The sequence below is a fragment of the Pipistrellus kuhlii genome, unplaced genomic scaffold (assembly GCF_014108245.1).
Source record: "Pipistrellus kuhlii isolate mPipKuh1 unplaced genomic scaffold, mPipKuh1.p scaffold_m20_p_31, whole genome shotgun sequence".
NCBI classification, from domain to species: Eukaryota; Metazoa; Chordata; class Mammalia; order Chiroptera; family Vespertilionidae; genus Pipistrellus; species Pipistrellus kuhlii.
The window spans coordinates 2156991-2300184 of NW_023425531.1; the positions used below are offsets into that span (position 1 = coordinate 2156991).

Here is a 143194-nt window from a genome sequence, read left to right on the forward strand (position 1 = left end):
ATTAATGTTTTCTCAACTATCCCCCTTTTGAAAAAATGTACTTAAGTTTTGTTTTATAAAAATTAATCATTGTAAAAAAATTAAACGTTACAGAAAAAAATGAAAATATTGCTTAATAACCACATACCTCATACACAAATCCCACCTCATTCTTAACAATTTTGTGTGTTCTTTCAGACTTAAAAGTTGTTATACAAATATAGAAAACTACATTACCTATGTGGACTTACATTTTTTTTCTGCAATCATCTTTTTTCACTTAATTAAAAATTATGGTCATCTTTCCATGTAAATAAAATAAGATACCCCATAAAGGGGTATCTTATTCTTTACAATGCCTTCATAGTATGTCTTATAGCCCACAGTATGTCTTATAGCCCTTATCTCTAGATATTTTTTCTCCCATCCAAGTACTAACCAGGCCCGACCCTGCTTAGCTTCCGAGATCAGACGAGATCGGGCGCGTTCAGGGTGGTATGGCCATAGACTATAGATATTTTTTCTTATCAATTCAAGTAAGATTTAAAAACATGTTCTTGGTGTTATAAATTTTCCCAATTATGTCTTAGTGGGGAGCTCTTTCAAATACATTATGCTGGATACTATCAATCTAGACACACACATTCTCTAGTCCTGGACATTTTCTTCTATTGTTTTCCTGGTGGAAATTACTGCTCTTGGAGGAAATGGAGACAAAGTAGAGAGCTAAAGAAAACTATTAAAAATTGTACTTATGCACAAAGGGATGAGAAAACTATTGCATCTATAAAACAATAATATGATTTTTAAAAATAAGAATATAAATGGCTTTGGAAAATCACATTTCAATAGAAGAAATTTAAAATTAGGTAAAAGCATTAATAAAATATAATGTTTCAGTCTTATGGTGTGGCTCAGTGAATTGTTGTTCTGTGCACCTGGAGGTGACAGTTCGATTCCCAGTCAGGGCACATGCCTGGGTTTCGGGCTTGATTCCCAGTAGGGAGCATGCAGGAGGCAGGCAATCGATGTTTCTCTTTCATCGATGTTTCTATCTCTCTCCCTCTCCCTTCCTCTTTCTCTAAAAATCAATAAAAACTTTTTTAAAAAATGATAATGCTTCAGAAATCTCCTAGAAAGTAGAATTAAAAAGAACACAGATGGGAAAGAAAAGATGATGAAATTAGAGAATTAATTTATTGACATTCAATATTCAACTTACAGAAGTTCTATAAAGAGAGTAAGTGCAGGATTCAGATTCTGTTTTCATTGGAAATTTTGATATTTTGTTCATCATGGATATTTTTTTTTTTTTACGTTAAGTTTAAAAACAAAACAAAATCCACAAAGGTCCACCCTAGCTGGTTTGGCTCAGTGGATAGTGTATCAGCCTGCGGACTCAAGGGTCCCAGGTTCGATTCCAGTCAAGGGCATGTACCTTGGTTGCGGGCACATCCCCAGTGAGGGGTGTGCAGCAGGCAGCTGGTTGATGTTTCTCTCTCATCAATGTTTCTGACTATCTCTCTCTCTCCCTTCCTCTCTGTAAAAATTCAATAAAATATATTAAACAACAACAACAACAAAACAAAGATCCCCTCACCAATGAGGGTGTGTCATCCAATCCACTGAAGGCCTGAAGAGAACAAAACGGTGGACGAAGGGCGAATTTAATTTTTCCTTCTCCTGCCCTGGAACATGGGTGTCTCTGGACTCAGACTGAGACACCTCCAGCTTTCCTGGCTCTCCAGCTTGCAGACGGGAGGCTGTGAGACTTCCAGGGCTCCATAACTGTGAGCCACTTCCTGTAGTAAAGCTCCATACATATACGTATCTCCTATTGGCTCTGTTTCTCTGGAGAGCCATCTTACAATCGATGTCCAAGGTGACTGCCTCACTAGCCTCATCTTATACCTGCCCTGCCCTTGGGTTTCCATTGAGCTTCTGAGGTGCTCCTGAGATTCCTTCACTTTGGTGCTACAGGCTGTGGTTGGCAGAGTGGCTTGCCTGCCCTCTGCCCCGGCCTCCCTGTGGTGGGATAAGCCTCAGCTCCCCAAGGGAAAGCCTTTCCTCTCGCAGACCAGAGCAGTTCTGTTTTCCAGAAGGAACCTTGTCTTATACTTTCTCTCATCAACCGCACTCTCCTTTCTACGATCACTATTTTTTTAAATATATTTTATTGATTTTTTACAGAGAGGAGGAGAGAGGGATAGAGAGCTAGAAACATGAGAGAGAAACATCAACCAGCCGCCTCGTGCACACCCCCCACCGGGGATGTGCCCGCAACCAATGTATATGCCCCTGACTGGAATCGAACCTGGGACCTTTCAGTCCACAGACCGAAGTCAAACCGGTTTCGGTTATGATCTCTATTTTTGTGGATTTATATCATTTTATTCTTTTACTCTCATCTTAGTAAGGTTTTGCATGGAACAGAGGAAAACTTCAGATTTACAGGAAGAGTTGTAAAGATAGTACAGAGCTCTTAACCTTCCCTGTTTCCCCTGATGTTAACATCTTGCACAGCTGTGGTGCATTATTAAATCTAAGAAACGAACTTTGGTACACTATTAATGTCCTGGTTTTATTTGTATTTCATCAGATTTTCTGCTAATATCTTTTCTTTGCCAGGGCTCAACCCTGGGTGCCATGTTGCATTTAATCATAATGTCTTCTTAGTCACCTCTGGACTCCGGTAGTTCTCAGTCTTTCTCTGACCATGGCCATTTTGAAGAGTATTGGTCAGTTACTTTGTAGAATGTCTCTATATTTGGGTTTATGTGATTTTTTTCTTCATGATTAGGCTGGGTTATAGATTTACAAAAAATACAATAGAGGTAAAGCGCCCTCTTCATCTCATTGTGTTAGGGTTTGATGTTAAATTTTATGTGTTTACTTGACAGGGTCACAGGGAGCACAGATATTTGATCAAAGGTTACTCTAATTGGCTTAATTTAACAATTCGTGAATCAGACAGCACCCCATATAGCAGATAAAAATAAAGAGCTGTGAGGAGCTTTAAGCTTTAAATTTTAAAAGCAAATTAATCCTCCTGGAAAAGTATAAAAATATTTTTTGTGGTTCTAATGCTTGAATGATAGTGGTAAAATTGTCTCATGAAGTGAGAATGGATATTCTATTTTTTAGAGGAGGTTGGGTAGAATCAAGATGGAAAATGTGTCTTTATTTACCTTTGTCTGATTGCAGGAAGAATTGTGTCTGTGCAACTGTGATATTCTTCTCTGTTTCTGTCTTGACTCTGCTTTGGCCTTCTTTTTCTTTTACTTTAAGTAATTTTTTATTTCTCAATGACAGTTGATGTACATTATTATATTTGTTTCAGGTATACACCCCAGTGATAGGCATTACAGAACTTACTAAGTGATCATCCTGATAAATCTTGTACCCATCTGACACCATACGTAGTTATTAATTCCCTGTGTCATAATTTACATCCACATAAAAATTCCGTAACAACCAATTTGTACTTCTTAGTCTCTTCACCTTTTTCATCCATCCCCCCAAGTGCCGGTGCATCTGTCAACCTTCAAAATGTTCTCTGTATCTGTGAATCGATTTCTGTTCTGCTTCTTAATTTATTTTGTTTTTTAGATTAAATTGATGATAGATATATATTTATTGCCATTTTATTAACTTTTTTTTATTATCATCATTTCTTTTTCCTTCTTCTCCTTAAAGAAGACACTTTACTAATTATTTTAATACTGGTTTGGTGGTGGTGAACTCCTTTGGCTTTTTCTTGTCTGTGAAGCTCTAGCTGTCTTTAGATTCTAAATGATAAATTTGCTTTTCATCACTTTGAATATTTCTTCTGGCCTGCAAAGTTTCTGTTGAGAAATTAACTGATAGTCTTATGGGAGCTCCCTTATAGGTAACTAACTGCTTTTCTCTTAATGCTTTTAAGATCCTCTCTTCATCTTTAACCTTTTCTGTTTTAAATATGATATGTCTTGGTGTCAGCCTCTTTGGGTTCATCTTGTTCAGGACTCTGCACTTCCTGGACTTTTATGTCTGCTTCCTTCATCAGGTTAGGGAAGTTTTCTGTCATTATTTTCTCAAATAAAATTTCAATTTCTTGTTCTCTTCTTTTTCTGGCATCCCCATGTTGGTACACTTGAAGTTGTCCAGAGGCTCCTTACACTATCCTCAAATTTTTTTTTATTAGTTTTTCTTTCTGCTGTTTTGGTTTTTGCTTCCTTATATTCCAAATGGCTGATTTGATTAATCTACTGTTAATTTGTGAATTCCGTGTAATTTATTCTTCATTTCAGTTAGTATAGCTTTCATTTCTGACTGGAAAGATATATATGTATGTATGTATAATATATTAGAGGCCTGGTGCATGAATTTGTGCAGCAGTGGGGTCCCTCAGCCTGGCCTGTGGGATCAAGCTGAAACCAGCTCTCTGACATCCCCCAAGGGGTCCTGGATTGTGAGAGGGTGCAGTCCAGGCCAAGGAACCACACCGGTGAATGGTTGGGGCCAAGGAGGGACATGGGAGGTTGGCAAGCTGGGGAGGGACCACAGGAGGGCTCCAGGTCATGTCTGGCCCCTCTTTCTCAGTCCCAATCAGCCAGACACCAGCAGTAAGCTCACCTACTGGTTGGAGCATCTTCCCCTGGTGGTCAGTGCATGTCATAGCAAGCAATTGAGCAGCTTTAGCATATCATTAGCATATTGTGGTTTGATTGGTTGAATGGCCAACCAGATTATCGGACACTTAGCATATTAAGCTTTTATTGTACACTAGAGGCCCAGTGCAAGAAATTTGTGCACTGGGGGTATGTCCCTAAGCCCAGCCTGAATCCTCTCCAATATGGGACCTCTTGAGGGTTGTCCAATTGCCCATTTAGGCCCAATCCTAAATGGGCAGTCAGACATCCCTCTCACAATCTAGGACTGCTGACTCCCAACTGCTCACCTGCCTGCCTTCCTGATTGCCCCTAACAGCTTCTGCCTGCCAGCCTGATCAACCCCTAATCACTCCCCTGACAGCCTGATTGATGCCTAACTGCTCCCCTGCCATCCTTTTTGCCCATAACTGCTCTCCCCTGCAGGCCTGGTCACCCCTAACTGCCCTCCCCTCCAGGCCTGGTTTCTCCCTTCCCACACAACTGCTCTCCCTTGCAGGCTTGACTAATGGCTTAGGCCTGCTCCCCTAAGGACATCTATAGTGCTACTGCAGAGGTGGGAGAAGCTCCAGCCACTGCCACTGTGCTTGCCATCTGTGAGCCCAGCTTTCCCTTTGGGAGCATACTGACCACCAGGGGGTAGCTCCTGCATTGTCTGCCCCCAGTGGTCAGTGCACATCATAGCGACTGGTCATTCTGTCAGATATATTTAATATATGCATGCATATACTAGTGGCCCAGTGCACAAAACTTGTGCATGGGAGGAGGTCTCCTCAGCCCAGCCTGCACCCTCTCCAATCCAGGATCCCTTGGGGGATGTCCCCAGGATCAGGCCTACACCAGCAGTTGGACATCTCTCCCATAATCTGGGATTACTGACCCCTAACTGCTCACCTGCCTGCCTGCCTGATTGCCTCTAACTGCTCACTCTGCTGGCCGGGTCACCCCCAACTGCCCCCCCTGCTGGCCTGGTCACTCCTAATTGTCCCCCTCCTCCGCCAGTCTGGTCACCCCTCACTGCTCTTCTCTGCTGGTCTGGTCGCCCCTCACTGCCTGCCCTCTGCTGGCCTTGTTGCCCCCCACTGCCACCCCTGCCGACCTGATCATCCCACACAGCCTGCTGTTCGATTGTTCAGTCACCCCTAAATGCCCTCCTGCCCCCTCCAGCCTGGTTGCCCCATGCAGCCTGCTGCTCAGTTGTTTGGTCGTCCCTCATTAAACCCCCTGCTGGCTTAGTCGCCCCAAGCAGCCTGTTCAGTTGTTCTGGTTGTGACGGTCGCATTTCAGAGAGGGAGAGGGAGAGAGAAATAGAAACATCAATGATGATAGAGAATCATTAATCAGCTGCCTCCCTGCACACCCCCTACCGGGGATCATGACTGGATCTTTTTTCTGGTTTTCATGTCCTTTTTAGTCCTGTTGAAGTTCTCACTAAGTCCCTCTATTATTCCCCTTAATTCATTGAGCACCATTATAACCAGTGTTTTGAATTCTGCCTATAGTAGATTGCGTGTCTCCATTTTGTTTAGGACTTTCTCTGGAGTTTTGTTCTATTCTTTCACTGGGAACATGTTCCTTTGTCTCCTCATTTTGGCGACCTCCCTGTGGTTGTATCTATGTATTAGGTAGGGCTGCTATGTCCCCTGGGCTTGGTAGAGCGGCCTGATGTAGTAGGTGTCCTGTAGGGTGCAGTGGCACAGCCTCTGCAGTCACCCAAGCTGGGCACTCCAGTTGTACCCTAGCCCCAGTGTGGGCTGTGTGCACCCTCCTATTGTAGTTGAGTCTTGGTTGCTATTGGTATGTCAATGGGAGGAATTTATCCACAGGCTGATCAGCTGCAAGCATTGGCTGCAACCACCATGGAGGATTAGCTGTGCAGGAGCCTACCCTACAGAGCAGTACTTGCTTCAGTGAGGCTCTGGTGTCCACTGAATCTGCCCCTCAAGTGTGTTGCTTGTGGAGGTGTTTGAGTGGTGGTACTTTAACATGGTCTGAAGCTGTCCACTGTGTACACTAGTTCTGGGGCCTCCCGGGATGTGTAGGCCAAGGTCAGTCACAGCCTGTGCCCTGTACAAGGCCACCAGCATGGATACAAAGTGATCTTCAGATGGCTGCTACTTGTGCTATGCTTGGAGGTCCTCGGAGAGGCCAAGGCCGGCTACCATTTGTGTTGGCCCTGGGCCATTTAGTGAGATGTGTGGGGCATGCTGAGGCTTGTTTGAGAGATTTTGGGAAAGTCTGAAGCATGAGCCAAGACAGGCCATTTGTATAGAAAAGCCATTGGAAGCAGCTTGGGTGGGACCACAAGTTGGGTGGGGAAGACCAGGGAACCACCAGGGCAGGACAAACATTGATAGCCAGGTTGATGGAGTCTCAGATATGGCACAGCTTGCTGGCTCTGTGGGAGGAGGATTTGGAAAAGGAACAATGGCCTCTGTCAGCACTTCTGTCAGAGAGAAAGCTGCCCCTCCAGTTCTCACTCTGCTGCCAGACGAGTTAGTTCCTCCCCATATCTCTGGTACCTTTCAAGCTGCTGCCCCAGTGCTGGAGCTCAGAGTGAGTGAATCCAAGTAAGTACGTGTGTGGGCCCTTTAAGAGGAACTGCCCAGGATTCCCACAACCCTTTATCTCACTCGGGCATAATTTCTGCTTCAATTTAGAGCCAGAAGTTATGGACTTCTCTTCCTGGCGTTGGAACCCTGGTCTGTTGAGCCTGGTATGGGGCTGGGACCCCCTTGCTCCTTAAGGGGGGGGGGGGGGACTTCTTCAGCCAAGACATCCCTTCCAATTTATATTTGCCACATGTGGGTATGGTGAAACAGGCCAATAACCCAGGACAGGTGGAATAGGGAAACTAAGACAGCTGAACAAACTGGCCTCACAATTTACAGCAGATACAGGTCTCCGCCATAGAGGTAACATCTAGGCCTCTGTTGTATTTCAGCTCCAGGTCCAGAAAAGCAGCAAAACCAAGCGGGAGTACCAGGACCAGCTGCAATGACACCAGAACCCCCTGCCCTGATACTGACCAATTAGTGGAGGCAACAACCCTGGAAAATGATGAATATTCTGCTGACACCCTCCCCTGAGATCTCCCATAAACTCCAAGCCTTTAAAAACACTCAAAACAAAGAAGCTGACACAAGCTCCCCCTCTGGGGAGCAGCCTGCACCATTCTCTCCCCTCTTCTCCCAGATGCATGTATCTACTAAAATCTAAGCAACCCCAGGAGACTTGCAAACAGGGGAGCAATGAGCAGCAGTAACTCATCCCAGGCTAATCCCCTGAACGTGATCCCAAGACCCCTTTTCTCTGACTTCCCAGAGAGGTAGGGCAGCCCAGCCTAGGCTCTCCTGTTGCTTCTTCTGTGATAAGCCTTTTCTTGTTTTACTGCCCCGTTTTTTATTTATTATTTTTTAATTTTTTTATTGATTTCAGAGAGGGAGAGGTAGAAACATCAATGATTAGTGTGAATCATCGTTTAGCTGCCTCCTGCACTCCCTCCACTGGGGATCGAGCCTGCAACCCAGCTATATGCCCTTGACCAGAATTGAACCCGGGACCCTTCAATCGGCAGGCTGATGCTCTATCCACTGAGCCGAACCGGCTAGGGTTGCCCCCTACTTTAATAAACGTTCCCTCATAGTCACCTGGACTTGTGTTGTGAAATTTTTCCTTCATGAAGTCGAGTCCACACACTACCAGCTGGCCGTAGCCAGACAATCCACTCAGTCCCAGGTCCCCTGACTGGTAACAGTGGGGCTAGACTGATTCAGTTTCTGCCTCTCCTACCAGTCTCGATGTGACTTCTTCTTTACACACTTAGTTATAGGACTTCTGTTCAGCTAGATTTCTGGCAGATCTGAAAGGTGACTGTTCTGAAGTTTAGTTGTAATTTAGTTGTTGTGGGAGGATGCCAGGACAGTGTTTACTTATGTTGCCATTTTGACCGGAAGCCTTGGTTGTTTCTGGATGAGACTAACATCTAAGCTGCTTGCTCTCCTCAATTTGGTGGGCCTTGTCCAGTCAGTTGAAGGCCCAAATAGAACAAAAAAGTTGACCCTCTCCTGAATTGCTCCTGCCTGACCACAGGAGCTGGGCCAATAGTCTTTTCCTGACTTTGGGCTCAAACTGAAACATGAGCTTTTCCTGGGTCTCAAGTCTGCCAGACTTTGAACTAGAACTAGCCCTTGCTCCCCTGAGTCTCCAGCTTACTGACTAGAGACCTTGGGACTTGTCAGCTTCCATAATCATCTTGCAAGTCAATTCCTTATAATAAATTTCCATGAAGACACACACACACACACACACACACACACAAACACACTAGGTTCTGACAAACACAGGGGTCATGACATCAACATGCCCTATCACTGATGTTGACCTTGATCACTCAGTGAAGGTGGTGTCTGCTAGGACTTTCTACTTCAAAGTTACTATTTGTCCCTTTCCACACTTCGTTCTTTGAAGTGAATCACTAAATCTAGCCCGTACTCAAGGGGTAAGATGTAAAAATTAATAGAGAAAACAAAAATGTAACTAAGATCTATCTAGATACTTGTTTTTTTATCTAACTGTTAAGTAACAGATCACACCAAAACTTAATTGGTTTAAACAGCATAATTTATTTTGCGATATGGATGGGCTTTGGCAAGGAAGGCTCATCTCTGCTCTACAGGGCACTATAGGGTGGGAGAGGGCTGGAGACTCATGTCTAGGATTGCCCATTCTCATGGCTGGCCAGTTGGTGCTGGTTGTCAACTTGAGCCCAGGCAGGACCTAGGTCTCAGGGCCTCGGGCTTGGTTTCTCTCCAATGTGGCTCTCAGTGTGGCCTAGGCTATTTCACAGTGTGGTGGCTGGGTTCCCAGGGTGACTATCCTGAGAGCCAAATGGAAGGTATACTGTCCCTTATGATCTGGCTTCAGCAGTCCAGTAGTGCCACGTCTCCCAAGTTCTAACAGCCGAGGCAGTCCTAAAACTCTCCAAATTTCAAAAGAGAGGGGCCTAGATTTGATCTCTTGATGGGGAGTGAGTGGCAGGGTTCTCTCAGAGCACATGGAACATGAGTCACAAATTACTCCAGTGATGTTCCTACTGAAGGCTCTGGGCTAGCGGCCTGCTCCACTGTGCTTAGAGGGAAAGAAAGAGCTCTAAATGGTTTGGCTCAGAGACTAGAGCATTGTCCTGTGGACCTAAGGGTCCCGGGTTCGATTCCAGTCTAGGCATACCTTGGTTGCAGGCTCTTCCCCATTCTTGGCCCTGGTTGGGGCTCATGCAAGAGGCAACCAATTGATATGTTTCTCTCACATTGATATTTCTCTGTCTTTCCTTCTCTCTTCCACTCCCTCTAAAATTCAATGGAAAAATATCCTCAGACGAGGATTAAAAAAAAAAAAAAAAAAAAAAAAAAAAAAAAAAAAAAAAAAAAAAAAAGGAATGATATGAGCAAGTGGTAAAAAGGTTTATAAAACATACTAGTTTTGTACCTGGACTAGTTTTGTACATAACTAGGTTTTTTAAAAGGAAATGAACCAAAAGGATGTGCTCTTCTTAGCATGTATTTCTGAGTTTGAACTTGAGCTTCCTGAACATATCAAGCCTTTCCATGTCCCTGTGCCATTACCATTATTTTCCCTCACTTCCTTCTCGGCCTAGAAAACTCATTTCCGCTCTTCTAGACCTACTCAGCACACTAAGGCAAGCACAGCATCTTGTTTATTCGAGCCCTTATTTATCCCTTGTGTTGTAATTTCTCTGAGACTTGTTTAGGTTTCTAAGTTCACTCACCACCGTTTGAATTCCTAAACCATGGGAACCACATGTTATTTATAATTATGAGTTCCCCCTCCTCCATTTTTATCTAGGCTTGTAACACCCACCTCCACACTATTTTTCTGGCCCACTCCTACTCATTCTTAAAAACCCAAATTGACTTACACTGTCTCAGTGAAGTGTTTGCTCCTCCTCCTGATTGAGTTATCAACTTCATATTCACAGGCTAGCTCTCTGACAATGCCCAGTGTTCTGGTATAATTTATTAGATGCTATGCCAGCTTCTAAGGGCAGGGATTAAGTGAAAACATTTTTGGCTGAGAACAGTTCCCCAGAAGCAGACTCTGAGATGAGAATTCATGTGAAAGTGATTTATTAAGGAAGAGCTCTTAGAGAAACTCTTAGGGGTGAAGAGAGCAGGCCACCAAAAGGCAGAAAGGATGACATTTGGGGCAAGGTCCTGAAAAGAGTGCCTTTGGCCTGGCCCTGCAGGGAGCTCTGGGATGTAAGCTATACCTCAGGCTTTGCTGGGACTGGAGGCAGAGAAGCTGGGCTTCATATTCCTGCACCCAGCTCCAGAGGCCCCCAGGACATCAGCCTCGGCACCTCCAGCTCTCTGTGTTGGGTGAGGCAGTGCCAGTGGCCCCAAGGCAGGCAAGGAGATAGCCGCAGGTGAAGCCGCAGGAAGCAAAGCACATAGGGTCTGGCTCGGACACCAACAGTGCCACACAGCATTCTGGGGCCTCGTGAACGCCTGTGAAAAGGATAAATGACTGGTGGGCAGGGGACACCATTGCCATCCGCCAATGATAACAGAGTCACACATTAAGAAATACATTTAACTCATTTCTGTGGTCCTGAATTGAAAAAGGAAATGGAATCTCAACAATTCTTCGTAAGATTTTGCTAGTAAACTGGAACACATGAATGTTTTCCTAGCAAGGTAAAATGACTACAATTAATTCAAGAAGAGAAAGAAATTTACAAAGACCACTATTAATGGATAAAAGTTACAAAATATTTTAAAGTATGGCCTGCTCTACCAGGTTGAGAGAGTACATTGTTTGAATTATTAGAAACTTTGAAAACACATTGATTTATTTATCCTTACCTGAGGATATGTTTTTATTATTTGAGAGAGAGAGAGAAAGGAAGAGGAAGTGGGGGGAAGGGGAGGAGAGAGAGAGAGAGAGAGAAAGAGAGAGAGAGAGAGAGAGAGAGAGAGAGAGAGAGAGAGAGAGAGAGGAAAACATTGATCAGTTGCCTCCCATATGAGTCCCGACCAAGGATAGAACCCGCTACTATTGGTGTACAGACGACAACCATAGGGCAAGGGCTGAAAGCACATTTAAATTGTTGCAGAGCCTAAAGATAATAGGGATCCTTCCCAGTTGTTTTTAAAAAGCTGGCAAACTGGGTAACCTGCTTTGGGCCCCCTTCCTGCTGCCCTCTTGCGGCAGGAAGTCTGCCTATCTCCCAATAAACTTTGTTTCAGCCAGAAAAAAGAAAAGAAAAAGAAAAAAAAAAAGAAAAAAGAAAAAAGCCTGGCAGACTGAAACCTGACAAAGGCAGTAAGCATGCACACAGACTGCAAACTGGTTTTCTTATAAAAAAAATAAATAAATTGCCCTGGCTGGCTGCTCAGTGGTTAGAGCGTTGCCCTGTGGACTGAAGGGTTGTGGGTTTGATTCTGGTCAATGGCATATACCTCTGTTGCAGGCTTGATCTCCAGTGCATGTGGGAGGCAATCAGTCGATGTATCTCATCAATGTGTCTCTCTCCCTCCCTTCCATTCTCTCTAAAAGAAAACCAATGGAAAAAATATCCTTGAGTGAGGATTAACAACAAAAAAGGACATAAATTTCTGTATGCTATGCTAGCAAGTAGATAAAGCAATACATTCAATTCGATCAATATGACACGACACACGCTACATGAATAGTTTGCAGTGGATAGTTGTCATTTTTGGCTGCCAGCATTAAATAGTCTCCTTTTCCTCCTTCTCCTTCTCCTCCTCCTCCTCCTCCACCTCCTCTTCCTCCTTCTCCTCCTCCTCCTCCTCTTCCTCCTTCTCCTCCTCCTCCTCCCCTCCTCCTTCTCCTCCTTCTTCTCCTCCTTTTCCTCCTTCTTCTTGGGATCTCTAGGCAGATGGGAGGTCCCCTACCCCCTGTAGGAAATGTGGTCTCTTCCCTTCTTCCCTTCTAGCAAGTGACTAGACCAAGTATGCAGCCCAACCACATACATGGGGCTTAGAATTGGAAAGGTGTAGCAGCAAGCATTCCATCAAAAATTATTCAACATGAGCCACAGTGCCTATAGCAGAGCCGAGTCCAGCAGGTGGCTGCCACTGTGCAACGGCGTGCCAGCCTTGGCGGCAGCAGCACATGCCAGCTTCTCGTGTGCTGTTTTCCAGAGGTGCTGTCTTCCTGGGTTTTCTAAGTCTGACCTGAAGTATTTCTGACAGTTCTGTGAGCTTTGAGAAGTGTTTCCAATGGACTCCTTTTCTGCCTCAGTTAGTTCAAAGGAGTTCATGTTCTTCGCTACCAAGAATCTATGATGGGCATACCGGTCAGAGGAAAGCCAAAAGCCGGGGTTCGTCTCTGTTGACGTCGGTTTGATAAAATTCCAGATCCATTTCTGTTAACAACCCTTTCTGAAGTAGGAATAAATGGATGCCACTTTAATGCAATAAATAATATATATCTCAAACCAAAAGCAGGCATCGTGCTTGCTAGCATTGGAAGCATTGCTATTAATGTCAGGAACAATCAAGCCTTCCCACTCTCATGACTACTACTTAACTGAATTCTGGAAGGGTACTCAGACGAGAAAGAGAGAGAGAGAGAGAGAGAGAGAGAGAGAGAGAGAGAGAGAGAGAATGAGGAATAAAAAGTATAAAGGAAGAGGCCAGGTTATTACCTCATGCATTGACATGAATGCCAGAAAAAAAAACAGGAGAACCAACAGGAAATTAGGAGAAAGAACTACAGTACATCAGGTGGCTGATTACAAAATAATTTCTCCTAGAGACAAACAACTGAAAATATAATGGCATAAAAGTATCCCATTTATAGTATCAACAAATAGGAATCAATGTATTAATGTTACAGATCTATGGAAAGAAACTATGCTGTTCTCAGGACATGAAAAGTACGTATAAATTTTTAAAAGACACACTTTATTTTCAGGGAAGATAAATTATGATGATGTCAATTTCACCTAAATTAATCTACATAAATAAATACCTGCAAAGGATTGAATTCTGAGATAACAACCCAACAGTGAATAAAATACTGGGAGATGTAGCCCTACCAAACATTGCAATATATTCTCAATCCATGTTATTGTGGATTATATTCACACAGCAGTGAGATAGAACAGAATTTTTAAAAACCCTAAATATATGTGGTTTACTGTGTGAATAAAAAGTGACATTATAAAGCAGGGGGGAAAGGTTAGATTGTCAGTCACAGAACTAACGTTACCGTAAGGGAATGAGCTTACAATCTGCCACCTGCTCTAAGGTACAGGCCTCCTCACAGCAGCAGAGGCTCGTCTGATTCATAGTGGACACCTAGTGAGGTAGCCTTCATACAGATATTGATTAGAGAGAGTGGAAGGGAGAGAGGGAGAGAGAGTCATCCACTTAGAGAGATAAATGGACTGCTTGTCTCCCACATGGGCCCTGAGGAAGGCCAGGGATCAAACCTGCAACCCAGGTATGTGCCCTTGATTGGGAATTGAACCCTTTGGTGCTTGGGCCTAATCCCTGAGCACACTGACCTGGGGTCAGCTCTAATTTCTTTGAAGCAGAAATTAGACTATGTATTTAATCCCTGGAGAAGAAACCTGGGTTCCCCAAGATATGTGATCAGTGCCGGGCCTCGCCAGCAGGTGAGGGAATCCCAAGGCAGGTACTGGGCATGGAGGCCATAGGGGCATAGGCTACCAAGGAGACAGAACTGAACCTCACATCACCCTGCTTGCCCCCGGAGGATGGCTGGTTAGCCAGAGACGGGTAAGATTCCTCAGGGAAGGAACAACCTAAGACAGGCACAGTCGCAGACAGGCCATCAGGAGAGAACTTGGGGGTCAACAGAGGTGGGACACAGACCCTTACTGCCCCTGCAACTTTGCAGGGCCTGAACCTTCACCTCTTCTGAGGAAGGTCTCCTGACCCCATGGCTGCTTCACTTTCCATGCACAGCTCAAATCGGGACCCAGGTAACAGACAGAGACTTGGCTGACAGCAGCTGCCCTCTCACTGCAACAAGACTTGTTTGAGAGGTCTGGTACCCATGGTGAGGGGAAGTGGGTTTTTGATATCCAAATCCAGCCTAGTACCAGGAATGCTCAGGGCCTACTCAAGAAGGCAAATAACCCTTTCCACTAATACGCACAGGGTAAAATAAGATGGTTGTTAGAGTGTTGAGTTTGACAGTAGAATAGTCAAGTTTTCGGAGTAATTTAAATTGGCTAATTGAAATAAGCGAATATTCTAGAAAAATTGACTGTAATGTACAAAAAGCTGTTCCTAAAGTATTAAGAAAAAATTTTATTGGCAGTTCATCTCATGGTAAAATTGCATAACACCTAAAGCAGTCATATTTTAGCCCAAAAAATTAAAATGTAAAAGCTATCAAAATTTCTGAAAGCCTCCTAATATTTAAATTTTTTAAAAAAGGGGTTGATACCGGTAGTAGAAGAATATCATGTAAGGGAAAATAGCCTGTAAGTAAATTACATCTAGAAAATTTGTACTTTAGAAAATTAACTTTTATTTGTAATGCTAACAGCAAGACACCCATGAAAAACACACATGGTGTCAAAACAAGCCAAAGGAAAATCATTTGGGTAAAAAATGAAAAGGGATCCCAAGTCAAATTTATAGAAAAGATTCCTTTATTAACTTTTGGTTGAAAATATGTTTGTATATTTTCAGAAAACACCTCCGAGACCATGTGGATTCCTGCAACAGAGAGGAATTGACAGGAGTGCCTCAGCCATGAAGACAGAAGAGACGCAGTCCAGAGATGGAAGATGCTGAATTCGCCTCGCCAGACCAGCAGACAGTAGCTGCGTGTCGCTGAAGGATGCCCAGGACCAAACCAGAGAGGGTCGGACCTGCATCACCACCGTTTGGCCACCAACCAGATCTGAAATACCATGGCTGACATGTACACGTAAGAACTGTTTGACATTGAAATTGGGACTCAAAAGAACTGTTGACCCAGAAGGGAACTCACTACAGACTGATTCATTTGCCTCTCAGCATAACTATTATGGCTTGTCTCATTTTCCGTTCTTATAAGGGAATTCCTTGTATCACATGATCTCACGCATCTAGGAGAAATAATGAACAACATAAACTGATGAACAGAAACAGACCAGAGTCAGGGAAGCATCCATCAGACTGTCCAACCTCAGAGGGAAGGCAGGGGAGGGTGGGGGTAAGGGGGAGAGATCAACCAAAGGACTAGTGTGCATGCATATGGGCCTGGCCAGTGGTTACGGACAACGAAGGGGAGGGGGCTTTCAGGATGAGGGGGGTGGGATGGAAACGGGGGGATGAGGACAATTATGTGATACCATAATCAATAAAAAAAAGAAAAAAAAAAGAACTATGTGTTTAGTGAGGGAATGATGGCTGACTCCAGCGGGACTTTATAATTTGTAATCTTCATCCTCCCACAGGCGCAGGAAGGAAGATGGGAATCCAACCGGCGACCCAAGTACGTGCCCCTGACGGGGACCCTCCGGTGCGGGCCGGCCTTTGGGGGCTGGCTGAGGAGGAGGAGGGGTTCTGATGACGCTTCCCACTGCGACCCCAAGTGCCGCCAGAGACAGCGGCCGGCGGCCCCAGGCGGCGGCGGGCGGGCAGGTCCCGTCCATCTCCCCTCCCGGCGGCGCGGCGGCGCGGCGGCGCGGCGGCGCGGCGGCGCGGCGGCGCGGCGGCGCGGCGGCGCGGCGGCGCGGCGGCGCGGCGGCGCGGCGGCGCGGCGGCGCGGCGGCGCGGCGGCGCGGCGGCGCGGCGGCGCGGCGGCGCGGCGGCGCGGCGGCGCGGCGGCGCGGCGGCGCGGCGGCGCGGCGGCGCGGCGGCGCGGCGGCGCGGCTCCCGCCGCAGACCCGCCGCAGACCCCGCCGGCGGAGCGGCGCCCACGGAGCCGGCCCGGAGCCGCCCCGCCCCCGGGGCCGCCCACACCAGACACGGCCCGCCAGGCTTCACGCCGGGACCGCGCCGGAGCCGCCGTTACCTCCGCGGCCGGGGGCGGCGACTCCGTTCCCTCAGTCAACATGGCGGCGGCGGCGGCTTCAGCGCCGGGCGGCGGCGGCGGCGGGTCACGTGAGCGGCCCAGCTGGGCCGGCCGCGCGCGCTCCCGCCGCCGCCGGCTCTGGGCGGCTCGGAGGCGTGCGGCGGCGGCCCGGCGCGGCGGGATGCGGCGGCGGCCGTGGCGGGGCCGCGGGCCGGGAGGGCGGGCGCGGGGATGAGCGTGGGCGGCCGCCGCCATGTCCAAGGTAACGGCGCCCGGCCCCGGGCCGGCGGCGGGCGGGAAGGAGAAGCGCTCCTTCAGCAAGCGGCTGTTCCGGAGCGGCCGCGCGGGCGGCGCGGCGGCCGGAGCGCCCGGGCCGGCCGCGCCCTCGCCGTCGTCGGCGCGCTCGGTGGGCAGCTTCATGAGCCGCGTCCTCAGGACGCTGTCCACGCTCTCGCACCTGAGCTCCGAGGGCGGCGGCCCGGACCGCGGCGCCCTCCGCGGCTGCTTCCCGCCCGGGCCGCCCGCGCCGCCGCCCTGCCCGCCGCCCGCGCCGCCCGCGCCGCCCGCCTGCGAGCCGGTGCCCGGCGTGGCGGGGCTCCGCAACCACGGCAACACGTGCTTCATGAACGCCACGCTGCAGTGCCTCAGCAACACCGAGCTCTTCGCCGAGTACCTGGCGCTCGGCCAGTACCGCGCCGGCCGGCCCGCGCCCGCGCCCGCGCCCGAGCCCGCCGGCGCCGCGGGGGAGGTCACGGAGCAGCTGGCGCACCTGGTGCGCGCGCTCTGGACGCTGGAGTACACCCCGCAGCACAGCCGCGACTTCAAGGTGGGCCCCGGCCCCTCCAGGCCCAGGCCGGCGGGTCCGGGAGGTGGGTCGGTTGGTGGACCGAGGGAATGGGGGACGCATCCTCCATCGCGTGTGTGTGCAGAGCGTCCCGCCCGCCGGGCTGGGGCGGCGGGTGTGCACCCGGCGAGCCGGGTCCGGCACGGTGGGGTCGCCGGTCGGGCAGCCTCGCCCGTTGCACCCTCGCCGTGCGGGCTGCCTCCGGCCCCGCGCGGGGGGCGGGGGGCTGAGAGCTGCTACCGGGATGGGCGTGCTCCCCGCCCACCCACCCGAGGGCGGCCGCCGCGGGGTGCGCCCCGTGGGTGCACAGACCGCGAGTAGCCGCTCTGAGTGCTTTGATGGAAAAGACTTGATAAGTTAACGGGCCGTGTCGGTGGTTTGAAGACAGTGAACCTGGTGATGCCGCCACTGCCAGCGGGCGGGCGCGGGTAGGCGACCCCTCGGAGGGTATGGGACCGCCTGAGGCCTGGGCGGCGGGAAGGCCTGGAGGCGGAGGAGCTGCGCCCACGCGGGAGGGTGGTGCGGGGCGGCGGCCTGTGAAGGCTTTGCTGGCCAAGACGCAAAATCCAGGCTGCCATGTAGGTGCTTTTAATTGACCAAAATAAAAACAGTGAAGTTGAGTACAATACTTTGCAATCCAGGTCCACCGATGAGAAGAATGAGATTATTTCTGCAGGGAAATAATTGCCTTTCAAAGTTAGGGTGGGAGGCCACCCGGAAAAGCAGTATGCCATTCCCGATATTCTCCCGAACACAGATTGAATGCAAGTTTTCGTTTTTACAGACCATTCTTAGCTCACCGGCCGCACAAGTACAGGCAGTGGGCTAGACAAGGCCCGTGGGCCCCGCAGGGAGCGGGCTGGAGCTGAGGGCTGAGGCAGGTGATGTGGGACCATTTAGGCGGCACTAAGGGGATGAATGGGCTCTTATTCTCAGCAAAAAGGAGAAGATGGTTTGAGATTGTCTGAGGTGGGAAATAGAATTAAATTAACCAGAATGAAACCACACAGTGAGAAACCTATTTTTTTTCCCCCTTTCTGTCCTGATCACGCTCAAGAGAAAGTCTCAGCGTGGCGGTTGCCTTGGCTTTAACACTGCTTGCTCACTCCCTACCTTTTTTTTTTTTTTTAACAAAGCAAGAAAAAGCTTCAAGTTTAGAGGCTTTAGTAGTCAACAGTAGCTGGAATGTAGTAAGGTGATGTCATTGGGCTTTTTTCACATTTGTCTTGTATTCATGGCAAGTGGTACTGGCTTTTCACTGATACTATGACGTTTCTTTTAAAAATCCTTGTTTAAATAAGAGTGAATGACTTGATTAAAATATAAAATGGTAATCTGTCCGAGGAGCCAGAGCTTGGTTGAGGACTTCCCTTCTTGCTGAGAACAGCGCTGCCAGGGTGCGCCCCTCTCCTTTTAATACACTTTACTTACATTATATTTATGTGTATGTTGTTCTGCCCTGTTTCTCAAAGAGAAAAGGTGATTGCTGTTTGATCTTGGAAATTTGAATGGAAATACTTGACTAGTATAGGGACTGGAAAAAATTAGGTCCATGTCAGAAATCTCAAAATAAGTAAGTAGGAGAGGATGACAACCAGCCAGCGACTGTAAAAAAAGTATTTTTCTTTTTTAATTTTCCTTAGAGTTGTCTGTAAGCCACAGCAGTTACAAACTTTTTAAGGTCAGAGCCAAGTGTTTTAAGTTTCATTTTCTCCTTTTTTTCCAAATGTGAAAATAAATTTCAACAGCATTTGGTATGAGAACATTTCCATTGCTTTTTAAGAGATTGTGTTCATTCTTTTATGCACTAAAAAGCTGGACAGAAATAGGTCAGTGATTCTAGAAATGCCAAGACTGATTTGTAGGTATGCTTTCGTAAAGTTGAACAGATTCTTAGAGGACCTATTTTTTTTGAAAAGTGTAATCTCTGAACCTTAGTAGGTTTCACTTTGCACTCCTTCACCTCCCATTTATTGAAGATTTACCCAACCATTTAGGAGCCAGACCATTTCTGGTTTCTACTCTGTTATCCTTAGTTCTCATTGGCTTTTTGTCCTTAGTGTTTGCCACCTTGACTTCTACCTAGGCAAGGCAGGAGGCCTTGAGAGGGGGAAAGTTCTCCCAGAAGCCCCTCAGCAGGCTTCTGCTGACATCTCACTGACTAACCATGTCCCTTTGCTCCTGGCTGCCATGGAGGTGTGGGTGGACATTTGGGCTTTCCTGCTTTAATAGAGGAGATGAGTGAGGCTGCCGCCCAAACGCACCTTCACCCGGCGGAGACACCGCCTGCCGGTGAAGAACTGAGTCTCCAGGAACCTGGCCAGTTTCCACACTTTGATGTGCTGCATTTCTAACCAAGCTGGTGTCTGGGTTACACCGTGGAGATGGAGGGAGTACAGAACGTTTGGGAGAAGGAGGATGTGAACGCATTGTAGGCTCCCCTGGTTGAGACATTACCCTCTGGAAGTTAAAAATCCAGAGCCAACTTTTAAGTAGGAGAGTGATAGGATCAGGTTTCTTCTTTTCCTTTTATTTCTCCCAGTTTGGTAAGCCTGGTGGATTACTTTCTATTTTTCCAGAATGTTTTATTACAGCCACATTTAATGGCTGTGATTTGAGCATTAAGAAAGTTGAACACCAAAGGAGGTGGATGTGAGGCCTACTCGTCACCATGCCCTGCTGGTCCACATTCCGTATTAATTGGAGCTTAGAAGCTGACCAGATAAATGGATTTTTGTGTTGGGAGAGCTAAATGGTGGTTAAGGCTGGATTTTCATTTCCCATGGTTGACTGTCCAACCTGGGTGTGCTTTAAGATAATTAAAGCTGCCACCTAGATCTTTTTTATTTTTTATTTTTTTTAATGCAGATACTGTGCTCTTACTCAGATATTAAGCTATGGTGGTTCTCAACCAGTGTGTTTTTGCCTACTTCCCCAAATCATGGGTCATATCTGGAGATATATTTTAGTTGTCACAACTTTAATAGGAGGCGGGCATAAATGCTTCAGGTCCTTAGAGATGCTCTCTAGCTTCCAGTTCTCAGTGCCCCTTTGCAGGAAGAGAAAGATAGATGATCAAGTAGGAAAGATAAGTTTTTAGCAGCCGTACTCACACCATGCTCCCAGAGAACAGCGGGAGCGTAGTGATCTGATAACAAAGCTGGGGGAACTCCATCCAGAGTTGCAGCAAAACAAAAAGTAATGGAATTTTCTCTCCCATGGTGTTTTCCTTGAACTTTGGTGCCTGGTGTTGCTTATTTATTAGTGAGAGTTCTGGGTTACAGAGAGTCAACATATAGAATTGAGGAGTGGCAGACAAGCTCGCATGACTGACACTGGCTCGGTGCCACAACTTGCTTTTTCATGGACTCATGCTACAGGCCTTTGAGAGATGTTTCCTGGTTTGTACGAAGCTGTTTAGTACATTGCAATTTCATAGTGGTTTCTAAGAAGTACTCTGTATTCAGGTATCCCTTGAATTCCTTTGAAAATAGAAAAAAAGAAAAGAAATTGTATAGGTCCCATTTAAATTTGTGATAGTATAAATAGAAAGTACGGCTCTTTCTGGTCAGTTCCCTTGTCTGTGAAATGCTGTCGCTTTAGTTAGTGAAGCTCCCAGTCTCTGAAGGAGCAAGGAGGTGATAAAATCATCACGGTTTTGCCTTGGAAGGAGACGTGGTGGGTGTGAGCAGTCCCCCGCCTTTCTGGATGATGGGACCGAGGTTCACCTGCTGGCTGGAGGCCGAGGGAGCAGAACCAGAATTTTTACTTCCACTTTGTCACCCTGCATTGCTGAGACTCACGCCGAGTCCTGTGTCTGGTTGCCTTATTCGTACAACCATTGAGAGGACAGGTTTCAACATAAAATGTCAGCTGTCAGGTGGACATGCTGAAACGTGTAGCATTTTCCTCTCTGAGGTTGTGGTGCTGAATGGCAACGAACACAGATGTCAGCCACAGCTGCTCCACACGTGTGCCGGTGCTGCTTGTACCCTGGCACTGCAGGTTTTCTTAAAGACGGTTCTTTCTGACTGGTTAAATGTGCATACGAACATGCATACATTTGTATAGGCTCATTCTCCACAGGTGGCTATGCATTTATACTCTCAATCTCAGGACTGACTTTCCCCTGTACCCTCACCTGGTACATTTGGAGGAGAGGAGGACAGAGGCTGGGAGAGATGGGCAGGTGGGCGAGGCCGGTCCCACAGGGCTTCTCGGTGCACATCGGGGGGGTTTAGGTTCTTTTCTGAAGGCAGTGGGGAATGGCTGCAGGACTTGGACAGTTCTGTTCTTCCCTCATTAAAACATGGTCATTCAAATGCTGAACAGTGGAAAGAACAGAATCAGGGAGACCAGGTAGGGGCTTCTGTGATAGATGAAGTAAAAGTGGGGGTGACGGAGATGGAGAAGTGGATGGATTTGAGATTATCTGCAGAGGTAGACTCCACAGGACTTGCTGGGGTGAGGGGTACACTGAGACAGAGGGATGCATCCAGAATAACTCCCAGTGGTTTGTCTTAAGCAACTGAGTGTTACCAGTACTTACTTGAGCAGCAATTTTAGGGGTCAGGAGTTCATTTTCAGATGTGTTGAAAATAGGATATTCATGAGATGTCTAGTAGGCAGTCTGGAGTTCAGAAGATTGAAACTAGCTAAAGAAAAGAAGGGAGCCATCAACTTTTTGGTGGTGCTTAAAGCCATGGAATATGCGTTGAATGGGGTTTGATGATAAATAAGTCTTAGATAGTTAAGAAGAGGGGTGTCGTCTCAGGATGGTGGGGAAACATTCTGAGCAGAGGGATAGCATTGGCACATGGTCATGGAAGCTACTGTGGAGGCTGTGGAGGCTTGATTTGGACTTGTGCCAACCTTGGCACCGTTGACATACCTGACATTATTGGCTGGGCTATTTTTTTTGTTGCGGGGGGCTGTCCTGGCATTGTAGGATGTTTGTTAGAGTCCCTGTCCTCTCCACATATCACTGATGACAATAAAAAATGTCTCCAGATATTTTCAAATGTCTCCTGGGGGGCAAAATCACCCTTGGTTGAGAACCATTGATTTGGAGAGAAATAAATGTAGATGTCTGAGGAGATGAGAGGAGGCAAATTATGGATGGCCTTGAAAGTCTGTCACAATAATTTAGCCCTGAGGCTGCCATCGGTAGTGATTCAGTTGAGGCTCTTGAGCTGTGCAGACATTGATTAGAGGAAAAAAAAGTCTTTTAAAAAAGTGAGTCTGATGGTGAGAAAAATATGAATCAGATGGAGGACAAAATAAATGTGGGGGGAGAGCAATCACAAGTATGAGGTGAGCTAAAGCAAGAGGAAAAGGTGAATCCAAGAGACATTTGGAGGACATCATGACATTATTAAAGGGAATCCAAGAAATGGAGAGGTAAGGAATCACCGAGGTCTCAGACTTCGGTGATGGGAGGAAAATGAGTATCTCTGATGGCAGTGGATAGCTGGCAGGGGAGTGTTTGGGGAGCTCAAGGGGCAGAGAAGATCATGCATTTATTTATTTTTTTAAATAAATCTTTATTGTTCATATTATTACAAATATTCCTCATTTTTTACCCCTCCACCAGGTTCCCACCCCACCCTCTGCCCTTTCCCCACCCCCCATTGTCCTCATCCATAGGTGCACAGTTTTTGTTCAGTCTCTTCCCACATCCCCCTCTCCCCTCCCCCTCCCCCCCCCCCCCCCCCCCGAGAATCGTCAGTCCACTCCCCTTCCATACCTCTGATTCTATTATATTCACCAGTTAATATTGTTCATCAGGTTTTTTAATTCCCTTGGCTTTTAGTTTCACTTGTTGATAGCTACATATTTGTTGATCATAATTTTTATCTATATCTTCTTCCTCTTCCTAAAGAACCCCTTTCAGCAATTCATATAATTCTAGTTTGGCGGTGATGAACTCCTTTAGCTTTTTTATTTTATTTGTGAAGCTCTTTATCTGGCCTTTGATTCTGAGTGATGGCTTTGCTGGGTAGAGTATTTTTGGCTGTAGGTTCTTGATATTCATCACTTTGAATATTTCTTGCCATTTCCGTCTGGCCTGCATGGTTTCTGTTGAGAAATCATCTGGCAGTCGTATAGGTGCTCCTTTATAGGTAACTACCTGCTTTTCTCTTGCTGTTTTTAATATTCTCTCTTTGTCTTTTGCTCTTGGAATTTTAATTATGATGTGTCTTGGTGTGGTCCTCTTGGATTCCTTTTGTTTGGGGTTCTGTGCTCTTCCTGGACTTGTAAGTCTAATTCTTTTCCCAGGTGGGGAAAGTTTTCTGTCACTATTTCTTCCAATATTTTTTCGGTATCTTGCTCTCTCTCTTCTTCTGGGACTCCTATAATTCTGATGTTGGTTCGTTTGAAGTTGTCCCAGAAGTTTCTTACACTATCTTCAACTTTCTGGATTCTCTTCTTGCTTCTGCGGAGGAGTGTCCTCTGGCTCTTTGTGTTCCAAATCTTTTACTTGATTCTTGCAATCTTCCATTCTGTTTTTAGGACTCTATAATATTTTTTATTTCAGACAATGTATTCTTTATTTCTAGTTGATCCCTTTTCATATCCTCATAGGTCTCATTTATTTTATTGGCCTTTTCTAGGAAATTCTTGAAAAACCTTATAAGCGTGTTTTTGAACTCCACATCCAGTCACTTCTTGTCCTCCATTTCTTTTGTTTGTGATGTGTTTCCTTGTCTCAGCATTTTCACAGCTTCCCTAAGTTGGTAGGGTGGTTTTGTGTGCTAAGGTGTCCTATATAGTTCAGTGGGTCAGCCTCCGAGTTACCTGAGGTGGACAGTCTTGGTGTAGCCCTTTGTGGGCTTTGTGTGCAAGTCTTGTTGTTAAGCCTTGCTTGTTGTTGGTATCACTGTGAAGGGTTGATCTCCAAGCCAATTGGCTTTGAGGATCAGAAATATCTCAGCTAGGAGGGTTTCTGTATTCTGCTTGGATGGGGCGGAGTCTTGGGGTGGCACGGCCTAGTTTTGGTGAATCCCACAAGATTGGTTGTAGGCGCGCGCACCTCTTTGGTATAGGCGCAGACAAGCTTTGGATTCCTGTCTGTCCCTCCCTAGGAGAGCCCTATTTGCGGCGAATGAGAAAGCTAGCCACTGGAAGGGCTTCTGTGTCCTGCTTGGATGGGGCGGAGTCTCGGGGTGGTGCAGACAAGCTTTATTCAGCCCCTCCCTACGAGGGTCTGGTTTCTGAGTCCCGCAGTAATGGCTTCTGGCTTCACATGCCTCCGAGAGATCTCTGCCCACTGCCTGACAGTCTGGCCTCTCCCTGTCTGGAGCCGTCTATCAGAGCAATAGGGTGGTTCTGTTTTCCTCCCTAACAAGAAAGCTAGCCGTGCATTAGCTGTCTGCCCTTTCCGCGCGCAGGGAGTAAGCCAGTAGCCAACTCGGCCCGCCCTCTCCACGCTCCATAAGCAAGCCTGCAGTGAAGTCAGGCAGCCGCCTTTTCGCGCGCACAGTTCTCCGCACCTTCACAGTTCCTGAGGTTCAGCGTGCCTTCTCTCACCTTTCCAGATGGTAGAGCCTCCTCGGCGCTTCAGGGTGATGTTTCCCCTGTTTTCCAGTTCTAAATTCAAATTTGTTGGTAGGCTGTGTTCAGGTGTCTACCCTATGCCGCCATCTTGGTTTCTCTCAAGGTCATGCATTTAATCTAAGCATGTGGAGTTGGGGCCTGGGATATCCAGGAAGGTCTTACTAGACTATTGGGCATGTGCCACGAGTTAGGACTAGCTGTGTAGACTTGGATTCAGCTGCATATAGATGATAAGTGTGAAAGTCAGAAGCCCAAGGCCAGACTGTTGGGAGACCTAAAAATAAGATGACAGGAGAGGGTGCGGACCTGCTGAAGAGGCGGGCTGAGAGACTGGGGAACCAGGAAGTCAGAGTCCTGGAACCTGGTTTATGTGATGGTGTGACTCCCTGCTTTTAGCCCTGAATATAGTGTAGGGCAGCAGAAATGCCAGTTTATACCCATTAAGAATCAAATTCAGGTTGGTATTTTGTAGACATGATATGGATTTATTAAGTGCACAAAATTATTGAGCAAGTTTATTGATTCCTGTGCTGGCTTTGTGTTGCAAAGCACTGGGGATGTGAAGATGGGTGAGATGGTTCATGCCCTTAAGGAAGTCGGGATCTAGAAGGGAAGACTGATGGGTAAAGATAGCTGCATAGGATAGGATGCTGTGATTGACAGGATGTGTATGAAGTGCTGTGCAAATGCAGGGGGAGAGCACTTGAGGAGTGGGAGGGATGTGGGGGACCAAAGAGGTGTTACCTGGACTGTGTTTTGCAGGATTTGGTAGGTTGTTCCTGCTTTTTGGCCATTGAGAATAATGATGCTGAGAACGTAGGTGTGCAAGTATTGGTTTGAATCTGTGTTTTCAGTTCATTTGTATCATGTGTTACTTCTGTGTTTAACTCTGAGAAACTGTCAGATGTTTTCCACAGTGGCTGCACCATTTTATATCCCCAGCGGCAATGCATGAAGGCTCCAATTCCTCCACATCCTTGCTAATGCTTGTTATCTTCTGTGTTTTTGTTTTGTTTTGTTGTTGTTTAATAGCCATCCTGTTGTATGTGAAGTGAAACCTCATTGGGGTTTTGATTTGAAGGAGGAGATGAAAGTAACTGAGATTTTGAAACAGGGGTCTTGGGATGGATGGTAGTTTTCAAGACCAGAAGCACAGAATGGACAGCAGTTCTGGAGGTGGGTCATACGCTCAGGGTTAGGCAGGTCACATAATATCCTAATATATAAAAACCCAGGGTCTGTAATGACTGGCTGAAGGCTCGACCAAACACCGGAAGTCAGTCCTGCAGTCAGTGCTGGGTTGCCTTGGCCACCCAGCACTGACTGCCGCTGGAGTGGGCATGGTGACCCAGCACTGATTAACAAAGGGGCTGTGGATTAGTCCCAGAGAGAGGCCCAAAGAGACAGGAAGGGTCTAATCTGCAGCCTCTGTGGCAGCTGTTGCTTAGGAGTTGCCTCTCCCTTTCTCTTCCAGCTTTCCCAGCAGCCGGCCTCCGTTGGGGGCTGCTGATCAGCCCTGCCTCCGTGGGGGGCTGCTGATCAGCCCTGCCTCTCTTATCAGGCCTGGAGATAGTACCAGAGACAGCTGACTGGCATAGAAACCAACCAATCAGAACCAAATTGGCCAGCAGAGGAGGGAAGTTAGGGGAAATCAGGCAGACAGAGTAAGGGGTGATTAGGCTGGCAGGAGAGCAGTTAGGGGTGAGATCAGGTCTGCAGGGGAGGGCAGTTAGGGGTGATCAGGCTGGCAGGGGAGAGCAGTTAGGGGTGAGATCAGGCTGGCAGGGGAGGACTGTTGGGGGTGAGATCAGGCAGGCAGGGGAGGGCAGTTGGGGTGATTAGGTAGGCAAAGAGGTTGAGGCGATCAGGCAGGCAGCATAGGGGTTAGGGGCAATCAGGGAGGTAGGCAGAGACAGTTAGAGGTGATCAGGCAGGCAGGCAGGTGAGTGGTTAGGAGCCAGCAGTCTCAGATTGTGAGAGGTATATCTGACTGCTGGTTTGGGATCGGACCTCTAGGGATCCCCATTTGGAGAGGGTGCAGACTGGGCTGAGTGGAAACCCCCCCTCTGTGCACGAATTTCATGCACTGGACCACTAGTTTGATATAAGAGCCCTAGGAAAACTTTTCAGTTATGTTTGTTGAATGTCTGTCATGTATCAGGAACTGTGCAAAGGACATCATTTAAGTTTATGGTGTCTCATGTGCAAGGGAGCTGATCTGGTTTAAACATAGAAATATCTCTGCAGATACAGAGACACAGTAATCCAGACTTAGTTGTTTTACATCTTCTTTTGTGTGGCTTACATTTTTAGTTTGACTCTGCCGCTTTTGCTTTGTTATTGGTGTGTGGTTTGATGGATTTTTCCTGTCCCCATCTCTACACTTGTCACAATGATGGGCTACTAAATAGGGCAGTGTTCTCTGTTTGTGTCATTCCCCACAGCTGTTTCCTAGAGTAAAGACCCTGGAAAACAATGACTCATGGTTTCCACAAGAAAATCTTTTATATATGTAGTGGAAAAGAAATCATTCGAAACTGAATAATTTCAAGTTGTGTCCTCTGTAGCTTTAACCTTCAAAAATATTCTGTTTTGCTCTGCTAATTACTCGTTTACTGGATGTTCCTCAAATCTCTTTTATGTTTAACAAATGACATTGTTGCAATTGCAGTGGAACAAATGGGCTGTGTTGTCTTTCATTTGTGATCTTCCTCTACTTGGAAATCATTGTTGTATGCCCTGACCAGTCACTGAACATCTGTTGCTTCTTCCCCCCGGTTGTTGAGATTGGAAGGCAGCAAACAAAGTGCCCACAAACCAACAGTTCACGCTTTAGGAGGCTTCACAGGATTGGTCAGGAAATACCCTGGTTGCTTCTGCAGTCAAGAACTCTTGTAAGCTCATCACCAGCTCCATAAATTCTTTGCTTTTACTCTTGGTCTTTCTGTCTTTAAGAGTGAGGCCGAGCTGTCTGATTCTCAGGAGAGATTTAATAATAATCATAAACCTGAAAATACCACTTGTGTGGAGCCAGATCACTGATGGTGTATATTCATATACAATTTTTCATTTAGCCTTCACAATAGACATGTGAAAGAGGCATTGCTATTCAATGTTTAAAACTAGGATTTTGGGATTTAGTTCTGGTAAGTATCAGAGCCAGAACTCCAAACTTGCATGTTTTTTTTTTATTAAGATTAAATGAGAAGATAGAAGTAAGGATTTAGTATAAAAACCTACCCATAGTAACAATTCAAGAAATGGTAGGTGATAACAAAGCTGCTCATTTTAAGTCTGGTCACCTGAGGACATTTCCAAACTCTGTTTCTTCCATTTGATAGGTGTTATTGTTTCCAGATAATCTTCTTAAAGTTTACCTGTAATTATATTTCTCTTCTCAAAAAATGCCTCTTCTACCCTGGCCAGTGTTGCTCAGCTGGTTGAGCTGAGAGGTCACTGGTTCGATTCCCAATTAGGGCACATGCCTGGGTTACAGGCTTGATCCCCAGTAGGTGTGTTCAGGAGGCAGTGGATCCATGATGTTTCTCTCTCATCCATGTTTCTCTCTCTTTGTCCTTCTCCCTTTCTCTCTAAAATCAATAAAAACATTTTTATTTTAAAAAGAAAAATGCCTTTACCTTTTCTTTTCTATACAAAATGGTATAAATTTCTTAGCTTGGCATATCAGCTTTTCCAGGAAAATGAAAAAATGCATACATAAAATCAGTGCCATTTAAAAAACTGTTAGATTTAATTAGACATAAAATGATTTATTTGCTTTAAATGTTTCTATGTTTACTGTCAGTTTCTGTACTTATTTCGTCTTAGACAGGTGACAAGTTCACAGATGGGCATCTGTCTGGATCATACTTTGAAGAACACTGCTGTGGAGCTTCCCATAGTCTGATTTTGCCTGTTGTAGTTTCAGTCAAATTTATGTCCCTGTGTTTCCTGTAAAGTAGTAGTTAGATGTGGAGGATTATTGAGGTTTATGGTTAAGGTGTGTGTTTTAACCTCCATTTTTTTGTAAAACTAATTTGTGGGTAGTGTTATTAACCTCTATCAGGAAGCCTAGTCTTGTCTGGTCATGTTTCTTGTAATGTTAGTAATGATTATTCCTAGATCATTAAGGGTCAAGAACTAGGGATGTTATAATTTTAACATTCCTTCTTCACTTAATAGCTAGAACACATCTATAAGACTTTTGCCTCCGGCAATTATTTGATTACCCCAAAGTAAATTTGGAGAAGAAAGGTAAAATAAATGCTAGACTTTTCCCCCCATCTTTATTTTCTTTTTATAAAAATTACTATTTTTAAAACCCTCATCTGAAGATATCTTTTTCCATTAATTTTTAGGGAAGGTGAAAGGGAAGGAGGGGGAGAGAGCATGAGCGAGAGCAAGAGCAAGAGAACACGCATGAGAGAGAGAGAGAGAGAGAGAGACAGACAGGCATCGATGTGAGCCCAGCCAGTATGGCTCAATGGTTGAGTATCGACCTGTGAACCAGGAGGTCATGATTCGATTCCCAGTCAGGGCAAATACCTAGGTTGTGGCCTCCATCCCCAGTGTGGGGCGTGCAGGAGACAGACGATCAGTGATTCTCATCATTGATTTTCCACCTCTCTCTCTCCCTCTCCCTTCCTCTCTGAAGTCAATTAAAAAAAGAAAGAAATGTCAATGTGAGAGAGACACATTGATTGGTTGCCTCTCTCACATGCCCTGACTAGGGCTGGGGATCAAACCTGCAGCATAGGTACGTGCCCTTGATCGGGAATTGAACTCATGACCCTTTGGTTCAAGTGCCAACACTCTAACCACTAAACAACACCAGGCAGAGCCCTACCTTAATTTTCTATTTTTCAAAATAATTAACTTGATTTCCAAATGTGGCTAGTGAGATTTTTGTTGTAACCATACTAAGCCATGGGTTTAAATGCATATTTGATGTTATTTAGTCAGTTTCAGTTATTAACCTTTTTGTCACTCAAACTGTCTCATTTTGGCCAGTGGGACAATTTGGCTCTCAAGTCCATTTGCCATAATACATACTAGTAGTCTATGATTTTAGACCAGAGTTCATGGGAGTTAGGTGTTCCAGGCTCATATTACTGTCTCTTGCCCCAGATCTGGAAGTATACATTTCTTTAAGGAGTCCTGGTCCTTTTGGTGACAAATGGTACTGAGAGGCCACATGCTGGGCACCAGGGTGCACGTGGTTTCCATGTCTTCTAAATAGGCAGAGCTAGGAAATGTACAATTTCTTTTATTTTTTATTTTTTATTGTTTAAAGTATTATGTATAGTAGTACGTATATCTCCTTTTTCCCCACTGCCTCCTCTACTCCTTGTTGCATTTCCTCATCTTACCCTCCCCCCCTCCCGTGTCTTGTGTCCATGCATACAAGTCCTTCGATTGATCTCTTTCCCCTCCTCCCCAACACTCCCCAGCCTTTCCCGCTGTAATTTGACAATCTGTTCGGTGCTTTATTGCCTCTGTATCTATCTTTTTGTTCATCAGGTTATAATGTTCTTTTTTTTCCATAAATGAGTGAGATCATGTGGTATTTTTCTTTCATGTGGTATTTTTCTTTCAAATAAGTCTGGCTTATTTCAATTTACATAATGTTCTCCAGATCCATCAATGCTGCTGCAAATGGTAAGAATTCCTTCTTTTTTATAGCAGTGCAGTATTCCATTGTGTAGATTAGGGGTGTCGAACTCAATCAGAGAGGGGGCCAAAATCTAAAATCCAGCCTAAATCGCGGGCCGAATGGTTTACTGAACAGTCATAAACTGTCATTGTGATGGAAACGCAGCGGAGTGCAGTGATGACAGCGCGGTGCGGGCCACATTGCAAGGCCTGGCGGGACGGATTTGGCCCGCGGGCCTTGTGTTTGACACATGTGGTGTAGATGTACCACAGTTTTTTAATCCACTCATCTGCTGATGGGCACTTAGGCTGTTTCCAAATCTTAGCTATGGTGAATTGTACTGCATGAACATAAGGGTGCATATATCCTTTCTGATTGGTGTTTCTAGTTTCTTGGGATATATTCCTAGGAGTGGGACTACTGGATCAAATGGGAGTTCCATTTTCAGTTTTTTTGAGGAAACTCCATACTGTTCTCCACAGTGGCTGCACTAGTCTGCATTCCCACCATCAGTGCACGAGGGTTCCTTTTTCTCCACATCCTCGCCAGCACTTGTCATTTGTTGATGATAGCAATTCTGACAGGTGTGAGATGGTACTGCATTGTTGTTTTGATTTGCATCTCTTGGATGATTTAGTGACTTTGAGCATGTTTCCATTTGTCTCTTGGCCTTCCTTCTGTCTTTTGAAAAGTTTCTAGGTCTGTTGCCCATTTTTTTTTTATTGTATCATTTATCTTCCTTTTATTAAATTGTATGAGTTTCCTTTAAATGTTTGAGATTAAACCTTTATCAATGATAACATTTGCAAATATGTTCTCCCATATTTGTTCTTGTTGTTTTGTTGATGGTTTCTTTTGCTGTGCAAAAGCTTTTTATTTTGATGTATCCCATTTGTTTATTTTCTCTTTAGTTTCCATTGCCCTCGGAGCGGTATCTGTGAAGAAATTGCTTCAGCATATGTCTGAGATTTTGCTGCTTGTGGATTCCTCTAGTGTTTTTATGGTTTCCCATCTTATGTTTAAGGCCTTTATCCATTTTGAGTTTATTTTTGTGTACAATGTAAGTTGGTGATTTGGTTTTCTTTTTTTGCATATATCTGTCCAATTTTCCCAACACCATTTATTGAAGAGACTATCTTGACTGCATTGTATGTTCATGCATCTTTTGTCAAATATTAATTGAGCATAGTGGTTTAGGTTGATATCTGGGTTATCTATTCTATTCCATTGGTTTATATGTCTGTTCTTCTGCCAGTACCAGGCTGTTTTGAGAATAGTGGTTTTGTAATACAGCTTGAAACCTGGTATTGAGATCCCACCTACTTTGTTCTTCTTTCTCAGGATTGCCGTGGCTATTCAGGGTCTTTTTTTATTCCAGATGAATTTTTGGAGGCCCGTGAAATATGCCGTTGGTATTTTAAGAGGGAGTGCATTGAATCTATAAATTGCTTTGGGTAGAATGGACATTTTAATGATGTTGATTCTACCAATCCACGAACATGGTATGTTCTTCCTCTATCACTTTTTTCAGTGTCCTGTAGTTTTCTGCTTATAGGTCTTTTACCTCCTTAGTTAAGTTTATTCCTAGGTATCTTAATTTTTTTGGTGCAATGGTAAATGGAATTGCTTTATTAGTCTCTCTTTCTGTAAGTTCATTATTGGTGTACTTAGAAATGCCATAGATTTCTTGGTGTTAATTTTGTATCTTGCTACATGGCTGAATTCATTTATTAAGTCTAATAGTTTTTTGATGGAGTCTTTTGAGCTTTTTATGTACAATATTATGTCATCTGCAAATAAGGACAGTTTTACTTCTTCTTTTCCAATTTAGATGCTTTTTATTTCTTCTTGTTGTATAATTGCAATGGCTAGTACTTCTAGTACTATGTTGAACAGGAGTGGTGAGAGTGGGCATCCCTGTCTTGTTCCTATATTTAGGGGAAATGGTTTTTAGTTTTTGCCCATTGAGTATGATGTTGACTGTGGGTTTATCATATCCTAGAGGACAGGGGGGTCCCTCAGTCTGGCCTGCACCCTCTCTAACCCAGGATCCCTCTCACAATCCAGGATGTTGGCTCCTAACCACTTTCCTGCCTACCGGCTTGACCGCTGCCTAACCACTCCCCTGCCGGCCTGATGGCCCCCAACTGCCCTCCTCTGCCTGCCTCATGGCCTCCAACTGCCCTCCCCTGCTGGCCTGATTGCCCCTAACCACCTCTGCCTTGGCCCCCACCACTGTGGCTTTGTCTGGAAGGAAGTCAGATGGTAAGAAGGTAGGAAGATGTCTAGTTTCCCAGTCTCATTAACATATTACCCTTTTATTAATATAGATGGCTTTTATTATGTTGAGGTATGATTCTTCTATTCCCACCTTGCTGAGAGTTTTTATAAAGAAAGGGTGTTGGATTTTGTCAAATGCTTTTTCTGCATCAATTGATATGACTATCTCAATTTATCTCTCAATTTGTTTGTGATGTATCAAGTTTATTGATTTGTGGATATTGTACCAGCCTTGCATCCCTGGAATAAATCCTACTTGATCATGGGGTATGATCTTTCTGCTGTACTGCTAGATTCGATTTGCTAGAATTATGTTGAGGATTTTGGCATCTGTGTTCATGAAGAATATTGGCCTGTAATTCTCTTTCATTGTGTTGTCGAAGAAACAATGGCAATAAACTACCTAACCGTACAACTCAAAGAGTTAGAAAGAGAACAACAAGAAAAGCCCATTGTAAGCAGAAGGAAGGAAATAATGAAGAGCGGAGATAAACAACATAGAGACCCCCCCCAAACACACACACACACACACACACCAAAACAAAAAACAACAAAAAACAAACAAACAAAAAATACAAAAGATCAACAAAACCAAGAACTGGTTCTTTGAAAGGATAAACAAAATTGATGAACCTCTAGCCAGGCTCACCAAGAAGCAAAGAGAGAGGACCCAAATAAACAAAATGAGAAATGAAAGAGGAGAAATAACAACAGGTCCACAGAAATACAAAGGATTGTTAAAAAATACTATGAAAAACTCTATTCCAACAAACTGGACAACCTGGAGGAAATGGACATATTCCTAGAAAAATGCAATTTTCCAAAACTCAATCAGGAAGTATCTAAACATCTCAGTAGGCCAATAACCATGGAAGAAATTGAAGCAGTCATCAAAAAACTTCCAGCAAACAAAAGCCTGGGGCCAGATGGCTTCATAGGGGAGTTTTACCAAACATTCAAGGAAGAACTAACACTTATCCTCCTCAGACTATTTCAGAAGTTTCAAGAGGAAGGAACATTTCCAAGCTCATTCTATGAAACCAGCATCACCCTATTACCAAAACCAGATAAAGACAACACAATGAAAGAGAATTATAATTTCTTTTAAAGATACACTTAATCATAAATTCATGTTTATAATTTCAATTCAGAGTACCAGGTTTTTTATTTAACATCATTGATCTTACCTGTTTTTCCTTTCTCTCATACTGAAAATTCTGTTAACACCAGTGTAAATTCTTATTTGTGTTATCCTACAGTGCACTCCTAAGTATCAGAATAACAATCCCAGTAGTAGTATCACTAATAGTGTGAGTCTTGGAAAAGATTTAAGATTTATTTTTGTTTTTGTTCATATAATATATACCCTACTAGACTGTATAGTCAAATTATAATACTATGTCTTATTAAAGTTGCTCGGAATAATTCTAAGTGTGGTTTTACTACCGACTGCATATATATGTACATTTATTTGTTTCTTTTTGCTTTTGATTTTGAGGAGTTGCTTTTTTAAATTTAATTCTATTGCATAATTATGTAAAAAATTAAATATGTGGCCTGGAGCCAAATTTACAAAACAAGATCTGTTCAGAGAAGTCTAGTTTTTATCTCTGATTTCTACACCCTGTCCCCTTTCTCCCTAAATTTTATGATTTATTCTTTTATTGGTTTTAATATAAGTGAACATGTGAGTGTGTATATATTTTTGTGGTTGTATATTGTGTGTGTGATTATATTTCCCTTTTATTGAGACAAATGCTAGCACACTATGTAATTTTCTCCATCTTGCTTTTTTCCTGTAGCTACATGAGTGCTTACCGTATGTCTTGCACAGTGGATTATTTTATTTATTCCTGATAACAGTGTAAGGTAGACACATATTATTATTTGTTTTGCAAATGAAGATACAGATGTTTCTTTAAAACTTGAATTCTGTGATTCTCTTTGTTTTTCATAGTAACTGCTCCTGTCCTCTATACATGTTTATTAGTGAATGAATGAACAGGGAACTAACTTTTGTATTGCTTTACTTTGAGCAATGATGAGGGCAGAGAAATACTATGGTATTTTTAAACAGTAGGGAAGAAAATTCAGCTTTTTCTTTGAGGTCCATAGCTCTCTACAGCTGGGGAAGACTAACCCCTTTCCTGATCAGAGGTGTTCCAAGTGTGTAATTGTAAAGCTACTAGAAGCCTGTTGGATGAAATTCATGCAAGAGTAGGCCTTTGCTGCTGAAGCCGGTTTTGCTCAGTGGATAGAGCGTCGGTCTGCGGACTGAGAGGTCCCAGGTTCAATTCCAGTCAAGGGCATGTACCTTGGTTGTGGGTACATCCCCAGTGGGGGGTGTGCAAGAGGCAGCTGATCAATGTTTCTAGCTTTCTATCCCTCTCTTTTTCTCTGTAAAAACTCAATAAAATATATTAAAAAAAAAAAAAAAAAAAAAAGTAGGCCTTTGCAGCTGCAGTGCTACCTGAAGGTGGTCTGGAAGGATATCTGGATGTTTGGCCGATTTGCATAATACACTTTTATTATTATAGATACTAACTTAATGTTCTTAATCTTACCCTAATAATATAGTCCCTTGTGACAGTTCAGGTGCTTGGCTCATCCCCCTTCTTTTAGAGCCTGGTTCCATGGAAGTTATCATGAACTAGGATAGCTAAATTAAAGATAGAACCTTTAGCCCTGGCCGGTTTGGCTTAGTGGTAGAGCGTCAGTGGGGTCTGAAGGGTCCCGGGTTCGATTCTGGTAAGCGTACATGCCTGGGTGTTGGGCTCGATCCCCACTAGTGAGTGTGCAGGAGGTGGCCAATCAATGATTCTTCCTCATTGATGTTTCTCTGTCTCTCTTCCTCTCCCTTCCTCTCTGAAATAAATAAGAAAATATATTTTAAAAAGGGTAGTACCTTTAAAAGCAACAGCTCATGGGAAATAGCTACTAGTTAATGATTTTAGGATTTTAATAGTGGCAGGAAGGGCAGGAAGAGGAGCGAAGCCTTGTTCCCCGCTGGCAGGAGGGAAGGAGCACGGGTGGCTTTTTGCCTTCCACGCAGTGGGAAGAAGAGTGAGTTAGGTTGGGGACCTGCTGGTCCTTCCCCTAGGAGCTGCATTGTGATGTCAAGCAGAGTTAGGCTCTTGTAACTGCTGCCCACCACTTCCTGACACTACTGATTCTGTCTCAGACCTTGGGCTGTCAGCATCCCACGATGGCTCTGGAAGGAGGGTGAGAGCAGTCAGTGTCCACGTCTGCTTTTCTTTGGAAAATTAGTGAATCCATGAATTTGGAATTTAGTCAGAATCTCGTGCAGCTGATGTCTTGAGTTAGTTACCGAGTCTTGGTTACCTTGTTTTCCTTTTCCCTGCCATATAACATCTGCCACAAAGATCATGGTATTCAATAACCATTGGTTCCTTTACACCTGAGTGATGGGAACATTTTAGCAATGTTTAACACCCAGCCTGTAAGAGCAAGGAAAGCGGGGGATGCCAATAGGAAGAGCTGCAAAAGGCCACTGTAGCTATCTGTGAGGAGAAATGCGTTCCTCCTCAAAGTCTTCTCTGGGTCTGGCCTTGCCACTCTATTCGGTATCCCACCTTTGATGCATGTGTCGCTTGTTTTGACCAGTTGAATCGTAGACTGTTTTTGAAGGAGTGGTATTTAAATCTCCAGTGTTACAGTGCTAGATGATTCCCTGGAGACTTCTCAGTATGGTATGCTCTGAGCCATTGTTATGTTATTGTATGACCTTTTTGAGTTACAATAACCCGTTCATCTGGTCTTTTGGGGGACTAGAAGTTACTTCCCAGATAATTATTATTACTATTTTAATATTTTTACTGATTTCAGAGAGGAAGGGAGAGGGAAAGATTGAAACATCAATGATGAGAATCATTGATTGATTGCCTCCTGCATGGAATAGAACCATGCCCTCATGGTTCACAGGTCAGCACTCAACCAATGAGCCACACCGACTGGGCCCAGATAATTATGTATTTGAACATCAAGTCTTTAAAATTTAGACTTTTGGATTTGTAGTTTGATAGCATGTTTTATACACTCATTTTCCTAGGTGAGGTTGCTGGACACACTTTACTGTTTTCTTGGTGATTAAGACTGTCATGAGCATCGTCTAATATGCTCTTGGTCTGTAAGGTGGCTGTTTCTTTGGGGCTAGTGGGACTGTATAAGACTTGATAAATTGCTATATAGTTGAATTCTTATTCCTGCTCTTTATAATGCTTCCTCTTGCTCCCCTACCCTCTTCCCTCATGGTCCTTCCTGCTTTATCCTGGGAGCCTATACCTTCTACTGTCTCACTCCTGTGTTTTGCAGTTTCTATTCGGCTTTTAGTTAAGTAACCAGATAAATAGAATCAGCTCTAAATAAGACTAAATAAACTGAGTTAGGGCCTGAGACTCTGGCTAAGTTAAGAAACTTCTATGTTTTTTCTTTCTGAAGTTAACTAGTTTTTTTAAACTTTTAAGTGAATAAAAAGCATAAGCTTGATGGATTTTTCTAAAGTGATAATACATCGCCGAAACTGGTTTGGCTCAGTGGATAGAGCGTCGGCCTGTGGACTGAAAGGTCCCGGATTCGATTCCAGTCAAGGGCATGTACCTTGGTTGTGGGCACATCCCCAGTGGGGGGTGTGCAGGAGGCAGCTGATCGATGATTTTCTCTCATCGATGTTTCTGACTCTTTATCCTTCTCTCTTCCTCTCTGTAAAAAATCAATAAAATATATTTATTTAAAAAAAAAAAGTGATACATCAAGCTGATCAAAAAATGGGACATCAGCAGCATCCAAAAGCTCCCTCTTTTGCCCCTTCCCCGAAAAGGTAACCACTCCTCTGACTTCTAATACCGTTGATTTTTTTTGTCACTTCTTGAATTTTATTATTAGTAAAATAATGCACTATATATTCTTTTTGAAAACAGCCTTATTTAGGTGTAATTTACATGTCATGTACTGCACTCATTTAAAGAGCACAACCCAAAGGTTTTTGGTATATTCATAGTTGTGCAACAATCAATTTTAGAGCATTTTTATTATTCCTATAGGAAACCCCATACTCATTTACAGTCACTCCTCATTCCTCCCAAGTTTGTCTCTTTAGATTGACCTGTTTGGACATTTCATAAAAATGGAATCATGTAAATGTGGCCTTTTGCATCTGGCTTCTTCACTTAGCATGACTTTTTCTTTTTTTTTTTTTCTTTTTTTTTTTTTTTTTTAAATATATTTTATTGATTTTGTACGGAGAGGAAGGGAGAGAGATAGAGAGTTAGAAACATCGATGAGAGAGAGTCATCGATCAGCTGCCTCTTGCACACCCCCTACTGGGGATATGCCCGCAACCAAGGTACATGCCCTTGACCGGAATCGAACCCGGGACCCTTCAGTCCCCAAGCCGACGCTCTATCCATTGAGCCAAACCGGTCTCGGCAGCATGACTTTTTCAAGGTTCATTAGTTGTAGCATGAGTCATACTTCCTTTTTATGGTGGGAAAATATTTCATTATATGAACATACCACAGTTTGTTTATCCATTCACATGTTGACAAATATTGGGTTTGTTTCCTTTTTTGGTTGTTATGAATAATGCTGAAGTATGAACATTCATGCACAGATTTTTGTTTGGCCATGTTTCATTTCTCCTGTGTATATTTGCCTATGAGTAGAATTGCTGGGCCATATGGTAGGTAACTTGATGTTTTAACTTTTTGAGCAACTGCCCAACCATTTTCTACAGTGCATCGTTTTACATCCTCACCAGCTTTGTGTGAGGGTTTCTAGTGTTTCTGTATTCCTGACAACACTTGTTCTTGTCTGTCTTTTATTATGGCCACGCTAGCGGGTATGAAATGGTATTTCATTGTGGTTTTGGTTTGCATGAAGTATGTATACTTTGTGTCTGGTTTCTTTTGCTAAAATTTATTGTAAGATAACATCAATTTTGATAAGAATATTATTTAAATTATTGTAGAAAACTTGGAAAATATGTATAAGTTAAAAGAGGAGAATTGAAAATGTGTAAAAGTTGTTTGGCATATTACTTTCTTGCCTTTCCAAATCCCTTATCTGTGTGTTTCCACATAATTGGAATCAAACTGTATATGATATGATTTTATTTCATATGGTATTATGAGGAGTTTTTGTCAACAAAATTTTCAGATCATTGTTTGGTGGCATAATAACCTGTTTTGATGGTTTCTGGTTGCATGAACGTATATTTTACATAAAGCTTTCATTTTTATGAGCAGAAAATGGTTATTATCCATGACATAAACGAGTTATTAAAATCAGTAAGATAACTACAATTACTTTAGGCTATTTTTTAGGACATATAGAAGTGAAATTCCTGGGTCAGTGGTTATCTGTTTTAAAGGTTCTTCAGTCTAACACTCTTCCAACTAAGCCATTTCAGCCAGGCCTTATTTTGAAGGTTCTTAAGTTGTGTTTGTTACCTTATTTTACAGGATTGTGCCATAAATAGTGTGTAAGGATGTCTATTGTACCCTCTGTTGCAGAATAGGCATCTTTACATTGATAAATGAAAAATCGCATTTTGTTTTAAATTGCATTTCCTTGTTGATAATGAGGTAGGGCAGCTTTATCTGTTCTTTAAAGTAGAAGTACATGTATACAAAGTAATAGTTCAGTAATTCAGGAATTGCCCTATTTTTGATTACACAGAATTTTCTGTTCTTTATGTATTTATGCACTCTTCCATTTAGTCTTCACATTCTACAGGCAGATGACCAAGGCCTAGACTAGCTAGAATTGGTCAAGATTGGGGCAGGCCAGGCCAGGCCAAAGCTAGGAAGGTTTTAAATTGTTCTTTGCTAAGAAAAGCCTGAAGCCACGTTAGCTGTTTTTATGTGATCTGATTCTTGTGAGGGTGGGTGAACTGAACTGGCGGAGGCCAGGGTGGATTTGGAGACTGCCTACTATGTGTCTGGCTTAGGAATCAGTCCGGCTTACATGCATAGCATTGGGTGTGGAGAAGAGGGGTATGGCAGGACTGGGCCTTGCATTTGCAGCCAGTTAAACTTTATTGAGAGCACTCTGGGTTTGTAGCCCTGTGAACTCATAATTTATGTATGCTTTAAGTCAAGGCTATTTCCAGAATACTTGGATCCCTTTATAAAATTAGCTGTTTGGTCAAAAACATTTTTGAGTTGTTTATCATCAAATACCAATAGATTCAAAATCAAGACTCTGTTGCCTCTTTGCACATGTGTGTGTGTTTACACACACATACTGATTATAGAAGACATACTGCTTGTCTTCTCTACACCTTTTCTTCCCCACCATGTGCCATCTTCAAAAATGGGTGGGTCATTTTCATTTCACTTCTGTCCCAAAGAGGAGTGCCACTCAATCCAGAACATAGATTGGCCCGCTGGTCTGGCTCAGTGGTTGAGCATTGTAGGAGGCAACCAATAAATGTTTTTCATCCATGTTTCTATCTCTATATCCCTCTCTCTTCCTTTCTCTCTAAAATCAATAAAATCATATTTAGCCGAAACCGTTTTGGTTCAGTGGTAGAGCGTCAGCCTACGGACTGAAAGGTCCCGGGTTCGATTCCGGTCAAGGGCATGTACCTTGGTTGTGGGCACATCCCCGGTAGGGGGTGTGCAGGAGGTAGCTGGTCAATGTTTCTCTCTCCTCGATGTTTCTAGCTCTCTATCTCTCTCCCTTCCTCTCTGTAAAAAATCAATAAAATGTATTTAAAAAATAAAATAAAATTATATTTAAAGGCACAAACTCTTTTCCCCTCTCTCTTTCCCTCATTTTTCTTTGATGCTGTCACATTTTCCCTCCAGTGATAAGATCCAAAGCTTGCTTTTGGCTTTAGGATTAACATGGGCAGAGAACTGGAGTGTAGGACTCCCTAGGTCTGTCTAGCAGAGAAGAAAGAAATTCTCAGTGGAGTGCTGCCTATTTCACTGGGATGAATTTTTGCTATCCCCATCGTTAGTGCATAAGATTGAGGTTCCTTGCCAAAATTCCAAGGTATGCTATAATCAGATTATTCTTAAGTATCACCTAGTTATTGTTATCAACAAATTTATTTTAGAACATGTGCAAAATACAGAAACATGTGAAGAAGAATCACCTAACACTTGTCATTCTAAGATAATAACACCTAAGATAATGCTTTGGTGTATATTAAAAAAGATACAAGACAAGAGTTATTTAAAATGTATTTTAAAAGTTTGAAATCATGTTCTTACATAATTTTGTATCTTCTTTTCACTTTATTGTATTATTTATTTCTTCATATTTTCTAAATTAACTTTCTCATGTCTATAACACTCCATAGTAGGAATTTATCCAAAGAGGTAATATACAAATTGAACATCACTCCAACACACAAGATGGTTGCTCCCGTGTGGTCAAAGATTGCCAGCAGGGGAGGGCAGTTGGGAAGGTCCAGGCCTGCAAGGGAGAGCAGTTAGAGGCAACCAGGCTAGCAGGGGAGAGCAGTTAGGAGTGACCAGGCTGGCAGGGGAGGGCAGTTGGAGGGGAGACCAGGCCTGCAGGGGAGGGCAGTTGGGGGGAACCAGTCCTGCAGGGGAGGGCAGTTGAGGGCAACCAGGCCAGCAGGGGAGAGCAGTTGGGAGCAACCAGGCTGGCAAGAAAGGGCAGTTAGGGGTGACTGGGCCAGCAGGGGAGGGCAGTTGTGGGGGACCAGGCCAGCAGGAGAGGACAATTAGGGGCAACCAGGATAGCAGGTGAGGGCAGTTAGGGGCAATTGGGCCAGCACGGGATTACTTAGGCACTGATCAGGCTGGCAGAGGAGTGGTTAGGGAGTGATCAGGCTGGCAGGCAGAAGTGGTTAGGGGCAATCAGGGAGTCAGGCAGGTGAGTGGTTGGGAGCTAGCAGTCCTGGATTGTGAGAGGGATTTCTAGGCAGTCAGACATTGGAGAGGGTGCAGGCTGGGCCGAGGGACACCCTCTCCTTCGTACATGAATTTTGTGAACTGGGCCTCTAATCTAACCTAATAATATGCAAATTAACCACCCACTCCGCTACACAAACCACACCCAACAGCCAATCAGAGCAAGTATGCAAATCAACCCAACAAAGATGGCGGTTAATTTGCATACACGGAGGGAGGGAGGAGTGAAGACTGAAGACAGCATAGCAGGAAGAGGGAGGGAAAGTGGAAAGCAAGGCGGTTGTGGCTGCTGGAAGGAATGCACTGGCAGCAGGTGTGCAGTGGTGGCACACATGGCCGGCGGCGGGTGTGGTGGAGTGGGTGGGTGGGGCGAGGTGTGCAGTGGTGGTGGCAGCACATGCAGCCAGGGAGACGTGGTGGGGGTGCCCGCCCTGCCCACCACAGCAGGTGAGGTGAGGGGTGGGAGAGGTGGTGGCGGCGGCGGGGCAGAAGCCTGCTAGAAGTCTTGCAGGAATATTCCTGCAACAGGTGCCTAGTATATATATAAAAGGCTAATATTAATATGCTAAGTGTCCGTCCAACAGTAGCTGTGACGTTCACTGACCACCAGAGGGCAGATGCTCAATGCAGGAGCTGCTGAGCTGCAGTGATTTGGCAGCGGTGGTTCTCAGGTGACACATCCCGAAACCAGAGAAGAGGGAGCCCAGTTTCTCCCGGGGGCCGCGAGGGCCACATCCTTCTACCTTTGGCAGTGGGTTATGTTGTTGCTGGGGCACTGTCAGCCTTGAATCTGGTTTACTGCACACCTGAGTTTGTGTTCCACACCCTGTCTGACAGCAGCTTGGCAGAGAGCTGGTTTCAGCCTGATCCCTGCAGGCCAGGCTGAGGAACCCCACCTGCTGGAGGGACCCTGCTCGTTCTGCACACACCTTCGAGCCACAGTGCCACCCCAGGTACAGCTGACCTGGGGAGGGACTATGGAAGGTTGGCTCCAGAGCATGTCCATCCAGTCTCGCCCAGTCCCACCCAGTCCTGCCCTCCGGTCACCTAATTAATGTCCTTTCAATGTGTACGGATCTGTGCACCGGGCCACTCGTACATAATAATTTCTTAGATAGTTAGATGAATTTTCTAGTTTTTCTCTTTTGACTTTTAACTGTTGAACATATTAAACTTACTGTAGTTGACTACCTTTTAGTTACATCAGGAATAAGTGTTAGCTTTTTAGATTGTGCTGATTGTTAGGCAAAATTTTTTCTTTCTCAAAAAACAAAAGAAAGGCATTATTTTTGGAAGAATCTTAGATTGTGTTGGAAAACAAGAGGCCCCAAAAGAAGACACTCCTGTGGCAGGACAGACTTCCTCCTCGCAGCAGAGCTGTCACTCGCCTTGCGTTAGCTGAGGAGAGGGGGTGGCGTTCTCCACAGCCAGATCCTTGTCTTTTGTTGGCTCTCTGTCACAACCGCAACCAGGACACTCTGGCGGGACAGAAACCTTCACAAGCTGCAACTTGATCTTCTGACATAGTCTGCATTCCTCATTATGCCTCAGATAACGACATCTCGACATCTCAGTGAGCTAAACGGCATTTTTGTTTCTTGGCCATATTTCAGTTGTAGGGAAAATGCAAATTACAACAAAACGAACACCGATTAACAAGGATTTGTTTAAAAGCAAATAAACTCCCAGAAGCCTCAGACTTGGTGCAGCTGTAGTTTAGTTTCCTACACAGGTTTATGTCTGCATGGGGAACACCCTCAGAATGAAGAACCCCAAGGCCTGTGTGCTCCTGAGTTGTATGAGGGAAGGGAATTGACAGAATGGTTTGAAGGCTGTTTCTGTAAGATGAGGTTGAAGAATTATGGTAACTTTGGACAAGGTACTTCACTTCTCTGAGTTCGAACGTTTTAGTAATAATAATTACACAGCACAGGGAATTTTCAAGGGGTTGATTTTATAGGAAATAGCACCTATCAACAATTAGTATAATGCCTGATACATTATAAGTACTCAACTATTAACTGTAATTGTTACTCTTTGTATCAAGCATTGCGTTTGTTAGGTGTAGGCGGGGGATATTGAAAATATCCCTATCATCGTATAGTGGAGGCAGATATGATATTGTATTTCCTGAGATATGAATAAAATGCAGTGTAGAAAGTGGTGTAATCCAGTGAGGACAAAGCTTCTCCTAAATGTGAGTGCTTTAGAAGTGAAGCCGCAGAGCTGTTCCAGTGTGGCCATGTTCCTTCTCTGTCTTAGCTTCCCACGTGAATTGTTAAAAAAAAAAAATCACACTCGATAAAAAGTGAGCGGTGATCAGATCCCACCATAGGCCTGGATCTGCTGCATTAAAATTTCTTTATTTTTAAAATTTCTCAGATGATTCTGATGTGTAATCAAGAGTCAGGTGACAAAGCCTTAGGTATTTTTTCCTTTGCTTTCTCTTTGGGATTTTCCAAATATGGTGGCCTATAGCACCAGAGGGTATGTCTTTTCTTTATTCTTGACTTTTGAAAGTTATGTAACAGCAGCCATACAGAGTTTTAGAATTTATGATGCTTTATGATTGAAGCGCCACAATATTTTTAGAAAAATATTGCCATCACCATTTTGCAGAAAAGATAGCCAAAGCTCAGAGAAATGCTAAGTAAAAAGTGGAAAGAAGACTTAAACTCAGGTGTTCAGGACCAGTCTCTCTGTTTCTATTGCATTTCTAGTGGGAACTCCTGACCACTGTTACGTACTTGGGGGTCTTCTCTTGTTGCTCTGTTTTGTTCCGGTATAGCTTTATTATCTGTTGGGAAGTCTTGGCTCCTTGTTCATCTCGCTGAACCACTGTCGTAATTTCTTTTTTTATATTTCATCCTTTTATCCCGGCTCTAATGCTCTTGACCATACTTCTACTTTTAGTTATAATTTATTTAAATGGAGTAATCCATTCTCAACCCTTTTAGACAAGATATATGCCTTTTCCTAGTCTGTATCCTAAGCAGTGAATTTGTCACCAAGTCTTTGTGGTACATACAAGTTTATTTAATCTCCAAAGTTAGTTTTACAGCAGTCAGATAGCTCTTGTTTTCCATGTCTGTTTAGTTCCCGAATTTGGGTCATGAGAACTTGGATGCAGGGATATCTTGATTTGAGTTACTCTGTGTCTATAAAGGTCAAGGAACTCTGTACCAGAAATAACTCATTTTTTCTTTTTTTATAAAAACATATCCAACGTTTTGTGACTATCTTTTTTTAAAAAATTAAATATATTTTTATTGATTTTAGAGGGAGGGAGAGGGAAAGGGAGAGGGAGAGAAGCATCCATCGGCTGCCTTCCTGCATACCTCCCACTGGGAGATCAAGCTGCAGCCTGGGCACGTGCCCTGACCAGGAATCGCACTGGTGATCTCCTGGTGCCTGGGCGACATTAAATCACAGCCACACCGCCTAGTCTCCCTGTTTTTTGTTTGTTTGTTTTGTTTTGTTTTGTTTTTGACCCCTATTTTCTTTCTCCTATAACATACTAAGGGTGGTTATTAGATTACTAGAAGCCCAGTGTATGAAAATCCATGTACTGGAGGGGGACTTCCCTCAGCCTGGCCTGCCCCCTCTCAGTCCGGGAGCCCTCAGGTGAGGAAGGCGACACCCCCATCACACCTCTGCCGCTTCCCCTGTTCTGGTTACCTGAGCCTTGGGCCGGCCCTGGGCGGCTGGGGACCTGAGGGGACTGGGCCAGGCACAAGGAGCAGCACCTGCCTGGGGGCAGGCCCTGTCGTGCTGCCGTGTGTGTGTGTGTGTGTGTGTGTGTGTGTGTGTGTGTGTGTGTGTGTCTGTCTGAGGGGACTGGGCGCTGAAAGAGGAGCCTTCCTTTGTGTCTGTGTGTGCAGTGAGGTCTCCTGTGACTTGCCTGCAGTTTGTGATGTGATGACTGAGGGTGAGGTGGACCCAGAGCAGTCTGCCCCAGTTGCAGAGGGCTGTGGAAGTGCCGGTGGCCTGTTTCATCGTGCCCCACAAGAATCTTGCTGAGTGGCTTTAGCACAGCGCCTGGGACATAGTGATTTGGGGTAAATGCTGGATGAGTTGAAGTGATAGTGGCAGGAAGCATAAATCAAGTTGAATGCAAGCCTGATAAAGAACTTAATATTGACTCCACCCTGAAATTTGATGACATTGTCCATAAATATTTGCTCTGATATATAATGAAGCATTGAGGTTAAGCTAATCTGTTCCTTAGAATGCAGATGCTGAGGACTTCCCCTGCGTCCTCATTGGAAACAGAGAGAGGGTCCCCAACAGAAGCTGGTCATGCTTCTGGCCATTTGTGTATCCAGCCGTGTGCCATGATACTTGTTTCTCCCCTTGCTGTACACAAGACTTCTTGCCAGTTGTCCTCTGCTTCCTCCACAAACAATACGCATCAAGCTTCCCCACCTTCCTGTCTGTAACTTCTCCCAACCATTACATATTCTTACCTCTGTTTCTGTCCTCGCACTTCCTTTTTAAGGCAGTTTACCTATTCTGAATCCCTCCTTCTCCGCTTACTGAAGAATCACCTTTCTTGTCTTGGCCAGGTGGCTCACTTGGTTTGCGAGTTGTCCCATACACCAAAAGGTAGCATGCTCGATTCCTGGTCAGGGCACAAACCTGGATTGCAGATTTGGATCCGTGGTCAGAGCGTGTGCGGGAAGTAGGCAACTGGTAGATGTTTCTCACAATGAAGTTTCTCTCCTTTTCTCTCTCTTTCCTCTCTTTAAAACCAATAAAAAAATAAAAATGAAAAAGCATCGCCTTTCTTCAGGTGTCTCTTTTCGTTAGCTTCTACCCTCACCTATAAGTGCCTCTGCTGTGTCACTCAGTCCCCCTCTAGGGGGTCACAGCATCTTTTCTCCTTCCTTTCAAAACTCAGCTTCTTGGCTATGAAGAGTGGTCTTCTTTCACCCTCCCTGTCTGCTCCACTGAAATTGCACAGGCAGGCAACCTCTTCATTTGCCATTCCAAAGGACCTGTCTCCCTGCCTTTTTACTTTCCTGCAGTAGTTGACATTGTTGCTTTCAGCCCCTGGAGGTTTCCCCTCCCTCTGTCTGTGTGCTGCCACTCTCTTATCTTTTTGGCTTCTTTTCTGTGACTTGTACCTTCTGTGCTAGCATTCTTCAAGGTTCTGTCCTGGCTGGGTTATTGCCTCTGCTCATGGGATAGGGATATGATTCTCTGATTTAACTTCCAGCTCAGGTGTCTTCCTGAGCACCACACTTAACCTCACTTGGGATCCTGTAGGTTCCTCAAACATAACACATCCAGAGTGCTGCAGTCTTCTGCTGTTCCGGCGTCATTGTCGCCTGTCAGACACTGAAAACGTGGTGTCTCCCGCAAGGTAGCGCCACCAGTCACTTGTTTCTCTTCCATCCTGAGTCAGTGTGGCTAGTGCTGGTGTTTTTTCTTGATCCATTCCTTTACTAGGAATTCTCTTTCTTTTGTAGCTCACCTTCTTGCAATGTCCATACCGATGGCTCTGGTTTTGATTCTCCTAAATGAGAACATAAGGCCACAGACCAAGTCATTTCAAAATTAAGAAAGATACCAAGTTTAGAAACTGCTACAGGGAGACTGAATAAGGTGAGGGCTGAGAAAGAAGAAGTTGGACTTGGTGATTTGGGTGGCACCTGACCTCTGGTAGAGGTTTTGTCCTGTGGTGAAGACCCCCCCCCCCCCCCCCCCCGAGGAAACTGGGTGAGGATAGCCTCTCTCCTCTGTACTGCGTCTGAGATGGCATCCAGGCGGCATCCTCGTTTGTCTTCAGGGCCCTTCCTTTTCCTTGCTCACTTTATCAGTAGTAAGTTTTGCCCATGACACCTCAATATGATCTCATTTTTGTCCTGAGTTTTTCCTTCCTAAATTTGAATCTTTGTAAAGTATCTTTCTGTTACCGTGATCTTTATTGGAAAACTATAATACAATGGACAGCTTTTATTTCTTTGGTTTACTTCATCCTTCAACTTTGAATACTATTGATCACTTTCTGCCTGGGTCTCTTCTCTTGACTCTTGGGGTCTCCATTCTCCTGATTTTTTTGCCACATCTTTGATGACTTTTTTGGTCTTCCGTAAATATAGCTGACCTCTGGGTTCCATCTCATGATTATGTCTGGGTGATCAGACATACTCAATGGTTTTAACTACCACTCATCTGGTGATTTCCAAATCTTGTCCTTATCACAGACTTCCATGGAGCCCAGATCTGTATTTTTCACTTGTTTACCAGGTACTTCTACGTGGAGGTTCTGCAGAGCTGCAAATGCAGTGGATTTGAAAGGGAACTAACTCATCACTCTCTTTCCCAGACTTCTTCCTTTTTTATTTTGTCTTGATGCAGGTACCGCCAGTTGAGCATCATCCAGATAGACACCTGGGTGGCACTAATGCCTTCTTCCTCACTTCCCACATCCATTAACTCACCCAGTTCTATTGATTCTACTTCTTTAATTTCGAAATCTCAGATTTGGCCTCACATTTCTGCCCTCATGCTTTAGCTCAGACCCCCATTATCTCATGCTTCATCATTTCATTTGTCTGAACTGCTTTCACTTTGTGTAGTTGTCTCCCTACTTTACAAGTCCAATATTCATAGTCAGAATTTGAGTGCTTAATTACTCATTTACATGTGAAATGTTTTGCATGCGTTCTCACTTAACCATCACACTAAATCATTGTCCTTCCCGCTTTGGAGGGGAGTTAGTCCAGACCTCACGCATAGTAAGAGGCAGGACAGAGATTTTGGACCAAGGCTACGTGCTCCAGAGCCCATGATTTTACTTCAGTTCAGCTTAGCCTTTCCCTGGCTACCCTCTCCCATATCCGAGTCTTTGAAAGCAGGACACTATCATAGCCCATTCTAAAAGTCCAACTCCTGGAGGGGCATTAGTGACATACATTAATTAAAAGTCTTCTATAAGGAAGATTCGTCTCTTCCATTTATTTACTCAATATTTATATGATGTATACTTGTTTATTTTATACTACCAATTCTTTTTTTGCTAATTGACATAGAACATTTTGGTGGTTTTGCGTCTACAAAGTAACAGTGTGGTACTTGTAAAAATTCTCATTTTTAAGATGTTCAAGTTATTACCTGTTTTTGTTATTAGAAGGTCTGATGAATGAATATCCTCGTAGATGTCGTGACTATTTTGATGGTTTCCTTTAGCTGTATTCCTAAAAGTGGGATAGGCATATTTAGGTGTTTGGTGCCTGTTCGTGGGGGTGAATTTACAGTGAGCACCTGTTTTCTGTTGGTTTTTAGTTGTTTTTAGCGCCTGCTTTTACATTGCTCTTTCGGGGGAGTCCTCTAACACCCTGAGAGCTTGCATCCCTCCCTCTTTGGGAAGTGGAGCAGTTTATCACAGAGCTGGGACTCACACTCTTCGTGCTGATTTGTGTCTGTCTAGAGTATTGTGTCAAAGAATGCCCTGCAGTACCGGGGGAATTCCCAGCACGATGCCCAGGAGTTTCTGCTGTGGCTTTTGGACCGAGTTCACGAAGACCTCAATCATGCGCTGAAGCAGAGCGGCCAGCCTCCTGTGAAGGTGAGGGTGCCCCGCCCAGCAGCCCGGAGCCAGGGCCCAGGGTCCGTTCTCCCAAACCTCTCAGGAGCTGCTGCAGTCGGCACTTAGTTACTGTAATGGCATTGAGTGAGCTCCAGGGGAGGGTAAGTTTCATGGGCACTTAGAGGGTTTCTCACACTGGCTACTGTGCTGGGAGCCTGAGGTGCCAAAGGCACCGTCCAGGAGCTTACAGTCTAATGAGTAACTTTAGACTAAAATTAAGTGGTTCCACCTCACTAAACTGTTATTAAAGCAAACACTTGCTTTCTAGTCCAGTGAGACCCATAGCCTAGATCACTGGAATGGACATAGTTAAACAGGAACAAGTGTAGGAACTGAACCCCAGAATATTCGTACTGAGAGTGATTTATCCTCAATTTTTATGCATGTAGCTTTACTATGATGGGTAAAATGATTTTTATAATGGAAGTAATTAAGATAAAGAGTTGCTTTTCTTGCCAAAACCGGTTTGGCTCAGTGGATAGAGCGTCTGCCTGCGGACTGAAAGGTCCCAGGTTCAGTTCCGGTCAAGGGGCATGTACCTTGGTTGCAGGCACATTCCCAGTAGGGGCTGTGCAAGAGGCAGCTGATTGATGATTCTCTCTCATCGATGTTTCTAGCTCTCTATCCCTCTCCCTTCCTCTCTGTAAAAAAAATCAATACAAAATATTTAAAAGGAACAAAAAAAAGAGTTGCCTTTCTCTTGCAGCTTTTAAAGTTTTTGGTAATTCTGCTCAGTACCTCAAAATTTAAATTTCTTGTTTCGGTAAGTTGTTAAATTATTCCAATTCAAGGTCCTTTTGTGCCTGAACACTGTTCTGTCATAGAACTCTATGCTTGTAGCTGACTCTCTCCCCTACCAGACTCAGGAAGTCAGTCAGGCTCTGTGTCTTATTTTTGTACCCTAAAGCCCTCTTCCGTGCTCTCTGCATGTAATCGCAGGTCCTTGGTGACTGTTAGTGGAGAGACATGGAAAGGTTAGTGAAATATAAAGTAGAGTGACTAAGTACCCAAATCAGCAGCTAACACATGCTAGGAACTCCGTGGTCAGGATTAATTTCCTGGAAGAGGTTAGAGCAGGACATTGAGAGTTGGAGGGAGATTGGAGGAACTGCCTGGAGGGGCTGGAGAGACGGAGATGTGGGAGGGCTGTGAAGAGATGAGTTCTGTGACCCACGTCCTGGCAGCTGTGTTCTGGTTCCTTTAGCAGATACCTTTCCCTGGAACATCTGGACCTGATGCATAGCTGAATAAGAAGTCAGGGACATTTGTGCCACTTTCAGGGTCATCTTCAGTCAATAATTGGTTCTTTTAGTCTGTGAAATTGTACTTTCTTCTTTTAAGCCACCATCAGAGTCTGATATGATGCCTGAGGGACCATCTTTTCCTGTCTGTAGCACTTTTGTACAAGAACTTTTTCAAGCCCAATACAGGTATGAGCAAATTAAATTTCCTTTATGTTGCCTGCGTATGTGGTTGTAGGTGATCGTAATGTGGGTGTCTTACATTTTGTTTTTTGAAGATCCTCCCTGACATGTCCTCATTGTCAGAAGCAGAGCAACACTTTTGACCCCTTCCTCTGCATTTCTTTGCCAATCCCTCTACCCTACACAAGGTAAGAACAGATTTAATAAAATTAAGGTGGCACATTTCTCTGTGTTCCTTTTCCTCTGTAGGCTCTTGCAGGCTTACTTATTTAGACAAATAATGGGATTAATGATATGTTACTTACAAGCATTGTTAAAACCTTACAGGAATTTATGCACGCCTGTTTGAGATTGCAGGGTGCATGCGACAGGTGTGTGTGTTCACTTGGTCATCATCCACAGCATGGGGAAAGAGAAGGGCTGTTGAGTGCCTTTTAGATTCCCTAGAACCTCACCTTGCACTTTTAGTTAATTGCTTTATTTGAACTGTTTCTCAAGACTTCCAAGTATTGATATGTTATACTTTTGTTTTTTGAAGCTAACCTTTTCCAGAGGTCGCTTAATTATTGTTTGAGAGTTTTACTTAGGTCTAAATAAAGGTGTGGGTTAACTTCAGTTTTATGTTGATTTCCAATCAGGTGTGTTTTGCTTCTATATTTTAGTTGAAATAAGCAACTAATAAGAAGATGTGACTTTGATCTGTACAGGCCTCTCTATGTCACCGTAGTGTATCAAGGGAAGTGTTCACACTGCATGCGGATTGGCGTGGCCGTGCCTCTGTCTGGGACTGTCGCCAGACTCCGGGAAGCAGTGTCTCTGGAAACAAAGATCCCCACTGACCAGGTATACGCCTGCGAACACCGACTGCACAAGGAGCCTGGAAGGGTGCTTTCTGTCCTCGGGGATTTTTAACAGTTCTCTGCCAAGTATGGTTAGATAGAAATGTCAAACCAGTTGCTTCTGTGGTGAGGAAAAGGAAAATTAAGACCCAGAGAAGAAAACTGTACTCAAAACCTTTCCATGTTTCTTAAATTGTGTGTACTAGTACAATTTTAAAAGGAAAAGCTGTGACTTTATTTATAATTACTTAGCCCTCCTAATCATCTGGATGGAGGCTTATATGGGAAGAACATCCCTGTGGTATTTGAAAGCCAAAGAGGCTTAGAGAGCCTGAGCAGTGGCTCTTGACAACCCTTTGCCATCATGTGATTAGATTGGGTACCTGGCTAGTTCCTGCATATATCGATAGATGCTCAGCTCTGTTTGTTCTCTGGTTAGAGCTGGACCCATCTCTTACTTTATTTAGATAAGAAAAAGAAATTTGTGTATCCCTATCATTTTGGGTAAATTTTTGGTATTTTAATTGGCCTGCTTGTGGCATGACATATTTTTGCATACATTCTTTATTTAGTTCACTATTATGAGTTTATTTGGAAAAACATTCCCTATTAGGATTTACTAAGGAAAGATGATTCAGTGACTGAGTAGATCACTTCTGGAAGCTTCCATACTTACATAGGAAAGCTCTTATGTACTTGGACTGCCAACAGCCTCATTTCGGAAGTTACTACAGTAAAACAAATAGTAGTGTTGCCCTAAGAAGCAAATATCACACATTTTCATAGACCCAGCACTGGTACATTTATAAAGTGTTTACATTTTTCCTTATACTTAAGAGCACATTGATTCGCTTTTTTCTTTCAAGATAAGGGGAAAGGCAGAGAGGGAGGGAGACTTGGGTGTGTGTCCAAGGCAAATCTCGTTGTCTCTTTAAAGCTCTCAGTAATGTCTGGTTCTTTTTGTATGCACTTTGGATGAGTGATACAATTATAAGTTTTTTTGACTTCATTGTTCTTGCTGGAGAAAGTGACTTATGTGTACATGTTCGCCTGCAGAAAAACAATGTGGTCATTAAAGTCATGGACAGAACATATGCCAGGAGTATTTTCCTTGGGCTGTTTGTGGACTCTGCCACCATCCCCTGTCACCTCACAGACTCATTATGTTTGTGTTAGTAAAGGAAACCAAAGGGGTCCAGTCCAAACCCTTCATTGGAAGGAGGCTCAGAAAAACCATGTGACTTGTTCAAGGTCACAGGGCCAGTTGGTGGCAGGCCGGGACTGGAACTCCTCATGCCCAACCAATCCAGTGCTTTTCCACTAGACAGTGCTGCTGAGCATGTAACCAAGTCCCTGAATGTCTCCATTGTTTTACCCATCTTTTGTTTTTCTGAGTTACTGTGCAAACTCAACCATTTCAGAAACAAAACTTAGAAAGTATCTCATATAAAGTATCTAAGAACTAACTTTAATTTTATACTGTAAATTCATTTTGTTTTTTTTCCTGTGAGTATACATTTATTGTTTTATAAAAATGAACTCATTGTTCATTACCTTGCTTCTTATTTACTTAGGAGATTTTTTTTTTCATGTTAATGCAGTTATTTATAGTTCATTCTTTATAATAGCTTTATAATTCCAATAGGGCTATAATATATTTAAGTAGTTCCTATTGTTGGACATTTGAGTGGGTTTACATTTTTTCCCAATACACATATTGATGATTATTTGACATTTTTTAACCTGGAAGTAAGAAAATTTAATGATGTAGGAGTCAATCTTGGAGCCAGATGTGGACTCTGTCATTGCCAGAGATTGAATATTTGTATAACCTCAGGCAGGTCACTGCCTTTTCTAGTTTCTTCCCCTGTGAAACTGGGGTGACTACCATCTCCTGGGTCTCTTCTCCACCAGAACTCAGAGGAACTCTGGGTTTAGTGCCACCACATTCTGAGAACAAAATACATTGCTCTTCAGTGACGGGATGCTGTGCTTCCAAGATTCTCTTATTAAAGGAAAATAATGTGGGCCCTGTGATGTGTCAGAGGCCTCACAAGTTAGGTCCTGATGGTCTGGGGAAATTCCTGGAGAATTAGGAGATCCATTCATATTGACTTTCTGCTTATTCAGTTATTTACATTTTCCCCATTTTTAGATTGTGTTAACAGAAATGTACTATGACGGGTTCCACCGTTCCTTTTGTGACACAGATGACCTGGAAACAGTCCACGAAAGCGACTCCATTTTTGCCTTTGAGACTCCAGAAATATTCAGGCCTGAAGGAATTCTCAGTCAGAGAGGTAAATGAGCATATATTTCCATAATGCCACATAATAGGTGTATGGATCAACCACTGCTGCCTTTTCAGATGTCTGTTACATGATAGCATCATTTTTTAAATTGTGGTAAAATACACATAACACATTTTTATATTTATCTATATATAAAAGGCTAATATGCAAATTATCTCCTCGGGAGTTCAACCAGGAGACCAGGAGTTCCATCGCTCACTATGATGTGCGCTGACCACCAGGGGGTGGTGCGGAACCAAGGAAGGCTCCAGCCAGCAGCTGGCAGCCGGGGAAGGAAGGCCCTGGCTGGCAGCTGGAAGGCTCCAATTGGCCCTGATCCTTGGCCAGGCCTAGGCACCCTACCAGTGTATGAAATTCATGCACCGGGCCTCTAGTAATGGTATAAATTTTATGGTAACATATTTTCCTAGAAGAGGACAGTTCTTACTGCTTTAGGCAAGGATATTACCTTAATTCCTAACATTTCTGAGACTATTTTCTCCCTTCTGTGGACACTTTGCCACCTTATTACTCAAATTATTTATGTATTGCTGTAAATTTCTTTTTGTATTGTGCTTACCAACTCTTGATGCTCAATTTCTAAATTCTAAAAACTTTAATGTAGAAACCTTCTCTTGATACTTGCTTTTAAGAAATCTGACACAAACATGTCGCATGCTTTTCCCTATCTCCCCTTGTCTCCCCAAGAACCCCTTTCTCTCGCCCTCCCCCCACCCCCGTCCTAAGCAATCACTTTCTGTCTCTATACATTCCCCTCATCTAGACATGAATGGAATCATAGAGCATGTCACCTTTTGTGACAGACTTCTTTCCTTTAGCATTGTTTCAAGGCTCATCCATGCTGCAGTGTGTATCAGTCCTTCATTCCTTTTTATGGCTGAATATTATTCCATTACTTGTATGGACCACATTTTGTTTGCCTATTTATCTATCAGTAGACATTTGGGTTGTTTCTATCTTTTGGCCATTATTAAGTAGTCCTGCTGTGACTATTCATGTATAAATTTTTTTTTTAATAACCTCTTTTCATTTCTTTTGGGTTATATAACTAGAAGTGGAAATGCTAGGGCATATGGTAATTCTCTTTAACTTTCTAAGGAACTATCAAACTGTTTTCCATGGCAGCTACATTGTCTTTATTTCTCACAACAAATAGATGAGGGTTACAATTTCTTTCCCTTCTTGCCAACATTTTTTATTTTCTGTTTTTTTATTGTGGCCATCCTAGTGAGTGTGAAGTGATATCTCAATTTGTGGGTTTTTTTGTTTTGTTTGTTTGTTTGTTTGTTTGATTTTTAAAATATATTTTATTGATTTTCTACAGAGAGGAAGAGAGAGGTATAGAGAGAAATATCGATGAGAGAGAATCATCAATCAGCTGCCTCTTGCACACCCCCTACTGGGGATGTGCCCACAACCAAGGTACATGCCCTTGTCTGGAATCGAACCTGGGACCTTTCAGTCCGCAGGCCAACACACTATCCACTGAGCCAAACTGGTTTCGGCTCTCATTGTGTGTGTTTTTTTGTTTTTGCCCAAGGGCAAAGGTGGCTTTTATTTCCTCTGTTGAAGTAGGGGAGGGCAACTTTCCCAAGCACACAAACCTAGCAAATGGGTGGTGTGCCCTCAGTGGAAGGGAGCAGAATGATCATTCAGAAGGGGTCTCCCAAGTCCAGTTCCTGGCTTAGACTGCAGGATGTGTCTCTTGAGAGTAGCTCCCCTTGGGGTGCCAGCTCCTGCATGAATGGAGGCATAAAGAGTTGTCTGCTGGTGTTCACCAAGAGTAAGGGGCAGCAGGTGCCCTGACTGAGGGAGCAGAGGATTAGGGTGGCTGACCCCACACCCATTGCCTACCCAGGGTGATAATTGGCAGTGTGACTCTTTGGAGAAGGGCCAGAGAGGCCTGAGTCATTGCTTGATCTGATGGCTGGTCCTTTAAATGTCTATCTCAAACTGTGACTCTTCACCACCTGTGGGCTTTACAGGTGGTTCTGGCTGGCTTCTGTGGGGGACTCGTCACTTACAGGGCTAGTGACCCCCCGAATAGTGGGCAGGTCCCATGGGATTGTTTTGGTCACAGGTAAATTCTGACATGCTGTCAGGAACTTCCGGTCATAGATGATCCTGGTACCTCCTTGGGTGGTGGTACTGTACTGTAGAGGGCAGGGGGAGGGGAGGGGCGCGGGAGCTGCATGCTGTCCCTGAGGACCATCTGGTAATGGCAGGGATGGCCCGGTGTGGGGTCTGGCTGCAATGCTGCCCCGGATGTGGTTTTCCTTGCGTAGTGCCAGCAGCCAGAATGTGACCCTCCAGCCCCTGCAGCCTCGCTCCGGCCCACCCCCTCATTGGGGTTTTTATTTGCATTTTCCTAATGATATATGATGCTGATCACCTTTTCATGTGGTTGTTGGCCAGTTATATATCCTCTTCAGAGAAATGTCTGTTCAAGTCCCTTCTCTATTTTTAAATTGGGTTGTTTATCTTTTCGTTGTTGAGTTGTAAGAGTTCCTTATGTATGCTGGGTAATAGACCCTTATCAGATATCTGATTGCAAAAATTTCCCCCATTCTGTAGGGGAAATTTTTACTTTATTTTTTGATAGTGTCTTTTCTTTCTCATGAAAATTTTTATTTTTAAGTTACAGGTTGATGTATAATATATTAGTTTCAGGTGTATGACACTGTGATTAGACATTATATAACTTATGAAGTGATCACCTCGATGAATCTATACCCATCTAACAACATATATACATATTACAATATTATTGACTACATTCCCTATACTGCACTTTATATCCCCATGACTGTCTGTAACTACCAGCTTGTATTTCTAAATCTCTTCCTCTTTTTCACCCATCACCTTAACCCCTCTTTCATGTGACAATGATGTTCTCTGTATTTATGAACCTTTTCCTGTTCCGCTTGTTTGTTTATTTTGTTTTTTAAATTCCACATTTAAGTGAAATTATCTGGCATTTGTCTTTCTCTGTCTAACTTATTTCACTTAGCACATTAACCTCTAGGTGCATTCATATTGTTGCAAATGACAAGATTTCATTCTTTTTTATGGCTGAGTTACATTCTGTATATACCACCTCTTCTTTATCTGTTCATTTACTGATAGACTTAGGTTGCTTCCATGTCTCGGCTATTATAAATTGTGCTGCTGTGAACATAGGGATGCACATTTCTTTTCAATTTAGTCCTTTGGGTTTCTTCGGATAAATACTCAGACGTGGATTTGCTGGATCCTTCTTTGTCTCTTGTTATAGCCTTTGTTTTAAAGTCTATTTTGTCTGGCATAAGCTTTTTTGTTTGTTATTACCATTTTTATGAAATATTTTTTTCTATCCCTTTACTTTCAGTTTGTGTGTATCTTTCGATCTGAAGTGAGTCTGTTTTAGACAGCATATGTAAGGGTCTTGTTTTGTTAACCATTCAGTCAATGTATGTCTTTTAATTGGAGTATTTAATCCATTTGCATTTAAAGTAATTATTGATAGACATGTACTTATTGCCATTTTATTAATAAATTTGATCTTTTTTTTTAATTCTCCTTTTTCTACAGGAAGACCCTTTAACATTTCATCTAATATTGTTTTAGGGGTGATGAACTCAGCTTTTCTTTGTCTGGGAAGCTCTTTACTTGTCCTTTGATTCTGAATGATAGCTTTGCTGGGTAAGGTAACTTGCTTTTCATCACTTTAAATATTTCTTGTCACTCCCTTCTTGCCTGCAAAGTTTCTGTTGATAAATCAGCTGACAGTCTTATGGGGCTCCCCTGTAGGTAATTAACTGCTTTTCACTTGCTGCTTTTAAGATTCTCTCTTTGTCTTTAACTTTTTACATTTTAATTATGATGTGTACTGTATGGGCCTCTTTGGGTTCATTTTGTTTGGGACGCTGCACTTCCTGGACTTACATGTCTATTTCCTTCATCAGATTAGGGAAGTTTTTTGTCATTTTTTTTCAAATAAGTTTTCAGTTTCTTGCTCTGTCTCTTCTTATTCCAGCAATCACATGATGTGAATGTTGGTACACTTGAAGTTGTCCCAGAGGCTTCTTACACCATCCTCATTTTTTTTAGATTCATTTCACTTTTGATTGAGTTTTTTTCTGGTTCCTTATATTCCAAAACTCCGATTTGATTATCTGCTTCATCTACTGTACTGTTAATTCCATGTAACTTGTTCTTCATTTCAGTTAGTATATTCTTCATTTCTAACAGGTTCTTTTTTATGATTTCCATGTCCTCATTTATGCATTTGAAGTTCTCACTAAGTTCATTGAGCATCCTTGTAACCATTGCTTTGAACTCTGTATCAGGTAATTTGCTTGCCACCATTTCATTTAGCTTTATTCCTGGAGATTTCTCCTGTTTCTCTTTTTTTTCATTTGTGTCATGTGTCTTTATCTCCTCATTTTGGCTGCTTCCTCGTGTTTGTTTCTGCAGATTAGGTAGAGCTGCTACATCCCCTGGAATTGGTAGAGTGGCCTCATGTAGGAGGTGTCCTGTAGGGCCCACTGACACAGCCTCTCCAGTCACCTGCGCTGGATGCTCCAGGTGTGCATCCTCCTGTAGTAGTAGTTGAGCTTTGATTGCTGTTCACACATCATTGGAAAGTCAGTCAATTGTGAGGAATGGCTCTAACTACAGCAGAGGAGCTGCTGTGCAGGGGCTGACCCCAGGGAGCAGAACTTGCTTCACTGGGGCTCTGGTGCCAACTGAGCCTGCTGCTTGTGTGGGTTGCTTGTATTGGTGATTGGGTTGTAATCTGGTGTGGTCTGAAGCTGGCTACTGCGTGTCTCTGAGGCCTTCTGGGAGTTGCAAAGTCAGCCACCACCTGCTGCCTGCCAAGGGCCAGCCTGCATGAGCTACAGAGTGATCTGCAGGTGTTGCTCCTTGTGCTAGACTTGGAGGAGCCCAGAGGAGGTGCTCAGTGTGAGAGGGCTCAGAAAAGGAACAATGGATTCTGCCAGCACTTCTTTCTGGGAGAAAGCTGTCTCTCCAGCTCTTGCTGTGATGTCATACACTTCAGTCCCTTCCCATATGTTGCTAGTGCTTTTCGAACTGTTGGTCCAGCTCTGAAGCTAGAATGAGTCTGATTAAGCCTTTGGAGGGGCCCTTCAGCAGCCCTCCTTCTCACTCAGCCACAGTCCGGTTTTATTGCCAGAAATGATGGGGACTTCTCTTCCTGACACTGGAATCCCTCGCTCCTTGTGGATCCACAGCCAAGATAACCCTCCCAGTTTTTAACCACTACATGTGGGCTTGGGCTCAGCCTGCTATGTATCGCCAGCCCTCCTATGAGTCTTGATGTGGATTCTTTTTATATTCTTAGTGGTAGGCCTTCTGTTCAAATAGATTTTAGGTGTTCTGAATGGATAGTACCTTTTGATGCATAAAAGTCCTTAATTTTGATGAAGTTTGATTTATCTTGTCATTGCTATTGCTTGTGCTTTTTGGTGTCATATGTAAGAATCCATTGCCAAATCCAAGTCCATGAAGATTTAGCCCTGTGTTTTCTTGTAGAACTTTTGTAGTTTTAGCTCTTACATTTATGTCTTGGATCGATTTTGAGCTAATTTTTGTGAATGGTGTGAAGTAGGAGTCCAGTTCCATTCTTTTGCATGTAAATATTCATTATCTTAGCACTGTTTGTTGGAGAGACTATCCTTAGATAGTCTTGGTGCCCTTGTCAAAAGTCCTTATTTTGCTACCTCTTTTCTTTCACCCCCTAATTCTAGAGGTTTCTGGTGCCTCTAGTTTTTGAATCTTTTGGTAATTATATATACTGGATTGGCCTGCTTTCTCCACTCTCAGCTTAGGAGTCAGTTTTCTCTGGTCTACTCATTTTCTAGGCAGTCTGTTATCTCAGTATTCATTGTTCTTTGACCCAGGAGCTCTGTTGTCTGTTTTCCAGTTGTTGTGTTCTCATGCATGTGCTTCTGTGTATTTAAATTGCGTCATAATAAAAAGACCCAAATCACCTGTCCAGAGTCTTTCCTCATTTCCTCCACTCTTGGCCGGCTGACCGACTCCTCCCTCCCTTGCTCTAGCCCGTAGCTTCTGGACTAGAACGTTGCGTGGCCATGGCCTGTTTTCTCCTGTGTCTGTCCCACCATACTGTGAATTCTCTACCGTTGGGACTACATTTTGCTTCATCTTTCTGTACCCAGCAGCTGAGTATAGTTCTTAATATACAGTCTAGTTAGTGTTTGTTCTGCTGAATATTACCCCAAATCCGCCTTCATTCCCCAATTATTAGGGTTTACACTAAGTTTCTCTTTTTAAGTGAATATAGGGAGGTTCAAGGTTATATTCTAGCCAGAGAGTGCCTTTGTTGGAAGAATATACCACTTTGTGAGTATGTGTTGGTCTTTATTGTAAAGGCCTTATACTATTGGGTTCCGTGTGTATGAGGCTGCTACTTTTCCCAATTGACAAATGAGGGAGGAGGCTTAGATGAAGGGGTCACACAGCTGGTGATCACAGGGCCTGCACTTTGAATGCAGAGCTGACCTCTGCAGTTGATGGGTATCCCCTCATCGCACTAGGAATCCTGATCACTTTTAGAAGAACAGGTCTTCCCAGCCTCTCTTCTGCCAAAAGCCTGGGAAATGAGGCCATTCATTGTCTCAGATTCAGACTTCTATTACTTGTACTTCCTTACACTAAAGTTTAAAATGGTTAGGAACTGAAATCTGCTGTTCTTTTGTGATTTCTTCATGGTGTTCAGCATTAAAAAGTATTTTTCCCTCTAATAGCTCAATGAAAACTCAATGTTTCTGTATTTCTAATTCCTGAGTTATTGTTCTTTATGTTTTTATTGATTTCAGAGAGGAAGAGAGAGGGGGAGAGAGATGGAAACATCAGTGATGAGAGAGAATCATTGATTGGCTGCCTCCTGCACGCTGGATCCCTGCCTACTGGGGATTGAGCCAGAAACCTAGGCCTGTTCCCTGTCTGGGAATTGACCTGTGACCTCATGGGTTGATGCTCAACCAGTGAGTCATAGGCGAGTCTAGTTCTTGTGTTCTTTATTTTAAAAGGTTAATTTATCTGGAATTTATGTCGGTTTAACTACGTATTCCATCATTTTAATCCTCACCTGAGAATATGTTCTTATTGATTTTTAGAGAAAAGAGAGATAGAAACAATCGATGTGAGAAAGAAACATCAATTAGTTGCCTCCTGTATACACCCCCAACCAGGGATTGAACTCACAACCTAGGTATGTGTTCCCAGGAATCGAACCTGCAACCTTTTGGTGTATAGGACAACCCGCCAACCAGCTGAGCCATCTGGCCAGGACTATGTATTCATGATTTTAAATTGCTACAGTGTTGATGTATCTTTGTAGGCTCAGCAAGTCACATATTATTGGATATTTAGGTTATTGCCAGATTTCTGCCATGAATACTTTTGTGTAAATACTTTTTATTGTAATCTCCTCCTGGAGATGTTACTATACTTGAGATAATGGTAGGCTTCATTATACAGTTGGAATATCATTTTCTTAGGCTTTAAAAGGATTAAGGAAATTAACAATTATTTAGTCAAGCATTTATTGAGTTCCTACTGAGTTCAGGGCTGTTGCTGGGTGCTGAATTGCTTAGTGCCTCTGATTGACAGCTTTGCTTTCAAGTCTGTATAGGGCCTGCCAAACACATACCTGCGTTCACATTAATGTTGTGGGTACAGTTTAGGTGATTGTATTGAAGTTCTGTAGTTGCTGTGAATCTAGTTAAATTAGTTTGTTTTTTTAATCTCCACCCTAGGATATGTTTTTTTTTTTGTTTGTTTTTAAATTTTATTTTATTGACTTTAGAGAGGATGGGAAAGAGAAAGAGAAACCTCAAAATGAAAGAAACATCAGTTATTGCCTCCCATAGACTTCCTGACTGGAGATCGAAACCCCAGTCCAGGGATTTGCCCTGACTGGGAACCAAACCCTCAGCCTTTTTGGTGCATGGGACGACACTGCATCCAGCTGAGCCACCCGGTCAGGGCAAATGTAGTTTCTTATAAGTTTAGCCCTTAAAGCAGGGAGAAAAAGCAGCATTGGAATATTGAAGATCATCCCACTTGTATTAGCCTTTCCTTTTACTTCTTAAAAAGTTCATCTGGTTGCTGGTTGCACGCACGGCCACACTTCACGTTGTGGTGGTGAATCATCTCTGCAGACTTGTCTTTCTTACGTGGGATCTAATGGTCACTGAAGATAAGAGGTTTAATTTTCAGTTTCTGACAGTAAGGCCAGCTTAAATAATGACGCTGAAGAAATTATCTGAGTGGTGAGAGGAGTCATCTCAGAGTAGAATTTGTTCCATCTTTCAACTGCAGTTTAAATTATATAATGACAACTTCTTAATTTCTCTATTTGGTAAAGTACTTTGTGATGAATGAATGAAAAGAATTTTAAAGAGATGAAGTAAGTTTTTTCTATTTTGTTTCAGGAATTCACTTAAACAACAATCTGAACCACTTAACAATTGGCTTGGCCCATCATAGACTGTCTTCTGCACACGCAGCGGCAAAGCAGGGGAAGGTGGAGCTGCCCGTGACGAGAGCAGAGAGCGACAAGATCGTCCTGCTGGTGTGCAACCGCGCCTGCACCGGGCAGCAGGGAAAGAGGTGCAGACGCTTCTTTTCTGGCATCAAAGCATCCTTACTTTTCGTAGTTAATTTTTGATTCTGATGTTCAGAAAGAGTATGTGTATAAGGTGACCTGATCTGAGGGGCTGAGAGGGGGAATATAAAATTAGGATGATAGAATTTGAGAGAGAATGGCTCTTCAAGCTCACGGTAGTTCTTAAAGGCTCCTACCATATGTCTATTTCCAGCACAAGTCCCTCTGGTGGCCCCAGACCTATACACCTATATATAGCTGCTTTCTTTTTCTTCTTCAAATTCTTAACACATTACTTGGAAGGTATGTACATCCCAATCTTGGGTTCCAGGCTGAGCGCTCTCTCCCTGCACCCCTGGCCCTCCAGCGTCTCCGTCTAAGCGGGTGGTGTGTGCCGCTCTTGGTGCAGCGGCATAAGCCAGGAAGCTGGGAGTTGGAAATCTCTCGGGGCCGTTCCCTCTGTAAGAACTTCCCTCTGCGGGGGTTTCTGCTGCCTTTTAAAGTAGCCTTCTCCCGGTAGTGACGTCACCTGCGCGATAAGCACGATGTGGATCTGCTTAGGGAGGAAGGCCCTTGTTTCTACTCTTGGTAAGGTAGCATTTATATTAGCCTTTAAAATGTTGCTTTGGAATAAAATCCTTTTTTTAAAGATGCTGAATAATGTAAATGCAAAATGTGTTGCCTTGTGTATTTTTGATGCTCGTTTAACAAATACTCAAGTGTTGCCAGGGTGTCTGTCACTGTTCTAAACACAGGGCTATGTAGCAGACAGACAGACAGACAGGTAGGTCTGCCTTCCCAGGAGCTTACATCCTAGTTAGGACAGAGTGACTGCAAGCAAGTAAACACATCTAACTTCAGTCCTTCCCACTTTGAAACTGGCTGGGATGATAGAGTGTGCTGGGGTTGGGGGCACTGCTAGGGAGGGAGGTAAGGGAGGGCTCTCTTGCAGCAGCTGAGCCTGAGAGGAGAGGGTGAGCTGTGGGACCCTCTGGGGAATAGGATCTCATGAGAGGGGACTTGGGGTACAAAGACGCTGAGCCTAGAAGAGCTTGGCATGTGTAAGGGACAGGAGGGAAGGGATGTTACAGAAGTGAAGACATTGTCATTGAAAGTGAGGCCAGATGGTTTACATGTGCTTGTAACTTCACGTCACAGACATCTTTAGGCAGATAGGTTGGTTTCTGTGTCACTGTGAATAAACGTTTTATTAGGAGTAGGGTTTCTTGGTGATCTTAGAACCTCTGCTTTGGCCTGAGTCAGGGTTTATCTCATTCCTCACTTGCTCACTCAGCATCTACCATGTTATAGGTACTAAGATTGCAAACCACATTTCCTTCCACCAGATAGCTCGCAGTGCATGATGGATGGCAGGAGAATGATCGGGCACTGTACGTTGGTGCTGTGGTGCCGAGAGCACAGGGAACAAACTGACCGGTGCTTCCACAGGACACCTCTGCGTGGTCTTGCCGTGGGTTAGTAGGAGCTAGCCCAGGAGCAGGCTGGGAAGGCTTTCCAGGCTGAGGGACTTGGCTGAACAAATACCTGGATGTGTGAATTGGACACAGTCAGGGCACAAAGCACGTAGGTGTGAATGGCTGGAGCTTGGGGAGTGAGGGCAGCCCCCTGGTGCTTCATCATGGCTGCATTTTAGAACCGCTTGGGGAACTGAGGAACTTCTAAAAAGTCTCAGTGCTTGAGCCATCCACCAGAGTGGCTGCAGCAGGATCTCGGGGGGCTGCACTCGGGCACCCTTGTTTAAAACTCCCTCAGTGACGGTGACGTTGCCTGCAGCCAAGAGCCAGGCACCACCTCCTCTTTTCCAACACCTGACAGCCTGGCACAGCAGGTCCACATGTCCTTCCCTGGCTGCCTGCCTGCCAGGCTTGCTCCTCCTCTCTGCTCCTCTGGCATTAACCCCTTGCTTGTTTGACCTGTGCCGTTCCAGGCTGCTGTCCACTCCGACCTTCTTTTCTCATCGTCTCCGCTGATCTTGTGTCTTGCTTCCTAATATCCTAGCTTCATGCTCCCCCAGAAGCCATTTTGATGTATGAGCTGTTAAATTTCATTTAGAAAACTCAGCTTCTCTTCTGACTGTTTCATCCACTTAATGAGAATTATATTAAATTTCCTGTTTGTTTTATATTGAGAACAGACCTAAAACCAATTCTATAGTGATTCCATTTAAGAAGGTCAGGAACCAAGAAATCACTGGTTTGATTCCCGGTCAGGACACTTGGCCATCTTGGCCGGGTTGTGGGCTTGATCCTCAGTAGGGGTTGTGTAGGAGACAGTCGATTGATGTTTCTCTCATCAGTGTTTCTACCTCCCTCTCCCTCTCCCTTTCTCTACTGTCAGTAAAGACGTATTTAAAAAAAGATCATGAGTGAGGAATACAGCGTAAAGGAATTGCTATAACTTAATTGAATGGTTGTGTGTGTTAGGTTTGGACAGCCTTTTGTGCTGCACTTGGAGAAGACAGTAGCCTGGGACCTGCTGCAGAAGGAGATCTTGGAGAAGATGAAGTACTTCCTGAGGCCCGCGGTGTGCATTCAGGTGTGTACGTGCTCTGGGGCTCCAGCCAGCACGCGTGTGTGCCAGTGAGGACACAGCCTTTGAGGGAGTTCAGAGTCCCGGCTTCTTCAGGGCTCTTCAGGAGCCTCATCTGTGAAGCAGCTGCCACTGCACGCTTCCCTTTCTTAGGTTTGTCTCATCGTGGTTAGCACGCGATCAGCTTGGACAGGTTTTGTAGAACATCCCTCTGTATATTTTCAAAGTTAGGGTTTCAGTGTTAAGGTATCTGTGGGAAACTAACATTAAGTTAATGTTCCAAGACTGCCACATATTACCTGTCTTGCATAACATGTTTGATGTGTAAATTGTATTTGGGTAAATCATATTGAAAGTGTATTAGAGCAGCTCAGCAACCTAACAACATTATGAAGGAGCATTTTACTCCCCTCTGACCTGGTTTGGAAAGACTCACTGTGAAACTGATGCCCTTGGAGAAATCCAGCCTAACGCTCCTCCCTGTTCGCTGCAGGTGTGTCCGTTCACCTTGCGTGTGGTCAGCGTGGTGGGAATAACGTACTTGCTGCCCCAGGAGGAGCAGCCGCTGTGCCACCCCACGGTGGAAAGGTAACAACATCGCCTTCTAGAATTGCACAAGCGCTCATGTGTGACTTCTGGTGATGTCTGGTACACCGTCCACACAAGTGTGTTCTTTGGGCTCATTTAGAAATTAAGTCCTTATTTTACTTTTGATGCGAATTAGGATATGATATGTTTCAGGATCCTTTTTGGGAAAGCCTGGAGTACTCATGTTAAAGAAAGCAAATTGCTGTAGATCCCAGGACTACAGATAAATGACACTTTAATATTCACCAAGGTTGACGTTTCCCAAAGTAGAATTCTCATCGTGCTGCTCTCCCCCTTGCTGTCCTTGCAGGGTGACCTGTGTTGTAAAAGACAAAACCAGGCTCCGCAGTGCAGGGCGTGTGTCATTTGAGTTGTGACTGCTTCCTCTGTCAGGCCTGCTGGCTGCTCTCCCACCATCCTAACCCTTCAGCAGCGGCAGGGTGCTGCGGCTGCTTGGACACACAGCACGGCTTCATGTGCCTTTGCATGTGTTGACAGTATCTTTCCTCTGTCCATCCTTTTCCTGTGATCAAATTGTTCTTACACTGTGCCTTCCCTGTATGTTCTACACACTTCTTATAGTACAACATGCAGTATTAAAATAATGATACATATGACACATAAATATAAAAACTCAGGATACTGTTTTTATTACGATTTTTTCAACCAATGTTGTAGTGCCTGCATTTCAGTATTTCAAAAAAGTCTACAACGTGGTTCTATTTGAAAGCAGGTTACTGTTTGGTTTTGTTATTTTAATTTTTTGTACAGAGAGGAAGGGAGAGAGACAGAGAGCTAGAAACGTCGATGAGAGAGAAACATCGACCAGCTGCCCCCTACACACCCTCTTCCGGGGATGTGCTGCAACCAACGTACATGCCTTGACCGGAATTGAACCTGGGACCCTTCAGTCAGCAGACTGACGCTCTACCGCTGAGCCAAACCGGTTTTGGCTGGTTTTGTTATTTTAATATCTTTTTTTTTTTTTTTAATCTTCGAGAGAGGAAGGGAGGGAAGGAGAGAGAGAGAAAGAAACATCAATTGGTTGCCTCCTGCACATGCCCTGACTAGGAATTGAAACTATCCTTTTGGTGTACAGGACAACGATTCAACCAACTGAGCCACACCAGAAGGGGCAAGTCACTGTTTGGTTTTAGAGATGAGAGTTAATGGATTAGATAATGCTTCAAAACATCGCAAAGCATAAGAAAATTAGATGAGTAATATTGACTGTGTGTGTGTGTGTAAAGGCTTCCTTTGTGTTCTCTGAACATTCCTTTTTATAAGTATATCCTTTTAAAAATTATTTTTATTGATTTCAGAGAGGAAGGGAGAGGGAGATAGAAACATCAGTGATGAGAGAGAATCATTGATTGACTGCCTCCTGCACTTCCCCTACTGGGGATCAAGCCTACAACCCAGACATGTTCCCTTGGCTGGAACAGAACCTGGGTCCCTTCAGACCTACTATGTTCTACTCACTGAGCCAAACTGGCTAGGGCAGTAATATTGACAATTAATCCTGAGTTTCTCAGGAGGTGGAATGTGGCAAGGCACTCAGTGGGGCTTTATGAAGGAAGGAGGTGGAACTCGAGCAGGACCTAGTGGAAGTTCAGGTTGGCGCAGACCGAGTCCAAGGACAGGCACGGTTTATGGGGAAGGGGTGCAGGAGCAGACTTGGTCCCCAGAGAGACTGTTTTCTCTATTTGGGTTGGTGAGAAATTGGACTAAGAGTGACTATGGATAGCTTTATAACAGGATTCTAAATTTCTTCCAATCCCTATTTCTATACTGGACATTTTAATGTAAGGGATTTTTAGTCCCGCTGTAACCTACTTCTTATATACGAGATTATTATAATGGTCTCACTAGAAACTTTTTCTGATGGGGAATGACGATGGAGATACTCAGAAATCACATGATTTCAGATATCAGATATCAGATAGGATTACCATATTAAGTAAAAGCATTTATTTAGAAAACTAGAGGCCCACTGCACGAAATTGCGCAAGACCCAGCTCGCCATGGGACCCCGGATCAAGTCCCTGCCCACCTGCGTCAAGTAGCCTACCTGCTTGTGCCTCGCTGCACATGCAGCCTCACCCACCCACGTTCACACACACAGCCCCGCCCACCTTGAAGACAGTTGTGGACGGAGATAAGAATGGTTTCTTGCTTTAACCTTTCCTTCTCAGAAGCACTTAAGTTGACCTTTGTTGGAAGATGAAAATTGAACAGAGCAACACTTACATGTTCCCATGAAGAAATAAGACGTTCAGCAGGTGCCTTTTGGCGTTTGGTCGTGACAGCATCGCGGCCACGGGGTTTTTATAATAGAGATAATATGTGACTCCCCTCCCTTTCTCTATCTGCAGGGCGTTAAAATCGTGTGGACCGGGTGGCACTGCTCATGTGAAGTTAGTAGTAGAATGGGACAAGGAGACAAAAGATTTGTGAGTAGTTTTTACTTAGTTTTTATAGAGTCATTGTTTTAATTATTTTAAAAGCATGCCTTGGATCTTTCAAATTAGCTGAAACCCAAATTTCTCTTTAACTGTTTAGTGTCTGGTGTGTTGCTAATTCTTTAAGTAGTTTATTATTTCTCTCCTATACATTCTCTTGTTTGCTGCTAATGAGATAGAAGCTATATATTTGTGTGTGTGTGTTTGTATGTTTATTCATTGTGGGGCCAATTACTTTGATTTGTATTACAGGCCCATAAACTCCAGTAAGTTAGGCAAGATGTGTGCCCTTAGTTACAAAGGACAAGATTATATAGATTAATTAGCACAGTTCATGTCCAGTCCCCCCAAAAACCAACTCCAAGTTATTTCTTCTTGAAAATAATGTTATAGAGAATGTTTCACAAATATTTTGGAACATGGGAAATGCTTTCTAACACACTGACCTTCTTGCTTATGAAATTAGATCTGTGCTGTGAAGCTGTGATTGTATTTTGTGTCAGTTTTGCAAGCTTTTGCTGATAAATGCTTTGCCCCCAATGGCAGCTTGTTTGTAAATACTGAAGATGAGTATATCCCTGATGCAGAGAGTGTTCGTCTGCAACGGGAGCGCCATCATCAGCCTCAAACTTGCACTTTATCCCAGTGTTTCCAACTCTACACCAAAGAGGAACGGGTGAGAGCTGGGGAGCATTTCTTGGGTGGTACAGTGGTAGGGATGGTGGCATTGCAAAGTGACAACAAAGAAACAAATTGTGTCCCAGAAACTCCCGAGTCGTTTTGCATTTACATAAGTTCTGCACATGTATGGGTACTTTAGTGTTAGGTTTTAAATAATTTTCCTTAGTAACTGGAACAGTGATTCTCAACTGTTTGGTACTAAGAACATAGGTGTGAGAACCTATCTAAATTAATTATAATAATAAAAACATAATATGCTAATTAGACCAGATGTCCTTCTGGACGAAGCCACAGAGGCAACCGCCATGGTGGTGGTAGGGTTGGAGTCCTTTGCATGAATTTCATGCATCTGGCCTCTAGTAATTAAATAAAATTGCAATTCAATTTCTTAGTTTCATGTGCTCAGTAGACACAGTGTACATATAGACAGTCCTTTTGGGCAGTTCTTTTGACCACTTAACACAGTGCTTTGCAGATAGTAGGGATTTGGTAAATATTTGCATGTAAGGATGACAGATAGACAAGTCTCTGTGGATGAGGCTCAAGCCTGTGTGGTTTTTAAACCTCCAGGTTTGTGCACCTTGAGAAACTGACTTAACACTTGTAGTCCACCTTGAGATGATGTTAGGATCAGACTTTTATTTAAATTTTTAAAAATTGATTTGAGAGAGAGAGACATGAGTTTATTGTTTCATGTATTTATGTATTCATTGGTTGATTCTTGTCTGTGTCCTGACTTGGGATGGAGCCTGCAACTGTGGTGATCTGGGATAACGCCCCGGCAGGGTCAGGTCAGACATTTGACTACTGATTGTTGCTGTTCACTCTGAGTACATAGCTCCTTGGGCAGTTTCGGGTGAAAGAGGACTTGAACACTTCTTTCTCTCTGATGGTTGGGCTCTCCTGAATTTCAGCCACTGTTTGTACACCTTTAGTTGTGAAGCATTTGCCTCCATAGGAGACTCACCATTTCCTCTTTGGAGGTCCCTGATGGAGACAGGTCAGCCTGGACTACATCACTGTGACCACATGTGTTCTCTCTGAGAATAGTTGGTCCCAAATATTTGTCTATCTTTTAAGTATTTGAAATGTTTTCCATCTTCTCACTGAGCCTTTTTACCCCCAAGTTATCCATAGCTAGTTCCTTTAATAATGAGTTTCATAAGATCTTTTTTTCAGTTTGGAGCTTATATAAAATAGTTCATTGGCTTTACAACCTGCTGCTTGTCTACTCTGTATAGCACCTTGCCCTGTTCAGATTTTTTAAAATTGATTTGGAAGATGTTTGAGAATGGCACAAACCTTAGAGATGAGCAGACTTATTGGATGGCAACACTGGTATTCTACAGAACGTCTCAATGATGGGAAGGATGAGTTCAAGCTAGCAGGATGTATTTTCTCTAGAGGCCTGGTGCATGAAAATTTGTGCACTCGAGAGGGCAGGTCCCTCAGCCAGGTCTGCGCCTTCTCACAGTCCAGGAACCTTCAGGGAATGTTCACTGCCAGTTTAGGCCTGCTCCCTGAGGTATCGGGCCTAGGCTGGCAGTCAGACATCCCTCTGCCGTAGTCGGACATCCTTAGCACTGCGAGGAGATGGGAGAGGCTCCTACCACCACCCCTGTGCTCGCATCTTTGAGCCTGGCTTGTGGCTGAATGAAGCTCCTCTGTGAGAGTGCACTGACATTGGGCGGGCCCTATGCTGAGTGTCTGCCCCTGGTGGTCAGTGTGTGTTATAGTGACCAGTCGTTCCAGTCGTTCTGCTGTTAGGTTCAATTTGCATATTACCCTTTTATTATATAGATAGGGTTTCATTCACTCAGTAAATGTTTATTGAGTACATACTGTGTGCTAGGTACTGCACTAGGTCCTGGAGATTTGGCTGGGACCAAGAAAGACAGTGTTTTTGTCCTCAAACAAGGAAGTAAAGAAAGTGGAAGTCATGGTGAGGAAGGAACTGGCATGGCAAGAAACAGAAAGGAAGCCAGTGTGACTGGAGCACAGGGTGAGGAGAGAGACAGTGCTGGTTTTTGAGTAATCCTGAGTGTCCGCCGTGGAGCCTGGCACCTGGAAAGCATGCAGTCGGCATGCACGGGGATCACTGGGGAGTTCAGTCATTGGATCCAAAAATAACAGCGCAGCATGGGAGAGGAGAGGCTGTGGCCTGGCCGGCAGGGGGCTGTGTGACAGGAACTGTGGACGTGGGTTGTCTGCAAGCTCACATTGGTCAGCAGTGTCTGCGAGGGCTGCATTAGACATTGTCCAGAACTCACAGTGCTGGCCCCGCTCTTCCCATCACTTCACATGCTCCCTGTTAAGTCCGGCAGACCAGGCACAACCTGAGTGAGTGGCCAGGATGGCGCAGCTGGGAATCAAGACGTGGAGGGATGTATTTTGACGAAGGAGCCTGAAGGACTCAGGCACTTCAAGGACCATTCTGTAGGGAAGAAGATGGACTTAATTTTACCTAAAAACAAAACAAAACAGAATTTAAAGATTGGAATTACAGGGAATTATTCTACCTTATCACGGAAGAACTTGGTAATGAATTGTCTGAAGCTAGAACAGCTTCCTGTGAGTGAGCCCCCCTTGCGTGCCAGCAGGAGCTAAACCAATGACTGTGTGTTGGTGTGCAGGGCGGGAGCTCTCAGCAGCAGTTACAGCTCAATAGAGTACAGGGGTCAGAGTGGTGTGCTAGAGACTGGCATTGTTATTACACGTTTCACAGGGTTCTTAGTCTCTTACAGAGTATTGTTTGTAATGTGTCAGAAATTAACGCAGCAACTGCTCCTTCACCGGTGCACTGGGCTGGGTGGCCATGCGTGTGGACTGTTCCTGTGTCACACGATGTGGACTTGCCAGTTGACAGAGGAGGCCCCTTCTAGTCTCACCTTCTGACGCGCGCTCACCTCCCAGACTTCCTGCAGACATGACTCTCCTTGTGAGAAAGCACTCCCTCTGCTCTGCTCCCTTCCCACTGGCCTGCCAGCCCTCCTCACCCTTCTGCTCCGCTGCACATTAGCGTCCCAGCACTTTTCTCTCCTCACAAGCCCTCATCTCTGTTTGGCCACACTTCTCACTCTGCTCTTGAAGGCCTCAGTCTGCACTTGATCTCTCCGCAGGTGTGGCACTGACAGCCCTCGGTCCTCACCACTCCTTTTTGGTATCCGTGAAAGGGAGTGCTTCCGATTTCCCTGGTTTCTGCCTCTGCATCCTCAGGCTCTGCTGGTTTTTGAACGTTTGTATGTCCCTTGAAAAGAGGCATTCCCACCCTCTGTCCTGGGCTGCTTTCTGCAATCTCAGGGGCAGAGCCTTCCACTCCCTGATCTCCCTTACTTGACTGTAATGTGGTCCCAGATCAGATGCAGCTTCTGATTTCCAGAGCAGGTTTAAGAATCTTTCACCTGTTAACCCCTGGCTGCAGAGATGACACATGTAGGTGTAGATGACATTTACAAAGATCCTGATGTAGCAGAAGGGGAGGATTGTTGAGCAGGTCAGTGCTGGGGGAGAGAGAACAGTTAGGAGGTTGGTGATGCCCAGGTAAGAGAATAAGAGGATTTCAAATTCAGGTGGGGTTGGTCAGGGTAGAGGAGGAGACAGGACGAGAGATGGCAGAGAGAATAACTGTAGGTGGACACAGAGCGGGAGGAAGAGGGGAGGGTTTGTGGGTTTGGGATAGCCCCATGGTCTGCCTTTGGGGGTGTCCTGGTGTTTGCTGAGACAGGAAAGGAGGAGAAAGGGGACTATGTTGATGGGAAGGTGGTGAGTTTGGGGAATACACTGAGTTTGAGGTGCTTCCGGGTCATACCCTCTAGACCAGGGGTGGAGACGCCTGGCCCCCGTGCCGTAGAAGGCCAGCGGCATCGTTTGGTCTGGCCTACCAGGGCGTGAGGGGTGAGGTAATTAAATGTTTTACCAGATTTAGCAAGTTTACCAAATACAGCAGGCTGGTTTTTAAGTTAATAATTTTGTGTGTCACTCGAATGATGTCATAAGTATCCCAGTGGGCCTTGGCAGAGAAAGGTTCCCACCGCTGCTCTGGACAGTCATGGCCCTTTGAGAGAACCCGCCAGCAGGTGTGGTGCCTCGTGTGCCGTTTCCAGGCAGGTTCTGAGGTGCGGGCACTGGCCGGGAAGTGAGCGCAGCGCGTCCTCGGGAAGCTGCGCCCTGAGGCGCCCACACAGTCGTGCCCTCGCTTCCTTCCAGCTGGCCCCCGACGACGCCTGGCGCTGCCCGCACTGCAAGCAGCTGCAGCAGGGGAGCATCACGCTGAGCCTGTGGACCCTGCCGGACGTGCTCATCGTCCACCTGAAGAGGTTCCGGCAGGTGAGGATGGCCGGCCACGCGGGCTGTGGTGCTCAGGGGCCTGTGCTCCTGTCTGTTACAGACACACTGCCCTGTGGGCACCCCTGTTTCTTTCCAGAGTTAGGTGTCCTGTGGCCCTTTAAAGCCTATACATTTAAAGCCTACACACTCTGCCCTGTGGGCACCCCTGTTTCTTTCCAGAGTTAGGTGTCCTGTGGCCCTTTAAAGCCTATACATTTAAAGCCTACACACTCTGCCCTGTGGGCACCCCTGTTTCTTTCCAGAGTTAGGTGTCCTGTGGCCCTTTAAAGCCTATACATTTAAAGCCTACACACTCTGCCCTGTGGGAACCCCTGTTTCTTTCCAGAGTTAGGTGTCCTGTGGCCTTTTAAAGCCTATACATTTAAAGCCTACACACTCTGCCCTGTGGGCACCCTTGTTCCTTTCCAGAGTTGGGTGTCCTGTGGCCCTTTAAAGCCTATACATTTAGTTCAGACTGTAGATATTCTACTTGGTTCTGGAGCATTTGCTACAGGGTTGTAAATACTGTTTCAGTTTTGGTGAGCATCCTGTACTTTGGATTAAAAAGAAAAGGAGAGCTCCTTTCTGGGGGCGGGAGGAGGGTGTTTCTCCCTGAAGACATGACGGGGGCATCCTGTGCCCGGGGCAGTTGTACAGTTGGGGAAAGGAGTTAGAAACACGTACCAAGAAGATCTGCTCTGAGTGACATTGCTCTGTGAGTCAGTGTGTCCAGAACAGCTGTCTGTCCTGAGGTAGGATGGTCCGGGACAGCCTCCCTGTGAGAGGGCTACACAGGAGGTACGCGTAGAAGGGTGTGGCCTGGCTCTAGGAAGTTTTGTGTCTGAGATTAGGGTAGGCAGTAGGGAGCAGGGTGTGCAGAGCCCCGCCCCTGGGGAGTAGGGCCATGCCAGAGGCTGGCAGCAGCCAGTTTGGCTGGAGCACGAGAGGGTTGGAGAGAAAGGTGCGAGCTGAGGTGGACAACGTGGGGGGCGGGTTGTCAGGGCTTAGAAGTGACAAGAATGAAGGCAGAGATCTGAAGGGGCAGTGCAGTCCTCAGGGCTGGGAGGGGTGCTGATGGCTGGGGCTCAGTCGTGGCAGAGGAGTTGGAGAGACAGGGAGAGGGATAAGAGGCTTAGGGCTGCTGACCACGTGGCCTGCATGTGGCTCCGGGGCTGGGGCTTTCCCACAGATTTGGGGGCCAGCTGTGTGTCCCAACTGCACACGCCCATTGGGGTATGCAGGCGGGGAGCTGTTGAGGGTTGGGAACCCAGCCTTCTCTGTTTCTTCCCACACACACAGACTAATTTAGTTTGCTTTCCGTGCCTTTTGAAGGCACAGCGTCACCCTCCCAGCAACCTGAACAGTACCCACGGCGTGTCTTTGACTCTTCTCTCTAGCCCCTCTCATCTAGGCCCTGGCAGTCACCTTCTCTGCTTCGTTACTCCTCTCCCTTGCCTCCTGTGTCTGTCCCCTGCTCCCCATTTTTTTTTAAAGATATTTAAAATGGATTTTTAGAGAGAGGAAGAGAGGAGAGAGATAGAAATATTGACGTGAAAATGAAGCTTCGATTGGCTGCCTCCTGCAGGCCCCCTACCAGGGATTGAGCCCACAGCTACGGCACATGCCCTGACCAGGAATTGAACCAGCAACCTTTCAGTGCACGTGACGATGTCCAACTGAGCCACCAGGCCAGGGTTCTCCATTCTTGCTGTCACCCTGCCAGTTCAAACTTTTGGTACTTTTTAGCTGGTTGCAATTGCAATGTCTTTAAAAAAAAAAACACAAAACACGTTTTTATTGATTTCAGAGAGAGGAAGGGAGAGGGAGATAGAAACATTGATGTTCCATGCCCCTATCTAGAGATGGCATTGAGCCAGCAACCTGGGCATGTGCTCTGACCGGGAATCAAACACGCAGCTTCCTGGTGCACGGGCCGATATTCAACCAACTGAGCCATGGCAGCTGAGCTGCAGTGTCTTCAACTGATTTCTTAACTTAGACGACTTTTTCTACCATGCTTTATGCACTACTTACTCAGTTCTTCACCTACAGCTCCAAGGACATCACCTCCTCAAAGCCTCAGTACTTCCCCCTTGACTAAGAACCAAGTTTAAAATCTTTAGCTTGAGCTTCCTGATCACCTAGTACTCATCTTACCTTTGTCTTATGAAAAAATTTCTTCCCTTAATAGATCCATATCTCCTTGGGGTAGCCATTATCCATACCCAATTAATCTTTTTAAATAAAGTTTAATATGTTTTTATTGATGTAAGGAAGGAAAAGAGAGGACTGAAGAGATAGAAACATCAATGATGAGAATCATTGATCGGCTGCCTCCTGCATGACCCCTACTAGGCATCAAACCCGCAACCCCGGCATAGGTCGATGCTCAACCACTGGGCCACACCAGCCAGGCCCGATTAATATTTTAAAGCTCCCACAGACACAAGAAACATTCAGAAAATATTCAGCTAACAGTTGGATTTCACAGAATTTCCCTATGAATGTGTGGAAAAGACAGATTACCCAGGATTGTCAACTAAACGAATAGATTAAGCTAAATCAGTGCTAACTTTTCACACTACTGCCGGAGGGGTGGGTCAGAAGACAATTTAAAAAGCAGTGCTCAGTGAGTGGCTGTCTGTGCTGGGCATCCGGCCTCGTCTTTCCCATATGTTATTACTCCATCTCTCTCATGCTTTTGTGACAGAGGTATCAGGACGAACCACCTGAAATGGTCACTTGGTGAGTCAAAAACCTAAAAGCCCTTTATCAGGTAAGAAGTGGAGACTCAGCGAGTCTCATTACCCCTTATATGTAGGTCATTGCTGGTTCCAGTTTTAGTGATCTTAAAACCTGTTCCCCAGACAGTCCAAACAGCTCGTCTGTTTCCCTGTTTTGTGTGTGTCTTGGGGAACATCAGACAGGTAACTCGAGCCACTACAACTGCTAGAGCCCACGTTCCACACTGAACGCATTCGCCACCTGTTTGCGGGAAAGAATCATCAGGATTTGTCTTTCTTCTTGTGACAGGAAGGAGACAGGCGTGTGAAACTTCAGAACATGGTCAAGTTCCCCTTGACTGGCCTGGACATGACGCCTCATGTGGTTAAGAGAAGCCAGAGCAGCTGGAGTTTGCCATCCCATTGGTCTCCATGGCGACGACCTTATGGACTCGGAAGGGACCCTGAGGACTACGTCTATGACCTGTATGCTGTGTGCAATCATCATGGCACCATGCAAGGGGGGCACTACACAGGTCTGCAGTGCGGGGGGCCGGGTGTCTGTGCGGATGATGCCTTCAGGCATGTTTGCTTGTGACAGGGTCACTGCCTTAGAGCCTCACTGCCCTTCAGTAGCCAGTGTGCCAACTGCCAGGGCAGTTTTCATCCTCTGGCTCTTTGTCCAAGAGCAAACAAGTGAAAACCCTCCTCCTTTTCCTGAGCAGGCCCATCCGTGGCGTCTGGTGCACTGGGGAGTGATGTGTGCAGGTGGCTGGGGACAGATCATCTGAAGGAAACAGACAGAAGCCAGTGCCAGGTTTCTCTGTCACCTTCTCTTGGGCGTCTCCTGGCTGTCCCAGCTCCATTCCAGAAGAGCAGCCATGGACCAGACGATTGCCCTGGCCCTGGCCCTGGCCCGTTCCTGTGTATAGCTCCATGGTTCTCCCGGCTGGTTCCAGATCCAAGCTGCACAAGACTTCCCTTCCTACAAGCACAGATTCTCACTCTGCTGTCCTTCCAGCCTGTCTGCTGGACCCCTTCTCACAGGGTGTCTCATCCCTCGGGGTGCCGTGCTTGGGAAAGGCACTCGCTGCCTCCTCTCAGGGCTTGCGTGCCCTCTTTGGGGCCATGTGGTCAGTTAGCACTCCTATATCCCATCCAACAAACAGGTGTTGTAGAAGTGTGTTACTTCTCTGGATCAAGCTTGTCACATCCTTCCGGGATGTCAGGGACATTGCGTTTCTGTTCTTGCTGGCTCTTGAATGCTCCGTATCGCTCTCTCAGGCTTAGAATCAGAACTGGGAGAAGGCCGCACACATCCATGCGCTCAAATGGTCTCCGTCTACCAAGGAACTTCCCTGAGACATGGTTTATGCTACCCCCGAGGGAAGCAGTGTTGGATAGGGACTTAAAATTCTGCAATGAGCTGGGCCCTGCCCTTCACCAGCGGCATGATCTTGGGCAAGCTGGTTCATCTTTCTGAGCCTCTAAAATGGGAATCATCATAGAGCAGGTCTCACAGAAAGACGTGCATGTGTGGCACAATCAGTTCTAAGCAAGTGTTAGCTGCTGTTACGATTAATAACATTACTTTTGGTTCTGTTATCTTCTGTCTCTAATAAACACCAGCTGTTACAACATGCTTTCCTCAGGGTCTCTCACCCCGGGCACTGCTGACAGTTTGGCCAGACAACCCCGTGCTTGGGCACCCCTGCCTCCCACCGGAGGCCAGGAGCCCCTTCCCCACGCTGGCACAGTCAGAATGCCTTCAGACCTATCCACATGTCTCCGGGGTAGAATTGTCTCACTGGTTTGGTCCCTCCAGAGACCCACTGGTTTAAATAAATAAGTATATTTTGTTTCCCAAGATTAAAAAGAACTTTATATCTTTGGAATTTTTTGAAATATTTGGCCTGAGCGTGATACGGATTTTGGGTTTTTCACCTCTTTCTCTGTCACTACAGGCAGCCTTTAGAAGGTCTTGAGTTAATTATATGAGCCAGAGACAGGGTCTTGGTGAGCGTGGCAGCCAGTAAAGTGCGGGTGCTGACCGGGCTCTCCTTGCAGCCTACTGCAAGAACTCCGTGGACGGGCTGTGGTACTGCTTCGACGACAGCGACGTGCAGCAGCTGTCGGAAGATGAGGTCTGCACACAGATGGCCTACATCCTCTTCTACCAGAGGCGGACGGCGATCCCGTCGTGGTCAGCCAACAGCTCGGTGGCAGGTGAGGCCCCCCGATTCTTGGGCAGTTTTTCCCAGAACAGAAGATTGCCATTAATGTCCACAGAAATTCCCAGGTGTCCCGCCTCTGTCAGTTTGGTCAGATTAATCCTCACATTTGCATTTAATCTTGAAACTAAAATGATTGCAGTTAAGGAAATGAGGGTGGCATGTGCGACCAGCTGTGAGCCAGCAGAGTTCACAGGGAGGGGAACTAGTGCTGGGGAGGACCACGCGTGGGGTAAGGGAGCTATGAAGCAGCATGGCATGCACTCTGAAAGTAGAGGGAATGAGAGGTTGGGAAGTAGGACGGAGACTTGGCTTTGCCACATTGTGGTTGGTGACCTTGGGGCACGTCCTGTTCGAGCACGTATTTATCATCCATAATCCTGGTGCAATACCACTGCGTGTCTCTTGCATCAGGTTAGTCCAGTGGTTGGCAAACTCATTAGTCAACAGAGCCAAATATCAACAGTACAATGATTGAGATTTCTTTTGAAAGTCAAATCTTTTAAACTTAAACTTCTTCTAATGCCACTTCTTCAAAATAGACTCACCCAGGCCATGGTATTTTGTGGAAGAGCCACACTCAGGGGGCTAAAGAGCCGCATGTGGTTCTCGAGCCGCAGTTTGCTGACCACATGGTTATGCAAATACATCTTAAAGCCTTTGGTAAAGGATTAGACGCTGTTGGAAATAGCTCTCCTCCCCCCAGTAAAGTTGACCTGTTCTATTAGGGGAAGAGTTGAAGGCTAAGGTAGAATAGACGGCTTGAGTTGAGTTTGAAGGGGTCTAGTCGGTTGTTTTAATAAATGCAGGAATCAGTGCTCACACATAAGGGGCAGGGTTTGAGTTGAAGAGAATAAGACGGGACTGGGATGTGGGAATGTGGTCAGGTTAGGGTTTGTGCTCCCCCTGAAGCTTGCAAGGGCTAAGGTAGAAGCTGCTAACAGGAGCATCCTGAGCAGTGGCCCCTGCTGGAGTCAGACCCCACCCCCCAGTGCACCCACCTGTCTGCCACTCACTCGTTAACAGAAGTGGGGCTCCCAGTGCTTCTTAGAGCCTGGGATGTGCTCAGAAATGACCCCCTTGTGAGGGCTACTTGAGACTGACTGTCATGCTGCTTCATGTTCTCACTTAAGAGCAGTTGCTATTGCTCTCAAGTGCATTTAAGGGCGTTCCTGAGACCCAGGACAGATCGACACAGAGCCCTGTGTTTGTGTTTGTATATTAATACTGCAAAAATGACATTAAAAGTCAACAAACAGCGAGGCGGAGGAAATAACAGCACGGCTGCTCTCTCCTTCCTGTGTGTCAGTGTGAGGCAGGCACTGTGTGTAGCGCTTCGTAAATGTGTGCTGAAGGAATGAACGTGAGCAGTTGTCAGTAGCCTGTTCTGTTGCCGGCCCTTGCGACGTGGGCGTGCATTGTGAACTGTCGGTTCTGTGCTCCTGTTATTGGTCACGGCAGCCGTGCCCTCTCGGCGGAGCAGCACGGGGCCTGGCAGCTCGTGCTGACCCGCGGTGCTCAGGGCCAGGGGTGCTGTGCAGGCCCGGTGCTGCCTGACCGCCGGCCCTCCCTTCTCTGCAGGCTCCACGAGCTCCTCCCTGTGCGAGCACTGGGTGAGCCGGCTCCCGGGGAGCAAGCCCGCCAGCGCCACCTCGGCAGCTTCGTCCCGACGGACCTCCCTGGCCTCGCTGTCCGAGTCTGTGGAGATGACGGGGGAGAGGAGTGAAGATGACGGTGAGTGTGTGTTCTGTGTTTTGGTGACAGACTTCCAAGAGGCAACTCAGGAACCAAGTCCAGGAAGGTTGTGGGTGGCGCGGCAGAGTCCGGTCGTCAGTGCCGCCTGCTGTGCCCAGGGCGTGACCTAGGACTTCTTTCTTCTCTTTCGTCATTTTCGACTTTGAAGGTCTGGCGTGGAGGCTGGGGCCTTGACTCTGTACAATAATGAATACAGTTTTTTCAAAGCGCTTTTTAAAACCTTCCAGGCAGCGGTGAGGAGCCTCAGGGCAGCACGCCTGTGCCGGGCCTGGCAGGACGCTCCCGCCTGCCCGGCATCTCACCCCCGCCACGCCGTTTCCCTGGGAGGACTGGCGCGTTCTTTGTCAGGAGCGTTTAGTACAGAAACTGGTGCCTCTCCATGGAAGTAGTTTTTGGGAATTCTGAAGATAAGTACAACATAAAAACTTTGGAAATCTGATAAAAATGGAACTCTTTTTTACCTTCATTTACCTGTGGAGTAGTGGCAGCACACACAGCCTTTAGTTCCATCAGGGACCAGGTGGCTGGGACCAAGGCAGCCAGCACTGCGAGAGCTGGGAAGGCAGACAGTGAGCTCAGCTTCTGAATGAGACGCTGACTCACCTTCCTTCCAGCAAGCCTCACTGCGCCAGCACTGTGTGAGCTGTAACTGCCTCCAGTGGTGATGGGTCTTCTGAGGACACGGGCTAGAGGCCAAGGCGGGGGCTGGGAGGATGTGCCAGCCTGGGGGGTGTACCCCCAGCATCAGCTCCGCCAGCTCGGGCTTGTTGCTTCTCTGCTTCTATAGGAAGAGTCCTGGGCTATGGCTGCTAAGCTCCTTTCTAGCTCCTTTGTGCCCTCTGTGCAGCTCAAGGTGTAGGTTGGGTGTGACTGTATTGGCTGTCTTGAGGCTGCTGGGAGGGCTGGCTCTTCAGGAGAAAATGGCTGCTTAGGTTTGGAGGGTCAGGAAAGTCTCAGTGCTGGATTCCTGTCACTTCTCCCTGACGCACTCTCCTCCAGAGACTCTCCCCAGACCCCACACATCTGTACCGACACCTGCACAGCAGCCTTGGTGAAATTGAAAAGTCCTATGAAGTGGGTTTAGCAAATAAAAGGCAAAAAAACCAAGTGACTATGAGTTCCTCTCCCCCCTGGCACTTCGTGGCTCAGGCAGCTCTGCAGGCCACCCTTCTGGGCGCAGCCTCTCACAGTGTGGGCGTAGAGCCAGAATCTCCAGCCGCCAGCAGCCTGTGGACCTCCCCCCCACAGTTGGATTTATGCCTGTCCCCAAAGTATGCAGACTTGGTGCCCTGCATCTTTCTTCTGACCCTCTTGGCCTGTTGGTCGCACGTCTCTCTCCAGCCCAGATCCCCGTTCTCCAGGCATCCCTTCCCAGTTATGAATTGTCTCACTAGCTGTGTCCAGTTTACCAATCTGGGTGGATGCTATTCAATTTAGTTGCTTCTTCTGTCTGCTCTGGGACAAGGCACAGGACACACCTGCCTATTCAGCCACCATTTTTTTTCTTCAAGGGCTGGAAGTTTTTTAATTTTTTTAAATTTTTAAATATATTTATTGGTTTCAGAGAGAAAGGGAGAGGGAGAGATAGAACATCAATGAGAAAGTACCATTGATCAGCTGCCTCCTGTATGCCCCCCACTGGGGATCGAGCCTATAACCCAAGCATGTGCTCTGACTGGGAATTGAACTGTGACCTCCTGGTCAATAGGTCAATGCTCAACCACTGAACCACACTGGCTGGGCTCTTTGGATTTATATTATTCTAGTTATGAATATTTTTAAATAAGTTCTAAGTCACTCATGATAGGAGTATATTGTCTATTTAGTTCTTTGTGTGGATCTGCTTTCATAGTTAACAGGTACAGACCCCTGCATATGGATTGCATGTGAGCTAGAGCTGCAGTTCTGGTGTTCGCTCTGACTCTGACTCTGACTCTTTGTGCCATCTGGGGCAAAGACTGCCTTCTGTGCGTCCCAGAAATCCTTAGTGAGCTAAGCTGACTCAGCCATTCGCATTTATTGTGCATCTGTGGAGTGCCGGATACCACACTGGGCACAGGGCTTTTTAAAGATTTGATTTTATTCTCACTAGAGGCCTGGTGCATGAAAATGCATGCTGTGGAGTGGGGGTCCCTCAGCCCGGCCTGCCCCCCTCACAGTCTGGGAGCTCTCAGGGGCGGGAGGCTACCCAGCGATCAGGGGAAGGCTACACCACATCACACCTCTGCTGCTGCCACTGCTGGCAGCGCAAGCCTGGGGCAGCCCTGGGTGGCTGGGCAGCCACCAGCTGAGGCTTGCCTGCACCTCGGGCCAGCCCTGGGCAGCTGCGGGGCTGAGGGGACTAGGCACTGCCATCTTGTGGCTGTGGACACCACCATCTTTGCAACGGTATGAAGGTCAATTAGCATATTCCCTCTTTATTAGAAGGATTCGATAAGATAAGGTTCCATTGGAACACGGCCATCCCCATTTGTTGATGTGTCAACCATGGCTACTTTCATGAGATGGGGTCACAAAGCCTAAAGTGGTTCCTGGCTGGGCCTGTACAGGAAAACAGTGCTGATCCTTGGTGGAGAGCAGGCAGGCAGAGGCAGTTTGCTGGTCCCTGAATTAGAATGCACCTGTTGGGTAGCTAAGGGAGGGAACTGGCCTCACTACTCCTTGACCCCAGATGTGCTGCTCTGAGCGCCATGCTCCTGTCGTCCCAGATGCTCGCCTGCCTTTCCCGGTAGGTGCTCCGGCCTCGTTGCTGTTTAGCTTAATGATGTTCCCTTTGTGCGTGCAGGAGGTTTCTCGACGCGACCGTTCGTGAGGAGTGTCCAGCGCCAGAGCCTGTCGTCCAGGTCTTCTGTCACCAGCCCCTTGGCCGTCCATGAAAACTGCATCAGACCTTCTTGGTCCCTGTCGGCCAAGCTGCAGATGCGCTCCAGCTCTCCTTCCCGCTTCTCAGGGGACTCTCCGGTTCACGCCTCTGCCTCCACCTTGGAGAAGATCGGGGAGGCAGTGGATGACAAGGCCTCCGTCTCTTGCTTTGGTAGCTTGAGGAGCCTTTCCAGCAGTTCCCAGGACCTGGGCGGCACTCCCAGTCGACGGGAGCACAAGGCTGCAGGCCGGGCCCCGCTGGCTGTCATGGAAGGCGTGTGCAGAGACGAGTCAGAGGTCCACAGATTGAACTCCGGTGTGGCAGACACCCAGAGCAAACACTCAGCACAAGGGGCTCGCCTGCCCTCCGTCTCTGATCCATTTGATAACAATAACCAGATAGCTTACGTGGACCAGAGCGATTCTGTAGACAGCTCTCCCGTCAAAGAGGTGAAACCCCCAAGCCAGCCAGGCTCCCTCACCAAGAAACCAGAGAGCACAACCAGGAGTTCCCCCAGCTGCAAAGGTGCGTCTGAGCCAGACAGAAGCTTGCGGAAGGGGAGGTCCGCCTTGGCCAGCCGGGGGTCATCTCAGTCCAGCACCTCCCCTTCCTCTCCGGTTGCTGCCAAAGTTTCTGTGAAGCCCTCCCGCTCCAGGAGCAAAGTGGAGTCTTCCAGAGCCCCCGCCCCTCCCAGGAAGGAGTCCTCCCCCAGAGCCCAGGACTCAGTGGCCTCTCCTTCGCCCCAGAAGCTGAAGTCGGCTTCTTCCCTCACTTGTACTGCTTCCTCCACCTCTGCCAGAAAAGCCTCGGGCCCTGCCACGAGGGGCCCCCTCGCCCCCGGGAAGGGCAGGACTTCAGATCGGAGCCTAAGCAGAGAGGGCTCCAGACAAAGCCTGGCCTCTGAGCGGGCCGGTGTCCCCTCCGGCTCCAAGCCCAGCTCCCCTCGGGTGAGCCAGGCCCGGGCGGGTGAGGCCCGGGGGGATGGGAAGCAGGTCAGGAGCTCCTCCATGGCCAGCCTGCGCTCCCCCAATGCGAGTGTGAAGGCTGGTCTGAAGAGGGACAGCAAGTCAGATGAGAAGGGGCTGTCCTTCTTCAAGTCAGCCTTGAGGCAGAAGGACACCCGGCGGTCCGCTGACCTCGGCAAGACCGCCTTGCTCTCCAGGAAGGCCGGGGGGAGCTCTGCCAAGCCGGCCTGTAGGAACGCCGGGGAGGACAAGGCAGAGAGAGGGCCCCGGCCCCCGGGCTCCCAGCAGCCAAATGCCAGTTCCGCGGGGAAAGAGCAGCTTGTCTCCAGGGACTCTGCTTCTGCTAGACATTCCCTGCTGGCCAGTCGCAAGTCCAAGTCTTCCCCTCTAGACTCCGGAGCACTCTCCTCTCCTCGGGGCAGGCAGTCCTCCGAGAGGTCCTCCCAAAGGTTACCTTCGAGCATGCCAGCCTCTGCACGGCCGCCTCCGAAGCCTCAGTGACTCGCTGCGCTCCAGCAACCTGTGACGCGTTTATTTATTTAGACCCCTCCCTCCCCCACCAGAGCCCTCTATGCTTTTGTTTTGTATTTTTTGGGTCATGTGCCTGATGTGTGTGCTTGCGTGCATGCATGTGTGTGCGTGTGTGCGTGTGCGTGTGTGTGGAATTCAATTGCAAATTGTTAAAAGCGTCGCCTTATTCTGCCATTGAACCAAATAACAGCCATAGGCAAAGCATCAATACTGAGCTAACTGGAAAAATTACAGAGGATACCCCGGACAGTCCCTTTAGCAGTTGTACATATTTCTTTTAGAGAAATCTAATGACTCGTTGGACCTAGGGTTTGGAACCTGGGACCAGTCAAGCTGTCGTTACTTTCTGTAGAAGGATGAATTATTTGACCTGGGGTTCAGCTGAGCAGGGCTTGTCCCGAAGGGGACTGTCATGTGGCACCAGGAGTTCTAAAAACTGTGACACTAACAATGAGACAAACCGAGAGAAAACGGTTGCTTCCTGCACTTTGGCCCCATCTACCAGTCTTTGTCAAGGGCAATATTTTAACACTAATGTTTCTCAGGTATATACTCAGCCAGGCTAGGAGGGTGTGTATCCGGAAAAGGACTAGGGAGGAAGGTGGCCTGTCAGTGACTGTCATTCCTCCTCCTGCCACACATGGACACTTAGAGGTAGAAGTGGTCTTTCACTGCTGTCACATCGGCAAAGGTGTGGGTCCCAAGATGTGGCACATTGGGTATTCAGAAAACCAGTTACTCATCGTTAAGTTTTTTCCCTTCTAAATTTGCTAGTGGAAGCCATTGGGAGTTTGAAGAGTAGTCATGCAGTAGAGGAATCTTTTAAAGATTCCTGGGAAAAGAAAAAGGATTCTCACTGCACACTTGACTCTCTCCCATTGTCCTCGGTGTTGCCTTTCCTGTAGACGCTGGGAGCTCCATGCCCCCGGCTCTACAGTCGGGTCAGTTATGAAGAGGAAAGAAGTTGCTCAGGCCGGAAGTCAGTGGTAGTGAAGTGACATGTAACCAAGTATTACATACACGTTTCTGATCCTGCCTGTCTGGCTCAGTGACTGCTCTCCAGGAATTCACTCACTTCTTCGTGCGTAAGATTGAATCCTTCACCAGAACTCGGCGGGGTCTGCACATGTTCCATCGGGCCCTGTCCATCCAATTGCATTTCCTGGTTAGACAGAGAACCTCAGACATCTCACAGGTAAGCAAGATACCTGGTTTCCAAGCTTTCTGGGAGGTATCTTGGCAAGTTTTAGTTTTTTTCATCCTTTACCTAAATGTCAAGAGAGTCTTGGTTCTCATTCTGTTTGAATAGCATTTGTCACTTTGCCATGAAATATAGCATGCTATGTTTATATGCTTTTCCGTACTAACTTCCAAAAGCTCACAGGTTCTTCAGGTTCTTCCTGAACTCCTGGCACTTGGACCCACATGTAATCCCCCTCAGTCCTGCTGTGTGTGAGGTGACCACACGGCTGTGAATTCTGCACTGCCTTTTGTTGTTTTTCCATGAATACCTCTTGGGAAATGTTTCCAGTAGGTTAGTTAACTTTATTTTGCTGCTAATTTGAGCATTAGCAGGTAGCTCACAAGTCTGGAGGCCATTTTTGTTGAGGGTAGCTGGAATTTTAGACCCTTGCGATATCTGAGACTCCGCTTGTGGAAGTGGCCGTAGTGCTCCCCGACATTTCCTGAGCACGCGTGTGTGCCCCGCACCCAGTCCTGTGGCTCCGGAGCAGCGACTGCCGGTGCCCGGCTGCCGGGATTCTCGCTTCCGACCGCACATGGAATACCGGTCTGTTTGGCACTGGGTTTCTGTATCACAAACGTGGAATCGCCAGTATCGGGAACTCGGTGTTCGTCCGATTGGAGCCGCCTCTTTCTCTCGCAGGCAAACCGCATTGAAATCTGTATCTCTGCAAAGTGTTAGAATTATAGTTTGGCTACATAACAGGTTTTATGAACACCTTTTGGGGCAATAATGATTTAAGCATGAATGGAAAGTAGTTTAATTTTCACAGTGGTAAATATTTTTATTCTTGAGTGCTTCAGGAATGGATTTTCCATTTGGTTTAGTGTCTTTAAAAAAAGCACACTACAAACTCCTTTAATTTTCCATGAGATCTAAAAATAAAATTTCAGTATTTATAAAATTGTATGCTTATGAATTTAGTCCTCGTTTCAGATTTAAATGGAAAAAATCAGGAAATATTACGGCATTGTCTAGGCATCTCTAAGCTGTTACATTTCTGTGCTTAAGCAATGAAAAGTTCACCCCTGATCTCCAGGTACAAACGCTAAGCCACCGAGAAGGCTGTCTTGCCCGGAAGTTTGCAGGTGCTCCTGGAGGTGTAAAGTGTGGGAAATGGTTACGTGGTTCAGTTCAGGTCTTTGGTAGGTTAGGGGCTTGGTGTTGGTTTTGTTTTTTCCCCAGTGACGTCGGGCGCAATGAGCAGACGTGTGTTTGGGCTTGGAGATCATCTATTAAGGATTGTGGGCCTGGGTTTCTGGCCTCATCCGAGCACTCATTTCCTGGTGAGCACAGAATAACCACCAACCACGGAGTTGGTCTCCTGTCTGTCCACTTAGGAAACATTGCATTTGGATTTCTTTCCAGGGAACACCCCAGGCACTGAGGCCACCACACCCCCGAGTCCTGGGCCTTTCCTTCGCAGTCCCTCCCCAAGCGGAGGCTGTTAGGCTCATGTCCTGCAAGACCATCTCCCACCTCTGTGTTTTCTCCCGAAAAGCAGCCTGAGAGGAACACCATGCTGGACCGATGGGAGTGTTTGTGTTTTGGTGAAGACTTGTAATCATCTGAGGCTTCCCTCAGCTCCTGTAATCATGCTTCCATCGTTATCCGTTCGTTCTGACACATCGGCGGAGGGCCTGCTCTGCGGGTGCAGGCCAGCTGCCGCTCCAGCAGTCTCTGTGGCCGCGGAGCGCAGCTGATCGACCGGAGCCTCAGCGAGTGCCAGAGCGAACAGGGTCTGCTGACTCGGCCAAGTCCTCTGGAGCAAGTGTGTTCTGGAAACCAAAGTGCCCTCCTTCACCTCCGAGATGCGCCCCTCTGCGTCCGCTTTCCAGACAGCCGTTTCCGTACTTAGACGGGAAAACGTGGTTGCCCGCGTTGGTATGAGATGGATGTGGGGATTTTGCGGGGAGGGGTTGAAGCGGGGGGTGGGGCGGTACACAGCAACAGCATGTGAAGGACGGCAGTGGCAGCCTTTAGGAAAATGGAGCTGATGAGAGCAGTGAGCAGAGCTCATTTACATAAAATAAACCTGTGTTTCAAGTAGATTGACACCTTTCATTCTGATAAAATTACTGAGCAGCTGACGTTACTGTTTTCTGGAGTTATAATTGTCGGATGCAAAGATAATTAGTGTTCTGGGTTGGAATTTTGAAATAGTATCCAAGTGACAAGCACAGTTTCTATAAAACATTCTGTGAGGTGGGTTGAACTTTGAATCATTTGAAATAGAAAAGAGCAAAAATTGCTGACCAGCCAGTGCCTGTGGTTAACACAAAAGGTAGCTGTTCCTGTGCAGGCTGTCTTAAGTTCATAAAGGGTGCATTGTTGCTAAGCCTGCGGGAGTATTTTGGGGTAAACGCTAAGCTTTTGTTTTGGTTGAATAGTCAGTCTCACTGCCTTCGCTCAGTGCCCAGAGGTGTGTCTGCAGCTGCACATGCAGCCTGAGCAGCCATGCTTCCCCCGTGGGACAGGACAGTCTGCATGGCCTGCAGCTAACCCAGAAAGCATGCTCTTACTACCTATGCAAAGCCACTCATAGACAAGGTCCACTACGCTTTTTTAAAGGCAACTCTTAGATTATGGAGCTCTATTTTCAAATTTATATTTATTCAGTGTGGTTTAATCGGTGTAGAAGAGCGTGAATGTGGTCTCCTGTTTTGCTTTGCACGTGTTTCTCTTGGCCAACCTTTTTGATCATTGGCAAGACTGTAAGTATTTGCAAGCAGGAATGGGTGGGGATGGTGAACACACTGGTTTATATACTGTATTTAGCTTAAATACTTTCGTAAAGTATAGGAATGTTCTAAAAATAACCTGCCATTTTCTATAGATTTTAATTGTTTATATCCTCTAGGGATCTCCTGTGGTCACAAGGAGAGAACGTGGCTTCTAGCAGTGCTAACAGTTTAAAATGCTTTTTTAGAGACTTAGAGCTGCTGTTACGGAAAGCAGTGGTCAGTGGGATCGTGGTGGCATCAGAGGGTGGGTCAGTTCTAGATCATCTCACATTCGTTTTAACCTGGCGCTTCCGGGTTTGGGGGCAGTGAGATCCATAGTAGACCAGGGAGGCTCTCCGCCTCACACAGACGCCGGATTCTCTGAGCCTCTTCTGGATTTGGACAGCCGGTGTTGTCTAGGGGACTTTTAAAGCCCGCCCCTCCCCCTCGCACACTGTGTGCAGTCAGTGCGGTCCGGCCCAGCAATGACCGAGTGGATTGAAGCTTCAGGTGTGTCTGAGTGCGGAGTTGAGTCCTGCTGAGAGCCAGGGTGGACTCCCGGATTTTGGTAGAATGATGGTTTCTTTGTAATAATTATAACAGCAAACCCTAGGCTGCTTCCAAATACCTTGTTTAGCTCATTCTCTACTTGTCTAGAATGTAATTTCAGGAAGTATTTTTAAATTAAAAAATGAATGTGAAGCATTTTTATTTGGAATCTTTTGTAACCCTCATTGGTATTTTTTCATATAATTTTAATAAATCAGCTAATGCTCATCCAAAAGTTTGGCTGCATACATTACCGATGGAAGCCAGTGGGATGGAGCTTAATCTGGTGAGCCGAGTGCGTGCCAAGGACCTCAGAGCAGTCCCTGTGCGCCTGGGTGGCTCATCTCACCGTTGCCGCTGGGAGAAAACATCCGTTCCCTGGTGTTTGTGTTTCCACGCACAGAGACAGAAAGCCACGCCGGCTGGCGGGCTCCCTGACGAGGCGGGCAGTGAGCCTGCTGGCAGGGAGGAAGAGACGGGAGTTCCCTAGGTGCTACTCTGCCTGGGCGAGGCCAGGCGCCCCTCTGCCTCCCGCCACGGGCTGCCCTGAGCTCCCATCACGGCTCTGTCTCCCGGCCGCCCCGCTGCACACGGGCTGCTGGCCTGCCCCGGAGCTGCCGGCACAGACTCCGGGCGGCTCGGTATTGTCCACGCACGCATGCTCTGTGCTGTTTCCTTAGCCGCAGTCATGGGAGGGAGGGTCTTCCTGAGGCCGAGACGTGTGTCATCCCTTTTAAGTTATTTTAGAGCAAGTGCATGAGATGTGCCACTGACTTTGTTATTTATCTGTGTGTCTTACTATTCAAAGTGTATGCACTTTCGAGAAGCAGAATTTATATTTTTATGTTTAAAAAGTTATTTCTGGAACAGCAGTTGATTATATTGCATACAGTTGGAATTAAGGGAAAAGTGGAAAATGTAACAAAATACAATAAATTTATTACACGATGCCCTTCAAGTCATACTACTTTCTCCCCCTGCCAAACTGCATTTTTTGGTGTTGATTAACCTTGGAAATGAAACATATCGGTACCACACTGATATATACAAAATGCCTTAAAATTGTACTGTTAAGTGAAGAAAGTAAGTTGCATGCAGATACTCTGTAAATTTTTAAAACAAAAGGTCACATCCATGCTTTTTAACTTTTACAGTCAAGGATTAGCATCCATGTCTCCACGGGTAACTCCACCTGCTCCAGAGAACTCCACATTGTAATCCGGGCCCAGCGGACTCGCCAGCTTCCTGTTCTTCCCTCCTGCCGCACTCTGCGACGGGAGGAGACGACGGCCAAGGCACCTTCCCTTTCCGGGCCCTCTCTCTTCTGTTCTGGAGTTCCCAGCTCCGTCCTCCCCGCCGGACTCCCTGCTGAGGATGCCATGCCTCTTGTGGCCGCCGGGGGTCGCACTCCTGTGGCGGGCTTGGCCGGAGCAGTTAGCTGCCAGCAGAGTGCAGCATCCGTTTCCGGGAAGCGTGCAGGTCCCTGGCATTGCGGCCTGGGGTGGGGCAGGGAGGCTCCTCACCCAGGACGGCGAGTGGCCGCGTGTGTGAAAGCCCAGCGCGCAGCACCACACACGGGTTGTCAGCGGGAGGATTTTGCTTTAGGTTTCATTAAGGAGTTCACCAATGCAGTCCACGGACTGCGAGAAGCTTTATCATGCGGAAGTTTGATGCCATGAAATACACAGGTTGAATAGCTAAGCAAATATATTTGGAACGTTGTTTCCACAGAATTCGGAGGGTTACTCTCAAATACCCGAGTGACCACACCTCCTGGCAGGTTTCCAGGAGAAAGCCGGGCTGACCCTCGGGATGTGCTGCTGCCTGTCCCGCCCAGCGCCCTCCTCTCACTGGGACGGCGGCTCTTTGCTCTCCTCTCGGGGGTGGGGGTGGGAGGTCTGGTTCCCTTTTTGCAGCCCTGTGCCAGTCACCTCATAGATAACCTGCCTCCGTGCGCTGGGGCTACCTCATGTGGAACCTTCTAGATTCAGCCTTGATTGGGTCTGGTCCTCGCCATGCTTCCCATCCCCGGACAATGTTCTCTGCTGCACGCAGGGAGGCGAGGGCCACCCTCTCCCAGAGCCGCAGGGTCTGCCTCCTGCGGTGACCGCGGCCCAGCGCCCTCTTCTCCACAGCCTTCAGGGATGGCACCCTGGGCTAACGGCTTCGTTTTTCTAAAGGAGGCGGGAGGTCTGGGTGAAGGGCATTGCTGTCAGACCTCTGCAGGGCGGGCACTGCAGCCCCTGGGCCTCAGGGCCAGTGCCGGGTGTTGGCCTCCTTCCTTCAGAGAGGGCCTGGCGGGCGGGGGCCCTTTTCTGTCCCACTCAGAATGGAAGTCCAGACTCATTTAGCAATGCCCTGTGCCCAAGTGCGGTCTGACTACACCCAGAGGCACATTCTTACCTTTCAGCGCTCCTGCCGGCCACTCCCATCCCCCTCAAGGCATTGCCGTCCCAGCCCACTTCCGGTCCCCAGAAAGCCTGTCCCGAGACCACAACTGCAGATGCTCAAGTTTCTTATATGAAGTGACATACAGTCGACACACGTGCTCCCATGTACTTTAAACCATCTCTAGAAAGCCTATAATTCCCAATACAATGTAGTGCTGTGTTTCTAGTTGTTTGCTGTACTGCTTAGGGAATAGTCACAAAGTCTACATGTTCAGTATGGACACCACTATGCTCTTTGTAGGCCTAACTGCATACATGTCAGCAACATTGTAACTTTCAAGTATTTTTGATCCACTCATTGGTTGAGCCCACATATGTGTAACCCATGGGTGCCAAAGGCCAGTGGGGCTGGCATGCCCCGGGGGGGAGGGGGGTGTTCGCCTCTCTGTTCCCTCAGAGTGCTGAGGCACCATTAGTTACTTAGTAAACATTTACCACCTGGAGTAACGAATTTTCTTTCAATATATTTTTATTGACTTCAGAGGGGAAGAGAGAGGGAGCAATAGAAGCATCAGTGATGAGACTAGACACTCATTACTCAGCTGTCTCCTGCAGGCCCCCACTGGGAATCAAGCCCACAACCCGGGCGTGTGCTCTGACGGAATCCAACTGTGACCTCCTGGCTCATGGATTAATGCTCCACCGCTGGCCACGCCGGCCGAGCTGGGGTAATGGGTTTGCTTGGGTCGTCACTTGACTGTTGTGAGTGCGTCCTGTCCTGGAGGGAAAGACGTCTGCCTGCGCTGGAGGGTGTGGCCGTGCCAGGCTCAGCACAGGTCAGGAGGCGCAGGGGCTGGCAGAGGCCTCGTCTAGAGGGACCTTTTGTGACCAACTGCATTTGTCTTGAAGCAAATGAGAAACCAGGAAACATTTTAATTGTTGTTGTTAAATCTCACCCAAGGATATTTTCCCAAGATTTTTAGAAAGAGTGGAAGGGAGAGGGAGAGACAGAGAGAAATATCAATGTGAGAGAGAGACATCAATTGGTTGCCGCCCACTGGGAATCAACCCTGACCTGGAATCAAACCTTTCAGTCTGTGCGTCAATGCTCTAACCACTGGGCAGCTTGCCAGGTGGCATTTTCATTTTGGAGAGAGTGAAGACCAGCTTGTGCCTTAGCACCATCACCATGGCAACGATATGGGGCCATTGGGCCCCTGCCAGGAGCTTGTGGGAGCCTGGGTCCCTCCCTGGAAGGGCTGAGGCGGCGCTGGGTGGGCAGAGGAGGGAGGTCCTGGAGGGTGGCTGCTCAGGCCCGGAGGACGCTGCTGTGCTCAAATGCTGGTCCCAGGGGTGAGGGGGGGGGGGGCGGGGGCGCAGGACAGGGGTGCGGGGGGGTGCGGGGACGGGGGCGGGGGCGCAGGACAGGGGTGCAGGGGGGGCGGGGGCGCAGGACAGGGGTGCAGGGGGGGACGGGGGCGCAGGACAGGGGTGCAGGGGGGGACGGGGGCGCAGGACAGGGGTGCAGGGGGGGTCGGGGGCGCAGGACAGGGGTGCAGGGGGTGGCGGCGGCTGGGGCGCGTGCTGCTTCCCAGCTGGCAGCCCCTCCTGCTCCCCCATCGCCTTCTCCGGAGCTGCGCTTCGGCCTCGCCCTGCCCTGGGGGTGGGCGGAACCTGACTGTGCGGCAGCTGGGCCATGTGTCTGCCGTTTGTCCCCTCCTACCCCGAGGCAGGAGAAGAGGCTGTGGCTACAGCTGGGTGACCAGTTGGCCATGAGCCTGAGAAGACGTTGGCCAGAGAGCGGTAAAAGGATTCCCCCTCCTCCCATCTCCCTGAACCCCATAGGGTCTGTAGGGCCAGTGAGGACTGAGACAAGGACCAGTGAGTGCAGAACAGGGGGTGGTCCTGAGCTTAGTGCTGCCTGCAGGGGCGGAGTGAGGGTGCTGTCAGTCCCTGTGAAGTATCCAATTGCAGAGGAGGTGGAAAGGTAAGGGGGCGGGAGCAGCTACAACATAGAAGGGTTTTCACAGACGGAAGATGACACTCCACATACTGTCTAACTGCTTCTGAGGGTCAGTTAGATGACAAGCAATCTAATGATCAACCCATCAATTCGGGGAATCTATACTAACAAAAGGGTAATATGCTAATTAGACAGGATGATCAGACATCCGACTTCCTTCCAGACAAAGCCAGGCAGAGCAGATCAGCAGGGGACGGCAGTTGGGGGCCATCAGGCTGACCGGGGAGGGCAGTTGGGGCCATCAGGCTGATCGGGGAGAATAGTTGAAGGCTACCAGGCTGACAGGGAGGGATTAGGCAGCAATCAGGCTGGCAGAGGCAGTTAGGGGTGACCAGACAGGCAGGCAGGCAAGTGGTTAGGAGCCAGTGGTGCCGGATTGTGAGAGGGATGTCACATTCAAGGACCTAAACTGGTAGTCTGACATCCCCGGAGGGGTCCTAGGAGAGGGTGCAGGCCGGCTGAGGGACTGGGCCTCTACTCATGTATAATAAAAGCTTAATATGCCAAGTGTTGACCACTGGACTGTTTGAACATTTGATTGGTAGCTATGATGCACACTGACCAACAGGAGCCAAACGCTCAACGCACAGGCATGGAAAGATGGACATAATGATGAATCTCAGAGGGAAGGGGGTTTGGAGAGGGTGGGAAGAGATTAACCAAAGATCTTACATGCACACTAGAGGCCCGGACAAAGCCATGGATTCATATTCATGCCCCCCCACCCCGCCATGCACCCCTGTCCTGCGCCCTCGCCCCGCCCTCGGCCTGGCCTGAGCCCTCTCACAGTCTGGATCTCCTCTGGGGATGTCTGACTGCCCATTTCGGCCCGATTCCCGCAGGCCAGGGACGCCACTAGTCGTTAATGACGCTCACTCTTGGTTACTGGCATTGACCTATCTTTACCTCATTCCTGAGAGAAGTCTTCAGACACACGAAGAAATTCATCAGAGAGGAGGAGGGACGGCTGAGAATCGGAGCTGGTGCGCGTGTGAAGCCAATCTCTGCGGTGAGATTTAGGGGATAAGGCAGAGGAATAGCAAAAGCATGTGCCCTGCAAGGAGATTACCAGCGAAGCCCGAGGCATCTTTGGAGATACAAAACATGATTGAAAAAATATTGGATCTCATAGTTAGATGAGTGAATTAAAAAGTCTTTATCTAGAAACCCCTCCAACACCCCCCCCTCCCCACACAGAGCCAGCTCCTAATCTCCTAATCCCCTCCTAATCTATTTTCTGCCTCTGTGAATTTGCTTATTCTGGGTATTTTATATAAATGGAATCAGGTAATATGTGTACCTTTTGTGCTGGCTTTTCCCATCTCGTATAATGTTTTCTAGGTCTGTCCCTCTTGTAACATGAATCAGTACTTGGTTCTTTTTAGGACTGGATATGCCATTTTGTTCTCCATTCACTGGTTGGTGGGCATGTGAGTTGTTACCGGGATGATCTTCCTAACAGTTGTGCTAACTCATCCAACAGGAAGGTCCAGGCCGGGGGAGGGTCACACTGTGGACACAACCAGGGTTCCCGGTTTCGAAAGTGCAAGGGCATGTGGAGAAATAGGCTTGAAGTACCCAGACTCAGAAGTCACCGTGTCAGACAAATGCCTAAGCCTGTGCTCTCTCTCGAGCATGATGTGTAAGCTTGTTGTGAAGGAGACGACCGGCCGGTGTCCTGGAGCTTCCCGCCGGGCCTGCAGGGAACACGGCTGCAGGGAGTGGCAGCCATCCTCTGACATCGGCACTGCCGGTCCATGTCTGGAGACGAGGACACAGAAGCACAGAGGTGGTAGGCAGCAGGGGAGAGCTCAGTGCCACCTGAAAGGAACGGAGGGAAGCCAGACTTACAGACTGACCAGGAGCGTCAGTCCTGAGCCCTCCCACAGAGCTGGCTGTCACGGGAGCTTGAACAATAGCCACGAGAAAACACAATGTGCTTGGAATCAAAGACCAAGACTTGAGTGCCAACACTGGTCTTTCTGAGCTGTAAAGCCTCAGGTGCGACAACATGGATGGCCTCAACAGCGCCACAAAGCTGGAGCAAAGTCTACCAAGAAGGGCCTGTCACACTTGTTTTACTTTCAGATAAGATTAGATGTTACTGCCATCTGCTAGAATTTCACTTTGTTCCCATTTTTCTTTGGCGTCTCTCTCTCTCTCTCTCTCTCTCTCTCTCTCTCTCTCTCTCCTCACCTGAGGATATTTTTTCCATTTAATTTTAGACAGAATGGAGGAGAGAGGGAAAGACAGAGAGAAATATTGATGTGAGAAACACATAGATTGGTTGCCTCTTGCACTCACCCCAGCCAGGGCCCAGGCAGGCCAGGGAGGAGCCTGCAACTGAGGTACAAGCCCTTGACCAGAATCAAACCCGGAACCCTTTGGTCCACAAGCAGATATCTATCCCCTGAGACAAACTGGCTAGGGCTTATCTGGTCTCTTGAAAGATGGAATTGGTCTTATACTTTTCCTAGTAAGATAATTCTCATAAAGAATCTTGTGTGTTTTGAGAGCTTGCTTATTTCTAACATGTACTTTTAGTTTCTTATTGCAAAGCTTTTCTTTATAAACATTTAAATCATTAACCAGATGTGTAGCTTCTTAAACTAAACAATGCATGTCATCAGCCATATTACACAAAGTTGTTGGTTATAACATTTTGAATGGAGATGCTTAGATGCTATTATATCTCTATATATAAAAGGCTAATAGTGTCCCCTCGGGAGTTCCACCAGGAGACTGAGAGTTCAGTCACGTGCTCTGATGTGTGCTGACCACCAAGGGGCGGTGTGGGACGAAGGAAGGCCCTGGTTGGCCCTGACCACTGGCCAGGCCTAGGGACCTTACCCATGCACCAGGCCTCTATTATATTTATAACTACAGGCAGTCCTCGGGTTACATCGCCATCTCCCATTTATTTATTTTTTAAAAGTTCCGTCATTTCGACGTATGTACATATGTGCTTTATGTTTTTTTATTATTTATTTACCACAGGTAAAGGTCAGGAATTGTTTTAAAAAAAATTTTTTTTCACTTCAAACACACATTACAGGTATGTCACTCCATGTGAGTGACGTAGGTGCTTATGTAGGTGGGTTCCGACTTACAGCGAAAATCACATTACGTCGAGCTGCAGGAAGGGATCTCCGACATAACCCAAGGACCTACTGTATATAGAACCGAGGTGAGACGTTTTGCAGGATGAAAATGAACTGCTGTTGTAAGGATTTGCTTTTCAAGCTTTTTTTCCCCCGTTTGTTGCTTACCTTCAATCTTAATATTTTTTGTTTGTGAAATATTAAAATATGCCTGCCACTTCTTGTCTTTATATTCTAAAAGGCCAAATGGCAGTTCTAAAACACTAGTAATGTTTTGCCTGTATTGTGTGTATGGGTGATAGAACGATCTGTGTATTTGTGCTTTCTGCTTGTGTTTCTACTTTTCCCCTAAATTTCCTTTAATGAGCTTGTTCTTCTTCAAGTAGTTCTTAAAACACATACACACACACACACATACACACACACAACAAACAAATAAACAAACAAACAAAAAAACAGAGACTATCAAAATATTTGCAGCCAAAAATGCAGGAAAACATTTTACAGAGGTATGCCAGGTGATTAGTCAATTAAAACATCTCCCTCCCCACCCATCGCCTGGATTTGGGATATTTTTGGTAATTATAAGTTTTTTCAAAATGTGTAATCCATGGTTTATTTTCTCATTTTAAATGAACCCTTTTTAATCTAAAAAAAAAAAAAAAAAGGTCCTTTAGAACTAGAAACAAAAATTATAAAAGACAAGAGATATGAAGTTAAATTAAATGATTCAATATTCATATAAAATGAGTCCCAGAAACACATAATGAAATAAATGGAGTGGAAGAAAGTTTACTTGATCTGAATACTTAAATTTTTATGTCAAAAAGACTCAAGGTTAATTGAAAAAAAGATCTTCATTGGGACATATTTTGTGGATTTTTATAAATTCTAAGTATAAAAAGAAAATATTAAAATCAGATAAAATATGATTATTAAAAAGGAAAAATAGGTAATGTAGATTGCTCCCCTAAATATTAGAAGGCAATAGGTAAGAGTTTACAGAGTTCTGAGGAAAAATGGTTGTGACCCCAGAACTTTATATATTCCCAAACTATTGTTGTTACATGAGGATAAGAGATAAATAATTTTAGACATTCAAGAACTCAGAAATGATACCATCCATATATAGTTATAAGAAATTTACTTGAAGCAGTTTTCCAGCAAAATGAAGAAATTCAAAATAAGGAACTGAACAAACATAGTATCCATGAAACTCAGTGGTTCCAACTATATCCATAACATTAAATGCAAACAGATTAGACATTCCAATCAAGGCAGAGATTGTCAGACTGAATTTAAAAACAAGGTCCCACCATATGCATTTATTTTAAGACTCAAAGAGAGAGTTGGTTGGCAGTAAAAGGGTATAAAAGAAATAGCATGCAGCCAGGTACCATAAGGAGGCGGAAGTGGCTATTCTAGTATCACCCAAAATAGCATTTCAAACAAACATAAAAAAAACAAACAGATAGTAGAGGGGTATTTTGTAATGATAAGAGGATTGATACATCAAAGAGATATACTGGTAACAATTACCAAACAATAGACCCCCAAATACATGAAACAGAAATGGAGAAATTGAGGGAGAAATAGATAATTCCACAATATGTATTGGAGAATTCAATATCCACTTTGAGTGATACAGAGAACAACTAGAGAGAAGATTAATCAGCAAATAGATTTACACAAAACACTGTGGGGGAGTTAGACCTAACAGAACCCGCCGGCCACTGCAGCCAGCACCAGCAGAGAACACATTCTGCTCAGGACTTCATTGGTGCATTCTACCAATACTTAAAGAAGAACATCATTCTCTTCCAAAAAACTGAAGAAGAAGGAATACTTTCCAGCTCATTCTGAGGCTACTATTACCCTGATAATAAAACAAAACAAACACATCACAAATAAAGGAAACTACATACCAATATCTCATAAATAAATGCGAAAAAAATCCTCACAGAACTGGTAAACCAAATCCAGCAATATACATAATGGATTACATACCACAACCAAGAGGGATCCCAGCCAGATAAGTCTGGTTGAACACAAAGTTAATTAATTTAATTTATGAGTGGAATAAAGGACAAAATCCACATGATTATTGCAATAGATGCACAAAATGTATTTGACACCATTCAACTTTCTTCATTATAAAAACACTCAAGAAACTAGAGCTAACATACTTAACATACTTAATGGTGAAAGACTGAGTGTTTTTTCCCCTAAGATCAGGAATAAGAAGGGTGTCTGCTCTCACCACTTATCAACGTTGTACTGGAAGTTCTAGGCAGGGCAATTAGGCTAGAAAATGAAATAAAAGGTACCTACATTGCAGAGGATTACATATCTGTTTCCAGATGATGGCTCTACGGTATGGAAAAAATGAAAGAATTCAATAAAAAACTAGAATTGGTAAATGAGTTCATTAAAGTTGCAGGGTATAAGATCAATATAAAAATCAATTGTATTTCTGTACAATAGTAAATGAGCAGCCTGGAAATAAAATTAAGAAAAACATTCATTTACAACAGCATCCAAAGAATAAAGCATTCAGCAATAAACTTAACAAGAGATGCAAGATTTGTACACTAAATCTATAGAACACTATGGAAGTAAATTAAAGGAAATTTAGATAACTATAAAGATAGCCCATGCTCATGGATTGTAGGTAATCTTGTTAAGATGGCAGTACTTCCCAAATTATCTACAACTAGAGGCCCAGTCACAAAATTTGTGCAAGGGGCTAGGTCATCCAGATGGTTGTTCTGCTGTTAGGCCGTCCAGTCTAATGAGTATATTATGCTTTTATTATTACAGATAATATCACTATCAAAACAACAGCCAGCTTCTCAAAAACTGACACCACACATGTAGGGGCTTTCTTGTTTGTCCTGTTTTCCCCCCACACCAAACAATTCTCTGTGACACCAGCTGGATGTCCTACAATTTGATTCAATTCTGACACTAACTGGAGTTAGGGAAGGCCCCACAGGTGAAGGGACCAGTCCCATGAGACTGCCACCTCCTTCAGATTCCAGTCACAAGTGGTCCCCAGGCTACTTACAACTTCGACTTGGCTATAAATCAGAGGTCCCCATGACCTCCCCACTGGATTTGATTATTTGCTAGAGCAGCTCACCAACTCAGGGAAACCCTAACTTGTGTTCACCAGTTTATTAATTAAAGGGTATGGTAAAGGGTACCGACAAGCAGCCAGATGAAGAGACACATGGGTGAGGTCTGGGGGACCCTCAGTGTTTCCGTTCCTTCGGAGTTGAGGGAGTCACCAGGGATGTGTTTGCCTGAAGCCCATACTATTGGGGTTGTATAGAGGCTTCCTCACCTGGGGACCATCCATCATTAGTTCCCCTTTCCAGCCCTCTCGCCTTCTGGAGGATTGTGGAGGGAGTGGGATGACAGTTCCCAGCTTCTAACTACAGCCTGGTCTTTCTGGTCACCAGTCACCACATTAGAATGAAAGACACTGCCATCACTCAGGACTTCCAGGGGATTTAGGAACTTTGTGTCAGGAATTGGGGTCCGATAGCAAATATCAGAACAAAAGATGCTCCTCCTGTACTTGTCACCTAGGACAGTGGTTGGCAAACTGCGGCTCGTGAGCCACATGCGGCTCGAAAGCCGAGGTGTGCCGCTCTGTTGACTAATGAGTTTGCCGACCACTGGATGGGGGCTTAATCACAACAACAACAGCCTGTAGTTACTGGAATCGAGAGTCTAGGACAGTGGTCAGCAAACTCATTAGTCAACAGAGTGGCAAACTTTGGCTTGCGAGTCTGGGGACAGATCATATATATATTTTTCTATTATCTCACAACAATGTGCTTCTGCAGGACTGTTATCCTCTGAAGACAGGCATTGCCCATCCTGTGTGCATGCTGAATTCTTTCACCCAGAGCTGCTTCAGATGTGACTGATACACACCTCAGTGGCTTATACAAGCACTAGAGGACTGGTGCATGAAATTCATGCACTTAGGGGTGGGGGTGGTGAAACCCTCAGCCTGGATTGCGAGAGGGTGCAGGCCAGGCTGAGGGACTCCACTGATGCATGATTGGGACCAGGAAGGGACCTGGGAGGTTGGCCAGCTGGGGAAGGACCCGAGAGGACTCTAGGGCATGTCTGGCCCATCTCACTCAGTCCTGATTGGCCGGACCCCAGCAGCAAGCTAACTTACCAGTTAGAGCGTCTGCCCCCTGGTGGTCATTGCACAGCAGAGTGATTAGTTGAGTGGACTTAGCATTCATTAGCATATTATGCTTTGATTGGTTGAATGGCTGACTGGATGACTGGACACTTAGTATATTAGGCTTTTATTATATAGGATGAGTCTATTTTTTTCTTTTCTTCATATGAGAAATCTGGAAGTTGGTAGCTGCTGTTTTTGTTTCAGATGCTCAACATTGTCAAGGCAAATATTTCTGAGACTTGCTTGGCCTCTTGACAGAGGAAAGGAAGGAAGGAGACAGGGCAGCACCAATATCAGAAAAGCAAAAGCTTTTCTGGAATTCCACTTCTGTGTGGGTCACAGGCCACCTCTGGAAGTGGGGCTGGGAGGCAGGGCAGCCACACTATCTGGCGCAGTCCCAATGTCTGAACCAGTCTTTGCTCTCCAGTAGGCAGTATCGCCACAGTTCTTTACAAACACCTGTTGAGTGGGTGCAGTAGAATGTTTACTCACAATGTTCAGTGCTAATGTGCTGTTGAACTCGGGCATCTGAATGATCTTTGGCCAATGAAATGGGTGCAGAAGAGGGTGAGCCAGGCTGTCTCTTCTCTGCCTCTGTGACAATGGAACATGTGTCAAGATGGAGCTGCCAATGGGGTCGCTGCCTGGCTGGGAGGTGGATGCCCAGTTACCCATTATACCATGTAGTGAGCAAGGACTATTTGTTATTTAAACACAGAGACATTCTTTCTGGCTGTTTGTTATTGCAGCCTAACCTACCTGGACTGATGCAATGTATGTACCAAGTTAAAAAACCCACCGCAGCCCTGGCCAGTGTTGCTCAGTAGTTAGAGTGGCACCTGTGCACCACAGGTTCGATTCCAATCAAGGGCATGCACCTATGTTGCAGGTTTGATCCCCAGCTCTCATCAGAATGAGTGTGGGAGGCAACCAATCAATGTGCCTCTCTCACATCGATGTTTCTATCTCTCCCTCCCCTCTCTCTTGCTTCCTCCCTCCTCCATTCCACTCTCTCTGAAAATCAATGGAAAAATATCCTTGGTTGAGGATATAATTTGAAAATATCTACAACAAATTCCCCAAATTAAAATTTAACAAACCACATTTCCTTATTGCTTCAATAGCAAGAGGATGCCTAAATTAAGATAAATGATAGCCACTTGGAAATAAAACAGAATAAAAATAATTATTGTAAAAGTTGAAGTCAATACTGAAAAGGTAAGCTATTTAGACATTTAAGATGCTGAGACCCCTGTACGAAAACACACATTGAGCCATGACTATTGTAATTCTTTGTAAAATCCATACTGTAAAGCTCTTATTAAAATAAATATGCTTAAATGTTGAAAGATTGAGAATAATATTATTAAAAATTCAAGACAAGAAGCTGGAAAATTGATTAGCAAAATAAAAGTGAGGGGAGGAAATTAATAAAGACAAGAACACTCATTAATCACTAGGAAAAAGTCAGTGGGGTGGATTAATTGAATGAGGAACCAGAACTTTGACAAGATAAATAAACAGACAGTTCTCGGGAAAGCGGGCTCTTCGGAGCAGGTGAGAACGTAGGTACTCAGTGGAGAGGATGGCGAAGGACAGCACACACAGGGACATTTCTGGTGGCGTTTGACACAACTGGCAACATGTGCATGCCTTGAAAACACGATGACTAAATGGAACTGAATGAGTCCTCAAATGTGAAGGCTTGTAAAAAAAAATTATTTTTTTGCAAAAATGTGGGACCCGGACCGAGCGAGCAGGACAGTGCGGAGCCCCTTCCGAGGGCCGGCAGAGAGGGACGTGTCTTGGTCCTTTTGGTCCCGGAGATTGGCCTCATGACGGCCCCACGGTCCTGGACTGGGTGGCCAAGGTGATGGGCACTGGCAGCTGTCCCGCCCGCTCCTTGTGTGGCGCTGCTGGGGGTGCCCAGTGGAGGGGGTGGCTGGCCACCTGCTGGCTGGACGGCCCGGGTGGGTTCTTTGATGCAAAACTGAACTCCTTGTGGCTGGCCTGGCTCGTGGGTTGAGTCTATGCCACCGATCCGAGGACGCTGGTAGAGAAGTTTGGGAAGCAGTGGGTCCACGCCCCTATCACCCCAAGGTCTTGGCCACGTCTGGGGGCCCCAGCTCCCTGCACCTCAGGACTCTGCCCTTCCGTGTTAATGTCCTACCCACGGGGGTTAGTCTTGACTGTCCCACCACCTTCTCTCCTTCTCTTTCAGAAGGTTCTCCGAAATCAGGCCCAGGATCGCTGAGTGCTGACAAACTGTGGGTGTCACAGCGATGCTTCAGCCACTCACTGAGCTGCCCCTCACTTCTGATGCCTCAGGGAGCAGCCCGCCCTGCTGGTGCCGGGGACCAGGGCCCTCCTCTCCCCCTTTGCCAGGCGAGGGGCAGCTGCTGTGCCTGGAAGACGGGGCTCACCTGAGCTCGGGACCTCATTCTGCACCCGTTTTCCATGGAAGACTTGTCCGATGCCCGGACCCGGAAAGGCAAGGTAGAGGTGCACAGGCCCCTGGCCTGCGGGGAGCCGCCGCTGGGGGGCGGCCAGGAAGGACGCTGACGCGCCTTCACTGTGCATGTGTCCGACACTCACTCGCTGGCTCGTCCACCCAGAAACATTTATGGGAACGCCTGCTCGGTGCTGGGCTTCTTTCTAGATCCTGGGGACTCAGCAGTGACACCAACAGAAAAATCCTTGCCCTCCTGGAGCGGACATTCCATGAAGCAGGGGGAGAACAATAAACAGAATAAGCGGGTGAACTGCCATGTGAGCCGGAGATAAATAAGACAGAGATGGGAGGTGGGGACGGGTGGTGGTTGCGGATTTAAACGGGGTGGTTAGAGGGCCCTCTGAGAGGGGACATTAGAACGAAGGCATGAAGGAGAGATCCCAGGTCGGGAGGACAGGTGAGCCCTACAGACGAAGCCGGTGAGACACAGGCCGCGGAGGGAGGGAGGGAGGGAGGTCCTGGGAGGGGAGGCCGGAGGGAACAGCGGGTGGAGGCCGTGGCCAGAGCCCTGTTTCTTCTGAGCCATGGAGGTTCGGAGCTAGGGGAGAGGGGGTGGAGTGGGAGAAGCAGGAGACCAGGAAGAGGCACCTGCAGGCCTGACAAGTGCCTGGACGCGCCGCCACTGGCAGGAGGGGCGGGAGGGGCGGGAGGCGCGGGACCACAGCTTCCCCTGGACCCTGGAACCTGCAGGAACAGGCACCTGCTCACCTTTCAGCCTTCTTCCTCGCCGCGGACCTGTAGTCCCCGGGCGCCCTCCAGGGGGCGCTCTCCCCGCCGCTGGGCCAGCCGCGGAGCCGGAGCCGGAGCCGAGTCCGCGGGCGCTCCCTGTGACAGCGCGTCCCGAGGACAGTCAGCCTCAGCCGTTCAAGCTGCCGGCCAATAGGAGCCATTACAGGACCTAACAAGGAACGGAGATGCAAACCGTGGCTTCGCGGTGCATTCATTCCAACCAGGCGCAGGGGCGGCGGGGGCGCGGGAGCCGCTGGCGTAGCAGGTGCACCGCCCAGCGCAGCGCCTCACTCGCCCCCGTGTCCGAGGAGCAACACGTGAGTCTGTCTGCAGGGAGGCGCCTCGTGAGACTGAGTATGTCTAACAAACCCCTCCGCGTTGAGGTTTTGGAAATAACCTCCGACCTTTTCATGACGGAGTTGCTTCACTGCAGCGGGAAGAATTCCTGCTCGGGCACCTCCGTCCCGGCCGGGGCTTTGGGATGGAGGCACCCCCGCCCCGTCCCCGTCCCCGGTGTGGAGGCCGGTCTGCAGCCAGCAGAGCCCCCGAGGCCCCTCCCCTGCCCCTCCCAGGAGGACAGGGTCTGAGGGTAGTCCTGTAAGTCAGGCCTTTGGGGTTGCAAGTGACAGCAAATCCCACTCCAATCGGGGTTCAGCAAAATGGGGACCCTGACGGCTCATGGAACTGCACACCCAGGCTCCAGCCCCTGCGCAGTCCAGACGGCACAAGCTCCCAGCCAAACTCTGCACTCCCCTGGCTCCCAGCGAGGAGCGTCCGCGGGCTCCTTCCAGCCGTGGGAGGCAGGGCCTCGCTGCAGCGCCGAGGCCTGAGCAGGACACACAGGCCGCAGGGCTGTGGCCCCTCCTGAGGAGTGGGGCAGACACCACCGGGGCTGGGAGGCCTGGGGCTGGGAGGCCTGGGGCTGGCAGGATGCCTGTGGTTTTGAGCCGGATGGTGTGTGAATGCGTGGGGCCTGCGTGACTGACGGAGAGCCTGCTCCTGGGCAGGGGAGCGTGTCTGTGCAGCCTGCGCACCGACATGCCCACTGTTCGCAGCCTCAGCGCTCTTGGGGTGCATCCCCGTCCGGAGCCGCTGAAACGGAGGGAGAGACCTCCATTGCTCCCCAGGACGGGCTTGTCTCCGGCCATGGCCTGTCTGGTAGGTGGGCAGCTCGCCGGTCGAGTGCTCACTCTGTGGTTTTCTCTGGCCCACAGCATCTTTTGGCTGGTTCTGTGGTGTCACACCCCTGCACCCACTTACCCCAGTTCTCTCTGCATTTCGCTGCTGCTCAGTTGTGCTTTTTGAAATTTAAACGAGTTGAAATAATCCCAGAGTATATCCTGCTCCCTCTCCCTTGGGTTGGGTGCGTGCAGGGATAGAAGTGAACCGAACACTTAGCCACCATCTTCTCTTCACTGAGGCTGGGAACGCCCCTTTTCTGGCCAAAGACACTCTGCACACCACAGCCCGGCTGCAGGCGGCCTGCCAGCGCCCAGCTCGGCCCAGCATCGAGCACGGAACCTTGGCCTGTGGGCAAAGCTTGTCCAGAGCGCCCGTCTGAGGCTCTGTCAGCCCGCGCCCTCCTCCTGGCAGCCACCGGCCTCCAGCGGTGATTCACCGGGACCTCGGCGTCATCGAGGCAGCTTCCTGTTTTGCAAATAACCTGTGATTCCCCTTGAAGAGGAGCTTGCTGCTCAGGTGACCTGCTTGGGTAAGCCCCTTGGGGCTGCTGGGGGGCGCGGGAAAGATGTGTGTGTGTGTGTGGGGGGCACGGCGGCTGTGCAGTAATGCGGGCCAGGGTGTGGATTTGCAAAATGTGCCCCTTTGGGTAGACACAGCCCTGGCCACACTGTGCTCTGTGCCCATGGGTTGTGCATATGTGCTCTTTGGTTATCTCTCCTCCCAGGCCCCGCCTGCCCTCTGAGCTCTGTCAGTCTGCTCCAGCATCCATGCCTCTGGACCTGTTTGTTCATCAGCTTAGTTTGTTCATTAGAGTGCATGTAAGGGAGATCATGTGTCACTTCTCTCTCTGATTGGCGTGTGTCATGTAGCGTCATAAGAGAGAGAATAACCTACCCTTTGTGCCTTCTCCTCACGCCTGAAGCATTCTGCTGTGACGAGGGCATCGCTGGTCCCATCCAGAATAGAGAACACGGAGGATCAGAGCAGTTTCCAGCCTGAAGCCGCTGTCAGGGCTTGGACTGGGGCCATCAGAGCTCACGTCTGTCCACCCCGAAGCCCAGGTCTTTCTACTACCTTCCCCTGTGGAAACCACGGGGTGGGTTTGACTCTGTGTGGTCAGGAGACCACCCCCAGCCCCCCCCCCCCCCTCCTCGATGGCAGCGCCCTCGATCTGACCAGCTTCCGACTCTGCCCAAGAGAAATGGGCTAAGAGGTAAATGAGCAGAAGGAGCCTCCTGTCCAGTTGGGAGAGAGCGACAGGTCCTCTGGCAGCCCCTGTTCTCTCTGGGAGGCGCCTGAGGGAGGAGCCCCTGCCCGCTGCCACTGCCCTGCTGTGTGCTGCCCACTGTGTGTTGCCCTACTGTGTGCTGCCCGCTGTGTGCTGCCCTGCTGTGTGCTGCCTGCTGCCCGCTGTGTGCTGCCCTGAGCAAACCACTCAGCCCCGTGGCCACTCACGCAGTTTGCTTGGGACTCCCACAGGTTTAGCACTGAGAGTCCCACACCCCGGACCACCCCTTCCCTGCAGACCCCACACCCGGTCACCCTGCCCTCACCCCAGGCCTCCACCCGGCCCTTCATGACACTGCAAAGCAATCTGCAGAAAAGAGAGGGGCAGCATTTTTCTTCTTTTTATTTTATTACACAGTCATGCATGTTGATTGCCGGACATAGAGAGAGCCCCAAAAGCCCCATGCTAAAATGCTAATACACATTCAAAAGATGCGCAAAGTCACTCTTAAAGAAATGCAAGTCAAACACAATGCCACTTGCACCGCTCAGATCTGGAAAGAAAGTGAAAACACGGAGAACGCTTAGTTTGAGCTGCAGAGGCTGCGGGACACATGTGTGCCCTCACCTGTGGTGGGAGGGAGCGTGGCGGAGAGCAGCAGGCCGTCAGAGGCCGGGCACGTCTCCCAGCGTGTGGATGTGCACGCCTGTGCCCTGCAAACCGTGAGGAACGCGCCTCCGGGAAGCCTGCTTGGGTCCGCGAAGGTGATCTGGGAGACTGTCCCGCACAGACGCCTCACTGCTGGAAGGAAAACGAGCTGATCCAGGGCCCACGACGGGGTGACAGCAGGAGCCTCGTCCTCTCCCTGTGCCTCCGAACCCAGGGCTCGCCGATGCCGGGCTGTGGGCCGTCCTCGGTGCTCTGTTTTGGAGGGTCTGGTGCGGAGCCGGACAACCTGCATTTCTGAGATGCCCTCAGGGGATACTGGCCCCAGGCCCACACTGTCGGACCGCTCTGTGGAGGGAAATGAGCAAGCCTTCCTCACATGCCACCCAGTCCGGCTCCGGCGGCAGCTGCAGAGACAGAGAGGCCTGGGCAGGCATCCAGCGGGTGAGGGGTTCCCTCCGAGCACCCCCCCAGGCCTGCAGCCCCCACCTGTCTGCTCAGAGCCGGGCCAGGTAAAATGTGGCTGGACTCCTTGGCAACTTCAGTGCCAGAGATTCCGCAGGGCGGTCTGAGCCGTGCGCAGAGGGAGGGGGGTCTTGTGAGCTGGCCTTGCTGAAAAGGTGCTCGGCTAGGAGAGGAGGGAGGCTGCTGTGACTTCTGCCAGCTGTTTGCTGGTGTATCTGAGCCTCCCCCCTCCGCGGGAAGCTGGGTCTGGTTCCAAGGACAGCTTGGTGTTCGGGGACAGAGGAGCAGGTGTTCGCAGGAGCCAGGCTGTGCAGGGACTAGCAGGTGCCAAGGCAGAGGGTTTTGTGTGTGGGTATTGTCTTCTGCCTCCTCCTCTCTTCTACCGCCTCCCCTCACTCACTCATTCAGCTGAGCTGCTCTGGGCCTCTCCCGTGTGCATATTTAACAGGACTTTTCCCTGGGCCAGTTTCGCTCTGTCTTGCTCATCAGGACTCTGGTCTGTGGCAATGATGAGGAACACGAGAAAGGAGGGGGGAACACCCCTTCTTGGAAACCCCCATAGCATCCCCCATCTTTGCTAGAATTGCTCAGTGTCCCAGGAAAGGTCTAGGAAGAAGAAAGGAAGCGTAGCCATGTGGCCACGCCCCCTCTGTGGGCTTCGCTCGCTTAGGTCTCTGTCCCCTTGGTGCTCCATCTTCTGTGTCCACCAGCCGGCCCAGCTCCATGCAGCCCTGCAAAGGCCATGCTGGTGCCCACTCCCCAGTCCTGGGCGCCTTATCGAACCAACGCAGTCCATTCACGGCACTTGCTTCGTTCTGGACTTGGCTCTCTGGCTCTGTGCTATGTACTCTCCCCTTTGTCTCTTCTCAAAATTTCCTTCAGTTTCCCACCCAAGCTACACAGTCCTGGGTTTCCAGGTGTGGTTCCCAATCCTTCTCCCTGGTAACCGTTGCCTCACCCTTTCTATCCCAGCGCTGCGCCTGCAGACAGCAGCCCCAAAGGAAACTGGGGATTTCTTCTAGAGAAATCCTGCCCTGAACTGGAGAAGAGAGATTTGGACTTGGAAGCAAATACCCCCCCTCGCCCCCCTCCCCGGAGGAAGGCCAGCACCCCAGCGTCAGCCTCACACCAAGTCCACACAGTTCACAGGGAGTCTGTGAGCGGGAGCTGCCAGGAAGGGGCCCAAGTGCTGCCAGCGAATGGAGCCCGGCCATAGCTGGGGCGGTAGCGGGCTGGGCGGGCTGTCTGCTGTCCACGGTGCTGAACCCACCACCGAGTGCCTGGGAGAGAACAGGCTCCGAGTCCTGAAGAACAGGCGCCCCAGGGCTGCCTCTGGAAGCTGAGCCCTCTGAGGTCGCGCGCTGGGCCCCAGGTCCACTAGGCAAGTAGGAGGACCAACAGGGCCCGCCTGGCTGGCACCGTGCGTGGTCCTGGCGACACTGTTCACCGGAATCTTTAAAGCACCTGTGTGTAGTTTTATTGCCTTCGCGTTACTAACGGGGAAGTAGAGGCACAGAGAAGGTGCTCCTTGCGGCCAAGGCCATGCACGGCTAGGTGGTGGGGCCAGGGCTCCAACCCGAGGTGCCCACTCCGAGGCAGGACAGGTGACATTAGGCCGCATGCCCCCAAGGCTAATGCTGATGGCAGCTGCCCCGGAGCCGCTGGCATCTGGCAGGTCAGCAGCCACATGTTTTCTCCCCAGGACACTTCAAATTTCTGTTTTAAACTCGGTAACCATTTCTTTTCTTTTTTTCTTTTTTTCTTTTTCCAGAGAAAAGTTTTATTCCTTTTAAGGACAAACAACTGAAACCACATCCAAGGCCTTTACAGACACAAAACAAAGCAGCCATTTAAAGCATTATATAGTGAAGGACAAGACATATAATGGGGAAATGCTTTGCCATCTGAAGCTTACATCAGACTTCTCAATCGACAGCTAAACTCGGCTAGCGCTTGGGTGTGATCAAGAGGGAATACAGCTGCAGAAGCAAAGGAGAATCGCTGTTGTCTACAACACAAGCATTTTCAGACTACACTGGTAGGGGTGTACTTTGATAGTGAAGGGCAGAGGGGAGAAGAGCAAGTTCCTTCCCACAGGACTTAGGCTGCCTTGCAGAGGGCCACAGCAGAAAAGCGGACTTCCCCTGCTCACGCTCAGTGAATTCTCTGCAGACCTTGGCAGCATCCTGCAGCAGCGAGTCCTCTGCCCTGGAGCCGTGGTTCACCGGGAAAGGCATGCGTCCAGCAAGTTCCTAGAGGTGGCCGTCCGCATTGTTGAACAAAATGAAGTGAAAGTTCACTTTGTCACCTACCCGACACTGGCCTTCCCGGGCCACAGCGTCATGGGCTGTCTGAATGGCCTCATTCTTCTCAAAGCACTTTGCTCTGTCGTCGGGGGACAACTTCTCCGTTTCAGAAAGAAACTGTTTCAGGACTGACCCATCCTCACATTCCAGTTTGTCTTGATTGTTGGCCACGGCGTGTATAAGTCCGATGGTGCCACAGGAGTTCCCAATGGTCTGCCTCATGAAGTACACCTTAGGGCTGACGTCTTGTCCCTTAAGTTCTTCGATCTGTTTTTTCCTGAAGTTCTCATGCTGGTTGGTGAGCGGAAACAGCAGCAGCAGCGCACAGGCGGGCGTGGGCACCGAGCGCAGTGCATCCTCCTCCAGCCCCAGCACGTCCACAAAGTGCCACTGGCCGGCCACCCCCAGCTGTGCCAGCACTTTGTTCAGCATCTCGGGGTTGATCTCCATGGGTTTGAGCTGCATCTTCGTGGACCACAGGTGAGCAAGGCCGCCGCCAGAGTAACCATTTCAAAAACCCTTGTTTTCCTCATACCCACTCCCCTCCACCCCCCCCCCCACATAAACATACAAATGAACACGTTCCATTTGCCTCCTCATTTATGAAAAAGGGACATGAATAAAGCAGGACCTCCACGTTAAAACAGGCATTTTGTTTTAATTGACCTCTAATCCCAGCCACGCTGCCCGAGTCCCGCTGGCCCTGCAGCCTGGTACTGCCCACCAGGGCTCAGTGGCGGTGGCGCTTGGGAACTCCTTGGAAGCCAAAGCCAACATGGAGGAGGGGTGGGGGCGGGATTGCGGAGGGGAGGGGAGAGGCGGAGATGGGGACATACATCCTGGAGCTTTGGGGTACGGGGAGGATAGCACAGGGATTCTGTGCTGAGGGAGCTTGACTGACTGTGACAGGGTCACCAAGCCTACACACATATGTATCTGTAATTTCTTAAAATAAGAGTTTTTAAAAATGTCAGTGAGAGAAATGGATGGAGAGAGCACAGAGGCAAGAGGCAGGCACTTGTCCAAGTTCATACCCTGGGCCATCGGGTCCAGAGTCTTAGGCTTCGTCCTCCACTCTGTGTCCCCTCCCATCTGATAGAGACAGACCCTCTTTATTTCTGGGATCACCCCCTCCTCTCTCCATCCGCCTGCAGAAAGTGATCCAAAGGGCCTCCTCCTGCCCACACTCCAAAAAACAGACTCTCTAGGTCCGAAAGAACCATTGAAACAGAAATTTAGAGACAGTGTGTCTGAGAATTTAGAGATAGTGTGTCTGAGAATGAAGTGAACATAAAGGAAGTCAGAGGCGAGGGTTGGAGGAAGAGGCAAAACCTGGTGATGCAGATTGAGCATCTGTGCCTATACCGACACCTGCACCTATCTGTCATCTATAGTCCATACTGTGTGTATGTCTATGTTATATTTATAGCCATATCTAATATATGCATATATCTATATCTATATCTATATCTATATCTATATCTATATCTATATCTATATCTATATCCAATCTATGTCTATGTCATCTCTCTATATTCTTAACTAACACATCCAGACACATGGACTTCTTAGGTGTGTGAAGCAATATATTCACTGTTTTGGTGGTTAGGAAGGTTGAATACCATTTCTATTATTTGCAACCAAAGAGTCCAACACTGGGGCCTGTGGATCAGAAAGCCGGGGCATGGGCCCCTTGCTACGTGCCTCCTCCACCTGACCCCATCCCAGCCTCCTCCACATGGGGTCCATGAGCTCACAGCCCTATACGTGCAGAGACTGGACCGCTCCAGATGGTGGAGGATTCCAAGCTGAGCTTCCCTCTGTGAGTGTCCCAGCCCAGTGCAAGGAGGGGCAGAGGGTGGCATGTCTTAAGAGGGAAGCAGCCTATCAACCCCACCCCCACCCCTTCACCAAAGCTGGGCGGCTCCGCCAGGTAAGGAATGGATCCTGGAGGGCAGAAAGGAGATGCTCACTCCACACCTCACTCCGCCCTGTGTCCCTCCCTGTGCCCCACCCTGTGCTCCTCTTCCTGCTGGGGCTGGGCTAGTTTTCCTGCACCGGACCAGCCCAGCCCCAGGCCCAAACCAGGACGGAGGGGGAAGACAGCCTGAGGGGAAGAGAGTGCTACCCTCTGGCTGGCTGGCCTTCAGGACCGGGAGTATCAGGCCACCCTTCTGTTGAGATGCTCCTCTCTGATCAAGAGGCTCCTGGGCCCAAGTGCTGAGCTCCCGTCCCTCCGGTTACAGAATGAGGCTTCTGGCAGCTCGGCACCCTGCAGTCCTGGGCCCAGGGCCTCCACAGAGGGAAGAGCGAGCGGGTGGTCTGCAGACACGTTTCCTGCGGCTCACACAGCTTCTGAACGGTGGGATTCTTTGCATCACTGAAAAGTAAGGATGCTTGGTTTCAAGATCTAGACTTTGGGATCGTAGCAAACCTGGAGGATCATGTGAGGCAGCTGCTGTGCAGTGGCTGTCCCAGCGGAGGGCGTGCAGCCGTCAGCCCGCCCACTCCGGTCTCTGGTGTTGCTCTGGGTTGGGGCCCAGCGGTGTGTGCCTGGATCTGCCTCCATCTGCCCGTCCTCCCCCTGGGAGTGGGGTGTCCCTGAAGGCTGCCCAGGCTTCCTCTGAGCCGGGACCACAGGTTCCACGGGACTTCCTTCCATACTCACTGGGTGGGCCTTTGGGCTCCAAAGCTCTGAGACTCAGGTGCCCGCAGGGAGGAGGCGGTGAGAGAGGAGATGCGCACATCTTAGCAGCCACAGTGCTTAAGTGAGTGGCTGGTGACGTGGCTCAGACCCTGTTTTCCGGTGTATTGGGCTCACTTAGGTTCTGGGCTGTGCTACCTGCTGGGTGGTGAATTGAGGGTGTTTACTATTCCCAGGTATCGAGACTCGCTCCAAGCTGGTCTCCAGGGGTGATCTTCTGAGACTCACAGGCCCCAGGAGGCACCTTGTCCCAGGGCAACAACAATCAGTCCTTCCCGGTTCCGCCCCCTCCTGTGCAGCACGCCTGGCCACACTGTGCCTGCGGGCTGCAGGCGGGGAGGTGTGCTGTCAGGACACAAGGCATACGCCCACTGCTGCTCCGTCTTGGACAGCATCTTTTGAATCCTCACGTAGGGATTTTTGATGCTGCTTAGAATATTCAGAGGACACGGGCCTGGAGCAGCCGTGGCGCTTGAGCCCCCTCCTCTGGCCTGGAGACACCCAGGAGCCCTGAGCCTGGCGCGCCTCAGCTCTGCCAGGTCGCCGCACCCAGGAACCCGCACTTTACCGAACCACACCCACCCAGGTAGATGTCCTCAAATAAAGACCGAGACTTACCTGATACTGAGAGGGCAGGGCGGGGCGAGGGTGAGCTCCCAACTCCGCCCCATAGGGCGGAGTTATCCCTAGCCCTCAAAACCCCTGGACCGGGAGAAATTCGCTCTCTTCCGCCATGCTGCCGGCGTGGGTGGGAGGAGCACATGCTAGCATGGTGAAGGCTCTTTTGTTTATTGCATCGGACTCGGCTCCCTGGTGGTCCTTGGGGATCACGAAGTCTAGGCATAACAATACAGGCTCTAAACTCTGGAGGAAAGTTAAAAACATTTATAGGCAACACAAGTGGCGTTTTCACCAGGAGGCTGCGTTTGGTAAGATGGGCGGGGAGAGTGCAGTGCTGAGGGCCGGTTTAAAGAGTCTGGTGCTCCAGGCCTGCCACTAAGATTCCCAAAGAAAAACAACACCAACGCATAACACGCATGGGCACACGTCGCAATGGCTCCCTGCTAGACTCCTCTGCCCAGAGACTGGCCTTGGCACCTTCCTGAGACGAGGCCCTGAGGAGACCAGCCCGGGGTGGCAGTCCGCCCCAGAGGCTGTGGCCCTGGACCAGGCGCTAACGCTCTGGAAGGGCTCATGAGCGCCTTCTCTGCGCTTCGTCCGCCGGGGGCCTGGCCGGCAGCCTGCCAGGCCCAGGGGGGCTCCCGCACTCCCCCGTCCCCCCCCCCCCCCCCCCATCCAGCTCCTTTGCAGGGCCCCAAAGGCTAGCCATGCTGCCACCACTCGTCCCAGGGCTTGGCAGCTCCTGGCCCGTGCTCATGTCCTCGAGGCCCTACTGGTCCCTGCCGCCCAGGCCTTCCCACCTGGGCAGCAGTTGAGGGCCTTGGCCCAGAGACTGCAGAGCTGCTCTCTCCAGTGTCCTGCTGGGGCCGGGAGGCAGACGGGGCTGGAGCGCTGGCTTTGGTGTGACTTCCTGCAGGGCCCTCTCAGCCTGGAGCATCTTCCTGGTGCTTCCCGAGGGGCCCCATGCTATAGTCACAATCATCTGAGGGTGAAACACATGCACCAGTGATTACCCTAGGAGAGTGGCAGCCATACTTGCTTAATGCATTTAATAATGGCCATTGTGACCCCAAGTAATAGTAGCTTTTATATTACACTAGAGGCCCGGTGCACAAAATTTGTGCAAGTGGGGGGTCCCCTCAGCCCAGCCTGTACCCTCTCTAATCTGGGACCCCTTGGGGGATGTCCGACTGTCTAAACCAGCAGTTGGACATCCTTCTCACAATTCTGGACCACTGGCTCCTAAACACTTACCTGCCTGCCTTCATAACCCCACCCCAACTGCCCCCCCCCCCACCTGATTACCCCTCACTGTCTCTGTGTGCCCACCTGATTGCCCATAACTGCCCCCCACTGCTGGCCAGGTCACCCTAAGTGTCCCCTCCCTGCCAGCCTGTTCGCTCCTAACTACCCCCACCCCAGCCTGGTCACCCCTTACTGCCCCCCCCTGCTAGCTTGGTTGTCTCCAACTGTCCCCTTTGTTGGTGTGGTTGCCCCTAACTGCCCCCCCTTCCTGGCCTTGTCCCCCCTGCCCACCTGATCGCCCCACATAGCCTGCTTGTTTAGTCATTTGGTTGTCCCTCACTAACCCCTCTGCCAGCCTGGTCATAGGCAACCACATTGTGATGGCATGATGGTCAATTTGCATATTACCTCTTTATTATATAGGAATAGAGGCCTGGTGCATGATATTCATGCACAGAGGGCAGGGTCCCTCAGCCCAGTCTGCACCCTCTCCAATCTGGGACCCCTCAGGGGATGTCACACTGCCTCTCACAATCTGGGATCACTGATCTGCCTGTCTGCCTGATCACCCCTAACCCCTCTGCCTGCCTGATCATCCCTAACTGCTCCCCTGATAGCCTGATCTCCCCTAATCACCTCTGCCTCATCCTATACCTGGGACCCAGGCTTCCCTCCCTCTGGTGGGCCGCAAGCACCCAGGACCCAGGCCAGCTTCATCCAGGCTGGCCTCAGCTGCAGGGCAGATGCTAGTGCCCAGGACTGGGGGAGGGAGGCTTGTCCCTCTCCTGGGCCACAGGTGCAGGTGCTGGCACCCAGGACCACAGGGTGTGCAGCTTGTCCTCCCAGGCCGAGCTGCAGGCACAGGCGCAGCCGCTGGTGCCTGGGGCCATGGCGTGGGCAGCTTGTCCCTCTCCCGGGCCACAGCCTGGCTGGTCCCCATTCTCCTCTCTCCAGTGTTGAGTGTCTGAGCAGTTAAGGCATGAGGGCATGATGATGTGAAGACGTGATGACCATTTGCATATTAGTTCTTTTTTATTTAGGACACAGCCTGCTTCAAAGGAGTCAGGCAATGCTCATAAATCCTCAAGCCAATAATAATAATAATAATCCTATCTAATAAAAGAGTAATATGCAAGTTAACCATCACTCTGTGACAAAAATGGCGGTGCCCATAGACACAAGATGGCAGCGCCCAGTCCTCTTAGCCCCGTTGGAGTCCTCAAATCCGCCAGTGGCAGAAGTCCAGGGTGTTTAGCTGGGAGGCACCTGCCCCCTATACAGTGATCCCTGCCCAGTGGCAGCAGCCTGGGGTGTCCGGCTGGGAGGCGCAGTGCCAGGCGCGATCCTGGCTAGCGGCCACAGCCTGGGCTGGGATCTCAGGCTGGCAGTGAACCTTCAGGCCAGCCACAGCACCCTGGGCTGGCGCCGTGCACCCCCACCACACGATCCCCCAGCCGCAGCAACAGCCTGGGCTGGGGTCTCAGGCTGGCAGTGAACCTTCAGGCCAGCCACAGCACCCTGGGCTGTGCACCCCACCACACGATCCCCCAGCCGCAGCAACAGCTTGGGCTGGGGTCTCAGGCTGGCAGTGAATCTTCAGGCCAGCCACAGCACCCTGGGCTGTGCACCCCACCACACGATCCCCCAGCCGCAGCAACAGCCTGGGCTGGGGTCTCAGGCTGGCAGTGAACCTTCAGGCCAGCCACAGCACCCTGGGCTGGCGCCATGCACCCCCACCACACGATCCCCCAGCCGCAGCAACAGCTTGGGCTGAGGTCTCAGCCTGGCCAGGGTGCGATCTCCTTCCAGTGGTGGCAGCCTGGGGTCTCAACCATTGAGTCACACCAGCCAGGCAGATATGGAGAAATTTTAAATGTTTCTTTTAAAAATATATATTTTATTGATTTTTTTTTTTTTTTTTTTTTTTTACAGAGAGGAAGGAAAAGGGACAGAGAGCTAGAAACATCTGTGAGAGAGAAACATCAATCTGGCTCCTAAACACTGGCCTCTTGCACACTCCCCACTGGGTATGTGCCCCCAACCAAGGTACATGCCCTTGACGGGAATCTAACCTGGGACCCTTGAGTCTGCAGGCTGACGCTCTAACCACTGAGCCAAACCATTTAGGACTGTCCAATATGCTAAAACACACACACACACACACACACACACACACACACACAACCACAAAAAAAACCCCACTATGTAATAAAGAGGGAATATGTAAGGAGGGCATTTGGGGGTGATTGGGGTTTTAGGGGAGGACAGTTGGGGACAATTGGGCTGGCAGGGGAGTGGTTAAGGAAGTGATCAGGCTGGCAGCAGAAGCGGTTAGGGGAAATCAGGAAGGTGGGCAGGCAAGCTGTTGGGAGCCAGCAGTCCTAGATTGTGAGAGGGATGTCCAACTGCCCATGGATTGGGCCTAAACAGGCAGTTGGACATCCCCCAAGGGGTCTCAGATTGGAGAGGGTGCAGGTTGGGCTGAGGGACACCCCCATCCTGAGCACGAATTTTGTGTACCAGGTCTCTAGTAATTAATAATAGATAACATTTAATGATAATTAGGCAATGCTTTGATGAACTTAGTCTCCAGAAGACAGACATGTGAATGGATGGATAACTTGTGTGAGTGGTCAGGGCTGTGTCTCTGCTGAGAGGGGACCCAGGCCCAGGGTTCTGGTTCATGTGGATGCGTGGGTTGCATGAGGGCAAGGGCACTCTGATGGGAGCATGCTAAGAGTTCATTTCCAGAGAAGACAGATGGCATGTCCCAGGCCACATCCCTGGGCCCTCGTTCGATTTCAGCAGCAGCATGGTGGGCACTTCTCATCATGTGGACAGTGTCCCACCTCAAGCACCTGCCCTCTCTGTGCTGTTCTGCCTCAGCTCGGGCAGGCAGGGGAGGCAAGCCTTCCAGGACCTGGGTGCAGGTGGGTACAAGTCCCAGGCTCTGCTCTTCAGAGGGACAGTCACTCCTATTGTCCAAGGGGGCCTGGGTCCCTGTGACCCCCAGCAGTAACCAGTCAACAGCACACAGTGTTATCTTTTCCGCTTCCCCTATTTCTCTCCTGCTTCTCCACTCTTCTTGAAATCACCTGTCAAATAATGACAGTCACCCAAATCCTGTCTCTGGCCCTGCTTTGAGGGGTCCCATACTAAGAGTCACATGGGTGGTCACATGAGAGAGACATAAATGATTCTGCTTGGACTGCTGTGTATTTAAGTCTTTCTGTTTCAGCAACTTATTCTGCAACCTAACCGATATTGTCCAGAGGAAGGGGCCTGAGCAAGCAAATTATGAGAAATAATGCTGAGGTGGCCTCATTTGTGCCCCATGGCAGAGAGGCCCGGGGGCATTCAGGTTATGTAACTCCTGTGTGGAGTGTTAAGCTCTGTGAGCAGAGCCCCTGGGAGTTAGCTGGCATCCAGGCTCCTTCCTGACTTGTCACCAATCTCAGGGGCCCCCTCCCCACTGGGGTACCCTTCCCTCTAACGATGTCTGCTCCCAGGCTCTGCTCCCAGTCCTCCTCTTTCTCCTGGGGCTGCTCTGCAATGGGCTTGGGCTATGTCTCGGGGAGAGGGCTTCAAAGGGAATCCTCAGTCATCCTTGGGGAAGTGGGCCCCACCATTAGCAGCAGCAGCTCTGGAGCAAGCACACCCTGGCTGAGTCTTCTCCTTGCTCTCCGGGTCTCTCAGTCCTCCGTGTCTCCTTACCTATCAACAGAGCTGCTGGTGGTAACTGTGGGGTTAGTTTTCTATTGTTGTGTGCCCAATGACCACAGACTTGGTGGCTAAACAGCACCCACTTATCACCTCACAGCTCTGGCTCAGCGGTCAGGGTAGGCTCAGCTGGGTTCTTCGTTTCAGGTCCCCCGGTGCTAAAACCGAGGTGCCAGTTGGGCTGGGCTCTCATCGGGAGGGCCTGGAGAAGAAATCACTTCTAGACGCATTATGGGTTTGGCAGAGTTCAGTTCCTTGTGGTTGTAGGACCCAGGTCCCCATTCCCTGCCTGGCTGTTGGCCACTCCACTCTCAAAGCCCTTCACAGTAAGAGCCAGAAATGCCACACCGAAGCTTTCTCATCCTTGGAATCTCTGATTTACCTGACCAGCTTGAGACAATGTGCAACTCTTAAAGGGCTCATAGGATTATACCAGGCTCACCAGTTAATAGTTTTTAAAACAAATGAACTCAGTCAACTGAAAAGGAACCTTAATTACATCTGTAAAGACTCTTTTTCTGCATCAGGTGATATGATTTTGCATTCTTGTTGCAAGCTTGGGACAACTGGCAGCTCTCTCAGCATCCAGCCTGCCGCATCTATAGCCCCTTGAATCTTGGAATGTCTAACCATCATCTTTCCTCAGAGGGTAGAAAAGTGATCCTTTTGTTGGGTTTGGGGAAAGGCACTGTCCCCACACTATGGTAAAGGGTTCAAGGATGCTCAGAGTGGGTAGAATTAAGAACCAGAAGCATGATTAATCTTGGTTGAAGGATGGACATTTTATTTGCCCGTCCAGCCATATTTATTGAGAGCCTGTAGCTCTAGGATAGATTGGCAGAGGACAGAGCAGAGACAGTCTGTGCCCTTGTGGAGATGAGGCCTGGTGGGGTAGCACATGTTAAAGGTGATGGGGTTCTTCAAGGAGAAGTATGGGGGTCAGTAAGAGAGACTCGGGCTAGGATGACAGGAAGGGTGTAGACTGACGTAGGGTTGAGGTGAAGTGTTTTCATCTCCTTGTGAGGTTACAGCTTAAAGATGTACAGCCTGGTCTAATGAGCACCACTTCCGCCACAGATCCCGAGTTCTCTTTGCGTCCCATGGGTCCCCACGATGCTGCAAGTCTTAGCTCATTAGCTTGGTCTCAGAGTCACTAACGTGAGTAGAATGCTGTCCGAGCAGGAGATGAACGGTAAGTGAGGTAGTCTATCTGTGAGCAACAGAATAGGGCAGACGTGATGGGAATGGTGGCTGGCATGGTCTCAGTGTCAGGGGGTAACAAGGAGAGGGAGGGTCCTAGCACACTGGCCATGGGGACCTGCTATAGGAGTCACCAGTGATGGTGCCATTGGGGACAAATCATCAGATCTTCTGACTTTTAATTAATTCAGATGATTTTATGAACCGTATCAGAGTTTTACAATTTAATTTAAAAAAATGTAAGGACCTCTGAAGAGGTGACATATGTGCAGGTGTTTATGGCCAAGACCAGGCCACAGGCTTCCGTTTGCGACCTTCAGTAGAGCTGCCCTCCCTCCGTCATCATCTTAACTGAGGAAAATTCTGAGATTGCAAGTGGCCTCTGCGTCTCGGGTCCTAACCTGGAGCTCTGCGTAGGAATTGCCTTTAAGATATCAGTGAAGGGCACCTGTGTCTCCTCCTGAGGGCTCCCCTGCTTCCTCCTCTTCCACTGTGACCTTGGGAACAATCAGGTTGCCCTCGCCGCCATGCATGTTGGAAGCACCCGGTTCAACTCAGCCATCGCTCCTCCAGAATCCAGTGTTTTCCCTTCCTCTTCCTGGTCTTGTCATCTCAGGTCACGGTTTATTTCCTAGCACTGACTGCCTGACTCTGGGCAGGCGAGGTCAGTATTTGTTTACCTCTGTGTCTTCGGTGTGTACTACATGGTAGGTGTTCAATAAATATTCAGGTGTTGCACAAACGATGTGTTGGCCATTACTTTTGCTGATACAAGAATCGGATGTGTGTCCAATGAGCGGAGTGCCTTTTGTAAACACCTTCACTGAGACTTCACCTCTGGGATCACTTGCCCAGTGCCCCTAAGTAATCAGGGGGCCCTTCATTCCAGTTTGCCCAGAACTAGGAGGTTCTTGGGATGCAGGATGTTCAGTTTTAAGACTGGAACAGAGTGGTTTCCCGAGACAGGAGACTTTCAGTGTGAAACGCGTGAAGTCAGGGGAAAGTGAGACGAGCTGGTTGCCCCACCTAAATGAAGACCAGCTGGAAAAGGTTCTTCAGGCTCCAGAGGGGGGAAAGGCCGTTTCTCCTGCTAGGATAGAGTGCTTCTCTTTACCTGCTGGGGGAGGTCTGAAAGCGCTCAGGCTTTCCTCTTCGCCTTGACCTCAGGGTGCTCTGACGGGAGTCTCTGGGTAAAGTCAGCAGCACCTGCCAGTCCAGGTTGTCTGAGCTGCTTCCTTTCTTTGCCTGGCTTTTTATTGTCTTTCTTTTTACACATTTTAACATATGGTGCACAGTGCACCCAGAATTACGTTAAATTACTCTTACAGGGTGAAGACCAGAGAAGGCCTGTCTTCTGCTTCTCTTCAACTGGCTGGAGTTTCACTCTGCTGAGCAGTTTTCCGGGGTTGGCAAACGATGCCCGTGGGCAGGCCGGGGGCCGCTGTCACTGTGAGTGACGGTGCTGGCATGCAGGCTGCTGGCTGAGCCTCAGGTGTCTCTGGCGGTTTTTGTGCTCCGATGGCATAGCTGTGCAGCTGCCCACAGAGACTGTGGCCCACAGAACCCCAAATGCTTACTATCTGTAAACGTTGCCAACCCTGCACAAGCCTCAGATCCTTCAGAAAGGCTAAGTATATAAGTATATTTCTGTTCCAGAATTTGTAGTTTTAAAATGTACAATACGTATCTTTCCTGTTTACAAAAGTAATATAAGCTCATTATAAAAATAATCTCACTGACATGTGCCAAGATGACAGTAACACCCCGTGCAAGCTCCTCGCTCAGGGGCTTACTAACCAGTCAGAGCGATTCCTCCTGATGCCTGTCGGCTCCTCCGCACGGGCCATTAGCATGGCACACAGTCTCTGCGGAGCCCGCGCTCCTGGGCAGCACGTTCGCCCCCAGCACCCTCATCCACGCCGCCACCGGCCACTGCAGACAGTCCGCTCATTGCCGCCAATATCTCTCCTCTTTGATCCAGTTCAATCAAAAGCCCGTGCTAACGCCTCTTCACGAGCAACAGCACTGTGAGTTCCAACCAGCCTGGTCTCTCTTTATGCTGACCATTCTTTTCTATCATTCGCATCAGGGTTGCTTTAAAACAGCCCCCAGGCCAACGAGGATGGCAGGTGCCTGAAGACCGTCACTTGGCTTCCAAACCGTAACGCTAAGTTTTTCAGAACGGTGATGTCAGCTGATCTCCCACTTGCTTCCTGGAGCCGATGGCGGCTCTGGCCCGGAAGCCCAGGTGCTCTGGGCACCTGTCATCACCCAGAATCTTCCACATCCCGGCTGGACCCGCACCTCCCCGCCCCCCCGGACTTTTCCTCCGCGTCCTCCCGAATTCTGCTAGCAGAGCAGACAGCCGGTCTCAACCACTTCTCCAAACATTTCTTCCCTTTCTTGCTTTAGCTAAACCCCGAGGCTCCCCTAGGCTTTTGTGAGCCTCCCCAAGTTTATGGTTTGCTTTTCTCTCTCACCTCAGGGCTCCCCTTGCCATTTCCAAAAAGACTTTCCCTTTCATTCCCCAGGTCATTCCCGGGAAGTCCTTAAATTACAGAACCAGCTGCTGCTCCACACGGCCTCTCCCCCGCTGTCCCTTCCCTCCCCCTCCCCCCATCACCAGCCTCCGTACCTAACTAGTGTTGCCTCCTTCGTTCCCACCCGCTCCCAGCATTCTCGGTGGGGCCAGCGTGTGTACAGGTAACTCACCTGACCCTTGGTTTCTCCACCCCTCGCCCTCCGCACACACCCAGGCCCCCCTCACACTCCCCAGGACTTTGCTGTTGGCGGTGACCATGTGGCCTGAAGTCTGAATGTGGAGCCTCCAGTCTCAAGGCTCCTTCTCCGGCTGTGCCGCCTCCACTCGCACCCGCAGCCTGCGAGCCCTCCCGCCCGCCCCGTCCAATGATCGCAGTGCCAGCACTTCTGTCGTCCGAAAGAAATGTAATATAAGGAGTTAAAATTAACTTTAGGAATATGCTTATTTAACCTAATGGCTCCAAACTTTTATTATTGTAATGAATGTAGAAGCCATCAATGAGATATTTTATGTTTTTTTCACATTGTCTTTGAAATCCTTATGCTTATAGCACAGCTCAGACCAGCCACGTCCCCCGCGCTCGGTAGCCACACGTGGCCCGAGCTGCCATGGTGGGCAGAGCAGCCCAGTCCACGGAGCTAACTAGGTTTTCATCCAGCCCCTTGAGTGTCCTCCCAATCTGTCTTCTCCAACGCAGATTACCCACCACACCACTGTCATCAGATGTCCCTCACCCCTTCATCTACTCATCCAGGAAAATCTCAGTATTGGCTGGACCAAACCACCAGCGTGTCCCTGGGCAAATGACTGCTCCATGAGAAAGGCACACACCCGCTGCCTGCTTCACTCCATGCCATGGCCACACCTTCCCAGGCAGGGCCACACCTCCACAGCCACAGCCACACCTGTCCAGCCACGGCCACACCTCTCCAGCCATGGCCACACCTGTCCAGCCATGGCCACACCTCCCCAGCCACGGCCACACCTCCCCAGCCACGGCCACACCTCTTCAGCCACGGCCACACCTGTCCAGCCATGGCCACACCTCCCCAGCCACAGCCACACCTCTCCAGCCACGGCCACACCTCCTCAGCCACAGCCACACCTCTCCAGCCACGGCCACACCTCCTCAGCCACAGCCACACCTCTCCAGCCAAGGTCACACCTCCCCAGCCACAGCCACACCTCCCCAACCACGGCCACCCTGTCCAGCCTCGGCCACACCTCCCCAGCCACGGCCACACCTCCCCAGCCACGGCCACACCTCTCCAGCCAAGGCCACACCTCCCCAGTCATGGCCACACCTCTCCAGCCACGGCCACACCTCCACAGCCACGGCCACACCTCCACAGCCACGGCCACACCTCCCCAGTCATGGCCACATCTCCCCAGCCACAGCCACACCTCTCCAGCCACGGCCACCCTGTCCAGCCTCGGCCACACCTCCCCAGCCACGGCCACACCTCCCCAGCCACGGCCACCCTGTCCAGCCTCGGCCACACCTCCCCAGCCACGGCCACACCTCCCCAGCCACGGCCACCCTGTCCAGCCTCGGCCACACCTCCCCAGCAGGTGCATGTGCTCCCAGAGGCCTCCTCACAGGCGCCTCCTTAAGCTGGTTGATTTCTCTCGGAGACTATTTCAGATGTTCCCACCTCGTCCTAGCCTCCTTCCTCTGCCCTTCTCTCTGCCTCACTTCGGTATTCACCAGTCGACATCACAGATGCAGTTTTTCCAAAATGGAGCCCTACACTCCCTGGCCTGGTCAGTTGAGGTCCGGTGCCTCACTGAGCCCCAAACCCAGGAGTTGGTTTTTTCTCTCCTCACTTCTAATTCACCACCATGTCCTCTGGCCGCGGGAGCCCCAGCCGGCCGCCCCGGAGCCTGCGCCCGCCGCGGGCCTGGCACGCCGTCTCCGGCCCAGACTCCGGGCACAGTGTCTGCCTTCCTTGTTTCTGTCCTGCCACCGCCCAAGCATTTCCTCCTCAGCAGCCAGAGCACCTTCCAAACACAGAATCAGAGCCTGTCACTCCCTTTTACAAGTCCTCGTTTCCATGGCTACACGGGCCCACACGATGGCCCGTGCCCGTCTCCACCGCATCGTCCACTGCGGTCTCCGCCCCCCGCGGCCGCGGGCCGAGCTCCTCCTCGCCTCTCGGCTCTGGCAGCGCCAGTCCTTCTCCGGGAAACACTCCCGTGTCCTCAGCACTGCTTCCTTCCCCCCCGGCTTTAGCGGCTTCTCACTCAGAGCCCCACGCGAGGCCCTCCTCTCCCCCTCTCCCCCGATCGCGCCTCCCGGACCAGTCTTTGTGTTTTTTCCTCACGGCCCTCAGGGTCTGGATTTGCCCGTTAATTTCCGTGTTCCCTTTGTCCTCTGGAAGTTCACGGAAACCAGCTCCGAGAAGGGAAGGCGCTGTCTGTTCACTCCTGGGTTCCCTGAGCCTGGCTCCCGCACAGTCACAGGATAAGTGGACGAACCAGTCAGGAAACAGGGTGACCCCGTATTTCTGGTGCCCCCCCCCGTTACTGTGAGACACACAGACTCACAGTGACCTTCACAGCTTAGCAAGGTCACTGCCTCTGATCTGGGTCACTGAGACTGACACAGCTCCCTCTCTCCCCACCTTAATAAAGACAATGTCTGCAAACGCTCCTGGGTGCTGAAGCTCTTCAAATGAGGGGAGACAGCAAGGCTAAATATACCGCTCCCCGCAGGGCTGGGCCAGGAACGTGTCGCCCCGGCGAGGCCTGTGGGGAGCCTCCGGCTACATCGGCCCCAGAGCTCCCGGGTGCCCGTCACGCGGGCTGTACAAACCGGCTTTGACCGCGGTGGTTCTGGAGTGTACCGTCCGCTTGCTGAACATCGTGCTGGCTTCTTGTGAGGGCGGACTGGAAGGAGGAAAAGGGACACAGGGCATTGTTTGTAGTCTTTCATTTGCGAGGGACAGAAATTTAACTCAAATTGGTTTCAACAGAAAGAGGGCACTGACTCGTGCATCTGTTTGGCTTCAGGTTTGGGTGGACCCAGCACCTCAGAACCACCGTTCACAGGAGGCAGGGCTGAGCTACCCCCTGTCTCCTCTGTGGCAGCTGCGTTTGCTGGCTGCGCGCGTGGCTAGGAAGGCATGTCCCTCCCCGTGTCCCGGTGGATGGAGCTGTATGGCTCCGGCTCCTGGGCCTGGTCCGCTCTGGCCAGTCCTCACAGATTCCAGGCCAAGAGGCAGGCATCTTGCTCTCTGCAGTTCTGACGAAGTCCAGGCTCAGAGTCTGGCCCGATGGCGTTGGGGCCCATAGGGAGCAGTGGTCGGCGGGGGGGCATGTCCTGCTGGCACTGGGCACCTTGGCCCTGAGCCTTCCGGGGTGCTGGTACCAGAGTGGCTGCCCCAAACCGCTTTAGAAGGACCGAGGGCTGGTGAGCGGGGATGGGTACCAGGCAGGCAGAGGCCCAGGTGCGACAGGTGAGGGTTTCTACTGCTCTCCTGCCCCTCGCCCCAAGCCGAGGGGTTGAGGTGGCACTCCTGAATGCGTGGCTCTCCCTTCCCGGCAGGGTCAGGCGTGAGGAATCACCCGGAGCACCAGACTCTCCCTGGGGCGTAGGTCACATTCGGGTGTGGCTGTGACGTTGTCTTCTCTGTGAGGTGTGGCTGCAGCTGCTTCCAGTTCCTTTTACACTTCCTTCGTGAGCAAAGCAGGACTCCTGCTGCCCCTGGAGGACTATGGCTGCAGTGGCGCTGTGCCAGTGGGGGAGGGTGAGAGCCGTCGGGCCATGCTCTGTAAGGAGGTCTCGGGCCACCCTGAGGCCACAGGCCTCCCACATCGGCTCCGGGCACACGCCCCCAGCAGGCAGTGAGCATGGCCAGGGCTGCAGACAGAGGGAGGCCAGCCTGCGTCGAACCTCAGGCTGCCAGAGCCCGTGACCTTGGCAAGATCCTCAGCCCCTCTGAGAATTCGCGGGGCGAGTGGTCAGGCCGTTGCTTCAGGATGAAGGAGACAGAGCTCAGGAAGCATTGGGCAGTGAGCAGCCCATAGCGAGCGCTCCGTCAATATTGGCTGTTATTTTATTATCGTGTCCAGCTCCAGAGGCCTGCCTGCAGGAGTCAGCACTGCACCCCAAGATGCCTTGAGGCAGGCACCTCAGCGTGGCCCGCAGCCAGAGGCAGCGGCTGGGGCTTGTCAGAAGCAGAGTCTGGGGCCCCACCTCGCTCCTCCGAGCCAGAATCTCTGGGCTGGGGCGTCACTGATGAAGCTCTCCAGCTGTGGGTGCCTCTGCCATCGAACGCCTGTGCTGACCCCCAGCCTCGGCGTGTGGGAGGGAGGGAGGAAAGCAGAAGAGATGAGGCTGGGTGGGAGGGCCTGGCCCCCGGGGACTGCTCTCCAGCCACGGGACCCAGACTCTGGAGGTGCAGGAGGCTCTGCCTATGAGCGAGTGGACCGGTGAGGACACCCACAGCCTCAGTGGCAGGCCTGGGCCGCTCCTCTCTGGAAGGCCAGGTATGAGCTTTAAAATAAATTTATATACTGTATATATACTGACTTCAGAGAGGAAGGAAGAGGGAGAGAGAGATAGGAACATCAATGACCAGAGAGAATCATTGATTGGCTGCCTCCTGCACACCCCACCCTGGGGATTGAGCCCTGACCGGGAATCGATCATGACCTCCTGGTTCAAAGGTCATTCAGCCACTGAGCCACGCCGGCTGGGCAAGAGCTTTTAATTGCCAACCGCACTTTGCAGCGGGCCACTCAGTCACCTCCGACCTGAAATGCCCCACACCGACTCGGTGACCATCCTCTCCAACCCCGACTTTGTGCCCACGTTCCTTGACCTGTCGGTGACTCCTCCCGCCCTCCGTCCCAGCCCACAGCTTCCACACGGCCAACTGCATGCACCAGCCTCACAGCAGGTTCTCAGGCTCGTGCCCGCTTCCCTGTCTCGGCGGCTTCACTGTTTCCGCAGCCAAATGCGTTCCATCTGGCGTCTGCCCGAGTAGTGCCTGCTCATTGGTCTTTTAGTCCCTGGCAGCCCTGCCTGTTTGTTGCCGAAGCCCCAGATGGGGTGTCATCCTGGCCTCCACTTTTCTCGCCCACACCCAGCAGGTCACCAGCTCGTCCTGCGGTCTGTCTTTAGTATTTGCCCAGGGTCTCCAATTCTGGCTCATCTGCCACCTCCTCAGCCCAGGCCACCATTGCTTCCTACCGCATTGTGGTGGGACTTCCTACCTCTGTCCTTCCTGCCCAGCAACCAGGACATCTTCCCACCGCGTTAAACCCAGTGCCTCTCTGTCTTCCTTAGCGTTAAATTCAAGCGACTCATCTTCAAGGCTGCACGTTATCTGCACCCCACCTTCCCCCACACCCACTCCCATTCTGTCTCCTCGGTCTGCATTCTGCTCCCCCCAGCTCATTCCTACCCCAAGGCCTTGCCTCTTCCCCCTCTGCCCGGGCCAACGCCTCCACGTTTGGGAAGCCCACGCAGCCTGTCCCTTTCACCTGCCATCGTATCGCTAGCTGATACACTTCCTTTCCTCTTGGCACTCCGCACGGAGAACAGTGCCCAGACCTATCTTGCCAGCTGTCACAGCCCCGCGCCCTGGACAATGCCCAGTCAGCATAAGCACTCAATAAACATTGGTTGAATAAATGTCCAGATGTTCCAGTTTGAATACGTTCATTTGCCCTTTGTACCTGGTCATAGGTTGAGTTTCAAGGCAGCAGACTGAGCAGAGATGTGCATGTAGGACATTGGGGTGTGGTGCTGGGTGTGGTGCCAGGGAGAGGCTAGAGGAGAGGAGTGGGTGGAGGGAGGACTTGAATCATGATGGAGTTGCAGGAGAGATCTGGGCTGATCCAGGAGAATTGGGATGGCTCCTCAGACACATCCTTGTTAACAAGGCTCCTTAACCCCACCCCAGCAAGTCATCGCCTAAGACTGTCCCCTGGAGAGGTATGGAAGGTGGAGGGCAGGGCCTGCGGGGGGTGGGGAGGAGGGGGAGCGGCTGTGAGCTGCTGCAGCCAGCATTCACACAGCCGCGGACTTCTGTGGTGAATAATAAATGTGGTGAATAATACTGTATGCCAGATGCTATTGTAGGGGTTAGAGATACAAAGATAAAAACCAAACCAGTTCTTGTCCTTAGCAAGTTCACAGTCTACTGATGGAGAAATATGTATAAAAACAATGGTAAAGGGAGAAACCAAGATGGCGGCATAGGGTAGACACCTGAATGCAACCTACCACAACAAATTTGAATTTAGAACTGGAAAACAGGGGAGGCATTGCCCTGAAGCGCTGAACGGCTAGCTGAGAGGAGGCTCTGCTATCTGGGAAGGAGAGAGAAGGTACGCTGAACCTCAGGAACTGTGAAGGTACGGAAAACTGTGTGTGCAAAAAGGCGCTAGCTTACTCCTGGCATCAGGAGAGGGCGGACAGCTAATGCTTGGCTGGCTTTCTTGTTCGAGAGGAAAACAGAATCAGCCTATTGCTCCAATAGATGGCCCCAGACAGGGAGAGGCCAGACTGTTAGGCAGTGGGCAGAGATCTCTCAGAGGTGTGTGAAGCCAGAGGCCATTACTGCGGGACTTGGGGAGGAGCCGAAGGAAATACAAAGTTTGTCTGCACCAATCTGAGACTCTGCCCTACCTGTGGCTGAGCACAGAAGCTCTCCCAGAGGCTGGCTTTCTCAAAGGAGGGACTGGCTGGAATCCAAAGCTTGTCTGCGCCTTTACCAAAGAGGTGCACGCGCCTGCAACCAATCTTCCAAAACTCTCCACGAACAGGACTTTTCTAAGGCAAGACTGACAGGGAACCAAAGATTGTCTGCGCCACCCTGCCCTATCCAAGCGTAGTACAGAAGCCCTCCTAGCTGAGACACTGCTGATCCTCACAGCCAATTGGCTTGGAGATCAATGCTTTCCAGTGATACCAACAATAAGCAAGGCTTAACAACAAGACTGCACACACAGCCCACAAAGGGCTACACCAAGACTGTCCACCACAGGTAACTGGGAAGGCTGTGCTGCTGGGCTCTACCAGAACACCTAGCACACAAAGCTATTCCATCAAATCAGGGAAACAACTAAAATGCAGACAAGAGGAAGGACACAAAGGAAGGAGATGAAGGAAAAGAAAAGATTGGACATTGAGTTAAAAACTACAGTTATAAGGTTATTCAACAATATCCTAAAAAAGGAGAATAAAATAAATGAGACTTATGAGGATATCAAAAGGGAGCAACTAGAAATAATAAGGGATCAACTAGAAATGAAGAAAACATTGTCTGAAATAAAAAATATTATACAAAGTCCTAAAAACAGACTGGAAGATCGCAAGAATCAAGTCAAAGATTTAGAACACAAAGAGCCAGAGGACACTCCTCTGCAGAAGCGAGAAGCTAAGAGAATCCAGAAAGTTGAAGATAGTGTAAGAAACCTCTGGAACAATTTCAAGCGAACCAACATCAGAATTATGGGGATTCCAGAAGAAGAGAGAGAGCAAGATACAGAAAGAATGCTGGAAGAAATAGTGACAGAAAAGAAATAGACTTACAAGGGGAAAGAAATAGACTTACAAGTTCAGGAAGCCCGCAGAACCCCAAACAAAAGGAATCCAAGACACATCATAATTAAAATTCCAAGAGCAAAAGACAAAGAGAGAATATTAAAAGCAGCAAGAGCAAAGCAGGTAGTTACCTATAAAGGAGCACCCATACAATTGTCAGCTGATTTCTCAACAGAAACCATGCAGGCCAGACAGGAATGGCAAGAAATATTCAAGGGATGAATAGCAAGAACCTACAGCCAAAAATACTCTACCCAGCAAAGCTATCACTCAGAACCGAAGGACAGATAAAGAGCTTCACAAATAATTAAAAAAAAAGCTAACGGTGTTTATCACCGCTAAACCAGAATTATATGAATTGCTGAAGGGGGTTATTTAGGAAGAGGAAAAAGTTAAAGATAAAAATTATGAACAACAAATACATAACCATCAACAAGTGAATCTAAAAACCAAGGGAATTAAAAAATCTGATGAACAATATTAACTGGTGAATATAATAGAATCAGAGCTATGGAAGGGTGTGGACTGACGATTCTTGGGGAAAAGGGGAGAGGGGTGTGCGTAAGAGACTGAACAAAAACTGTGCACTAATGGATAAGGACAATTGGGGATGAGGAAAGGACAGAGGGTGGGTTGGGAACCTGGTGGAGGGGAGCAATGGAGGGGGGGAAGAGGAACACATTTGTAATAATCTGAACAATAAAGCTTTATTTTAAAACTGAAATATTCTAGTACGGAAGGCATAGTGTAAGTATGGAGGAGTTAGGAAGTATTTCACAGAACTTGTGCCTGATTTGGGTCTTAAGAGATGGATAGGAGTTTGCATATGGCAAAAAGGGGCAAGCACATTTTCAGAGATGAAACAAATATCAAACACCAGGAGAGAAATGAGATTTGAGAGCCCCAGTTATTTTCTTCCTTTTATTTTCCTTTGAGTTTGACTTTTCTTCTTCCAAAAAATAAGATTTTTTCCTTTGTAGAGATCAGTATGATTTTAAAGCTAACACACTTACCTTTTTATGTTGCATTAAATATAACCAATGCTTTTTGACATGAGTGTCTTCATGCTACTTCCAAAGTCCACGCCCTTTGGCAGAAGTCTAGTTACAGGATAGCTTCACATGTCAGCGTGGTGCAGAGCCGCTTTGGATATTCCTTTGGTTTTGCATCCCAGTCCCCCCCACTGTGCAGTGACAGTGTTTACATGCTGTTTCTTGCCGTCATGAACCTGTATGGACTGTCATTTCTGCCTGGGTCAGGAACCTCAGTCATGCTGCCACAGGACATTTCATATAGACAGCTCTGTCTTCCAATGAGCCTGTGGGGTCAGGTTAGCAGCAAAATTTACACAGATACCCAACAGCATTAACTTGGTATTTAGTATTGATCAAACGAATTTGAGGACTGTGTACCAAAGACAATAACTGTACTTTTTACAAGACAGATATCGATCTACATTTTTATGATTGCAGTTAAGTGCCAGAGTTACTTGTCTCATGAGGTCCACGTAAATAAACCTTCAGGATGATAAAACCACACTCTCAGCATATGACCATGTGCTTGCCTTCTTATCTGCTATGGAAGAACGGTATGGTTGCGATTTATGGAGAAGCAATTGATCAGGCTACCAAGGTCTAATTAGGGGACTTGGCTAAAAAAAATGAAGATTTGACTTGCCTCCAACTACTCTTATTTTCTGTTTTTTAATTTTTTTAATTTTTATTTTATAGTGAAATGAAGATACAGATATTTTAGATACTTAATGCCTGAAGATTTAGCTGAAATTCATAGATTTTAGAAAATCCTATCCGTGGAATCAAAGACTAATGAGAAAAACTACCAGAAGCTTCCAACAGTCTCATTTTTCTCTTGACAAAGGAAATGTTGTGTTAATATAATTGCCTTTAATACATTTGTTACTTATATGATGCATCAGGCTGTTTTATCCAGAATTTTCATGAGTTGGGTAGAAAGCTGGCATATGGATTTGAAGGATTATCTGGAAAATAAATAGCTCTATAACTATGAGAAAGGATAAATTGTGAATTGAGTTCATCCTGAGCAAATAGTACCCTGAGGCAGTGGAGTAACTGTGGAGCATCCATCAGAAAAGTTTTTCTAAAGTTGTGGCTGCAAAAGATTTTCTGGACAGGCATGTTTCAGAGCAGGAGCCTCTGCACATTTTAGCATCTTCAAAGGACCACCTGACCATCTTGCTTTAGGACACCGTTGAGATGCCTTATGCTGTTATGATTCTGACCACACTTATGCAGTGCCACCAAATTCATAGACCTGCTTGTGTGTATATTTCTTTGTGCATTTTAGACCTTTCTTCTTAGATTCACTGTTTTTTTTCTTTTTCGTGAAATACTTCCTTTATTAATTCCTTGGTGAAGACATCATTTTATTTTATTGGTCTTAATAGCTTATGTGAGAATGATAGTTTAGCTAGGTATACAATTCTAAGTTGACAGTATTTTCTTTCAGTCCATTGAGATCTCATTCTATTGTCTACAAGGTTCCACTGCTGCCATCAATTAGTCTGCTACTCAAATTTCTATTCTTTTGGATGCTTTTAAGATCTTTCTTTCTGGTGGGGAGCAGGGAGGGTTAGTTTGAATATTATTCAGTTTCACTGTTGTGTGGATTTAAAATTTTTTTTGCATATGCATGCTTATTAAATAAAAATACTTATTTATTTAAATAAATAAATAAATAAATAATTTTCAATCATTTCTTCAAGGACTTCTTTTCCTCATTCTTCTAGTTCCTTCTTTTCAAGGGTTGTGCCTTTTCTCCATTTTGCAATGGCCTCTTTATTTTCCCCAGGAGATACTGGGTGGGGGAGGCAGAGGCTGGGGAAAGCAGGCACTGCTCTGCTCTCACTCTCCATCATGGGGGAAATTGCTGGGCAGGGGCTTCTTCTGGCACCAAGCTGTGCTGTCCCAGGGAAGGGATGATGCAGGTAAAGAGAAACTCTCCCTCATTTCCTCTTTAATACATCTGTTTTTGGGATTTTTTTGTTGTTGTTGCTTGAATAGGGTGCTGGAATCTCTCCACTGGACTCCTGGGTTCCCAGAGAGATATTCCTGTCCATGTATGGTTGTCAGAATCCGTATTTCTGTGGGGTCTGGGACTTCCTATCCACCATCTTGCTTATATCACCTAACAGCTCCTGTTCCTTCTGAAAATATGATTATAGTATGTTCTAGAATAAGTTTCTCAACCATTCATCCTTTTATTTCTCTGTGCAGTATTCTGGGTGGTTTTTCAGATCGATTTTCCTTTTTTAATGAATATATTTTTATTGTTTATAGTATTACAGATATATCCCATTTTCTCCCCCTTTCTCTTCTCCCTCCAAACCACTACTCCACTCCCCCCCCCCCCCCCCAGATCTTCACTACTCTATTGCCCGTATCCATGGGATATGCATATACTAGTAAGTATATGTGTTCTTTGGTTTATCTCTTCTTATCCCCCAACCCCACCCCGAGGTGTGTCAGTCCGTTCCATGCCTCTATGCTTCGGGTCTTATTTTGTTGGTCAATTCACTTTGTCATTAAATTCCACAAATAACTAAGATCATGTGATACTTCGCTTTCTCAGTTTGGCTTATTTCACTTAGCATAATATTTTCCAAGTCCATCTGTGCTGTCCCAAAGGGTAAGAGATCCTTCTTTTTTACAGCTGCGCAGTATTCCATAGTGTAAATGTCCCACAGCTTTTTAATCCATTCATCTATTGATGGGCAGTTGGGCTGTTTCCAAATCTTAGCTACTGTAAATAATGCTGCTATGAACACAGGGGTGCATATATTCTTTCTGATTGGTGTTTTTGGGATTTTAGGATATATTCCCAGAAGTGGGATCGCTGGGTAAAACAGAAGTTCCATTTTTAATTTTTTGAGGAAACTCCATACTGCTTTCCATAGTGGCTGCACCAGTCTGCATTCCTACCAGTTGAACTAGTGAACTAGTGTTCCCTTTTCTCCACATCCTCACCAGCACTTGTTATTTTTTTGATGATAGCCATTCTGACAGGTCTGAGGTGATATTTCATTATTTTAATTTGTATTTCTCTGATGGTTAGTGACTTTGAGCATTTTTTCATATGCTTCTTGGCCATTTGTATGTCCTCTTTGGTGAAATGTCTATCAGGTGTTCTGCCCATTTTTTAATTGGATTGTTTGTCTTCCTTTGGTTGAGTTGTATGAGTACTTGATATATTTTGGATATTAACATCTTATCAGATGTATCATTGGCAAATATGTTCTCTCATTCAGTGGGCTTCCTTTTCATTTTGATTTTTTTTTTCTGTGCAGAAGCTTTTTATTTTGATGTAGTCCAATTTTTTAATTTTCTCCTTAGTTTCCTTTGCCTTAGGATAGTGGTCAGCAAACTCATTAGTCAACAGAACCAAATATCAACAATACAACGATTGAAATTTCTTTTGAGAGCCAAATTTTTAAAACTTAAACTTCTTCTAATGCCACTTCTTTAAAATAGATTCACTCAGGCTGTGGTATTTTGTGGAAGAGCCACACTCAAGGGGTCAAAGAGCTGCATGTGGCTCAAGAGCCTTGGTTTGCCAACCACTGCCTTAGGAGATGTATCCATAAACATATTGCTACATGAGATATCTAAGATTTTACTGCCTATATTCTCTTCTAGAATTTTTATGGTTTCATGCCTTACATTTAAGTCTTTTATCCACCTTGAATTTATTCTTATATATGGTGTAAGTTGTTGGTTTAGTTTCGTCTTTTTGCATGTGTCTGTCCAGTTTTCCCAGCACCATTTGTTGAAGAGACTGTCTTTACTATATTCTATGTTCTTGCCTTCTTTGTCAAATATTATTTGACCATTATGGTGTGGGTCAATTTCTGGGGTCTATACTCTGATTCATTAGTCTTATGCCAGTACTAAGCTTTTTGTTAATAATGGCTTTGTAGTATAGTTTGATATCTGGTTTTGTGATCCCTCCTACTTTATTCTTCTTTCTCAAGATTGCTGCAGCTATTCAGAATCTTTTATGGTTCTGTATACATTTTTGGAGCATTTGTTTTAGCTTTGTGAAGTATGCCATTGGTATGTTAATAGGAATTGTGTTGAATCTATAGATTACTTTGGGTAGTATAGACATTTTAATGATGTTAATTCTTTCAATACATGAACATGGTATTTGTTTGCTTCCATTTGTTTGTATTTTCCTGTATACGATGTCCTATAGTTTTCCAAGTATAAGTCTTTTACCTATTTAAGTTTATTCCGAGGTATCTTTTTGTTGTTGTTGCAAAGATAATGGAATTTCCTTTTTAAGTTTATTTTTCTGAGAGTTTATTATTGGTGTATAAAAATGCCACCAATCGTGGATGTTGCTTTTGTATATTGCTATGTTGCCAAATTCATTTATTAAGTATAGTAGTTTCCTAGAGAAGTCTTTAAGGTTGTCTATGTAAAATATCATGTCACCTGTGAATAATGACAGTTTTATTTCCTCCTTTCCAATTTGAATGTCTTTTATCTCTTCTTGTCTGATTGCTGTGGTTAGCACTTCCAATACTATGTTAAACAAGAGTGGTAAAGGTGGACATCCTTGTTTTATTCCTGTTCTTAAGGGAAACACTTAGTTTTTACACAATGAGTATTATGTTTGCTGTAGGTTTGTCATATATGGCCTTTATTATATTGAGGTATGACCCTTCTATCCTACTTTACCGAGAGTTTTTATAAAAAAAAAAAAGGGTGCTGGATTTTGTTGAATGCTTTTTCTGTATTTATTGATATGATCATCTGTGTTTTTTTATCTTTCAAATTGTTTATGTGATGTATCACATTTACTTATTTGTGTATATTGTACCAGCCTTGCATTTCGGGAATAAATCCCACTTGATCATGATGTATGATCTTTTAATATACTGCTTGATCCGATTTACTAATACTTTGTTGAGGATTTTAGCATTTGTATTCATTAGGGATAGTGGCCTATAATTCTCTTTCTTTGTAGTGTCTTTATCTGGTTTTGGAATTAGGATAATATTACTTCATAAAAATATCTTGAAAGTGTTTCTTCCTCTTGAATTTTTTGGAATAGCTTGAGGAGGATAGGTATTCATTCTTTGAATGTTTGAAAGAATTCATCTGTAAGCCCATCCAGTCTAGGAATTTTATTGCTGGAAGTTTTAAAATTACTGCTTCACCAGGCCAGGAGCAGCCGGGTCTGGTGCGGCCAGGCCCGGAGCAGCAGCTGCCAGGCTGGGAGCGGCCAGGCCCGGAGCAGCCGGGCCCAGAGCAGCCGGGTCGGGTGCGGCCAGGCACGGAGCAGCAGCAGCCAGGTCCAGAGCAACTAGGTCGGGAGCGGCCGTGACCAGACCTGGAGCAGCTGGTTGTAGAACAAACCAGAGCAATAGAGGCCAGGCCCGGAGCAACCAGGCCCGGAACAGCTCGCTCCTCGCCTGCCCCTGCCCCATGGCTGCCTCTCAGACATGGCTGGAAACTTTTGTGGGAACTTGAGGGTCTGCTGAATCAAGTGATGAAGGCTTAGATCTGGATGTGTTGAGTTAGTATAGGGCTGGGGTGTTGATCTGTGAGTGCCTTGGGTGGGGCCTGGATGAGGCTGGTTGACCTATTTGGAAATGTCTTTTGTGTGAGATGTATCATTGGGCATGTGGTGGTATTATTGATATGAGAAAATGCTAAGTAACTGATTTACTATCTGAAAAGGGATTTACTATCGGGGAAAGGGAGGGAGGAAGAGACTGAACATAAACTGCACCTATGGATGAGGACAATGGGGTTGGGGAGGGGGCGGAGGGTGGGGTGGGAACCTGGTGGAGGGGGGAAGAAATGAGGAACCTTTGTAACAATATGAACAATAAAGATTGATTTAAAAAATAAATAAATAAATAAAATTACTGCTTCAATTTCATCAATTGTTATTGGCTTAGTCAGATTTTCTGATTCTTCCTGATTGAGTTTTGGAAGATTGTATGTTTTTAGGAATTTGCCCATTTCACCCAAATTGTCTGTTTGTTGGCATATAATTGTTCATTGTATTTGCTTATAATCCTTTATATTTCTGTGATGTCCATAGTTATATTGCCTCTTTCATTTCTGATTTTATTTATTTGGATCCTCTCTCTTTGCTTCTTGGTGAGTTTGGCAAGAGGATCATCAATCTTGTTTATCTTTTCAAAGAACCAGCTGTTGGATTCATTGATCATTTGTACTATGTTTTTAGTCTTTATGTCATTTATTTCCACTTTTATCTTTATTATTTCCTTCCTTCTACTTCCTCTTGGCTTTTCTTGCTGTTCTCTTTATAACTCATTTAGTTGTAGGATTATGTAGTTTATTAGTCCTTTTTCTTGTTTCTTGAGGTAGGCCTGTAGTGCTATGAATTTCCTTTTCAGGACAGCTTTTGCCATGTCACATAGGTTTTGAGTAGTTGTGTGTTCATTATCATTTGTTTCCAGGAATTTTAAATTTCTTGCTTGATCTCATTGGTAATCCATTAATTGTTTGGTAACATGCTATTTAGCCTTCATATATCTGAGTATTTTTGAGTATTTTGTTAATTGTTGATTTCTAACTTTATGCCATTGTAACCCGAGAAGATGTTTGGAATTATATCAATCTTCTCGAATTTTGTGTCCTAACATGTCGTCTACCTTTGAAATGCACGTGAGAAGAATGTATATTCTGATGCTTTGTGGTAAAATATTCTGTAAGTATTGGTTAGACTCATCTGATCTAGTGTCATATAAGGCCTCTGTTTCCTTGTTATATTTTTTTTCTAGAAAATATATCCAGTGATATCAGTGGGGTGTTGAAATTCCATACTCTGACTATTGCTGTCAATCTATCCCTTAAAATCCATTAAAAGTTGTGTTGTGTTTTTTTTTTAATGTATTTGGGTGCTCCTATATTGAGCGCATATATGTTTAGAAGGGATATATTTTATTGTTGAATCATTTCATTTAGTATTATGAAGTGGTCTTCTTTGTCTCTTGTATGGCCTTTGTTTTCAAGTCTATTTCTTTTTTTTCTGATATGAGTATGCTACCCCAGCTTTTTTCCCTTTCCATTTGCATGGAATATATTTTTCCATTCCTTCACTCTCAGTTTGTGTGAGTCTTTTGTTCTGACTGAGGTAGGTCTCTTATAGACAGCACATATATGGGTCATGTTTTCTTACCCATTCAATCATCCTATGTCTTTCGACTGGAGTATTTAATCCATTTACATTTAAGGTTATTATTGATAGGTATTTATTTATCACCATTTTTATTTACTTTATGGCTATGATTCTCTCTCTCTCCTTTTCTTCTTTTTGAAGTAGTCCCTTTAACATTTCTTGCATTGCTGGCTTGGTGGTAATATACTCCTTTAACATTTTATTTTATTTTTTTGGTCTGAAAAGCTTTTTATTTCATCTTCAATTTTAGATGATAGCCTTGTTGGATACAGTAGTCCTTGATTTAGGCCCTTACTTTGATTAATTCATGCCACTCCCTTCTGGCCTGAAGTGTTTCTATTGAGAAGTCAGCTGACATTCTAATGGGACCTCCTTTGTAGGTAATTTTCTGTCTCTCTTGCTGCCTTTAAGATTCTTTCTTTGTCTTTAACCATTTCCATTTGATTATGATATGTCTAGGTGTGAGACTCTTTGGGTTCCTCTTGACTGGGGATCTCTGTGCCTCCTGAACTTATGTGACATTTTCCTTCACCAGGTTGGGAAAGTTTTCCGTCATATTTTCTTTAAACAGGTTCTGTTCCTTGTTCACACTCTTTCCCTTCTGGTATTCCTGTAATTACTGGTGTTACTGCTTTTTAATTATTTTTTCTATTTTCTGCTCTAATTGGGTATTTATCTCTACCTTGTCTTCCAAATTGCTGATTCAATTCTCTGTTTTATCCAGTCTACTTTTAATACCTTCCAGTGTGGTCTTGATGTCAGATATATCATTCTTCATTTCTGTCTGTTCTTGTTCATGGTCTCTATTTCCCTTTTCATGCTGTTGTAATTTGCACTAAGTTCCTTAGTATATCTAATAGGTTGCTTGTTCCATCTCATTTAATTATTATTTTTTTAAGATTCATTCTTTTCCCTCATTTTGGGATTGTTTCTTTGTCTCCCTATTTTAGCTGTCTCTCTGTATTGTTTCTATATGTTAGATAGAACTGCCATCCCTCCCCGTCTTTGTGGGACGGCCTCATGTAGACAGTGTCTTGAGGGTCCAGTGGTGCAGTCTCTTTGGTTTCCTGAGCTGGATGCTTTAGGAGCCCCTTGTGTGTTGTTTGGGCTCTCCCGTGGTAATGGGGGCTTGATTGCTGATGTCCTGTTTGTGGGGAGAATCTCCCCTCTGACTTGCTGCCAGTGTGGTTCAGCCCCAATGTTGTCGTGCCAGCTGTTTACAGGTGTTTCGGGTCTGCTCTTTGTGCGGCTCGCTGGATTTCTCTCTGATGTTGTTGAATCTGGTCCTTGTCCTGTCTGTCCTGGAACTCCTGGGAGCCCTTTCTGAGCCCGGACCCCCAGATTGAAGTGTGAGAGGCTGAAGCCCTGAGTAGTCCAATGTTCTGGGGCTCCTGAGCCCAGAGGCGGGACTGCTTTGAGTCTCACACCTTGATGGTCCCTGCTCTGAGCTGTGCTCCCTTCCCCCGTGGAGCTGGCCTCGCAGTGTCAGCTGCAGGTGTGTGGTGTCCTGCTGGCTTTCGCCTCACTGAGTGGGGGTCCAGATGGTGTCTGTGGTGGGAACCCAAACTGTCTTTCCTCACAGATCTCTTTTCTATGTCATCATTTTCTCATTCTACGTTTTAATCTTCTGTTCATTGAATTTTTTTTGCTTAAGTTCTTTTTTTATTTTCTAAAGTGATATTTGCTTATTCTTCATTCTTGCTCTTTCTGAGTCATATTTTATTTTTAATTTTTAAACAATACATATTTTTTGTATTCTGAATTTGACAATTCTATGTTATGAAATTCATGGGGGTCTAATTCTGTTGTTTAGTGTTTTTTTTTGCTTATTTTCATTCATAGTGGCTTATTTATTCAGATTCCTTTTAGTTTTGGTTAGTGAGCTAATATTTAGTGAGGTGCTTTCTGTGGATTCCTAGGAGGCTGGAGAGAATTCTCTAGAAAGAATTGACATTCTCTTCTCCTGGGCACTCTGGCATCACTCTACCAATTTTTGTCTTGGGTTTTCCAGACCATGTGGGGAGCAGAATTTAAACCCCAAATGTACGTGAGAATAATTCCTTGGTATGAGTTCTCAGGGAAACACTGTTTTCCTTTCAGATTCCAGATGGGATACAACGGAGTCCTTAGTCTTACCTCGTTGCCAGTGGGTGAATTATTCTCTAGACGAAGTTTTCACCAGAATATAGTCCTTTCCCACATGGGTAGGTCTAGGACTGAGGCCATTTGTCCCCGCGCACCTGTTAAAATCTGTAATATACTTCAAGAATCTCTGGTCACTGAGATAGGCAAATGTCCCCAAGCCCATGAAGCCTCAATGCCCATTTTCCACACTGAGTGTCAGCCCTCACTTCATTTTTTGGCATCTGGCAATTTCTGTTATTTGCATGTTAGCTCGTGTATTTATTTTTAAAAATTTTCTATGTGTTTTGTGTTAGAGATTTTCCCCCAGGATATTGAGTGTATTGATTTATTAGAAATGCAAGTTCTATGTTGTTTTATTTCATTTCTTTTCTTAACAATATATAATGAACATATTTGGTGCAGATATTTATTTTTTATAAATGAAATTTTTTGCCTGTCTCTGTATATTTCTGTAAGAGGTTTTATTTTATTAAAATTTTTCTTTACAAAGACAAAGTTAAACATATGGGTTGATTTCTCTACTTTGAGAAGGATTTTCCCCCTGGCAAACAGACAATTATATCCTATTGTTACTGCCTCTCAACGATAACTTAAGATACTTCCTGAACTTTGTCCCAGATTTGGGTCTAGTTTCTTGCTCATGCAACATTCTCTCCTTGGCTGACTGTCTCAGACACCATTTTCATTGCACATGCTCACCGGTGTGTGAGAGACAGAGAGACAAACAGAGAGATGCGGAGTGAGGGACGGACACACAGAGACAGAGACAGAGAGAACGAGGCACCTCCTGTGCACAGGTGCCCACAAAGGAGGGGGAAATGTGCTGGAACCACTGTGCTCCCCTCCACTCCTGTGCCCAGGCGGACCTGGCCGGGGCTGTGGCCCTTGCTTGGGGCAGGCAGCTGTTTACTGATTTCAGGGCTGCTAATGCCCTCGTGGGATGGAAGAAGCTTTGTGGCCAGATTGACTCCCGCCTGGGAATTGCACGCCTGGCCATTCCTGAGACACCATCTGCTGAGGTAGTCAAAGGGCGATTCATTTTTGATAAACTGTCTCAAGTCTCCCCGTGGCTCCAGGTGAGGGGCAGCCAGGAGAGCAGTCTGGTCAGGGCTGGGAGCCCCTGCCAGCCTGGGTATTTAGCAGAAAGGTTTCTACTGGGGCAGTATGGGGGGTGTCCTCGGATAAATATGTGGACACAACGTCCAATGAGACGCAGCCTCCCCACAGCGCCACCAGACCCCGGCCCCTCCAGGGTCACTGCCTGGGCTGTGGCTCCCTCAGGCAGCCTGGGCTGGCGGGCCCTCCCGGTGCAGTGGCATGTGAAACGCGCTCACAGAGAGGGCCACGCACCACGCTGCGCCACACACCCAACCTCCCCCCGGTGCTCAAACCCAGGGTCCGAAGGTCTCCAAGGCAGCTGGGCCACTGCCGAGGAAGAGAGCGCAGACCTGGCCAAATCAGGACCCAAACATGCACAGCAGCCAACAGCCAAACAGTGGGGACACACTGGACAACTCACCGAGCCCGTGGTCCAGCAGCAGCCACATCCCCAGGGGCCACGCCTGGGGCCAAGCAGCTCAGTCCAGGGTCCAACTGGCCACCGTCAAAAGGAGACACCACAGCAAGCCAGGGTTGTCATGGCGATGGCAGACTGGTCCAGGAATGGACCTGGGGAAGTTCCTAAGCTCACTGAGTGGCCAGACCTCTTTCTGAATTCGCTTCCCACTGTCAAATGGGTGTCTGAGTCCTCCCGTGCAGCCGTATTTTGGCCATTCTTTTCTCTTATGTCCTGTAGAGCCTGCAGTTACTGCCCTATACCACTAGGTGGCGACCCTGCTTCGAGGAGTCAAAACCCGAGTTTATTGGGAGCTGGGACCTGTGATGGGCGCATTACAGTCATTATCTCATTTAAACTTCCCACAGCTCTGAGGAGTGCATGCTACTATGACCCAATTTCACAGATGAAAAACATGAGCTTAGCAGGTTAAGAGCTTTGCCTAAAGCTGTTCATTCAATAGGGGGCTCTCTTTCTTGTTTGGGGTCGGAAGGCAGGGAATCATGAGCACTGTGATGCCAGACAGTGAGGGGCTCTCGCACGAACACAGACATGGAGAAACTGTTAGCAGTACTCAGTGCTCCCTGTGGGACCCTTCCCCTTCCCCAGGGGCCAGGATACTGTTTTATAAACTCGATGTAGCTCAGCCCTCAAACAGCCCTCTAGATTAGACATTGTTATCCTCACTGTGTGGGTGAGTTCACTGGGGCTTAGAGAGGTTACATAAATCGTAGGTGTGGTACCTCTGAGAACGTGACAGCCCAAGGTCAAAAGCAGAGACTGCTTATTCTGCAAGGTGCTTTAGTTCCGAGAGGGGTCCGGGCTGGGGGTCTAGGTCCTTGTCCTCTGTGGGGTAGCCAGGTCTCAGGAAGGCAGACTCTCAGCCCCACATGCAGTCAGACTTTTAACCCTCAGTCCTAGTGCTGGCCATGACTCAGGGACTTGGAGCGCCACTAGGGACGGGGCTTGGTTTTCTCCTCTGGAGCTGGACACTCTACACAAAGGCTCCAAATTCAAACGCTTGCAGGGCCGGTCAGGTGACAAGAATGAATGACGGAGGCGGGCAGGGACTGTGGGCAGCTGGTGGGCATGCGCCTCACTTTGAGGGGCAGTTAGCTCCAGGCAGTTGTTACCACGTGGGAACCTGGGCCGGTTGCTCCTAGACCCCCTGATTTTTCCAGGAGGATCCAGAAATCTAAATTTCTATATAAAATCTCCTTTTCAAAATGATGGTAATGGCCCAGCTGACGTGGCTCAGTGGTTGAGCACTGACCTATGAGCAAGGAGGTCACAGTTCAATTCCCTGAGTTGTGGGCTCAATCCCCAGGGTGGGACCTCTGGGAGGCAGCCGATCAATGATTCCCTCTCATCACTGATGTTTCTCTCTCTTTTCCATTCCTCTCTGAAATCAATAAAAAACACGCTGGCAATGGATTCAAAGCTTTAAAGCTGGCCCTCGTGCATATTAGAACACGTGCACGTGCACACAGGCCCCGAGCCGTACCCAGGATCCGCCCCTGATGCTCTCGGCTCCTCGCGCTTCCTGCTGGCGGCAGCGGTGGCGCTGTGGGCGGCGCGGTGGCCGGGCAGGGGAGAGAGCTGAGTGGGCGGCTTCCCCGGCCGGCGCTCGCAGGGCTTCTCGGTGAAATATAGTGGCAACCACACTTTGGTAAAACTGCTGTTTGAATTTTAAACCTGCTAAGGCAGTTTTCCTGTGCCTGGGACCATACCCTTTGGAGATTAACCACGGAGTCTGCTTCTGCAAGATAGGGCCACATTCCAGTGTCCAGCAGGATGTGTCTGGGAACGCCCCTGCGGGCTGACCCCAGGTTTTAGAATATAGTCTTTAGGATTTAGAATTTAGAACAAAGGAAAATTCCTGTGGTTTGAACTGTTGCAGAGTTCCCGAGCGGTTGGACGGTGCAGGGGGAGAGGTTGGAGAGACTTGCTTTGTTCATTGCATGATGGGCTTGGGGAGGATGAGTTCAAAGTCTAAGCAAG

General features: G+C 47.4%; 1 protein-coding gene and 2 pseudogenes across 4 annotated transcripts; 1 reads left to right on the forward strand and 2 right to left on the reverse strand.

The window, feature by feature from the left end:
- Positions 1-16679: 16679 nt before the first annotated feature.
- Positions 16680-89850, forward strand: USP31 (ubiquitin specific peptidase 31). 4 transcript variants are annotated; one of them, XM_036460179.2, is made up of 16 exons: positions 16680-17481; positions 49334-49471; positions 50834-50922; positions 51012-51104; positions 51624-51759; positions 53911-54055; positions 62530-62707; positions 65147-65261; positions 65749-65840; positions 68216-68293; positions 68849-68978; positions 73190-73309; positions 76343-76568; positions 78100-78258; positions 79845-79997; positions 82804-89850. In XM_036460179.2, the coding sequence occupies exons 1-16, from the start codon at positions 16909-16911 to the stop codon at positions 84345-84347; spliced, it is 3969 nt and encodes a 1322-aa protein (XP_036316072.1). In that variant the 5' UTR covers positions 16680-16908; the 3' UTR covers positions 84348-89850. The 4 variants fall into 4 exon arrangements, with proteins under 4 accessions (XP_036316072.1, XP_036316071.1, XP_036316074.1 ...); XM_036460178.2 differs by having other exon boundaries at positions 65147-65258; positions 65746-65840; XM_036460181.2 differs by lacking the exon at positions 76343-76568 and having other exon boundaries at positions 65147-65258; positions 65746-65840; positions 78111-78258.
- LOC118731507 lies at positions 55601-56413 on the reverse strand (annotated as a pseudogene).
- A 19285-nt stretch (positions 89851-109135) lies between the features above and the next one.
- LOC118731535 lies at positions 109136-110200 on the reverse strand (annotated as a pseudogene).
- Positions 110201-143194: the final 32994 nt, after the last annotated feature.

Bases quoted from the DNA above. Each gene is read 5' to 3' on its own strand.
- USP31 (XM_036460179.2), top strand. From the start codon at position 16,909: ATGTCCAAGGTAACGGCGCCCGGCCCCGGGCCGGCGGCGGGCGGGAAG. The intron at 17,482-49,333 runs GTGGGCCCCGGC...GTGTCTGTCTAG, and splicing joins AGCACAGCCGCGACTTCAAG to AGTATTGTGTCAAAGAATGC. The intron at 51,105-51,623 runs GTAAGAACAGAT...TGATCTGTACAG, and splicing joins ATCCCTCTACCCTACACAAG to GCCTCTCTATGTCACCGTAG.